At 34.6% G+C, this 144,179-nt stretch overlaps 3 protein-coding genes and 1 long non-coding RNA gene across 7 annotated transcripts; 3 read left to right on the top strand and 1 right to left on the bottom strand.

The window, feature by feature from the left end:
• Window positions 1-70,953: 70,953 nt before the first annotated feature.
• LOC120354348 lies at window positions 70,954-72,792 on the top strand. Its single transcript, XR_005572971.1, has 2 exons — window positions 70,954-71,429; window positions 72,664-72,792. It is a non-coding gene; the product is annotated as an uncharacterized LOC120354348 (long non-coding RNA).
• A 13,969-nt stretch (window positions 72,793-86,761) lies between these two features.
• Window positions 86,762-114,652, top strand: LOC111044764 (transmembrane protein 43 homolog). 4 transcript variants are annotated; one of them, XR_005572970.1, is made up of 9 exons: window positions 86,766-87,031; window positions 88,795-88,864; window positions 93,583-93,715; window positions 100,549-100,778; window positions 101,282-101,404; window positions 101,958-102,198; window positions 106,099-106,279; window positions 108,046-108,489; window positions 111,349-111,482. XR_005572970.1 is itself a non-coding variant. In XM_039441360.1 (8 exons), exons 2-8 carry the CDS (start codon window positions 88,809-88,811, stop codon window positions 109,111-109,113), a joined length of 1,029 nt encoding a protein of 342 aa, XP_039297294.1. In that variant the 5' UTR covers window positions 86,762-87,031; window positions 88,795-88,808; the 3' UTR covers window positions 109,114-110,350. The 4 variants fall into 4 exon arrangements, 3 of the variants coding, with proteins under 3 accessions (XP_039297294.1, XP_022185675.1, XP_039297293.1); XM_039441360.1 differs by lacking the exons at window positions 108,046-108,489; window positions 111,349-111,482 and adding an exon at window positions 109,049-110,350 and having other exon boundaries at window positions 86,762-87,031; XM_022329983.2 differs by lacking the exon at window positions 108,046-108,489 and having other exon boundaries at window positions 86,778-87,031; window positions 111,349-114,652.
• Window positions 114,653-121,051: 6,399 nt separating this feature from the next.
• LOC111044765 lies at window positions 121,052-143,878 on the bottom strand. Its single transcript, XM_039441362.1, has 4 exons — window positions 143,217-143,878; window positions 139,471-139,588; window positions 130,191-130,411; window positions 121,052-121,541 (listed from the first exon to the last, which is right to left on the bottom strand). Exons 1-4 carry the CDS (start codon window positions 143,345-143,347, stop codon window positions 121,493-121,495), a joined length of 519 nt encoding a protein of 172 aa, XP_039297296.1. The 5' UTR covers window positions 143,348-143,878; the 3' UTR covers window positions 121,052-121,492.
• On the top strand, window positions 122,168-124,119 carry LOC120354347. Its single transcript, XM_039441361.1, has 2 exons — window positions 122,168-122,520; window positions 122,998-124,119. The coding sequence occupies exons 1-2, from the start codon at window positions 122,315-122,317 to the stop codon at window positions 123,371-123,373; spliced, it is 582 nt and encodes a 193-aa protein (XP_039297295.1). The 5' UTR covers window positions 122,168-122,314; the 3' UTR covers window positions 123,374-124,119.
• Window positions 143,879-144,179: the final 301 nt, after the last annotated feature.

Genomic DNA, 144,179 nt, shown 5'->3' with positions numbered 1-144,179 from the left:
TTTGCATAGATTGAGGGAGGCTGGAATAAGAGGCATTGCTTCAAACTGGTTCAAAAGTTTCTTGGTGGGCAGAAGCCAGTGTGTTTGGGTTGAGAATGTTCTGAGCTCTTATTTGACCATCCCATGTGGGGTACCCCAGGGCTCGGTATTGGGACCAATTTTATTCCTGGTGTATATAAATAAATTATGCACAAGTAATCTGAGTGGAACAGTCACTTGTTTTGCGGATGATACGGCTCTGTTATATTGTGAAAAAGAAATTGATACAGCAACTTCTAAGATGCAAAGTGACTTAGATTGGATAAAAATTTGGTTCTCAGTGCATAGGTTGGCTCTGAGTACTAAAACCAAATTTGTTTGTTTCTCTTTGAGATCAAAGCCCATCCTGCAGGTTCCCGTACTATTCAAGTGTGGTGTCTGCCTATCTAATCATAATGAACTCTGAACATCTTGTGTGAAGATAGATCAAGTGCAAAATATCAAATATCTTGGTTTAGAGCTTGATGAGAACTGCAATTGGAAGGTTCACATCCAATCACTCAAGAAGCACATGAATATGATGCTTCGTAGATTTTATTTATTGAAATTCATTTGCCCTAGAAAAATTCTGAGATCTGTTTATTTCACTATTGCAAATAGCAAGCTGCAATATGGGCTAAGCTGTTGGGGAGGTGCAAATTTAAACTCTATACTTATTGCACAAAAAAGATTGATTAGAATGATGACATCATTACATAGGAGTGCTCATTCATTTCCCTACTTCCAGGCCTTGGATATATTGCCTTTAAGGCATTTATATATTTTCAGGGTCTTGAGAATATTCTTTTTAAGAAGTGGTCAGATTACAGGGAATGCCTTAGTTTTCTCAAACAGATTGAGAGACAGAAATTTGGTTGTTCCTGCAAACCCTACATGTGAAGCCTTCAAACGGTTTTACGATTACAGTGCTCCAAATTCCTTTAATAAGTTACCTCTACATATTACATCCACGGGCTCACTGATAATATTTTTGAAGAAATTGAAACACTTTTTATTCAATTTTGATTTTGATGAGATTGAGGAGTTCTTTTTCACGTGAATTCTTTTTTTACATTCTTTTGAGAATTTCTACTATTGCTTCCCAGGGTTCTAACAATTTTTCTGTCTCAGGATTTTTATTATTTTTTTTTAATTAATATATTATGACTTTAGTTCATATATTAATAGATAAATGTATATGTCCTCAAATTCTTCTTTATTTATTTTCCTAGGATTGTATTATACTTTTTGGTTTCTATAAATAACTTCTGATGTGTTCACTCCTTTCAATTCATTTTCTGTGAATAGACAAAGATTTTCTGTTAAATTTTTTTTTCGAGGCTTCTGTCTCTTGCAAAGGTCAAATAGTTTAATTTTCAGAGTAGGTAACTGCAACTCAGCTAATAGCTTATGAAGTACCTTAATCATAACTCTGACGCTACTTAATGTTTTTGTTAGTTTTCAATTATTTTCATTTATATAAATAGAATTAGAAGATGATATTTTATTATGTATTTTAGTTTTTTATTTTTTGAAAATTATTGTACTGATTTGTTAAGTTCATTTACTTTTGTTTGTAAATTGTCAGTGTTATGAATAAATTTCAATTTCAATTTCAATTTAATTTCTTTTGATGACTATAAGTCGAATGTAATAAGATCACAATCCAAAAACTGCAATTGAATAAAATTAACCATATTTAACTTTCTGAAACCCTCCGTAAACCTCTCTCCATTCTCTCTGCAACGGTTCATAATATACTGATCCACAATTGGAGTGGAGAAAACTGGTTTGCAAACGTATGCAGGTTCAAACATGAAAACTAAATTTCATTTTTACTTTTTGTAAGTGGCCTACTATAAAATAGACCAGCTTTTCCACTCAACCTTCAGTCTTCACCCAGTGCTCAATGTGAGATTCATACAGAATCACCTACCAAGAGTATCCAAGGAATAAGGTAAGTGTAGAATATTAGAAATAAATAAGTCTCAAAGATTAATACTCAACATGTGTAATCTCTATTAAAACATGTAGGATAGAGTGAATTCCCATCAACAAACTATTAAATATTATAACTGATTTATGTCATCTGTTTTGCATAACATCTGGTTTCTGGTATACTACATCTTCCCCCTCTCTTCTTAAGTTTAATCTGCATATCGCAGTTGATCTGCGTGGCATCTTCTCATCGTTTCCTCAACATTCACTAGGTATGAGTATGGTCCATTTACTTTAACGATTTTTCCTTTTTTGTAGCCTTTGCCTGATCTGTCTAGTACCCATACGCCATCACCCTCTCCGAACACCTTTGCGTTGACTCTTGGCTTGCTGTTCCCTTGTCTAACTAACTCTTCGTCTACTCTGTCGTTAACATCTGGTAGTAATAGATATATTTTGCAGCGTAACTCGCGACCGAACATCATAAAAGCAGGTGTTTTTCCCGTTGCTCTCTTTGGGGATGTTCTATGAGCGAATACAAATTTATTTAGTTTTTCTTGTAAGGTGCCAGTACTTCCTTTTGAAATTCCCATACGTTCTTTGAACATTCGTACACAACGCTCCGCCAATCCATTGCTTTTTGGGTGATATGGGGTGATACGTGCATGTTTTATGTTCAGTTCTTTGCAGAAATTTTGGAATTCATACAAAGTCAGTTGAGGACCGTTGTCACTTACAATTATTCTTGGGTAGCCAAATTTGGAAAATAGATCTTGTAATATATTGATCATGGATTTTGTTGTGGTTGTTGACATGGGTATTTCGATCTAGCATCTACAACGACTAACCACATTTTCCCTAAAAATGGTCCTGCGAAATCTATGTGGATTCTAGACCACACTTCTGTTGGAAGAGTCCATGAGAAAAGTGGCATCTCAACATCTCTGTTTCTGTTTTCTTGACATGCAGTGCAGTGTTTTACATGTTCCTCTAAATCTTTGTCCAGTCCAGGCCACCATACTTGGAATCGTGTTTTTCCTTTCATTGCTACAATTCCTGGATGACCTTCATGAAGAATTTGTAGTACTTTTGTTCTTAATCTTGTGGGTATGACTAAACGACCCGACCAGAGGAGTATGCCATTTTCAAATGATAGTTCTTCTCGTTTATTGTAATATGGTAGTAGTTCTTTGTTTACATTTGTATCTGTTTGTCCAACCACTTTGGAGATAGTTTGTAACTTTTGCAAGTGTTGTGTCATGTTTTGTTGTTTCTTGTAAGCTCTTTGTTGATAATGGTATATCTTGAAATCGAAGGTGGAAAAGATGTGCTCTATTGTTTTCCCCTAACTTTTCGTTTTTTGACTTCAATACATTTTCCAAAGGAAACCTTGATAGCATATCCGCCGTTGCATTATCTGCACCTCTGTGATAATTTATTGAGTAGTCGTATGAGCTCAAAATTAAAGCCCATCTAGCAATATGGTTGGAAACAACTTTTGGAATAGAGTCATTTTCACCGAAAACTTTCACTAGAGCTTTATGATCAGTACAAATCTCAAAGTGTCTGCCATAGAGGAACTGTTCAAAACGTGTTACTCCAAAAATTAAACCTAATGCTTCTTTTTCAATCACACTGTACCGTTTTTCAGCTTTGTCAAGTCGTCTTGATGCAAACAAAATTGGCCTTTCAGTACCATCAGTATATCTGTGAAAAAGAGCTGCACCTAATCCGACTTCACTTGCGTCTGTGGCAAGAATTAGAGGAAGTGATTCATCATGATGAGCTAAAGTATCTGATGTTGTTAATAAATGTCTCAATTTTGTAGCAATTTGTTCTTGTTTTTTATCCCAGTGCCAATTTGCTCCTTTTTGAAGTAATCTGTGTAACGGAACGCACAGTGATTGTAAATGTGGAACAAATTTACTGTAGTAGTTGATTGATCCCAAGAAGGATCTTAGTTCTTTGACATTTTCCGGTGATGGCATATCTTCTACAGCTTTGATGTGTTCAGTTGTGGGGTGTATACCTGTTTGATCTATTCTGTGTCCCAAATAGTTTACTGATTCCTCAAACCATTCACATTTTGTGGTTTGTACTCGAAGTCCATTGTTTTCAAAACGTTTTAACACTTCCCTGACTCTGTTAATGTGTTCTTCTCTTGTGGGAGCTGTTATTATTACATCGTCTAAAAGACATGCAACGCCTTCCAAGCCAGCCAAGATTTGATCCATTTTACACTGAAAAGCTGCTGTTGCTATTTTTATCCCAAAAGGAAGGCGTGAATATCTGAAAAATCCTTTATGAGTAGAAATAGTGAGATACTTTTGTACAGAAGTATCAACTTCCATTTGTAGATATGCATCCTTCAAATCAATAATTGTGAATTCTTTCCCTCCTGTAAGTTTTGAAGTGATTTCTTCAAACCTAGGTAGGAGATAGTTGTCTGGACTTATAAACTTGTTTATGGTGGTTTTAAAATCAGCACATATCCGGACTGCTCCTGTAGGTTTCACCACAATAACTATTGGTGAGGACCATGTGATAGGTTCTTCACTTGTGTTTACAGGTGATAGTACATTACTGTCTACTATATGTTGTAGTTCCATTTCTACTGCTTTTCTTAAGGAAAACGGTACTGGACATGGTTTTGCAACTATTGGTATGGCATTTTTTTGACATGTGGAAAAGTACCTTGCAGTTCTTTATTGTTCCCAGATTTGGATTGAAAACATCAGAAAAATCTGTGATTATTTTATTTACCAAAACTGAGTTCTTTTTTGGTGGAGGGCTTATCGTTTTTTTTACTGAGCATATTTCAGCACCGGGAGGTAAGGGTAGATTGAATTTGAGGACCCAATTAAGTCCAAACAAAGGTATGTCATCTTTCTTTATAACAATTACTGGTAATTTCCTGGAGTCACCAAAAGCATTGACATTTATATGTGTTTCTCCAAGTGTTTCAATGTCAATCCCTGTGTATGCCGTGAGATTTCTTGTTGGTTTTAAAATGGGACTTCCAATTTTTTTCCATAATTTCTCGTTAATAACGCTGTAAGCGGCACCTGGATCATACAGCATTTTCACTGTGTTGTTGTTGAGTTTAACGTTCACCATTACTTTACAGCCTTTTTCCAGAGTTCTTATATGTTCAATATCGGAAAGTGACAGGTTGTCATCTTCTATTGATAAATTTTCGCGGACCTGATTTATCTGTTTGTCTTTTACAATTGTAGCGTTCCCTACTTTTAGACATGCTCTAGCAAAATGGTTCTTACCTCCGCAAGCTTTACAAAATTTGTTATTTGCAGTGCACATGACACCATCAGAATGTCGCCGGTTTCCGCAACGGAGACAATGTGTATTTTTGTTCAATTTTAGAGTCGATTTCTTTTCATATTTTTCGTTGTACTTTTGAGGGTTAGATTCCATTGCCTGATGTTTATCAGAAATTTTTACTCTATTCAAATTTGTAGAACTGTTTTTAATTTCTTGCTGTTGAAGGTTAACGGTTTCTAGCAATTTTGCTGATTCTACTATTTTTGTAAAAGTTGTTTGTGTTGATGCATGCATTCTCAATAACTCAAGTTGCCAACTATCGTTGTTGATGCCTAATATGGACTGATCTCTTAAACGTTCATCCAGGTTATCACCAAAATTACAATTTCCTGCGAGAAACCTTAAATCTAGTTCAAATTGAGTTATGGTCTCACCTTCATTCCGGAATTGTCGAGAAAAACAAACTCTCTGGGATAGAGGTGCTTGTGGTTTCGTGTAGTATTTGTTTAAGACTTCTATCGCATCATTAAATCCAATGTTGTTTATGGGAGTCGGATGCATAGAATCGAAAACTATCTTGAATGGTTGCAGTCCCAGATTCTCAAGTAGTAAGTCTCGTTTTTTTCTTCGTTTTTGATGTTTCCATTTCGTAGGAAAATCTTGAACCTTTCGTGCCAATATATCCAATCTTCAGTTGTTCTGTCGAATGGTTGACATTTGATGTGATTTTTATTTACCGACTGCGCCATGTAGAATATTAGAAATGAATAAGTCTCAAAGATTAATACTCAACGTGTGTAATCTCTATTAAAACATGTAGGATAGAGTGAATTCCCATCAACAAACTCTTAAATATTATAACTGATTTATGTCATCTGTTTTGCATAACATCTGGTTTCTGGTATACTACAGTAAGTCTTTTCAAAAATATACAATAAATATAATATACATACATCAAATACTTATTTAAATTCAATTTCTGATCATCTTTTTCATATCAAATCATTCAAACTTGATTTCAGATGATTAAATGAGACTGATTCAACCTTCTCCATTTTAAATCTGATATTGTCAAAACTATTTTTAAGTTTTTCCTATTGTTTCTTCAAACTATCTTTGTATGTTACCAAATCCACCTTTTCATTATCAAAGTCAGATCTTGTTAGAACCGTTTTCTTATGCTCACATAACTGATTTTCTAAATATTCCTTAGCATCTACCTCATTAATTTTACCATGTGAAACATGTCCAAACCTGTCCACAGACATGATGTAACTGAAAGGCTAAATACGACACTAACTTCAACCTTTCCTAATACATTTCTACTCAACTAGATCAAAAATAGCCTCCCACAATTGATTACTATCTGTGATTGTAATTATATGATGATTGCTACATCCATATTCCTCAATTACAATATATAAGAATTCATACACTTCAGATAAGATTGAATACTTTAAAATTGAATTCAACCATTTACTATCATCTGACAATTCTTTATCATCATTATCTTTAACTTTACTATCATTCTCAATACATTATTATGTATAAGACAAATAGTTCACAGTATTATTTTTGTACTGTTCCAGGATATCACCTTATTTTACAAACAACAAATTCCCACTTTACCAATCAAAGCAAGCATCATCCCATCAGCAACAGTGATTATCAAAGAACATCACACATTTGCAGAGAACAGTGAACTTTTGATCACTACATCAGGGAGTCATCTTACAGCAAACTTTGACTATACTAGACAAGGTATTGTCAAGGGATTCCCATCAAGAGCAAACACTCAACAGTAGAAAACACTAGACTGGTGAGATCCGATTATTATTTATTATGAGAGTATTATGGAATATACATTAGAAAAAACTACAGCTATTAATGGAAATGTTGTGAAATATAGATTTTTGTTCATTGAAACCCAGTTGGATTTACAGTTGATTTTAACAACTTTGAAAGAAACAATATTCAACATTTTAATCAATGATTCAGTAATTTTTGATGGGAACATACATTGGTTTATTGCTGTAAAAGTTCATCTGATAAAAATAGCACATTTACCGCCAACATTGGATGGTCAAGAACAGACTATGAACGTGGAGACAACTGCAACATTTCATAGCGCAACTTATAATATTATTAATATGAATCAAAATACCAATGAATTAATACATCATTTTGACTTAGCATCTAGTAAGTTGAATACAGGTTTGGAGCGATTTGTTTCTCATGGTTCTGGTTGGGTGGTGAATTGTATTTTTTATTTAGATGTCAATTTTAAAAAATATAATCCCATTTATGGTGGTGATTCAACATATATAGAAACACCGCCAGAACTTGTCAACAAGAGAGTTCTGATAAACATTAAAAATAATGATTCATATTGTTTTCTTTGGAGCATCTTGGCTTATTTTCATTATAGACGAAGTAATTTGAATGTTCAATACTTGAAACAATTTAAAAGTGAACTTAGAACCGATTCTATAAGATTTCCAATTTCTTCAAGTGATATTTTAAAATTTGAAGGATTAAACCCAAACATAAGCATAACTGTCATCGCCTATGACAGCGCCCGTAAGAAATTTTTCCCAGACTGTGCGACTACACAGAGAGAGAGAGAGAGAGAGAGTATAATATACATTTGCTTCTGCTATTTAGAGAATGTTACCCAAACCGTTCACATTACGTTCTTATAAACATAAGTCAGAATAAGAATGGGCTTAGCTGTCTTTTATGTCATTTAACAAATGGTATAAAATCTTTTCATATTTATGCCCTTTCTGTTTTCACCGGTTTACATCAAATAAGAGAACTAATATTGATGGCAAGTTAAATTTACAAAAACATAATGAAATTTGTAGCAAATTCGGTGAACAGAAAGTCAGTCTTCCAAAGCCTGGGAAGAACATTCTTGAGTTTACAAACTATACATTTACAAAAAACTGTAAGTATATAATATATGCAGATTTTGAGTCTTATATAATACTAATAAATAATGAAGAAGAAGAGGAAGAAGTAGAAGAAGTCAGAGATAGCTCAGGTGAGGGTGAGTCACGAAGATCGAGGTCTTATACTGAGAAACGTGCCAGACATATCACTTGCAGCTATGCTTTTGTTGTTCTGAATGAGAATAGAGAGATTTGTATGGGTCCATATTTGTAAAGAGCAAACTTTGTAGGTGAAAATATTATTGGAAAATTATTGGAACATGTTACTAATATTGGTGATGAACTCTACAAGGATTTGATTGTAGAAACGCCCATGTTTGACTTAACTGAAGAAAAACAATCTATGTTTGATAATGCACAAACATGCAGATTTTGTCAAAAACCTTTTACACCTGCCAATATTAAGGTGAAGGATCACAATCATGCTACTGGTCGTTTTGAAAAAACTGCTCATGCAACATGTAAACTTAATGCTAAGAAACCTACTTTCATTCCTTGTGTATTCCATAATTTTAGAGGGTATGATAGTCATTTTGTAATACAAGCTTCAGCTTTCAATAACAATGAATTGAGATGCATTGCTAATAGCAGTGAAAAATTTTCAACAATCAGTTTAGGTCATATTAGATTCATAGACAGTTTACAATTTTTAAACACTTCATTAGATACTTTAGTGAAGAATCTAGCTGATTGTGATGACTATAGAACAAAATTTAAATGACTGTGTTCAATCAGTCACAACAGAAACTATTTTTAAGAAAAGGGGTATATCCATATTCTTATATTGATGGACCCCATAAATTCAATGAAAACTGGTTACCATCTATAGAACATTTTTATAAAAGTCTAACTGAGAAAGCTTTAGATGAAGTTGATTATAAACATGCGCAAGAGGTTTGGAGGGTTTGTTCTATGAAAACTTTTGGTGATTATCATGATAATTATCTTTTGAGAGACGTCCTCTGCTTATTGGATGTATTTGAAGATTTAAGATATATCTTCTATAAAAAATACGGTCTTGATGTAGCTCAATTTTTATCATTAGCTCATTACTCATTTCAGGCTATGCTATATAAAACTAAAGTTAAATTAGAATTATTGACTGATCCATGTATGCACCTTCTCTTTGAATTGTCAATACGAGGTTGTTTATCTGTGATTCCAAACAGATATTCAAATTCAAATTTCAAATTCAAATAATCTTTATTCCTCCATTACAACATAGGTACTTTACAAAAAATAGCAAGCGAGATACATATAGTACACAGAATTCCCCCACAAAGACCAATCGTCTGCGTTTGGAGGAGAGTTCCATGGACAACACATTTGCAATCACAAAATATTTTTTATAATAATCACAAAGTAAATGAATATTTTTTTTTAAATAAGTAAAATAAAGAAAGAATAGAATAGAATAGAATATTTTATTTGTGTTTGTTCCCATGAAACATACAAAGAGGTTGGTATACAATCAATACATTAATTACAGTGTCAATGTGAATTGTGAACTTGTAAAGCAGAAGTATATCACTGCCAATTTAAATTGAAAAATAACATGCTAAGCAATCCAGAAGTTTTTTTTTCAATTTAAATGTTTGTCTCTTGAGAATTTAAATCACTCTAAATCATTCACAAATTGTCTATATTTCAAATAACTAGAGAAGTACGAGAAAATTCTATCCAATTTGGTAGCTGAGTCAATACACAATAGATTTCTGTAGTTTTCCCCATTGCCCTGACCCTCCTGGAGATATTCAGTCAACAACGTCCTTCTGCGATGTTCAAACGTAGGGCATTCGAAAAGAGCGTGGAAGAGATTATTGTCAGCTAGTTGATTACACATTGTGCATATCTCCTCACTTGAGAATGTCGCTGTGCATCCCTTATAGTAGATTGTAGAGTGGTTTGGTTGGGCTAATCTCAGTTGACTGATGAAGCACATTTTCCAAATATTTCTTCTAAAGCTCAAGTGAAGCTCTCCTGTGCCTAGACTGCTTATATGCTGGAAAAGCCTATTGTAGCGTGAGTTCACTACCCAATTGATGTCTATAAGGACTTTGTTTTTCTTATATTCTTCCAATATTCGGATTACATCTGTCCTGATTTCCATTCTATGTAGCTCATTCTCAAGTCCAGCACTAAGCAGTTTTTGGTTTAGTTGAGATATCCAATTATATTTCACTTTGTTTGCGGGCATCAAATCCAACTCTTGGAGTCTCTCAAGGCATATTCTTGGCAGTCTCCCGGTCTCCATTCTCTTTACTTTCAGATACCACATCAGCATTTTTTTCAGGACTATACACTCACTGTGGTTCAATCCTAACTCAACACGTATATAGTGCATTGGGGTATTCTTTCTCCAAAAGTAGAGTGATTTGAAGAAATGCTTATCGGCTGATTCAATCCTGTCACAGTAAGATGGCGCCCAAACTTCAGCTGCGTACAAAAGGGTAGATGCCACAATAGACTGGTGAAGTCGTACAATAGTCTCCAATTGGCTTACTCTTGTAGCGATACATATATCTTTTTGTTTATTTGCTGCCATCCGCGCCTTCTTACTAGCCTCGTCTATATTTGCAGAGAAGAGTCCAGATGAAGAAAAAACCGTTCCCAGGTAGCAATATCTACTTGCCGTTTCAATTCGCTGATCCTGAAAAGTGATCTGTCGTCTGTTACCTCTACCACCTCTTCTTACTGGTATCACTTTTGTTTTTAGAACATTCACCTCCAGATTATTCAATGTACAGTATTCCCTCAAAATATCTGATGCTCTCCTGATACCCCTCCATGTTATATCTAGAACTACAAGATCATCTGCATATAGCAGCACCACAAGATCTCTGTCTCCCTTCAAATTAACTCCTTTACATCCACGATTTTCAAAAAAGGATACAATGTCGCTTATGAACAATGAAAAGAGTAGAGGACTCAATGAATCACCCTGCAAGACGCCTTTGGTGACATTGATTCTCGATTCCGATCCAGTGTTCAATTGTACAACTGCAATATCATATAGAGACTTGATAGTCTTGATCATTTTTGTGGATATGCCAAGACTACAGAGCTTAGGCCATAATATCGAATAATCCAAACTATCAAAAGCTCATTTGTAATCCACAAACATGGTGGAAACTGTCCTTTTTTAGAGTCGAGTAGCTATGTTTAAAGCTGAACTGAGCACAAATATGTTGTCTATGCATCCTCAGGCTTTCCTGAAACCACTCTGCCCCTCTGGGAGTTTGCCCTCTAATTCTGCCCATTGCATTATCCTCTCAGCTAAAATACTTGTGTACAGCTTTGTTATGGCATTGATTAACACGATTCCTCGGAAGTTTTCTGGTAAGCTAGGGTCTCCCTTTTTGAATAGATAGAACATAAGTATTTGTCCCTAGCTCTCAGGTGCTATTCCTGAGTTGAATACATTATTGAACAAGTTCAACAAGTAGTGTTCCCATGAGGCTGGCAAGATCTTGAACAATTCATAGCCCAATCCATCAATTCCAGGCGATTTTCTCATCTTGCTCTTCTGGATAACTGTTTGTAGCTCTATTAAGCTTATCTCTCTGTTCATGTATTCATCCGAGTATACAAAGGTTAAAACCAATTCTGTTCGAGGTCCTGCATAGAAATTTCTATAGTACTGGATCCAAGCCTCAAGGCTTACTGAACAATTTGAATTCTTCTTCGGCCATCTCTGAGTGTTTCTCTTAACAGCGTTCCAAAATGATTTACTATCCTTTGCCTGATATATTTCATTCAACAAGTTTTCATGGAATAATCTTTTTGCTCTTCTTGTTATCTCCCTGAACGCTTTCTTAGACTGCAGTAGATTTGAAAGATTGATTTGAGAAGGTTGCCTACCAAATTTCCTCCACTCCTTGCGTATTTTCCTCTTTGCATTTGCACACTCTAGATTATAACATGGCTTATATTGACAAACTCTCTTACTTTCCGTTGAACTGACTACTCTTTTGATAATCAGTACTTCTGATTGTACTGCATTTTCTCTGACAGCAATTGAAAAATTATCATAGAGTTCACTAGCATTTTCCGAATAAAAATAGATTTTTCGATTTTCTGTCATGTCTTTTGAAATGATTTGTATTTTCTCTTGTCAAGTTGTATTGTGATATTAATCTTTCTGTTTGGACTGCTGTTACCGCTGGCTCCGAATATTTGAAGGGTGTCTTGATAGTTACTGAGACAGGCATATGACTACAACTTTCAAAACAGGGCGCGATTTCAAAGTCACTAATATAATCAATCAGCTCAAACGTAATCCAGGCCATATCAACTGTGCTACTTCCATTATATGTGATGTTTGTGAATTTGCCATGCTTGTCATCAACTGATCTACCATTCACTACCAGCATTCCATTGTCTTCCATCAATTCAACCAACTTGCGACCTCGAGAATCACATACCAGATCCTGTGCTTGCCTCTCACTGGTCAACTCTGTCTCTTCCGACAATTCTTCCACATATTGATTGAGTAAACCAATTCTTGCATTCCAGTCTCCTCCCAATATTATTTCAGAGACCTCCTCATTAATTTTTACCTCTCTCAAGAAATTCGAAAGTAAGTCAAGACAGGAATCAGTGCTTGCACCAGGTCTCCAATAGACATTCCCCACAATCAGAAAGAAGTTGAAAATTTTTATTTTCAGTATCAGCCAATAGCTGTTATCATCCAGCAAAGTTGTATCACTCAAATTCTTTCTCACTAAAGTCATAAATCCGCCACTGGGTCTACCTCTGATATTAAATCTGGTCGCATTGGAAGTGAACACATTATAATACTCAAACCATGCCGGTCTAGGAAAATCATTGTTGACAAGAAAAGTTTCAGAGAAACAAATTATAGAGCTCTTAGACAAGTAATTAATTGTTTCCGCGCTGAAATTATACACATTACTAAATCCTTCAACATTCCAAAATATTACTCCAATATCTGAATACTTTTCACTTTGTACTTTTGAGTCATCTCTCACTGTGTCTGCCTCTCTAAAAAATTATCCATTGAACGCTGGGATAGGTTACCTCTTCTCTGCCTCTCTGCATTCACTTTCCTTTTCTTCCTTTTGGTTGCCGTTGTCTTATTTCCATTTTCCGAAGCTTCTGTGCTCAACCCTTCACTTTCAAAGTCGTCTCCCGAGTAGTGAAGGTCCTCAACCCCTTCCAAAGCACCTATATCTTCAGCATATCTGATTTTAAAGGTTTTATTTTGATCTGATTTCCTAACCAGCAGTTCGTTGTTCCTAAACCAAACGTATTTGAGCACACCTCTTGATTGGAAATCCTTTGCAGGTTTGAAAAGAGAATAGAAGTAGGGTGACATCAACTCTTGACAAAAAATAGGTTTGTCTGGCTCCATACCCAGCAGCCCAGTCTTCAAAACTTCAGATGACTTCCGTGCTGACGATAGAAATCCTCTCTTATCCGATTCATTGTTAAATTTTAGTATAATGGGAGAAATAGCCTTTGGATTCCGTGGTGGCATACGGTAGCATCGATTTATTGTGTCTTTATTGAGGGGGAAATCAATACTATCTGAAATGATTTTAATAATGTTGAACAAACTCTCACTTTCCACCCTAGGAATATTCATGATTTTTATTCCATTATACTGGAGTAATTGTTTATTATTGATAACTTGCATATTTATTCTTGATATATATCTTTTGACTGTGTCGTTCTCCTTGGCCAACTTATCTATTTTTACATTACAAGTGCTGATATCTGTTTTTAGTTTAGTTATTGCATTCATAAGCTCTTTCTTACAAGTCTCCACTGAAGTTTTGACCGCCGTATTATTAGTACTCATTTCTGTCTTAATAGAATTAAGTTCGTTTGATATGAATAATTTCAGCTGCTCCACCAGAGATTGGTCACTTTTATTTTCCATGTTTCTAGAGTTCAAATAATTATGAAAACAACTAAACAGGCCGTTGTAGAGATTGCGCAGACTGTTTTCGTGGGGCTTATCTGCTTATCCGCTGATTAGGAAATTCAAGGTTGAACAGCTGACTTCAAGTAGTATGCCTGCAATGTCCACAAATGACTCAGATCGTAGTCATAGCAACGGGAGATGCGCGCCTCTGCTAACAGCTGATTATCTGAAATGTTGAGCTGTTGACTGTATCGACGGGGATGATAACGATATCTGTCTGTACTAGCCGGCTCCTCACACCCCCTCTATTGAAGAGAAGTCAGTAGGCAGAATTGTTTGTTTGCTGTTAACATCAACAGGCAAAAACCGGCCGCAAAAATAGATTCCTAAGCTCGTCACAATAGGTTATGTTCTATGCGAGTGTCTTTTTCCACACACACGACTTACCAAATCGATGTGACTGGATATTCGAATCAGGTAGGATACATTATAACTCAAAGAACCAACAAGAACACACTTCACTCTAGACAATTCAATTAAACACTTTAGATTTACTAAAATTTCGGAGCAAACTAAACAAGCTTTTCACAGGGAAGCTCAGTGCTACCAACCCCCCATAAAATAAAGAAAGATAACTTACTCATAATGAGAGAGGATGGCTCTGAGACCGTGTCACGCTGGGATACAAATAAGAGAAAGGACTAATTTATCATTAAAAAAAAGAAGGAAAAATAACATTTATGTCGTGTCAAGAAAAATCACTTAATGATTTCAAGGAATTTTATCTCTACAAGGGTTGTTGGCGGGTGTACTGAGAGCAGAGAAGGGCTTCAGCTGCCTCCCAGCCAATGCTATATAGCCACCTGTCGACACCCCTACTATACACGGCCAAACAGCACACTTCAGCCTCTCTGATCTCATTTGGAATGTTTCTATATAAAATGTGTGCTAAGTAATATGAATTTGATAGTTCTGACCCATGTGTCAATTGAGGAATTTCATAATATAGTTGGACCTATGGCAAGTTTCATAATGGGAATTTAAATTTGTTTTGCCAATGATCTGAGTTTTGTATTTTTTTATGTGAATTAAAAGTGATTTGATAAAAAGTTGTCTGATATTTAAAACCGGAAATTCTGAGAAAAGCAAGGTAGTCGGGTATCTGTGATTTCTTTTCAGTATTTTTTTTATTATTGTTCTTTGTGTAATGGCTAGGGGTTCAATGACAGTAGAGGAAACACCACCCCAAGCCAGGATGCCATACTGGATCAGCGACTGAGCATATGCAAAGTACACCATTCTGCACTGGTCTATGCTCATTACTTGGCTGATCTCAGAAAAAGCAAATAATAATTTTCTGAGTCTGCTCTTTACACACTGAATATGCTGCACCCAACTCAACTTGTTATCTATTATAACACCTAAGTATTTGTAGTAATCAACTCATTCAAGGGAATGACAGTCACAGTCCTGACTCCTTGCATTTCCGCATGAGTGCATCTTCAATATGAGTTGGCCTGGATCAGTTTGGTTTCTTGTTACTATTGGCATGTATTCAGTTTTTGTAACATTAACGGTCAGGCAGTTGTGATCAAACCAGTTTTTAATTCTTGCAAAGTCCTCTCCCATGTGCCCTCAGCTGACACCAACACAGTGTCATCAGCAAACAAGAACAATTTTCCATTAGTTTGCAATTTTGAAATATTATTCACATAGATGAGAAAGAGAAGAGGTCCAAGAGTGCTACCTTGAACCACTCCAAACTCAACAGGTTCCGTATCACTAAATTTTCCATCAATTGAAACGTACTGCTGTCGATTTTCAAAGTAACTTTTGAACCACTGCAGTGAGTTGTTCTTGATGCCACACATCTCGAGTTTAGTGATAAGTTTAGATCTATCAACAGAATCAAAGGCCTTTGCCAAGTCTAAAAATGTTATTAAAACTTTATTTTTTATTCTTAATTTTATATGAAATATGCTGTGTCAAATCAAAAAGAGCATCAGAGGTGTTTTTTGATTGTGATCAAATCATTCTTGTTCAAGTACTTGGATAATTGTTTCTTGGCACATTTTTCAAGAATTTTGGACATTGTTACTAATAAAGAAATTGGCCTATAGTTTGACAAGACATTCTTTTGTCCTGATTTATATATTGGTATTACCTTGGAAGTTTTGAGAACACATGGGGAACGGCCCACCGCAATGCTAAGATTGACTATGTGATGTATAGGTGAAATTGGTGAATCTAAGTTATATCTGAAAACCCTAGTTGGGATACCGTCGTGGCCAGGGGCAGAACAGCCTTTTAGACTCTTGACTACATCAGCAATTTCTTGTCTTGAAACTGGCTGAAACTTGAATACAGTCTCCACTGCATGATCTTGATCTTTTATTTCTGGCGCACCCTGCACCCTGATAGAACCAGCCAGGTTTACCCCAACTGCCAAGAAGTATTGGTTGAAATCATTGCAGATTTCTCCAATTCCTTTGGAGCTGTTTGTTTCTCCACTTTGAGTAAAAGCGCTTATTGGAAAAGGTTGCTTATTGGCTGGACGACCCAAAATTTCATTAATAACAGCCCACAGTTTTCTTGGATTATGAGAAGATTCTTCAATTTTGTTTCTGTAGTATCTATGTTTGGCTTGTTTGATTGCAGAATGAAAAAAAATTCCTGTATTGTTTGAACTCGTTCTTTAAAATTTGATTAAAAGGCTGTCTGTTTAGTTTTTTTCCAAGTTTGTCACGATGCCATATTGAATTAACAAGTCCCGCACTGATCCAAGGCTTGATTTGGGTTTTTTAGCTGAAAGTTTAAACACTGATGTTTTGGATTCAATAACATTCTGAAGAATGTTAGTGAATTGGTCAGCAGCCATATCAACATCATTTTGATCAATGACGCCATCCCAATTTTGGCTTGAAAGAGATTTTGAAATTTTGTTCCAGTCTATTCTTGAAACGAATTTATCAACATTCTTGGGCTTGAGTGAGTTGGAAGATACTAAATTCAAACATATGGCATAGTGATCTGTTATAGAGAACTGTAAGATAACAGATGATGCTTTGAAGGTACGCGAAAGTTTGATAAAATAGTGGTCAATACATGTGCCACTAGCGGGATGAGTGACTTTATCTATGCATGCCACATAACCTGTGCCGTTCAATACATCCATGTAACGTTCTTCAAGAGAGTTGGGAGCAACATTCAGTAAGTCACAATTGATATCACCGGCTAACAGCCGAATAGAGCTATTTGAATGTTCATTACAATAAATTTCAAGTGCGTCTATGAAATCAGAGAGGCCAGAGTTCGGACTGCGATAGACAGATAGAGGCTCGCATGTTGCACCCGCCCATTCAAACTTCAGACTCAAACAGGTGGCTTGGCCGCCAATTAAATGCTTGCTACATGTTACTGATAACTCACTATCAATATAGACAACCAACCCATCACTCTGATTCAAGCTGTTATAATTTCTGAATAAATTGTATCCTGGAATTGTAATTAAGTTACTTTCATCTTTCAGTCATGCTTTGGTTAAAATAATACAATTAAATTTATGCTCAAGTCCATGTAAAACAGTTGAAAATTCATCAATATTTCTACCATAGCTTTGGATATTTTGGTGAATTACTGAAAACCCATGACACCGGCTATTTGCAGAGCCCTCCTCATCTCTAAATAAATATTTAAAATAATTAATGTCATTGCACTCTGTGCATTTAATGAATGGAAGATCCAATTCATCGAACACATCTCTTATCATTTTTATGACAACTTACCCGGCCGCCTGGCATTCAATTAAATGGTACTGTACATTTGAGAGCAAAAAAAAAAAAAGAATAAAAAGACTCAATTATTTTAATTTGAAATAAATTAGAACTAACACTTTGGTGTAATATCGTGATTACAAAAAAGTGTAATGTGGAAAAGGATGGGCTAACCGACATTGAAAAAAAAAATTATAATAAAAAATTAAATTGAAACATTTTTTATGCGTACTGTATCGTTTCATTGAATAGCCTTACATAAAGCAGCCAAACAGAAAAAGAAATTTAGTTGAGTTACTTAATTTCGAAGGGGAAGAGAATATATAAATTGTTAATAAGAGATAATATTTCAATTGATTCTAGGTTTGAAAAATTGGAAAAATATATTATTTAAGGTAAATTAAATAGATTATTCAATCATGTGTGTTGGATTTCACACTGGTTAGAGTTATATCTGGAACATGCTACACCATATCGGATGATAATATATAATACATGGTAATATATCGGAAAAATAAAGATAATGATTCCCATAAGAAGTGTAATTTATAAGTGGTTGGATTTTTCAGAACAGATTCAATTACCTTAATTATAAATATAGTTAGATATAGTGTTGCTCTACTGAAGCTAATAGTAATAGACTTAATCTCTACAATCAAAGATAGCTTGTTATTGCAACAGTGTAATCAGTGCTCTATGATAACGAAATTTTTCAACTGTGGCAACAGCATGCCTCTAACTTTGTTTCATGGCATATTATCTCAACAAGTTGAATAGTCAAATATAGGGTTTAATCATGCATTAGCAAATACCTATAAAGCCTATTCATACCTTCAAGTATATTCACATACTACTCTATTAGAATTGTTGAAACTAATATTATAGAGACTGTATAATCAGTCTCAATATATGTGATTAAACAGTCTCTAATAATAATAATGATGTGAGGAAATTCAGTATAATCTTTTATCGCATTCTTATCATATTCAGATAGCTCGGTTAATGAGTGGTGAACTCTAATCGGTACCTTTGATGCATAATTATAGACTATAGTACCTGAGTACCTATGTTGGTTGTATAATTTTAGATTTTATTTTATTATTTAGTTATCTCGTTAATCACTGGTATACTAATAGTTCATTAAATGAGGTTTTTGTTAATAATTAGTTTCATTATTAAATAATATTATATCAAACAAAGAAAACCCTGGACAGCCAGGGTGGTGTTGTTGTCAGCCCCACTAGCCAGAGCGGCATCGCTGTCGCCCCCCTTCTCTTGTAGAAGCCGGTTCAACTGGTCCTTGTCGTGGACTCAGAACGGACGTCGGCCAGTAGCAGCCCTCACCATCACTTTACAGTCCCTAGTCCATGCAGATAAAATCACGTTTGTTTTTGCTAAATCTTGTGGTGTTCATTTATATAAATTGGAGTTTCAGGAAACGATCTATTAATTTCTGAAGCCGTTAGTGATCCTTTCTGTCTCCTTGCGTTCAGCCAAACTGATTTTGTGTAGCGAGAAACAAAGTTAACAACAATTGAAGGTGGCTTAGAATCGCCTCTTTTGCCCTGAAGTCTGTGCGCAGCACAAACCTCAGAATAATGGAAATTTATGTTAAGGGCACTAGATATTGCTTCTAGCACAGTTATAATGTCCTCCCTATATGATAGCGGAACACCAGACACAATTATGTTATTCTTTCGTGTTTGTTGTTGCAGTTCAGATAATTGTTTTTCACGAATTTCATTTCCTTTTTGAGTTTATTATTTTCTTGTTTGATTTCCTCTACAGATTTACCCGCCAATTTGCATTTATTGGACACCTCCTCGATTTTATTATCAATTAGGGATATTTTCTGCGTTGTTGCCTTAATTTCCGATTGAGTTTGGCCTATTTTTGCGTTAGATAACTCCCATTTCTTGTCGTTTTTTAACCAAGACTCTCTGTTTTCACTTCTAAAGTCCTCAATAGCTTGTAAAATTGAAATATTTTCTGGAACTTCAGTTTTAGAAATGTTTTTTGAATTAGAAATTTCGGCTAGACACTTGGAGCAATTCCACTTTTTATTGTTTCTTGTAGTCACACCAACACACGTAGGATGAAATCTCGCACTACAGTTGGAACACATTATATTATCTTCTCTGGTATTAGTTTGTTTATTGCACTTTTGACAAATTTCGTCTCCCATTTTGCACTCTTCACGCTAATAGAACACTCACGAAAACACTAAAACTTTCTACTAATTGAATTAGAATTTCAGTAAAACTTTGTAAACTTCGTAATTTGAAGCCAGGCGGCCGGCTTTAACAGGTTAACAGGTAGCTGACTGACTGTTGTTTACTCGATGTGATTGCATTGGCTGTCCAATAAGAACTGGATGCGAAAGCCAGCAACCCCTACATGAATAATGAATATGATAGTGGAAAACCTACATCCTATTGTTGCTACCTTGATGCGAATGGCTTGTATGGTTTCTGTATGACGAATTATCTGCCATATGGTGGTTTCAGGTGGTTGACAGAGAAGGAAATATCTTCCTTCAATGTATTTAAAATTCCAGATGATGCTCAAACAGGCTATGTCCTAGATGTGGATTTAAATTACTCCTCTCATCTTCATGAGAAACACAATGATTACCCTCTTGCCCCAATAAGAGGTTCACCACCTGTAGAGCTATTTCCCAAATATCAAAGAACCAGCAATCAATGCACACAGAGAGTGTCAACCAAGCTTTTAGCCATACTGGATTGTAGAAAGAATTATCTATTACATTACTGAAATTTGAAACTATATTTGACACTGGGAATGGAATTAACAAAAATTCATTGTATTATCGCTTTTAGCCAATCTGATTGGTTGAAAGCAGAACACAAAACATCATTAGGAGAGTAAAAACATATTTGAATCAACACACTATAAGAATCTTAAGAACTCGATTTGTGGGAAATTAATTGAACATGTTAGAAATAGATTGAATATGAGATTGATTACAGATGAGAAGCGATTAGAAAGAGTATTATCATGCCCAAATGTAAAGCGGTGGAATATGTTTAATGCAAATGTGATTGGAGTGGAGTTGAAAAAGTATGATATTGTATTGAACTGACCAATTTATTGTGGGTTTACAGTTCTAGATTTCAGCAAACTAGTTATGTATGACTTTCATTATGATAAGATTCTCCAAATGTATGATCACCAAAGGGTGAAAATACTCATGTCTGACACAGATTATTTTCTTTATCATATAGAAACAGATGATTTTTACGAGGATATGAGAAATAATTCACATTTATTTGATAGGAGTGGATACCCTCCCACCCACAAATGTTATAGTTTAACCAATTACAGGAAACTCGGTGTCATGAAGGATGAAATGTGTTTGCTAATAATAACAAAATTCTCAGGTTTGAGACCAAAGCTTTATTCTTTCTTATATATGAATAAATCAAATGAAATAAGAATAAAGCTAAAGGCATGTCACGTTATATAATTGATAATTATTTGAATTTTGAAATATATAAGGATTGTCTATTAAATAGGAAGATTCATTATGAATCATCTAACATATTACATTCATATCTGCATAATGTTTTTGAGATTAGCATATGAAAAATAGCTATTTCCCCACTTGATGACAAATGCTTTATTCTACCCAATAATATCAATATGCTAGCCTGGGGACATAATCAGGTTGAACATCATATTAGACTTGAAAAAGAATTGAATGTAGCAGAAGGAGATAATGATGGAAATGATACAGAAGAAGTATTGGTACAGTAAATCCTAATGCAGCAAACTGGATAGCCTCAACCATATTGATTGTAATTAATATGTGTATATAAGAAGCATGAATATGCTTGAGACCTTAGTATCCATCTGCTAGTTGAAGAGAGAACAGGATAAAATGAGCAATGTACGAGAGCAGTTGGCAAATGAGTTGCATAAACCTGTCCGTAAAAACTTTATGAAAAGGAGTTATGTTCTAAAAGGGGTTAATGACATGTTACAGGCAGACATTTTAGAAATGGGGGATTTTGTTGAAATGAATTTGAACTATAATTATAAATTATAGCAATTATGGCAATTATAAATGGGAATCTTGGTTAGACAAGATTGTTGATCAATATAATAATTCATTTCATTCAACTATCAAAATGAAACCAGCTGAAGTAACATTGAAACATGAGAAACAAATCATTGCTGAATTGAATAAAAAACACTTGAGAAAGAGTAATAAACCTATTAGTCCTAAATTTGGGTTAGGTGAAATAGTGAGGATTTCTAGATACAAAAAATTCTTTGAAAAAGCCTATCAGATAAATTAGAGTTTAGAATTATTTGAAATAGTTGAAGTTCATGCTACAATACCACCAACATATTCATTAATAGATCTGTCTGGCAAAAATATTATTGGAAGGTTTTATGAACAAGAATTACAAAGAACTCAATTAAATGAATCTGATAGAAATGTTTAGTTAGTTGAAAAGGTATTGAGACGTAAGGGGCAAACGGTTTTAGTTAAATGGTTTGGGTTTATAGAACCAAGTTCAATTGATAAAAAAGATCTTATTTTGAATTAATAATAATAGATATGTATTTTTCAGATATGAAGTCACACATTCCCGCAACAATGTTCAAAGAGGGTATTATAGTAGAGCTTCTTAGTAATATTATAACTGAGATGAAAAAATATGTTGGACATGATTTCCTTCTCAATGATGAGCTTATCTGAAATTTGAATGATGTAAACAGGAAATTTGATCATTGGAGTTATTGCAAGAGAAATCAATGTGAATGCCCAAAACTATCTTCAGCAATGCAAAAGTTAATAGAATATCTGAGTGATGATATGTTTGAAGATCATCATGTAAGAAAAGAATTTGCAAGAAAACTTATTAAAGTTTGTGGTATAGATGTTGGATTATTTTATGATGAAGACTAGTTTCAAGATGATATGAAGAGATGAAATTTGAAGGTGAAATGTATATATATTATTTCAGATTATGATGTCTACTGCAAATTTCAAATTGGAAGCTCACCATTGTAGTCTAACAGTGTTATTGGACAATCTTATTGATAGCTTAAAGGATTATGCAAATTCAGGTCTTACATTAAAGGACTATCTTTTGTTTTTAGATGGAAGGGCTAAAAGAAAGTTTGGACATTTGAGATTCTGTTATATGTCAAAAATTGATTTTGATAAGTTAAAATGTGAAGGGAAACACTGTCCTGATGTAACAGATACATCTCCCTGTTCTTTTCTAGCTATGGAAGTATCTATCATACAAAAGCATATTAATGAAAATGAAACTTTAAAATCAGCTGGTGACGATTTTTCTCACAATTTATTAGAACAGTGTGGACTAGAAGCAGGATTTGAAAAAAAAGTAATTATCTGTAGCAATTATACTAATATTGTTATTATATTTGCTTTCAGAGACATGGATATCATAGCTAGCATAATTCCACGTTATCAATGTTGTATGTGTGACATTCTCATGAGCTTTGTTGATTTAATAGTGAATTACAGAAAAAACTATGTAGACCTTGATGAATTTCTATGGTTTGTGAGACGAGGAAAAAGTGATTTAGAAAGACAGCTACATTTGAGTGTATGTTATTCTGGTAGCAAATTACCAAGTGAAAGGATATGCAGGAAATCTGCCTATGAGCTTCCTGAACGATGTTTCTGTAATTCATTATCATATTCTGTTTATAAAATTAGGGAATTCATCAAAGAATGAGCAAAACCAGATATGGATACAGATAAACTTTTTATGGAAACAATGATTAAATGCGCAAATCTAGCTTACATTAATTTTAAGACAAAATGAAAAAGCTTTTTCTAAAATCAACTGTTAGTACATTATAAATTGGAAAAATTTAGTAATTATAAATTGAATATATGTAGTTAATTCATTTGCTTGTAACATTTATTAATATGTTTTAAACATGAACATAGAAAATTGTATCATTAGCAAGGATAGCATGTTTTGTAAAATACTTTTTTACAGTAGAAGATGAGTGTATATTCTGGAATATTATGTTGTTTTCTGAATGTAGTGTATGTAATTTTTTGAGAGGTAAATATAATAGCATTTCATCTTGATTTTGTATTATTTGTGAAAACCTGTGTTTGAACTGTTAGTCATAGGTGAAGTGTGTTCATGAACACATAAGACATGAATGATAAGCAGAATCTGAAGAAAGATGAAGATGTACATGGAGATGAAGTTGAAATTCCTATTTTAAATTTTGATGTACTAATTGTCACTACAAAAATGCCTGACATGAACAAAAGTAAGCATGGCATGCTTTTTCCAAATCATATCCGATCAATAATTGTTGGTGGTTCTTCTGGCAAGACAAACATTCTCCTAAACCTTATTTTCCATAGAAAAACAATACATTTTCAAAGCTTATATTTGTTTAGTAAATCCTTATATCAGCCCAAGTATGTATTTTTGGAAAAAGTCTTCTCCACACTAAAATTCATAAAGTTTTGTATGTCGAATGATATTTCAAGCATACCAAATCCAAATGATTTAGAAAAGGATAGTTTGGTGATTTTTGATGACTTGCAATTGCAGAAAGTTGCACGTATTCAAGATTATTTTAGCATGGGAAGACATATGAATATTGATGTGATATATTGTGCCGGGCACTCTCTTTAATTCAGGCCTTTTCCCAAGTTATAATAGTAAATTTAATACGCAATAGACTAGAGCCATTATTGTAAGTGAGTTAGCGAAATAAATTATTTTCTCTCTCTATTATGAACGGCCATGACTTCGAGTTTCCCATGATAGATATTTAAAAATTGTGGCTCCGAGTCGTCGAGGAATGTAGATTATGGAATTATCTCTAAAACTTAGCCTTCTTGTCGCGACATAAAATGCGATAAGTTGGAAAACAGCAAGCATTGAAATTATAACAAACTACCGATTTTGCAGTTACTATTTGGTCCAAAGGCTGTAGAAGCCACGCGACGATTGGTCAAATTGATTCCATTCGCCCAATAGGAGACCTGTTTCTAAATACAGTAGTGGGGATTCCCCAGCCGCGCAAGACCAGATTACGTTCGGAGGACACTTTGCTAGGAGCACTACGAGAGTAAAGATGTAGTCACTATGTTTCCCCCTTTTTGGGCAGGTTTATAAGTTTATTTCAGTAGTTAATGTAGGAGCTAGTTTTATTTTTTATTAATGTTTAAATTTACTAGTAGTGCCATGTCCTGAAAGGTTTAATTGTGTTTCTTCATCATGTACGAATAATTGTTTCTTCAAATAACCGCTAAGGTACGTAAACTAAGGTTAAAATATAATTTAGGGAAATTAATTAAGTGAAACTTCAATCAAAAGATTTTATCAACAAAGCCTGTTATTTTTCAAGTTAATAATATTGATTGAGAATAATCCTTTTGATTTTATTAGTGATGGAAGATACTTATAATTTTTTTCTACAGAAGTATAGAAAGTTTTCAGTTACGTTACATTTGAGTTATTGTTTCTGGAGATATATTATCGTAGAGTATTGCTGAAAGTCAGGAAGATAGCCTTTAAATTGGAATGAAATTTTTAAGATTATGTTCATATTGAGTTTATGACATTTTATAATTTATATTTTTCAGACTTTGTTTTCTTATGTCATTAAGGCTTTCGAATAATTTAGTAAATTTTTAAGATAGAAATCTTAATAGACAAAGAAGAAAGTTTTCTTTTCCATGAAATTAATATTAAAAAATGTTGGCTAGCGCACAAGTTTCCAACAATACTAGCCGAGCTACTATATGAAAAATTATATTTGATTTTGCAAACCAAACGAAAAATATCATAAAAGTTAACATCATAATTAATGAAGTATTCATTTTTCTAAAAGCATTATATTAATTTATTACGAGTGTTTTCATAAAGTTGCATTGTAGATTAATGACACTCTGGCAAGTAAATTTGTTTTAAATCTGTTAAATTTTGAGAAGGAAATCAGAACGTCAAGATAAAATCTAAATTAAATAACAGAATAAACTCCTGTTTTAGCTTTTGATGAATTGTAGGAAGAGTTAGAAATTAATGCTGTAATACATTTATTTACAGCGGTTCATGTGTGTCCCCAAACCAACTTCTTGTACTACCACCCCTTTGGTTCCGCAACTTTATGTAAAACCGCTTCAAGACACCCGTTCAGACGACAGGTCTAGGGACGTAAGAGGACGTCGCCGTCAAGCCAAATTCAACCGGTAAAAGCTCACCGCCAAAAACAAGGTACTGTAACCCCGACGATAAAGCAACGTACAAACCAACGAAAGTGCAGTGTAGTGAAACAAAGGTTCATTCGAGAATGTCAATAAAAAGTGGGGATTCAAAATTATTATGAAATGGGTTATATGGGTTACTATCGACGAAATTTGGGTTCAACGGGTTTTTTCTTTCTTGAGTAATTTCATGTTGAAATTGATTGGTTATTTTATGACTGATCTTGTTTGGTTTTGTGACGTATTGCTATCTAAACGGGGATAGTAATGCGCCCCCGAATCAGATGAAGAATGTCAACAAAGTAACATGATATTGTTGTTTCTGTTGTTCGATTTTAGCTGCCAATGTTTATTGAAACTGTTTGTATTTTTCAATTATTTCAAATTGTAGTGATTTTCTATAGTATAAACCTATTAAATCAGGCATGGCAAGATTAATTGAAGTTTTCTTGACTCTAGCCCGTTCACCTGCATGAATTAGGTATAGACTCAGGTATTTTCTAGATGTGTCGGCCTATTTCTAAATTCTAAATTTTATTCAAAATTATCTTCTTAGGCACACAACTGCGCCGACTCTGCTGTCTAGAGATATTTAAATCTCTGGAATTCAAATTTTCTAAAAAATTAAATTTTTCATAACTTACTCTAATAATACTAGATCAATTTTTCTGAGTCTATACTTAATAATTCATTCTGTGAACGTGTTCACTGTCAATATTTTGGGTTTGGAGTTGAATGAATAATTTATTGTTGCTACTCCAATTTTTCTGAAGTTTAAATAATTGTAGATGAAACAGGAAAGTTATTCAGTTATGTTAAACCTTTAAAATGATAATCTTTTGAAGTGCTTAAAGATAAAGTCAAGTATCATTGAGGCTTAAGTTGAAAGTATTCTGAAACTTCATATTGAAATTGATCATTGATATTGAAAGGTTTAACGTTAGAATAAAAATGAGTAGAAGAAACTAGGACATGTGAGAAAAAACTGATTCTAAGTGCTGAATAAATTTTTTGTATTCTGTAATTCCGTGAATGATGATAGAAATTATTGTAATGTCAACGTACGTATTCTGGTCTCACGCATCGGGTACTTGAGTATCATCATAGTATAGTAGAAGGGAAAGTGAATATTGAGAGATTTTAGTTTAAAACCTGAATAATAATTTATTAGTTGGAGAAATTAGAAAACGTGAAACTGATTCCAAATTAATGCTAAATTTGTGATAAGGTTAATCTTTTGTAAGTTTGTGCGAAGGGATTGAAATCGTAACACTATGGCTTCCAGCCCGCGTTCCCCGGCCATCAGCCCGGTTAAGGTTAATTTTTGGGATGTCAAAGAGGACATAGAGAAAAATTTCGATCTTGGTCTTTTGTATTCGCGTAGTATCAATCCAAACTATCTGCTAAAAGGGGAATTACTTTTCGAACTCAATTCATTCGGTTGGTCTAGTAATGTTGATTGTGATGTCGCTAATTTGAGACAACAATACCGTCAAATACGCGGTGAGGGTAGTGGTAGAATCCATCGCGCGGTGTATGATGAAGACAGGTCCCGACTCGAATTAAAGAGTATCAATGAAATTACTGCTAAAATTGATGAGTGGTTACCTCAACTGAAAACTGGTTCCGATGCTGAAAAGAAAGAATCGTTCAATCGAATAGTGAACCAATTCTTACACGTATTGAATAGAATTATTCACCTGTCTCATTATGCTCAGGAGAGGTCTGATTCCGAACTGATTAACGAAATCCAGAAACGCCTTGCAACCCTGGAGGCGGCTTACCCTGTTATGTTGCAAGTACAAAAGGAGGTCAAAAGTCGCACCCCGTCCCCAGCTCCGGTAGTATTCACCACCCCTGTCTTAAGTCCATCGCTTTTTGATTTCCCCGGGGACAAGTGGTGTAGATAAAGTAGATGTAGGAAAAGTAGAGGTCCCCGCCCCACCACCAGTTTCTAATGAACACGGCGACACAGAGCACATTCCACCTGCATTGGTTATCGCACCGAAAGAAACTCAAACTTTTGATTCATGCTTGGGACTGAACTTCTAACAGTATACGCATTGAATGCCCCCGTCAATTTGTTCCGATTAGGCAATCAGTCAGTAATATCACGTCTACTAGGGCGCTACCTCAAAGTGTACCTCAATCAGGCTATACACCGGTGTTCAATACGATTTATAATCGTCTCCCTAACCCGATCGAACATTTATTGCGTGATTTGCCACACACTGATGGTTTAGTCGTGGACAAATTGTTGAAATTCATCGCTCTGTCATTAAAAATTTCAACTCAGTTCGATTTGCCGGATGTACAATTGTTCCAGATCCTTCAACCTTTCTCTCTAGGACCTCTAGCCGATCGCATAAATTTTGCTATTAATTCTAATTATACATTTGATCAGTTTCATGCTGAGGTTCTAAAATATTTTGTGCCGCAAAGATTATTGGCCGTCATTGAAAGGGAGGAATTCTACCGACTCCAGAGAACAGGCGAACCGTTGTCCGCCTACATAGTATCAATTAAAGAGGCCGCGAAATTATTACGTTTAAATTTAATCGAATGTGAAATTGTGAATACCATTTGTTCGGGACTTAATCCTGCCGAAAGATCCAGACTTATCTTCCATAGTCGTCCTCAGACATATAAAGAATTGATTGATATGAGCGTACAAGCTCAAAACTTGAGTTTCGCCGATGAAGAAAGAAACCGAGTTGAACGGCCTAGGAACGATAATTATAGGTCAGGTCCTAACCCGCCTAGTAGGAGTAATGAACAACTTGAACAAAGGTGTTTCTATTGTAAGAAAGTTGGTCATATTGCTCGATTCTGTCATTCTAATCCCAACAACTCACGTTTTCGAAATAACAATAATGCCCAAGGTCAAACACAAGTTTCCTTTACTAAGCGTGACAATGAGGTGAAATGTTATACTTGTAATAAGATCGGTCATTATTCGCGCGATTGTAGAAACCGGAAAATATGACTAGGACAAACAAAAGAAAAACGTACCGCTTCCATGATAGTTAACCAGTCTGACAAAAATTCCACCTATTCGCCTCAGTGTTATATCCAACGGGCTAGACGACATGGTGTTAAGAAAAGCACTAAGAAAAGGGTTAGTAGGTCAAGAAAAAAAGACACCCTTCCCACGGAAAGATTAGAGGTTTGTGCAATAATGTAATTCCTTTTATTTCCTGTTATTTAGGGTCTCCTAAAATACGGTCTGTTGCTTTAATTGATTCTGGAGCCATACGCTCGATTATTTCAAGAAAGGTTTATGATAGCCTAGTGTCGAAAATTCCGAATCTCATTACTCAGAAAGAAAACATTAGTTGTACAACTGCCAACAACACGCAGCTATTGCTTCATGAGTCGGTAATACTAAAAATCAAGGTAGAAAATTTCAGCTGGTATTTCAAATTCTTCATTACCAATGATGTACCTTTTCCAATGATTTTAGGTTGTGATTTCATAAGTTATTCCAAATTAATACTTGACTTGTTTAATAGAAGATATTTCTTTGGTTTCAAACCCAATTACAAATTCAAATTCGAAGAAGATTGGAAAGCAAAGTGCTCTGAACCTGTAAACTCTATCGCCGTGACAGAAGTTGCTGATAACTTATCGCATCTTGAACAATCCCAGTTGGAAGGAGTTCTTAATGAATTTAAAGATGTGTTATCCAAAAAATTAGGCAAAACTAATCTTACAGAATACAAGATTCGGTTAACTTCCACCGAACCCGTAAGAAGACCCCCATATCAATTAAATCCAATGAAGATGGAAATTGTTGAAGAAAAAATTAAGAAGATGTTAGCTGAGGGTGTTATTGAGCCAGGGATCTCAAATTATTCATCCCCCTGTTTCCTAGTAAGTAAATCCAGTAAAGACAATTTGAATAGTGATTCATGGCGACTTGTCGTTGATTATCGTTTCTTAAACAAAAAGGTGTCGTTAGATTCAGTCCCATTACCAAACATCGAAAATTGCTTCCACTTTTTCAATGGTGCTAAATACTTCTCAGTACTGGATTTGAATCAAGCGTATTATCAAATCCCCCTTGCTAAAGAAAGTAGACACTTAACTACGTTTTGTACTATGCGAAATACTTATCAATTCAAGCGTATTCCGTTCGGGCTGGCTACCGGTGCACAAGCACTTTCTTCGGTATTAGACCGACTGTTTGGAGATGTGAAATATAAGTTTGTTTTTCATTATTTGGACGATATAGTTATCTACTCTAAAGATTTTGATTCACACCTGGCACATATTGAGGCCGTACTGCTCCGCTTACGTGAAGCTGGTTTCACCGTCAATCCGGAAAAGGCTCTATTTGCAAAAAAACAGATTTCGTTTTTGGGTCACCTGATCAACCAAGATGGTATTTCTATTGATCCTTCTCGCACCAAGAATATTCGTGAATTTCCTACTCCCAAAAATCAAAAAGCTATCGCTCGTTTCATCGGGATGGTGGGCTACTTTCATAAATTTATCCCTAGATACGCTGAGATCGCCGCACCGCTCAATGATCTTCGAAAAAAAATTGTAAATTTATTTGGGATGAAACTCATGAGCAAGCCTTTCAAGGGTTGAAAAAGGCCATATCTTGTCCTCCTATTTTGAAGACGGCCGATTTCTCTAAGCAATTTGTTCTCCAAACGGATGCCTCTTCAACGGCCATATCTGCTGTACTTTCTCAGGAATTTGACGGTATTTTTCACCCTATTGCTTATGCCTCAAAGAAACTGAGTCAACAGGAGTGCAAATATTCAACCTACGAGCTTGAATGTCTAGCGGCGATTTACGGGATGGAAAAATTTAGATTGTACCTTCAACATTCCAAATTTAAATTATTGACTGATAATTCTGCTCTAACTTGGATGCTCAATAACCCCAAAAATACGGGAAGAATTGGCAGATGGATTTTGAAATTGTTAACCTACCAATTCGAAGTCACCCACATACCCGGGCGATTAAATGTAGTGGCCGATTGCCTTTCAAGAATGTATCAGGATGAAATTAGTACCGAAGAAACTCCAGAAAGTTCAAAATTTGAAGTCGAACCTTTGTTTAGTATGGTGAATTCGTTGAAGTTGTCTGATTTCCCTCTAGTCTTCACCGATATTAGAGTTCATCAAGACAATGACCCCTTTTGTAAAGATATTCTCGAAAAAATTGATAAGAATGAAGAACAATTCCCGTACAGTTTACGGAAAGGTGTTCTAGTTACTGAAGTTAGGACTAGCGATCAGCTGAAGATAGTAGTTCCTAGAATTCTCATCCCCCTTGTATTCAAGTATTATCATGAGACCTCCATTGGTGGACACTTGGGCCTTGCAAAGACCACACATAAGATTCTAGAACATTTTTATTGGCCCGGACTTAGAAAGGATATTGCCCAACTTGTAAAGTCATGTGATATTTGTGGACGTAGCAAACCTTCCACTAAACAAAATTATGGTTTTCTTGCTTCTAGAGTTGACAATGAACCATTAGCTCGTTTCTATTGTGATTTAGTAGGCCCGTTAGTCAAAACTACTGAGGGATATACTCAGATTCTATCTTGCGTTGATTCGTTTACTAAGTTTTGTTGGTTAATACCACTTAGAAAAGGAAATACTGCAGCCGTAATTAGAGCACTGAAATCAATCTTTGTTAATTTTTCTGTGCCTAGAAGACTGGTGACAGATAATGCGACCATCTTCACTTCGACGTTGTTTAGAAATTTTTGTTTCCAATTAGGAATCCAACATATCACAACGCCCCCTTATTACCCCTGCCCCAATGTAGCTGAACGCGTGAACCGAAACTTGAAAAGCGCTCTGATTGCTTTTCACGCAGAATCGCAAACCAGATGGCATGACTGCCTAAGCTGGCTGCCATTGGCCTTCAACCTGGCTTCACATGATAGCACAGGGTGTACCCCTTTTTCACTTATGTTTAGGTATAGTCCCAATCACCCATTGCTTAATGCATGGAAGTTTGATGAGATTTTCCCCGAACGACTAAATTCGGGAACAGTTCAGATTTGGAGGAAGGCTCGAAATAATCTACTTCGAGCACATACGAGAGTGAAGGAGAGATATGATCGGCGTCGTGTCGATGTACCTTTCAAAACGGGTGATTTGGTATTATTACAAGCACATGTACAATCCAGCGCCGTTAATAAGATTTCTAGCAAACTCAGTTACAGGTGGAAGGGACCGTTCGTTATTAAGGACTGGTTTTCCCCGGTTACCGTATCGTTACACGACCCCGCCACCCAAAATTTTGTACAAAAAGCTCATGTCTCTCAAATAAAAATGTTCAACGGTTGAAACCACCATAAACAGCAATTTGAAAGATGACTACTTGAGTTATGTTGAAAAAAAGATCCGACCAGGATACAGATCAGTCTATTGAAGGCAAGATTTTTTGTCGTGAGTTATAATTGGATAGGTTTTTGTGAGTATGGCGCCACTCTATAGCCTTGTCTCTATACACTCAACGAGATGATTCCTAATGAATGAGAAGGAGAAAAGAGAAAAACGAGTTATGATAAAAGGATATTTACCGTATTTGTTAGAAGGATTCATTACGGGTTCATGAAGGGTTTAGTCAAAGATTTTGTTACGTGACAATATAATGTATATAGAAGAAATTCCGGAATGTAAATAACTTGCGCAACTAGATTAGTCATTAAATTATGTTATTAACTTCGTAATATTAAATATATTTAGGTAGGTGAATTAGGTTTAATTTTATTTCATGCACGGCTGCATACTCGCGGTAAATGAAATAATTGTACAGTTTTCTCACGGTAGTAGATAATTGATTGTTTGGTAAATCGGGTGATGATCAATTTTTGAAGTCATCAACAGTCATAATACAATGTATGTAAATGATGTCTCTAATAATAATAATAAAAATAAGTTATTTAGCATAAGACAATTTATCATAATATTCTATACTATACCCATTTTCAATAGCTTAATACTCATCCATTCATAGTTAAGAATTATACATTTACCTAGTTAGGAGTTAATACATATAGATAATATATATTCCAATTCATAAAATAATAAGAATAATGTCTAAGGCCTCATATTTTATATTCTATTCGCTTTATATTTCATCTTATTTTGTTGATATCCCTATTCTTTATTAGTTTACCTTCCGTGATTAATACAATTATAATCTTATCTTAGGTTTATTCAGTTCAACTGAATCCATTTTAGTTCACTAATATAATTCAGTGGTAGAGATTTCCGGCTGGAATACAATAATGGATAGAAAAGTTTCATAGCTACGGAATGTACATCAAGCGTGTGTCATTGCTCTCCGATGACTCGCTAGCGTTGCAGTTTCAACCATTATTATCTTTGAATCGTAGTCTATGTAGAATAGTATTGCCTACTGAATTGCTTTATATTGTTAAAAATATATTGCACTCTCAACTCTATAGTAATGATAGTTAGATTTCAATACATTCAGCTGAGTGAAAAAGTTTCATCCTTTACTATTATGATCAAACGTACTTCATATTTTACAACAGCAGAGTAACATAGAACCAATTAAAACTATGATGTCTTTTAAACGTTTTCCCTTGTTAGAGTTTGCCAAGAAAATAACCAGGGACTCAATAAAGTGATTGGAGTATTCAAGATTATTATACTCGGTCCGTCTTTAGTACCTACTTAAAAGGTGGACACGTCCATATTGTTTTGTCCTGACTCTTGCCACAGTTTTAAAGACTCTTGCCACAAATCTCAATTAGTTATACATTTTGCTGAATTTCGGAATGATTAAAGAGATTTCTTTTGAAGAGGGCCCGCTTCAAATTGGATCCTACTATCAATCCAGAAATTCGACTCTCCAAATCATACAGAATGCCTCTATGGTACCATATCCTGATTAGATTTCTTTTTGCGTGTTTCACACCGGAAGGAAGGGGAGTGTGCCGGGCACTCTCTTTAATTCAGGCCTTTTCCCAAGTTATAATAGTAAATTTAATACGCAATAGACTAGAGCCATTATTGTAAGTGAGTTAGCGAAATAAATTATTTTCTCTCTCTATTATGAACGGCCATGACTTCGAGTTTCCCATGATAGATATTTAAAAATTGTGGCTCCGAGTCGTCGAGGAATGTAGATTATGGAATTATCTCTAAAACTTAGCCTTCTTGTCGCGACATAAAATGCGATAAGTTGGAAAACAGCAAGCATTGAAATTATAACAAACTACCGATTTTGCAGTTACTATTTGGTCCAAAGGCTGTAGAAGCCACGCGACGATTGGTCAAATTGATTCCATTCGCCCAATAGGAGACCTGTTTCTAAATACAGTAGTGGGGATTCCCCAGCCGCGCAAGACCAGATTACGTTTCGGAGGACACTTTGCTAGGAGCACTACGAGAGTAAAGATGTAGTCACTATGTTTCCCCCTTTTTGGGCAGGTTTATAAGTTTATTTCAGTAGTTAATGTAGGAGCTAGTTTTATTTTTTATTAATGTTTAAATTTACTAGTAGTGCCATGTCCTGAAAGGTTTAATTGTGTTTCTTCATCATGTACGAATAATTGTTTCTTCAAATAACCGCTAAGGTACGTAAACTAAGGTTAAAATATAATTTAGGGAAATTAATTAAGTGAAACTTCAATCAAAAGATTTTATCAACAAAGCCTGTTATTTTTCAAGTTAATAATATTGATTGAGAATAATCCTTTTGATTTTATTAGTGATGGAAGATACTTATAATTTTTTTCTACAGAAGTATAGAAAGTTTTCAGTTACGTTACATTTGAGTTATTGTTTCTGGAGATATATTATCGTAGAGTATTGCTGAAAGTCAGGAAGATAGCCTTTAAATTGGAATGAAATTTTTAAGATTATGTTCATATTGAGTTTATGACATTTTATAATTTATATTTTTCAGACTTTGTTTTCTTATGTCATTAAGGCTTTCGAATAATTTAGTAAATTTTTAAGATAGAAATCTTAATAGACAAAGAAGAAAGTTTTCTTTTCCATGAAATTAATATTAAAAAATGTTGGCTAGCGCACAAGTTTCCAACAATACTAGCCGAGCTACTATATGAAAAATTATATTTGATTTTGCAAACCAAACGAAAAATATCATAAAAGTTAACATCATAATTAATGAAGTATTCATTTTTCTAAAAGCATTATATTAATTTATTACGAGTGTTTTCATAAAGTTGCATTGTAGATTAATGACACTCTGGCAAGTAAATTTGTTTTAAATCTGTTAAATTTTGAGAAGGAAATCAGAACGTCAAGATAAAATCTAAATTAAATAACAGAATAAACTCCTGTTTTAGCTTTTGATGAATTGTAGGAAGAGTTAGAAATTAATGCTGTAATACATTTATTTACAGCAGTTCATGTGTGTCCCCAAACCAACTTCTTGTACTACCACCCCTTTGGTTCCGCAACTTTATGTAAAACCGCTTCAAGACACCCGTTCAGACGACAGGTCTAGGGACGTAAGAGGACGTCGCCGTCAAGCCAAATTCAACCGGTAAAAGCTCACCGCCAAAAACAAGGTACTGTAACCCCGACGATAAAGCAACGTACAAACCAACGAAAGTGCAGTGTAGTGAAACAAAGGTTCATTCGAGAATGTCAATAAAAAGTGGGGATTCAAAATTATTATGAAATGGGTTATATGGGTTACTATCGACGAAATTTGGGTTCAACGGGCTTTTCTTTCTTGAGTAATTTCATGTTGAAATTGATTGGTTATTTTATGACTGATCTTGTTTGGTTTTGTGACGTATTGCTATCTAAACGGGGATAGTAATGCGCCCCCGAATCAGATGAAGAATGTCAACAAAGTAACATGATATTGTTGTTTCTGTTGTTCGATTTTAGCTGCCAATGTTTATTGAAACTGTTTGTATTTTTCAATTATTTCAAATTGTAGTGATTTTCTATAGTATAAACCTATTAAATCAGGCATGGCAAGATTAATTGAAGTTTTCTTGACTCTAGCCCGTTCACCTGCATGAATTAGGTATAGACTCAGGTATTTTCTAGATGTGTCGGCCTATTTCTAAATTCTAAATTTTATTCAAAATTATCTTCTTAGGCACAATATCTAAACCAGTCCTATATGACTATACCTAAGCATATAATCAGAGAAAATACGAATCTGATTTTGGTTTTTATATAGACTTACTTTCTTTGAAGCTAGTCCATAGAGATTTTGCAGAGTCCGATATGAACTTTAACACTTTCAAAAATATGTGTTCAGATGTTTGGATGAAGGGTGATGGACATAATTTCATCACCATTTGTACTGATTATAAGTAGCATGATGGTAGGTATAGATTGAATTTGGACACATTCTTAGATCCAACAAAGTTCAGTGATAAACATGGAGAGTTAGTTTAGCAGAATAAATTATAATATTGAGTTAGTTGTCAAACAGTACTCTTATTGAGTGTTTGCTGTAAATATGAAAGTGAGTAAGATTGTTAATAGGCAAGGTGAGGTGAAGGTGAAGAAGAGAGGAATAGGAAAGATTACAGATGTGAGAGATGGTAGAGATGTGTTAACAAATAAAATTCATGATTTGAGAAAATCAATTGTTGAGAAATATAATATTTTATGAGGTATGCAATCTGAATCAGAGTTGAATTTGAAGAGAAGATTAGCACCAATTATAAATCCTCTACAAGAATTAAAAGTATCATCAATGAAAATTGAGAAACAAATCAAAAATGAAATAAATGATTCTGAAGGTAAATTCAATATTAAGAAAGAGGAAGACCCAACTGATGATGAAGATTCTGTAGATGATGATGATGATGAAGATGAATGAGATGTAATGGTAAAAGTACATCTGACACTCTAATAAAATTCATCAATACTTTATCTGATAAAATAAACTCTAATAAGAAAACTATTGCGGTCTTCCTGGATATACGCAAAGCTTTTGATACAATACCTCATAATACTTTGTTCAATAAACTGGAGTCCTATGGTTTCAGAGGAGTCTTACTTAAATTTTTCAAAAGCTATCTGAGTAATAGAACCCAGTCCCCAACCATAAATGATCATCTAGTGTAACCAACTTAACTTCTTATGGTCTTCCTCAAGGTACTGTACTTTCTCCCATCCTTTTCATACTCTATGTAAATGACTTTTTGAATTTAAGACTTCTAAACTCAACTGTGATATCCTTTGCAGATGATACTGCAGCTATTTTTCATGGTAATTCATGGAATGAAGTTCATACTATAGCTGAAAATAATATGCTTTTAATTAAGAAGTGGTTAGATAAGAATACCTTAAGCATTGATTTGCATAAGGAGTGTGGGTGTGATATTCCAGACTCTTTATTTCATTGAAAGAATGTATTTGCCTCTCAACATCCAAAATCTCACTTATTGCGGCCATTGAAGATGACATTATCCCAATTTACTCGAAATCCTATTTTTTCTAATATCCTTGTGTTTTTAGATGTTATCACATTGGAATGTGAAGCTCTACTAAACATCCTATTACAACTCTCATCCACCTCCCTCTTTTTCCTCATCTTCAACCTCTCAAAAGTTTCATCTCCTCTGCATGGATTATGATTTGAGGTATGTGATTTAAATACAATGGATCCCATCTCACTTCTTCTCTTGTATATGTAGTTTAACTGTTAATCTATCTCCTCTGAAATTGACTAAAGATCTGTTCTGGTCAGTCACTTTGACATTAATGCACTGAAGCTCGTGTGTATTCAAACCCACATATACAATCAGATTTGGTGTCTCATTAATTAAATATCCTGGAGGAACCTTTGGAAGAAACTTGTAAATAGTATGTTTTTCCTCACCATTGCTATAACTCCCACAAGCCAAATTACATGAAACTTCTAAACATGTGATGTTTGATATTGAAACAGGTTTATTGGAATAATGTCAAATATTTGGACTTAGCACCTTATGTTCAAAACCCAGTATTGTGACGATTGAATCATTATGAGTTAAATCAATAGGTCTATCAGAATAGATTTCAGTTTTCATTGTATATGGGAATAATACCACATATAACTAGACTTTCACTAGTTACATTCAATTTTTCTGTTATTGCTTTTACGATATCATCAATTTCATAAGAACCTTTTTCAAGCATTATAAATTGATCACCATATTTGAAACTGGAATTCTTCCCTTTAATCACATTTGGAATAGAATTAAAAGTCCACAGGTTCACTAATCCAATCTCATATTCCATATTATTATCTAAATCCAAAACTTGTGGTAGATTTTCATATAAATCACTACTCTTTCCAGATAGTGTTATCACAACCATAGTAATTGCGGTAGTAGTACTCACCTCCACCTAAAAATAGTTACAACTGACCAGACAAGAATAATAAACATAGGTGACCGCAAATATTTGTATTAGGTTTTTGTATCTCATCAGTATTATAAAATACATTCACAACTTCCTGCTTCTTCCAGTACTTTACCAATTGTAATGATGGCTGTAGATTGCCTATGGGATCAAAATAGTATACATTATCACCTCATTTGTCATAGGCCACCCAATGTGTACCTGGTCTGGTATGAGAATCCAGATTAACAATAGACATCTCATCATGATGGATTTTGTTGGGCAGCATATCAAGCATATACACACCATGCAGCGGAATTTTCAACAATCCTGCCCATTGTTCTAGATCATGACCAGACATAGCTTTACTGAGTTTGGCAATCATTTTTCACTACCTTTCCTTGATCTTCCTCTTGCTCTATGTTTTGATTGCTTTGATATCCTTCTCCTCTTACTTTCCCTCATCAATAGACCACGCATATTATGAGGTGGCGCTGATCCAGATGGAGAATCCAATACTCTTCCACTGCCACTACCACCACCAAAGTAGTTGGGGTATGGTCTGAGATAATAACCTTTTCATTTAACATGATTCATCAAACGCTTAATCGCCTCCCTCTGTATATATTCACTATTCGTTTTTGTTACACCTTCACTTCTCTCTTTCCTGCTAGACTTCTTTTGTGCTACCCTTTTTCTACGAATATGTGGTAATTTCATTCCCGATCCAATTGCTGACTTTGTCTTCATTGCTAATGTGACTAAATATGCTAATACCTTCTGACTATAGTCTGTTTTGGGATCCTTGAATATTGCCCAAGCACTATCTGCTAGAATTTTATCTGCTCTTGAACATGATAAATTATCTGAAGATTGTGAATAACTTATATCATGAATATGACAAGCTTTATCCAAGGAATTTATTCCTTGATCACCTCACTTAAGTCGTTTGTCCAGCTTTGTGCCGGGACCGCAGTATTGGAGCCCCCTGGAAGGTGTAGCTCAACCAGTAGGAAGTCTTGTCCTATTCAGAATGCCTGAAGTAATGCTACCCACCTCATTCACAATACCTTTAGCAATATTACCCAATGTGGATAATAAAACAGTACCTATCACCCCTTTCTGTCTGTGTGTGTTAGTCTTCTTTTTACTGGTATGACAGCACAACTTTACCATCTTCCCATCTAGACTATCTCTTGAATACTAACAATAATTTAATTGTGCTACCCACCCACCTATCAATATATTCAATTTCAATTTCAATTTCAATTTATTAAAAACACACAAAACAACACAAAACAAAATTAAAAAGATTTACGAAACAAATAAAACACAATAAAATGTTACAAATATAAAAAACCATGGGCTTAGTGTTTGGGTGTGTTGGAGAAGAGAAAAAAAGAGATGAAGATACCTAGCCAACTATGGTTTCCCATGTAATAGGCAGGCAAGAAAGAGAAGTGATGAGGAAAAAAAGAAGGAAGAAAACAGAGGAATAGGTACTCAAGATAAAGGTAAGCGAGTCCACTGAAAAATGAAAATACCAATGAAAAAAAAATGCTGGAGCAGAAATCTTGAGTCATATATCTAAATGGAAGAAGAAATCACTGTATGTCCAGTTTTTTATATCCAGTTCAATTTTTCTGCTGATCTTATTGTCCATGAGAAAGTGATTTGGAATGAGGTTTATTATTTTAGTTCCTATGTGAATTAATTGCCTCCTTATACATTCAATAATAGTGTTATAGGTTACATATTTGTTAGCAAACCCAGATTAGCCCTTAGATTATAATAATTAAGAGTAGAGTTCATTGTGAGAGGAAAATCGGATCTATATTTTATTAAGTACTCAATTACGGTTTTTATATATAATTGACGTATAATCATGACCTCAAAATCACTAAAAACCATGTCCGTTGGATAGAGCCTGGGTTTGCTTAATATAGTTTTAATTATCAGTTTTTGTGCTACAAATAATTCAGCAATATGACAGTTGAAACAGCCTCCCTAAACAACTATGCCATACTGCAGAATTGACTTGACTAGAGCATGATACATCATTTTCAGGTGGTTCTTATTAAGAATTCTGTTAACTTGGTAAAATTTAAAAGATAAATATCTAATTTTTCTACATATGTATTTGAAATGAACATCCCATTTAAGGTTTTCATCAATTATAATTCCCAAATACTTAGTCTTATTGACTTTTTTAATGGTGGGACAATCACAATTATCCAAGTTTAAATTGCACTGAGAATGTAGTCTCAAATCTTGATTCTTGTTAGGCTGCCCTACTCTATTTGCAGAGAAAGTTATGTAATTAGTTTTTTTCAATATTTAAACTTAAGGCTACACGGAAAGCAAAAAAAAAATTTTTTTGTGATTTTTGAATTTTACTGCCATTGGATAGTTCATGTTTTTCTGCATTCATTGATGTGCAATATTGTATGTTTTGATGTTAAATTATATTTGGAATAATGTTTTGAAAAATAGTCTACACATCTCATTTCTCCAATTTTTGTGATGATGGTGGAGCCTGAATAAAATTTGTTGTAACTTTTGAACGAATTGACCGATTTTTATCAATTTTGCGTTGTTCTTTAGCTCTTTAGGTTGGCTACATTGTTAGCCAGAAGAGATAGCAAAAACATGCTTTGTAAACGTGGAGTATGGGTTATGTTATTGTTATGTTCGTTCGCGCATACAAGTTGGTATTTTTTCCATGAAAGTTGGAACAATTGTTAAAATATTTATTTAGTGCAACTAAACTGATCTTTCTCTCTAATAATCAATAAATGAACTTGTATTATGCCTTGTTATAGCAATCGAATCACCAAAAAACAAAATCGTAAAGGAATTGGTGGACGTGGTAGAGTGAAGAATGTGGATGTAAATATTAGTGAAACCAAAGACTCAAACCCATCATCAACAAGCTCTGAAAAAAAATTATCTGTTTCTAACTTTGATAAATATGAAGGTAATAACAGTGAAGTTCATGAAATTATCAATTTACGTATATTGTCACAAACATTATTCAAACATTTTGAGTGTAAATACTGTAAAAAAAGTGGATTAGAAATTAGAAGTACATTTAGTGGAGTAGGTCTTGCTTCACAGCTTGAAATTTATTGTGTGCATTGTACATTCAATGAAAAATTTTACAGCTCTTCAGAAGTATAAATAGACAATGATAGTTTTCGTGGAACTCTTTATGATGTGAACATTAGATTTGTGTATGGCCTAAGGTCTATTGGCAAAGGTCAGAGAGCTGGTCAGTTTTGTGTAGTGTCCTAAATCTACCTCAGCCTCCTACTAAATTTGCCAATTATTATAAATGCCTCAGCAAAGCCAGTGAGACAGTGGCTCAAAAGTGTATGAGTGGAGCTGTTGAGGAAGCAGTATTAGAAAATATTGGAAATGAGAACCCCAGAGACATTAGTGCTGCATTTGATGGAACTTGGCAGAAGAGAGGATATCAATCCAAGAATGGTGTTGTAACATGTACAAGTGTGGATACAGGTAAAGTGATTGATGTTTCTGTGCTCTCCAAATATTGTCTATATAAAAATAAGGACAATCATGACAAATCATGTACTAAAAACTATGATGGCTCAAGTGGGGGCATGGAAGTAGTTGGAGTGAAAGAAATTTTTTAGAGGTCAGTTGAGAAGTACAATGTTCAATACATAAACTATTTAGGTGATGGTGATAGCAAAAGTTATATTTCAGTGGTAGCAGATAAACCTTATGGTGATACAGTAGTGAATAAGCTGGAATGTGTTTGACATATACAGAAAATAATGGGGGCACGCCTAAGGAAATTGAAAAATCAAATGAAAGGAGTGAAGCTTCCAGATGGTTTACCATTGAGTGGTAGGAACAGACTGACAGACACTTGCATCGATCAATAACAATCTTATTACAGTTTAGCAATAAGATGTAATACTCACGATTACAAATCTATGCAGAAAGCTGTGTGGGCTACGTTTTTTCACCAAAAGTCAACTGATGAGAATCCTATGCATGAGATGTGTCCTGATGGTGAAGATTCTTGGTGTCGGTACAAAAAAGCAATTGCAACAAATCAGCATTTCAACCACAAGAACAGTCTTCCAGAAGCTGTGATGGATACAATCAAACCTATTTATAGGGAACTGAGTCAACCCGATCTATTGAAAAAATGTTTACATGGTGGCACCCAAAATGTGAATGAAAGTGTGAATAATGTAATTTGGAATCGCATTCCTAAAAATACATTTGTGTCCTACAAAACTTTGAAGCTTGGTGTATTGGATGCTGTAGCATGCTTCAACAAGGGGAACATTATGAAGTGTGAAGTGCTAAATGAAATTGGTGTTCAATGCAGCGAAAGGATGATTGAAACTATGAAGAAGATTGACAATGAATGGATACGAGATGCAAAAAATTCAATCAGCAAGTATGAATGGGCATCAAGAAGGCAGAAAAGGATGCAAACTGATGAAGAATTTGGAGAAGAACCTGCATATGACCCAGGAATGTACTGAATTATGAGTGAGTAGTGATCAGTATCAATGTATTTCAATAAAACTGCAAATAATACCAGTTTTTTTAGTTTTTGTTCATTTCTCAGAAATTGAATTTTTTTGTGCATAAGGTACATTTTCTCAAAAACCATTCAATTGATTCCTTTGAAACTTGGACACATCATGTACATTGCCAAGATACACAATCATGAGTTTTTTGAATAACCTAAATTGAATAATAAAAATAATAAAAGATATTTTTGGCTTAAAAACTTATTTTCAAAATGTTGATCATAACAAATTTTTTTTCTTAAAAACTGTTGGATATTTTCTGTTCTAAAAACTCATGATTGTGTACAACATACCTATTGAGATTGTGTGAGAATTTGAAGCAAAAATATCCAGTAGTTTTTGAGAAAATGTTCCTTATGTTAATATGGAGTAAGATAGGGATTCTGTGTCCCCTCTTCAATGGTGAGAATATAAAAATGCACCATTTACAATCTCAGACTCAATTTTTGGTTCATCTTTTTTTTAACAACTGGATTCCATGGAATCCACGTAATTATAGGTACAATTTTTATTTTAACAGCCTTAGAAAGAATTATAATAATAAAATCCAATTATATTAATCATCTTACAAAATCTGATGAAATTAGAATTCCAATAAATTCACAAGATAATTATAGCCTTCCATGTAAATCATTCATTCTCATACAGGGTGATGTTACATGCAAGAAGAGTGTGAGAGATGACAAGGGAGAAACTAGTATTCAAAATGTGACATATAACCTAGTAAGTAATGCAATAGGATTTATGTTTGATGAAATAAGATATGAGTTGGCTGGTCATCCAAATTGCAAAGTTGCGTCTTGTAGGAATCACAAGTACAATTAAAGGCTTACTCTTGAAAAATGTATTTGATGAAAATACATATCATCTAGCAGCTTTTGATCGGGAAGGATATACTTTGGACAATAACAAGTTCACTTTTTGTACTCCATTAAGGTTGCTTCTAGCCTTTTTTGAAGATTTTCAACAAATAATATTGAACTTGAAACAAGAACTTGTATTATTACAATCATCAACAGATATAAATAGTATTACTACAGCAGATGGTCAAAGTGTATCAATCAACATTACAAAATTGCAGTGGAAAGTACAATATTTACAACTTGAGGATCATGTATGACTCAAGTTTTTATGTTTACTAGATAGTGATCATCCACTAAAATTAGCATTCCACAAATGGGAAATACATGAATATCCCATATTACCCACAGCAAAGGTACATAGTAGGACAATTAAAACTGTGGCACATACAGATGCACCAAAATATGTAATTTTAGCTTTTCAAACAAATAGAAAATTGCTCTTGAAGACTACAATGGCAAATTTTGACTTGTGCAAGCTGTATAATGTGAAATTATATTTGAATAGCATTTATTACCCTTATGACAATCTATTAGGTAATAAACAGTTAATGTATGAAATGTTTTTAGACTTTGCAGGTAGCTATTCAAATTCACCAGTGAATTGTAAACATGGTAATGAAATTGATTATACCACATTTACAAAAGATACACCAATTTTGGTAATTGATTGTTCGCACCAGCCAAGTACATTGAAAGGATCAATAGATGTGCAACTCGAATTTGAATTTGAGAGTGATGTGCCAGCTTCAACCAGTGCTTATTGCATTTTAGTAAGTGATAATATTATAGAATATACCCCACTAACATCAATGGTTCGAGAGGTGCAGTAGTTTTATCAGTAGAGTGTGTGGTGAGAGCAGGTTGTATATATAGCCCAGTCAATAAAGGTTTTGTGTCGGAACTAATTAATGAAAAGCTGAAACTTTACCCAATGTTATATTGGTATAAGAGAAGTTTGTACACAAAAGTCCTCAAAGTTCCCCCTCTTGCTTCCCCCCCCCCACCCACCTTTGAAGTTGGAAAAAACAGGTAGTTACTACAAACGTGATATCTCAGGTACCAATCATCGGATAGAGTTGATTTTTTTCAAATGGTTGGTAATATAATAGTCTAAAATAATGATTCTATTCACTTTCACGATAAACCCAACAGTTATCCTGATAAAAATAAATATATCTAAAAAAATTGCATTTTTACAACTAAATTTTTTATTATTTCTCAATTAACTTTCTTGTATGCCATTTTATCGAGAAAAGCCTCCAACAAAGGTTATAGATCTATTCTGTCTCAATCCAACGATGTATAATTTAGCATACCAACGATAAGAAATATTGCGTTAGGAGGGGGAATAGCAACGTGCTACGCTTTGACACAACCCTTCATTATCATCATTATTATTGCATGTTATATGATTAACACATTCACTCGGATGGAAAATCTTTCTTCAGTTGTTTTATATGTATTTTTGGGCGCTTAGCTCAAATTTGATACTACCAAGCTCATTAAACCATGAAGAAGGGGGGTAGAGGGGGTCCCTCAACCCCCAAAATTAGATCTCAGTGTTTGGCAGTAGAAGCATTTCAAAAGCATATAAAGAGAGCCAGTTTTGGTTCGGGGGATTATTCCTAACCCTCATTTAGGGTTGTTCCATCATCCACCACCTATGGACCCGCCGTGTCCCAGACTGGCTCAAACTGGCAGGTGTCAAACACCATCACGGACCGCCCACCCACCACTTAAATTAATATTCACACTATATACAATAGTCATTCTCTCAAAATCACTCTCCCTCTTTTTCCTTCTCCTCCCCTCCTCCTCTTCTTTCTCTTCTCTTCTTCCTCCTCCTCCTCCTCATTTCCTTTTCTTCTTCTTCTTCTTCTCTTCTTCTTCTTCTTCTTCTTCTCTTCTTCTTCTTCTTCTCTTCTTCTTCTTCTTTCTTCTTCTTCTTCTTCTTCTTCTTCTTCTTCTTCTTCTTCTTCTTCTTCTTCTTCTTCTCTTTCTTCTTTTACTGTTCTTGACAATCCAATTCAATCTCGTGATCAATAATTTCATCAATATTAGGACTATTTTCGCAAGAAAGACCATCACAGTGCTCACACATGGCAGTGCAATCAAGTCCCACTTTCCGACACCCACAATATTTAAGACATGATGTCTTACAGCTACAAGACACAAGGTGCAGAAGGTCATCAGGTGCAAAGGGTTTGGTGCTTTGTACCGGTTTTAAACTTTTCTTGTGATCACCATTTTTCTTCACCATTTCCATCTTCCAGCCCCAATCTGTAGCATCCATTCTATTTCCAAGCCATGTCTGCACTTGCAAATACACTCTAAATATATGTTGATGTGCAGCTTCAGACGTTGGAGGAAGCTTAGCAAGATCAAAATTAGATCTGAGTTTTGATTTTCTTGCTAGTTTTGTAAACATGAAGTAACATGCTTCATTGAGGCTTGTGTGCTTTTTCTGGCCATACAAATTCAGAATAAAATCTTCACCATTTCTTTTCAGTTCTTCTTTAGATGAATTTTCACAAATGAACACTGATGCTTGTCTTTGAGCTTCTTCTGATTTTTGAACAATTTCTAAAGATTTTATTTTTCCAAGGCCGAAAAAAGAAGAAGTTGTATCACAGCCTGTTATTGCATAAGCAAACAGTAAAAGCTTCCTTGTATTTTTCACCTTATCTATTATCTTTGAAATGCTGTAGAACACTTTTCTATGCAATCTTCCTGTTTTCTGTTTGCAGAAGTAGATTTCTTGATTCTCAGGGGCAAGAGCTATCAACAGTATCAACAAATCAGTGTCTGTACCATACAACATAACAGTTTTGTGTCTCTTCAGCTCCTCTATTCCAGTCGTCACAATGGAAATATCAGCATCGTCTTTTGCAACAATTGTATTGATATTTGAACTTAAAAGCTCTTCAGAAACTGAAAATATAAGCTTCTTCTTGTTTCTTCTGTTGCCTAAGAATTCTTCCTTTGATGTTAAGCATTTTGTGTTCCTATCAAAATCTATGTCATTTGAGGATTTTTTTGCTGCTCTTCTATTCTGCTCTTCTTGTTTAGTTGTACAGTCTTCTGGATAGCCATCAAATACAACCGTTACATTTTCTCCAAAGTTTTCTACAACATATTTTCGATAAATGTGTATGATATTTCCATAAGTGGAGTCTTGTGGCCAGGGAACATAATGAAGGAGAAATCCTCCATCAATAATCACACATAAATTTGTTTGATCAATTTCTTCTTCCTCTATTACAGTATCTTGAAACACTTTCAGGATAGATGATTTAGTTCCTTTTCTTAGTGAAACATTGTCGAAGAGAGATGGTGGATGTGAAGACAGTTCATATTCAAGATACAATTTCAATTTTTGGGAGCTATCACACACACAGAGTATTCTATTGAAGAGCTGTTAAGAGTTGACTGGTATTTCTTTGGATCTGACTTTAACTAATTTGTGTGCTAGTTGGGTCTTAACCATGTCCTTTCTTTTTAATGTCAGTTTCCCAAATGATTTTCCTACCATTGTCTTCATAGCAGCACAACCTATGTCATAGGCTTGGTCACAGTTGACTGACTCATCACTGATGAAACCAGATGATAATGAAACTAGCTCTCCAGATTCCTTATTTAATGGATTGTGTTGTCTGAACCATGTGGTGAACTTATCAATATCAGCTTGGTCTCTGATTTTTCTTGACTTTCTCAGCTCAACATGTTGTTCACTGTAGGTAATAGAAATGTCTAAGAACTCCTCTAATGCTTCATTAATCTTTATGAAGTATGGTGTCCCAAGAATCCATTTATTCACAGTACTTTCATTCATTCCCCTTCCATGAGTGAGTCCTCCTACAGATTTCATTGGCCTCATCAGACATTGCTCTATGCACATGTCTGTCCATGTTCCTGACCAGTATCTTGTTGTTCTTTTCACAGTAAAATATCCCTTGTTGATGAAAAGATCTAATTCTTTTTCAGAGATTTTTTCAGTTATTTTGGTCATTTCTTGGGCATAAATATGTGCAGACTTTGCATAAGGCAAGTGGCCTGATGCATGGAAATATGGAAGCATATCTGTTGTGCATTTTAAATGCATAATCCAATCTCCTGTCCTCTCAGCATACACAAAATTAAGAGCTAAATCTATAGTGTGAAAAAGCTGCAGCCACAACTTAGCTGTCCTATGTGTCTTTTCAATGGTTTTCATACATTCATCCAATTGATTGAGTTTTTCTAATAGCAAGGGGTTCTCTAATGCATGTTTTGTTGACATTTCTCCTGAAATAATTTTTCTACATACTTCATCAACTTCATCAAAACAGTGTTGGATATCAGGAAACTGCTCTCTAGCAATGTTCATTAGAGCTGCTACTGTTAGTGTAAATGCTCGAAGACATCTGTCATAAGCATGCCCATTCATCATATGACTTACTGTAGCTTTTCCATACACTGTGCCCCAGAGATATTCTAGACCACTTCCTTCCATAATCTTCCCAATAGCTCCCATATAAGACATCAGTAAATGAAATCCTCCCAAACGGACAACAGTTTTCGATATTTTACTGTCTTTATCAGAGGCACCTACTATATCCATAGCTTTTAAGAAAAGAGGCTGATCAAATGTAACAATACAGGTTTGATTTTGTTTCTTACTTTGGTCAGCTGCAAAAAGCAATGCTGTGTAGATGGTTGACATATTGCTGAGATCCAAATTAATAAATGGTACTGCCATAATGTATGTTGTTTGACATTCTGCTGAGTTTGTCATTAGGTTGGTCATAAATCCACTCCACCCAGGCTGTGAGTGTACATGAGAAAGCCATACAAAGTTGAGGGGATGCAAATATTCTGAAGGTAAACATGACACACTTCCAACTTCTTTCAGTTTATCCAAGTCTTCAATAATCATGTTAGACAGACCAGCATTTCTTTTCTTCATTGGATACACATACTCACGAATACTTTCAATGTTTTGAAATGATCCACTTGAAATCCTCTTCACAGTAGTTTGAGTTTGGACACAAGAACCTGGTGTGATGCACTGAATGCCTCCCATGGAATGAAAAGTTCCTAGTCCATCTAAGGTTCGAATATTTACTTCGGCATTGTCAAAAACGTGTTGAAGAAATCCATCAGGTTCAATAATTGGGGAGCCAGCACTGATTAGTGACGTTATGTAAGTCGAAGCTTCGTTGTATGATGGACACACTCCCATTGAAGACAACATGTTTATTAAATGTTTAGAGCCATACAGTCAATGTAAAGTCAAAGCTAGGCTTGTCTGTATAGGTGAAAGGAATGATCTTGGTCTCACAGCAGATATTATAGCATGACTTATAACAATACATTTCTTATTGACTTTCTGTGATTCAATTGGATTCCTCTTCTTTGTAACCTGTGACATGAACATTTCAAGAGTCTCGGGGATGAGATTTTTTCCACCTGATTTAATTGTTTCCAAATCTGGATACGAATTGAAGTCATAGGTTTTCCTTTGTATGTCTTCTCTTATTATTGAGGCAGCAGCTGAAACAATCCTCTTCTTCTCTTCTTCTATATCAAGAACCCTGTTTCTATACCAATTGTCCACAATTTTATGCACATTGTCAGTAAGGCAGAAAACATTCTTTTTACCAGAAACATTTGTTAATGTTAGTCTCTCTTTGAAATGCTCTTGGAGAAGCTTTTCTAAGTGTTTGTCAGAATAAGCAGCATCATCAGCTAAAGATTTAAAAATATCCTGAACTTCTTTTATAGTATATTGGCACTCATCATTGTTTTCTATATAGTTACATACTTTGGTAAATGTAGAAGCTAATTTGGTTTGAGGTCTACCTTTTTGTGTTTCAATCGGTTTAGATTTAGTAAATTCTGTGTAGCAATGTTTGTGATAGTGCGCTTCTGCTGCTACTAAGTCTATTGCACTTAGAAGTCGGGCTTTTACATTTTCACCCCATATGTCACTCCTAACGTTGCACTTTTGTAAAAAACTTTCTTTGAACTCGATCGTCATTACTTCGTGAAATGGTTTTCTATATTGAGTTGGAATTTTAGAGCTGTAATTTGCTGATTTTCCACAAATAAAACAACACAACTTAAAATCAAAATTGTCCTGATGGGTTCTACAAGTAACTCCAGTGGTTGATGTACTGGGCTCATTTTGTTCATCTAGTGTCTTTATAGCTGCTTGAATACTCGAAGGTCTTGTGTATTGTTGCCTACATAACTTGTGTGATTTAATAGTACTCTTTCCTCGTAGATTTCATGTAAACTGTCTCTTCTTTTTTTGCTGGCTTCAGAAATAGCATTGATTCCATTCTTTACAACTACAATATTGTCATCTAGTTTGTTACCACAAATTAAACAATTTAAGTCCGATTCATCCATCACTGATTGTTTCAAACTTGTTTGGAGTAACAGGAGCACATCACGCCAAACTGATATTTCTACAAAACTATATTTTTGTGTGTAATCACTCAGAAGGGATCACAAATAAATAAATTCATAATCGAACTGTGTGAAAAAATTGTCACCATCAATGCACTAACTATGAAAAATCTACCACGTGTTTCACAATGAAAAATTACGAAAAATCTACCACGTGTTTCACTATGAAAAATTACGAAAAATCTACCATGTGCTTCACTACGAAAAATTACGAAAAATGTACCACATGTTTCACTACGAAAAATCTACCACGTGCTTCACTACGAAAAATTACAAAAAATCTACCACGTGCTTCACAACAAAAAATTACGAAAAATCTACCACGTGCTTCACTACGAAAAGTCTACCACGCACGTCCGAACTTGGCAAACTTCCCTCTGAAACTGACATGAGGGATGAGAATGCCACTCATACGAGAATGCAAAGAACGAGTTTCTTTTCTTTATTTAGCAACAAAAACAATATTGAGAGGAGCAACGTTAGCGCCGCACCCCTACTGCCCAGCCCAGCCATAATAATAGATGTCATCTATTTCTATGGGCCCAGCTCACCACTGTATTGTCAAAATGTAGCATACAAAATACTTAGTCTTGTGTATATAATATAGTTATATGTTATATAGTTATGCTATGAGCCTCACTCTGCATTTGTATCTTCAAAAATATCCATATTATGCATTCTATACAACATCTAGTCACAATGGTTCTCTTAAAATCTAACAATATAATTTTATGAACTTAAAGCCACAAAAACAAGCTAATTTTCTATTGAACATAAAAACTATTCTATTAATCTGAACTATGAGTATTGAAAAATAAAATATAACTGAGAATCTCTCGTTTTTCAAATAGACGCATGGCTTGTGTGAGCTTGATGTGAGGGGACCGCATAGCTCTTAGCGTAAAAGTGTAGCGCGTTGCTATTTCCCCCTCCCAGAGCAACATTTCCAATTTTTTGTGAGCAAGATTTATATCGTTGGATTGAGAAAGAATAGATCTTAAACTTTCATTGAAAGTTTTTTTCAATAAAATTGATTACAAATAAGTAAATTGGGAAACAAAAATGAGTCTAGTTGAAAAAAGTTCATTTTTTTAGATGTTTTTGTTTATATCAGGATAACTATCATTTTTATCGTGAAAAAGCATAGACCCATTATTGTAGACCATTATATTAGCAACCTTTCTAAAAAAAATTCAACTCTATTCGATGATTGGTTACTGAGATATCGAGCTTCTAGTAAACATCGACATTTTAACTTAAAAAGGGGGTGGGGGGGTAGCAAGAGGGGTAGGGTCGGGGACTTTTGTAGGGGAACTTCTCTTATACTAATGTAACATTGGGCAAAGTTTCAGCTTTTCACTAATTAGTTCCGACAAATGCCTATTTTTTGCCTTCATTGACTGGGCTAATAACCTAAGCCTGATTGAAAAAGCTTTAGTAGGTGAAGAACCATGCTATCGAGCGGAACTTCAACATCATCATCACATGACTCTCTTTCATCATCCTTACTTTAAACTGTGAAGGAAGAAGAGGAGGACCAGAAAGACTACAATAGTTTATTATCTCGCTATACTGGTGACTTATCATTGGGGTTGAAGATGGGAGGAAATTTTCATTCAAAACCATCAAGGAAAGTGGAATATGCAGATGTTAATGTGCAGTGCAACTTGGACAAAGAGAAGGAAGAGTAGTTGATGGAGGAGGGAGGGGATGCTGAGGGAGGAGATGATGGAGATTGCAGCACATTCAAACAGGTTAGAATTGATGACACATTTGCTGTTGTTGAGTTTCATGGATTCAAAGATGAGAATAATCAATTTATATTAAAGAAATTTGCAATGATTGATCCTGAAGATACTTATGTTATATTACATTTCAAACCACCATTTCCAAAATCACAGCTACCATGGAGAACCTATCGAGATGTATGTTGGTTGGAGTTTTATCATCACAAGATGAAATGGGAATTGGGTGAAATAGATTATTCTGCTGATGTAATAAAAGCTTGTCTCAAAAACTATGATAGAGTATATACAAAGAGTGGAGAAAAAGTGGAATTCCTGAAGAAATTTCACAATAATGTTGGAACAATACCTGATAATTTTGAAAGGCCTAATTATAGAAAGTTCTCTGATTGCTGGACTTATGATGTTTGCAAAATTCATAATAGTATTGTTGATGGTAGATGTGCTTTATTCAGTGCTAAACATTATTTTGTCATTGATGTTGTCCAAGGCAGAGAAAGTATTTGGTCAGAAAGTGGATTACTGATGTGAAGCAGAGCGGATGGAAAGTATGAAGATGTGTCCATTTTATACTAAGGAAAACAAACACAAATATGCGAGACAAGGATTTTACTACAATGTGTAAGAGGTAATTTGTGTATGGTGTGGATATCAATTATACATGCACAGGGCGGGAATATGCAATCTTACAAGTGATGTTGCTAATCCAGTAAATTTTTCAGTTCTTGTACCACTCATATAAAAGCTCTGCTACAAACAGAATCCATTCCAGTGTGCTGTTATGAACAGATCTGATCAGTGTTGTAGTGGATCCTAACTGTTGGTTGTATGCTGATATAGAATTGGAATCGAAATTTCGTGATTACATAGACTGGTTTGATTTATGTGAAGAAGCTATTGCAAAAGCGAAATGTGAAAATTATGATGTTATGATTGCTGAACAATTAAAATTAATTTTTCTAAACACAGTGAATGTTTTTGATATAAATGATTACCTATGTTATTACAGACCTATGAAATTGAATGTTCAAAAACTAATCCAAATTGAGGATGAAGTGTTGCACAATATAAGTTCATCTAACAAAGAGGATCCTTAGGGTTATTGACATTTACAAACATGTTCAATCATGTCTGACCTTGGGATGGAACAAAGAAGAATGGTAACAGCAATTGTGAACTGCAAACCAGTTTAAACATGAAAACCTTGATGAGTGGAGGGGGGGAAAATAGTGTGATACTGCATACAATGGTGAAGTGGCTTTCATTCCCAGTTTAAGAACAGTTGAGTGCAGAGACATGCTATTCTACTCCTACATAATGCAGCAGCAGCAGCAGCAGTTCAATTTGACTAAATTCAATGAGACATCAAGGGAGAGTATTCCTATTGTGCAGATATGTGACTTGAAGTCTGACTCCAGGTATCCAGTATATAAGGCAAGAATAGTTCATACACCATTCAGATTGAGAAGTGTGTTGCGATTATATGAGAAAAATAAGTGAGGACAACGTGTGTTTTTTGACGTATTTTTGCCAAAAAGGTTTTTATCAGACCTAAATGGACAAACTTTGGAAAGTTTTAATGATGGGAAGTATGTTATGAGATGTATTCACCGGGAGGATAAACCATCATTGGTACTTCTGGATGATGTAGCAAATTAGATGAGTAAGGAATAAAATGGAATAGGCCTATTTCTCAGCTGTATACAAATCAATTCTCTATATTAAACTATTATGAGTTTTTCATAGTGGTTTAGTATGGAATTGATATTAATGTTTCAGTTTTGAAATGAGGAAGCATTTTAAGCTAATGCCTGCGCTTCATACAGCACAAAGATGGGGGTATATGAAGTTGAAAGTTGATGCAACTTTCAAGTTTATATACCTACATCCTCCTGTCAGGTGGAAAGCAAAGCATATAAATAATAGTAGGTAAGTATAGGATTTGATTTAGTATAAGCTTGTTAGAGCTGCAGTTCAGTTGTACATAAGTACTTCTTGTTTAATAGAACATAACCTCAAATATGTCTTATTGTTTTAGTTATTCTAAATTCAAAAAGTTGTCCAGGTTATTAATGGGAATAGCTTTGGACAAGTTTACAGAATTGGCTCATAGCATTAGATTCTCACAATATTGTGTTGAGAATGATAGTAGAGTTAAGGATAATGATGATAAAGAATTGTCTGATGATAGTAAATGGTCAAATTCGAGCTCAAAGTATTCAATCTTATCTGAAGTGTATGAACTCTTAGATATTGTAATTGAGGAACATGGCCATTTCCACTATGGATGTAGCAATCATCATCATATAACAACAATCACAGATAGTAATCAATTGTGGGAGGCTATTTTTGATCTGGCTGAGTGGAAATGTATTAGGAAAGGTTGAAGTTAGTGTCTTATTCACTCTTTCAGTTACAACATGTCTGTGGACAGGTTTGGACATGTTTTATATGGTAAAAGTAATGAGATAGATGCTCAGGAATATTTAGAAAATCAGTTAAGTGAGCATAAGGAAACAGTTCTAACTAGATCTGACTTTGATAAAGAAAAGGCAGATTTGATAACATCCAAAGATAGTTTGAAGAAACAGTTGGAAGAACTTAAAAAAAACAGTTTTGACAATATCAGATTTTAATAAGGAGAAGGCTGAACTAGTGTCATTTGATCATCTCAAATCAAGTTTAAGATAATTACTGAAGAAGCAAAGACTAGTATTAATAATCTATTAACTAAAGATGAGTACGAAAAAGAAAAGGTTGGATTTGTTAGTTATGATAATCTTAAGACTGGAATTAGGCTATTAGAAGAGAGTAAGATAGATTATGTATACAATAATGCTGAATTCAAGCAATATATTCATGATGCAATGTACCGATACACATATTATCTGATAGGAGAATGTGTAATGGCTTCAAGAACATTTGACTGGGCAGAGCTTGAAGGTTGTGGCTTCACATTAGAACATAGTGTGGAGGATTTTTTTTGAAGAATTAGAATGTCTAAACCAGAGATTCCATTCAATAAGGATGATTTTTTAATGCCAGAAGAACATCAATTAAAACATCGATATGATGGTTATATATAAAAAAACCATCTCACTAGCATAAAAGGCTGGTTTTGAGCAAAATGGTAGATTTGGATGTGGAGGGGGGGATCAAACTGATGAAAATGGGTGGAGATAAAAGGTTGATGACTTGAAGTGGGCGGAGGTAACAGGTCAATGACCCCTGCTGGTCCCCCACCACTGGAGGGGTGGGGGAAGGGATTTGGCCTTGGCGCTGGTCCCCAGGTCCTGGGGGCAAGGCCACGCCCCTGTTTGGATATGCTGTTCCTGTAATAACCCACTACTCATCTGCATTTGTTTAAAATTTTGTTTGAATGAAACACAATCTTACAATTACAAGATAAACATTGTCGTTTTGGCTCTTGGCAACAACCAATTGGGATCGAATTTAGAAAATTCAATCTATCACAAGCTAACCAATGTGAGAGAAGCAATGTTGTTGATGTTATGATAGCCAGTGGGAGTCTAATATCATCTGACTAAACTGCAACATGTACTGACCATCTCAGATGGTCAGACGATTACTAGTCCAGTCAATATAGACATAAAGAAAAGGGTGTGCTCGCGATATATGTTGTATTTCTGATTTTTTAATATATTTGGAAACATGAGAAAAGTCCAGAACCAATTTTTTCATGAAAAATTTCCTTGTGCTAGATACAGAATGGCCCAAAAACCTCGTATTTCCGGTTCATTTTCCAGTATTCAGCTATTTTTGCTCTCGCCTTTTATTTAGACTATAAAATTCTGAATAAAATAAGATCATTTGGAACTGTCTATCTCTAATGAATATGGAGTTATGATTATTCAAAAACGAGTGAAATTTTCAGATAAAATAAACTTTGATGAATTTCAGTTTTTGATCAACAATATATTCCGATTGTTACCATTCAGATGTATAATTCAAAATCCCTCTTGGCGTAATTTTGTGCTCTACAATCTCAGACCAGGTAGAGCGCTCTATCACATATAGATTTCCAGGTACACCTGACAACAATGCACCTTATATTGTGAAAAACGCAACATTTTTAGCTTCAAATCATCATCACCTACTAAACTGTCTTCACAGTGATATTTCTCACGATGATATAAGTTCATGAGATTATGTTCTATGAGAATCACCTGATAGATGCACTTGATTTCATAAGGACATAAGGACATAAGGCGCATAAGGACACCTCAAGGATCAAAATTTCAAACATTTATAACTGATATATAGATGATATTTGGGAGACCAATGATAACAAAGGGGTACGCCTTTTAGACCGTTGAAGATGAAAGATGGATTCTTAGAACAGTAAATATCACATTAATAAGCTATATCAGAGTAAGAATAACATGTTCAAGTTATCGGTTTTAGTTTGTATCATTTTGAAATCAAAAGCATTCATTTTCTCAACAATGCAGCGCAAATTCATGATTAATTAACTGATGCTGTACTCAAGGTGAAATCCAGACTTTAAAATAATGTGAACAATGTTGTAAAACACCTACTGTTTTAAAACAACAATATTTTTCTCCAGAGACTTTATATTGATGAATAATATCGACCAGATCAGAAAATGTAGTTGAAGACTGGAAAATCAAAACCAATCATTATAAAATATTGGAATGGTGAAATATTTTAGCTTATTTAATGGGGAGACATGGAATGCATAGACTGGTTTTAGCGACCTTCCTGCTCTGAGTAAGATTTATAGGTGTTGAGGAAGTAAGCATAAGCGAATTACATGAACAAAAATATAGCATGATGTGTTTGCTTTGATCATCCACCTCCGTTTGAATAAAAGGTTAAAAGGTCTACTTCATATATTTCAATTTGAGGCTATGCTATTGCAGCCTTGCAGAAGACTGACCTCTAGGCTGTCTCTGAGAGCCTAGCATTTGTTTTTTATTTCATGGTCAGCAAATTTCACCCAATCTATCAGCATTTCACTCACGTATTATAACAAAACGTTTTTCAATTTCTGTATTACCAAGATCTCCATATGGAGGGGAGGATGGAAAGATGAGTGATAATGCTTTGTATGTTTCCGATAGTTCGTAGATGGTAATAAACTATTTTATTATTTCTCTATTATTGTTGATATTTTTTGATTATGCTATAATTTAGAACTCTCCCCCACACACATCTCGTCTATGTGGGGAAAGATTCACAGTTTTTTTTTATTTTCTCTTTGTAATGTATCTTTGATTAGTGAATAAAATTTATTTCATTTGACTTGATATTCCTGAAAAGGAATCTGATCAACTGGATCAACAATTATTACCTATTATTAAACGAAAATTCAAATGAAATGTTGTAATTCACCCCGAAGACTTCTGCTTCTGCAAATATTGGACATCAGGGTAAACAGATAAATGGAAATTCGATGAGCGCTACTATTAAAAAATTATTTGTCAGCCCGGGAATCGAACCCAGTACCTCCTAATTGCCAGTCAGGAATACTTAACCTTACACCAAACTGACAATCTCTGGATAGCAGCGCTCATTTTATACAAAGCCATAACGGCCAGCCACTCTACAGATGGAAATTACTGAGATATTGCAATTATTCAAATCAACTATGATGTCATATATTTCTCTACCGTGCTAAAATTGATTCTTCACCTAATTAGGAAGTCTGAAGGTTTTTAAAAAGCCTTCCCAGATTGACGTTGGACATATAGTCATATAGTAAAATTGACAATGGTGCTCAAAGTGCACTACCTGGAATTTCCGGACATATAAGAACTCCGCCCCGCGGTCAAATGGAAGCTGACCATGGCTCCTACACACACGTACATTTTGTACGTCGTGACGTCATCACTACTTGTCACATTTGTACTGCTCTCACGATGTTGAAGTAATAAAGTTATTACTCTCTCCGATAACCATCTGCTTTCTTATAAACATTCATATTCGATTAGCCCAAACTCCTTTGGATCTGAGTAAAGAAATGTGTTCTCTATCTATAGAGATCTTCGTTGTTTATGGCGTCATTACACAGTCATTTAATATATAGGTAGGAAATCTTATTATCCTAGAATAACATTTTCCATCACACTTCAATAAACTTCTGTTTATTTCTTAACAGCTTACACATTTCTCAACTTTCATTCTCTGCTATGCCTTGCTAAATATTCCGTTCATCTATCCAGCCGCTATTACATTCGTGAGATTGTCTGTGATAAAGTCAAATTTTGCATTACTTTGTCGATCAGTTTATTTTGGCACAAATAATGAGTACATGCAGTGTTAGAAATCTTATTATTAAATAGGAACGCGAAGGACAAGATTGTCTGTGAACAGTGCAAGTGCTTATTCCATCGTAAATGTGTGGGATTGGGGGAAGCAGAAATTGAAGAACTCGCTAACCATGCATGGTCTTGTACTAAAAATGTACAACTAAATTGCGTATACAACGAACAACGAAGTAATTCGGACTCAACACCAGTGAGAGGTGAATCCATCTTACAGTGCAACAAAATCATTTATTGATCTTGAAACTTTTAATAGATCGATGGAGGAGCTTAAAAAAATAATATCTGATAGTCAAACTAAGTTGAATGAGGACTTCATCCAATGCTATACGCGTTTGTACAGTAAAAATTGACAGAACCTGTGAGACGCAGTCGAAGCAAGCCGATATGATTAGTGAACAACAGTCCACAATAAAAAAACTTTCCAATGAAAATAGGGAACTGCGTCAAAGAGTAGAGGGCATTTCTTATCAGATGGACGATCTGGAGCAGTACCTACTCTAGACGTAACACTATTGAGATCTACGGAGTTCCATCGGTAACTGATGAGGATGTTGCTGTAGTTGTTCTTCAGGTGTGTAAAACACTGAATATGGACTTCACCATCCAAGGATTCTATTGATGAGTGTCATCGTCTACGAAAAAGATAATATCGACCAACTGCAGCAGGAAACGCGGTCCGTTTTGTGCGCAGGAGCGATATTGAAACCCTTCTTCACAGGAAAAATGAAAGGTGATCTAAACATTCAGCATATGGGCTTCATCGATGACGCTAAACCGTAGTATGTAAACAGATCTTTGACAGCCAAAAGAAGGTTACTATTGGCCAGGGTGAAAAAGGTACAGCGAGCAAAGGGGTTTAAATTCGTCTGGATCGATATGAAGTTTGTGAAGTTTGGTAATGTGAAGATGAAGTTTAGTGAGGGTGGTGATAAGGTGATTAGGATTTACTCTGAGAAAGACTTACAGGACATTATGGATGAATAATAATAAATAAATGGAATGCTCCCTAATAAATGAAATGAATGGAATGGAAGCAATTCCTCTCAATGATGGCAGTTTTTTAGGAGCGTCATTAAGTGTAGGAAACCCATAATAAACAAGAGGACGAATGTTTATGATTTGAAGGTGATTCATCAGAACATAGATGGTCTATTTCATAAGATTAATCTTTTTGAAATTTTGATTGAAGATGAAAGTCCTGATTTTCTGATCATTCTGAACATGGTTTAAAGGATTTAAAGGATGAAACGTGTTCACTCATTCACAATGGCTGCCGACTATACATGATCATTCGTTCACTGATTCACGAAATCAAAGTAACAGTTATTTTTCCAAGTAGCAGGTAACGAACTGTTTCAATGAATGTGTTACTCAAACAGATATGGCCTTGAAGTTCCTAGCGTTCCACAATTCTACTTTGAATACTTTGAAGTAATGCACATGCTCTGGATCGACCAATAGAATTTACACGCGCGACTAGCCATTACATTTCAAAATTGCTAATACTTTGAAGTAATGTGCGTGCGCTGGATCGACCAATAGAATTTACACGCGCGTCTAGCCACTACATTTTAAAGCCTAGGTTTCTCTGAACCACGCAGCGTTACTGCGGGATGCGCGATGACGTAATCATGCAAAAGTTTGCTGCAGCTATTGCTAGGGAAGTGTTTTCTCTGACTTCACGCGCGCAATTCTCTGTAATTCCCTCTGCGTCGCGCACTCAAGAATTTTACTAGTAATTCAATTGTTCCAAAAAATAATAATGCTTTAGTTACCTGAATATGCCTACTAATTATTAGATAGCAAACAATAATTTCGGCTCTAATTTTCATACAAAACTTCAACACCATAGTAAAGGTTTCAACTTGATTCAAATCAAATCCTGCCATACAACAAATACATATTCAAAACGAATAAAAGAAAATACATAATTTTATAAACAAAAGTATAAAATAATAAAATAAAAAGTAAGCATAAATAATACCAAAATCATAATTAGATACTTCTCATTAACTGTTTTGTTCAATTTTTCATAATTTTTACTTCAGTTCTTGAACTTGAATTTTTTCTAGGGGAGAGGAATAAAACCATTTTTCCAAATATTCAGGGATGTATCTCCCCTGTTAACGGTGGAAATTAGGCTACCCCCGTTTATCATAACCGGGAAATTTTAAGGGTAGAAGAAGCTGCTGGTGCATTGTTTAAGGATATGAACTACTATGGGTGGCCATACTTGTCTTCTCAACCACATGCTTGAAACTCAATAAACTATGATCAACTCTGAAAAAATATAAGCTACATTGAATTTCTTCAAAATAATAGATGGTGAAAAATAACAAAATTGACTCACCTTAAAGTGCTATCTTTTTATTTTCATGCTATCTCAGTCCATATACACTAGACCATTCACTGTCTAGCTTATAGTTTCATAATTATCATTGTGCTATTCTCTCATCTCCTAGATATTTGTGATATTTGTTCGACTCATACAATATAAAGAAAGCTAACTAAGTAGTTGCTGAATTGGCCACGAAATAAATGTAGGTCTCATTTCGCTGGGGGGGGATACATCCTCATATCCCCCCTGGATACGCCACTGACACAACAGCACAGGACAGAATTTACTCTGATGGACAGTATTAGAGGAGGCTGTGGTTTATAACTGCGCGAGGTCTACTATTTACAGAACAGTACCTCATAAAACAAATGTATTGAAAGCCTAAAATATTCCCTAAACTTGGTATCTTTATCCAACAGATGCCTTGTAATCACAATTCTAGAAAACCCTTCTTATCCCCAGTCAATAAAAAGTTCAATGGGTTTTCATTTACAAAATTCATTAATAGATCATTAGCTAGAGGAACGTGTTGGACATCTATGTTGCCTATGACTGAAAATATAATCGCGTGCTGCGAGGTTGCTGTCAGAGAAAACACCCGCATTTTTTATCACGCACGCGTGATTTTCGCGTATCACGGTTGACGGAACCCGCAATAACGCTGCGTGGTTCAGAGAAACCTAAGCTTAAAATTGCTAATACTTTGAAGTAATGCACATGCGCTGGATCGATCAATCGAATTTACAAAAATTGCTAATATTCTCAAGCATGAGCAACGATCAAGAAGAACTTATTATGTTATGTTATTATATGTGTAGACTTGGTTAGACCGAAGTATAATACTAGTAGTTCTGTGAACAGTAACCTCGCGCAGTTTTATAAACCGCAGCCTCCTCATATACTGTCCATCAGAGTAAATTCTAGCCTGTCGTGTCGTGTCGGCAAGATATCGGTGTGAAAACGGCTAATGGCTGTTCGGGTTGGTGTATCAAAAATGCTAACATCAAAAGCTAATCCCCTTCAAGACATACTGGCAACAGGACAGCCCGAGTTCAAAGCAGAGAAAATTTGAGAGCCAATACTATGGTATTTTAGTTATTAATTGCATGCGTTATTGCATGCAATCAATTGTTCATTTAATAGTGCATAAAAATTGCATTCAATGAGTCACGCAATCAATAGTCTATACAGCTGCTGATTTCTTTCCCAAGTTACATTGAGATATGCGTCATGGCATGCAATTTATTATAATCCACTCGACAGCTGATTTATGATGAATAATTCTATAGTCTGATTTTTACTTTAATATATTGGCGTACGAGGGAGGCGCCTTTTTCCTTTTATATTATCCTTGAAATTTCCAAAAACCTTGTATATAGACTACGTCGACGCGCAATTTGAAAAGGAACATCTGTCAAATTGCATGAAAATCTATTACCGCGTTCGCCATAAATGCGCAACATATAAACATTTAAACATAAAGAGAAATGCCAAACCGTCGACTTGAATCTTAGACCTCACTTCGCTCGGTCAATTAATAGACCTGCAGTTTTACTTATGCTAGGATCGAAATTTCAGGTGGGTTCCCAACCACGGAGATGTGATTATGCAGCTCATAATTTTCTGTTAGCTGAGCTGGCCTATGAGATCCTGCGTTTATTCATTTATTCAACGATGATTTAATCGATGATATTAATCGAACAACAGCTGTTTCTCTTCAAGTTACATTGATATATTAAATTGATTGCGTCATTGCATGCAATTTATAATCCTCTCGACAGCTGATCTATGATGAATAATATTCTAGTCTGATTTTCACTCTAATATTGGCGTATGAAGGAAGCGCCTTTTCCTTTTATATTATCCTTGAAATGCAAAATTTCCAAAAGCCTTGTATATACGTCGACCCGCAATTTAAAAAGGAACATACCTGTCAAATTTCATGAAAATCTATTACCGCGTTTCGCCGTAAATGCGAAGGAACATAATTATAAACATAAAGAGAAATGCAAAACCGTCGACTTAAATCTTAGACCTCACTTTGCTCGGTCAATTATGTTCCTATATATTTTTATTATATATTATTTACTACATCTATATAGGCCTATTGCTATACAGAATATACAAGCACACTATATTCAAATTGCTATACAGTCGAGCCTCTCTATAACAAGCCACCACTTAATAAATTCTTCTAAGCAACAAATATTTTTATGTCAAAAACAAATGCCATAATGGAGATACAAGTCACACGTCATGGTCTCGAATAAAGAGAAGCAGACATAGAGCGAATGGCGCCGAAATGAATACCCTACTCTTCAAACAAAAAAGTAGAAAGGGCACTCCGTGCTACGAGCATGGTCATGCTAATCAGTGTTGTCTTGTGGACAGTGTTGGGGAAGGCCAAGCAGGTTAATAAATTCGTCAGTGTCCACAACGATAAAGATGACTTTTGGCGCACTAATGCAACAATATGAGCACAGACGCTAATAAGGGGCATACGTCTGAAAGAATTCTGTCTCTGAATCCAACCAACCATATAGGTACTAATGTACCATAGCTAATATTTTTCTATTTGAAACAGTCTACATTATTTCAAAGATTTTCAATAGAAGGGTTCCCAAGAATTTTGTAGAAAGAAAGCCGACAGTTGGTGACAATTTTGAGGAATGGAGAAAGAAGATGCACTTGTAAAAATCTTTGTATGTCCGCCACCAGCAGTACCTGCATTCAGATGAATTCAACATAAAATATAGCATTTATTCAGCATTTATAATAGTTGCGATTCAAAGTTCTATCAAAATTATATAAAAAACCGCGGTTTTCTCAATAACCACTCCAACGATTTTGATCAAGCTCATATTATAAATTGACATTGGTAAGCTCATCACCTGCCACAAGTACCGTATCTGTGAAGGTGCGTACAGATATAAGCGCCGCGAACATGAACAATTCACTTTTAATCAGCTGACTATATCTGTATTTTCACAGAAACGGAAAGATGCAGATATAAAAAGCTTGGCATCAGCTGTTTCGGATGGACACGTTAAGTCGTCGGTCCCAGCTTCCTAAAAAGCAGTCGTTAGGTCATGTCAGAGGCCCTGAAATTGATCAGTTGCGACCTGAAAACTCTGACACCAGACCTGAGCCAGCCAGGTCACTCGACATTATTATTATTATTATTAGCTGATTAAAAGTGAATTGCTCATGTTCGCGGCGCGTACATCTGTACGCACCTTAAGAATTGCAGGTGCTCCGCCCCATCCATGTAAATTTTTATTTTCCATTTCTAATTGCTGAGCGAGCCGAAGGTGAGCGAAGCTCTTATAGATGAAATTGTTATTATTTGTTGGGATACTCCTCCTAGACCGTTCGACCAATGGTCATGAAATTTTGCAGAGATATTAAGTTGGACACGGTGACTGCTACTAGCAAATAATATTCTTTATCCGACTTCAGGACTTCTTATTGATTTTTAATAAATTCAGGAAGGTTATTGTGTTATCTTTATTTAAAAAAGTATGAAACATTTTGTCCAATATCCTTTTCCACTGAAACTTCGAGGTCAACATTTGAAGTCCAAGACTTAAAAACCAGAAAATCCTTTAAGCCACGTTTATACCACGTTTACATTACATTAGACATAAGGATGATATAACTAGATCTACAGTTAGATTGACTAGAACTCTGAAGAGTCATAAGTACCTACAAATTTGCATGTCTAATTTACTACCAGATAATGTTAAGCAGTTACCATTGAAAACGTTTTGTATTGCTGTTGATGAATGGCTCAAGTCTAAAGCTTTTTATTCTGTTAATGAGTACCTGGAATAACTCAATGTGTATGTGTAAATTTTATCGTTTGTATGGTCTATCTTGTGATATTTTACCTTTTACTGACAGAGCCATGATTTTTTTCATGATTTTTTTTCCTTAGTTTATTGTTATGTAAAATCTGACAAAGCATCTTTGGAACGGTTTCACTTGTTATTCGTTCCGCTACTACGTAGACATCATGTCGTCATCATGTCTGTCTGTCTGCGTGCTGTGTCCTTTGTGCGTCTGCGCTGTTCAGTGACGTCTCAATCGCGGTTTTTTGCCACTGCTCCATCAGCTGGTTTTCTATGCTTTTATTCGTATTTTCTCGTCGGATTTTTTGCCGTTGCAATTTTAATATTTGTGCTATTCGATTTTTTAGAATTTTATCTTGTCTTTTGGCATCTTACCTTTTAGTTATTTGCCACTTTTTCACCAAACGTTTGTGGACGTTTCACGTACGTGGCTACATTTCCGCTTTCCCCTTTTTCTTACTAGCGTCTTTGCTTTTGCTTTTTGTCGTTCAATGGAGATAGTCGAGTGTGTTCTTCCTGCGCTCGGTCTAAACCTTTCATCTGAATTCATCGGACTTACAAAACCTTTTTAAAGTGTGAATTATTCTTCAAATCAATTCGTTTGTTCTACTCTTCAGTGTGATTCAATTATTCATCGAGTTCCTCACTCAATTACTCTGGTAAAATTGGATAAACTTTGTCTAAAATTGCAACTGCGTGTGAGCGTTTCATCGCTATTCATTTGATCTACAGAACCTTTTTAAAGTGTGAATTACTCTTCAGATCAATTCGTTTGTTCTACTCTTCAGTGTGATTCAATTATTCATCGAGTTCTTCACTCAATTACTCTGGTAAAATTGGATAAACTTTGTCTAAAATTGCAACCTCGTGTGAGCTTCAGTTGCCATTCTTCTACAATTGGTTTCACCTCGTGAACCTCAAACTTTCAAGTGCATCATCTCTACTGTTTGGAAATCAATCCAAAAATTCCACAATTTGAAGATCGGATTATTCGTTTGGAATTCTACCCGCTCCAGCCTACCTTTCCATTGGGGGATTCGCCTGCTGTATTGGACGTTTCCATGCTTGTCATTGCATGGCCTAATCATTTCATCGCTTGCTGATGTCCTGTTCGTGTTGGTATTGCGGAGTCATTGCCTGTCTGCCTGGCCGCATCTCCTCTTCAAAATTTTATTCAGGTTATGTAATTCGTTCTTTTCAAGTTTCATTTACGTATGTATCATTATTGTTTTATTAATGTCTATCTTGACATTCAACTCATTGAGGCCACTGACGCCTACTAATGTCTATCTTGACATTCAACTCATTGAGGCCACTAACGCCTACTAATGTCTATCTTGACATTCAACTTATTGAGGCCATTGACGCCTACTTACTATTTGATTAATGTCTATCTTGACATGCAATTCACTAAGGCCACCGACGCCTATTAATTCATTGTATTTAACAGCTACCCTTGGCTTCACAAGTGATTTTCTGAGGCCACTGACGCCTATATAATTGTATTCAATAGTAGCAACTATTAATTCATTGGATTTGACAGCTATCCTTGGCTTTACAAGTGATTTATTGAAGGCCACTGTCGCCTATTATTAATGTCTATCTTGACATTCTTTCACTGAGGCTACCGACGCCTACCTATTGTTTAGTTAATGTCTAGCTTGACATTCATTTCACTGAGGCCATCGACGCCTATTTATTTATTGGATTTGACAGCTACTCTTGGCTTTACAAGTAATTCATTGAAGGCCACTGTCGCCTATTACTCGTTCCAATTGATGTCTGTCTTGACATTCAATTCATTGAAGGCCCATGTCGCCTATATTCAACCCGGACTGTCCTCATTGTATTTATTAGCTACCCTTAGCTCTTAAGTGATATTTTTAAGGCCAATAACGCCTATTAATTGTTAGGTCGAAATCTAATTTGACATTCAAATCACTGAAGGCCTATGCCGCATATATTTTTATGTATGTTATTTGCTGAGCATTTCTTACAGCTTATTGTCATTTTTTAATCATTATTATTATACCTTAGTAATAACTTTCATTATTGCACTCAAATTATTCATTTCAGGTATCATTATTAATACCTTTGCATTTATTGCAATATCATTAATACCAATATCATTAATAATTTAATATCATTAATACCTTTGCAGTTATTGTCAGAACTTAATGGTCATTAATGTCATTGACCTAATTTCATTTAAATGTTGTAGTTCTCTACATTATTTCACATGTTGTAATTTTCCCAAGATTTGACTCATTGTTTTTGTATGTGGCCATCGGCCTATTATTATTTAAGGATTCAAAGACTTAACCTACTTACAATTGCCTTTGTATGTGGCCATCTGCCTATTATTAATTTATTGATCTCAAAATATTTGATTCAATTGTTTGTATGTGGCCACCTGCCTATTATTAATTTATTGATCTCAAAATATTTGATACAATTGTTTTTGTATGTGGCCATCTTCCTACTATTATCATCTTATTATTATTAAATCTTATATTGTTGATTCATTTAGTCTTTTATTGGCGTACTTACCACATTTCAAGCTATCAGTATTTTTATGTACAGAATTCAAAGATTTATTTGTAGGTATTTATACCAACTATCATCCACAGTCCACTGCCCTGCCCTTGGATTCTGTCAGTTAAAGTTAGCATATCATTCTATTTATGTATTTTATTATTAAATTTGTAGGCACCTGCTGTAAAATCTTTTAGGTTTAGTGAAACCAATTTTGTAATGCATTTTTTAATGCAGTTTTCATAAAAATATTGTAAAAAAATATATGAGTAGCCCAGCTACAAAGACGGCTAACTCCAAAAATTTCAAAAATGATATTTTAATAGATTCTTATAGTATTTTGAGCGCTGAATCCTATTATGGCATTGGTTTGTTACAAAAACGGACAGATCAATGCTTAATACCTATTGAAAAATGCTACTTCGGTACAAAACCTGGCCAGCTCCACAACCATGCTGTTACAAAAACGGCCAAGTCCAGCCAAGCCAATCGCAGTAGAGGATTTGAGTCACATGACCCTGAACAGACCACGTGATCTGACCACCTGACCTGACCATGTGACTCTGAATCATTCTGGTCTGCAGTCATAATCATAAATTTCAGAGAAGAGATTAGGAGAAAGATTGTGTACTTTGTTTCAATTGAATTAATTGACAATGACGAAATTGTAGAATTTGTGGTTTAATTTTTTTCAATCTTTTCAATTTTTTCTATTTTTTGTGTTTTATTAGATTTTTATCAGTTGAGCTGACAATTTGAAAAAATAAAATAATGTTTTTTTAAAACTGTTTTATCAATAGAACCACACTCAAAGATTTTCCATCATACAGCAGTAATTGTTACAAAAACGTCCAGATCCAAACCTGCTTGGTTACAAAAATGGCCAGCTCCATACATTGGTTACAAATTCGGCCATGTCCATTTTTATTTTGTAAATAACTAATTAACCTATATTATTAAGGTTGAAATCTTAATGCTATTCAACTTTCAAGACATAAGACTATTCACATAAAAAAAAAACAGCAACTAAAACAGTTTTTTTTTATAAGAAACAGTTTTTGGTCTCTCCTGAAAAATTTTGCAAATGGCACTTGGCCGTGTTTGTAATTAAGCTACTCATATATCGTTTCTTATCTCTTTTAAAATAGAAATGAAGTATCTTTTTGATATTTGGTATTATTTTGATGAGATAGCAGTGCACCCGTTCTTGTTCGGGAGGACTGAAAAGTAGAGAACAATTATCAAAGTTTTTAATATTATTATATACCAGTACAAATGTTTATCAAAGTACTACATTATATCAGGAAAAACTACATGACAAATATTTTAATAGGATATTAAAAGATAAGTAAGGGAGGCTTTCCTTTTAAATGTTAAGGTTACTTATAAAAAGTTGGATAATAATAATTATCATTGATAATAATTCTTTATTCCAAAAGAATATTGAATAGCAATTTTGGTAAACATTCATACAAATTTGGAATAATTCTATTCATACAATATAATGTCAGCAAGTCTAGGTATTCTAAATTATCATAAATTATTGTACCAGGTTATCACTGATGTTGTGTTGTAGGTTGTATTTACTTAAACATTACAGGAGTAATAAATAACACAAGTTGGTTAACGAGTAAACAAGTTGAACAAAATGTATCTATAAATGGATTGGTTTTTGGAATAAAGATATCATCTCAACAAGTACATTTTGTAAATTCTATCTATTAATACCAATAACAACTCATAGTCCAGTCAAATGGTCGTTTTTCAGGAAACAGCCCCGAAATAAGTTTTTTCGACGGTTCTATAAATGGGGCATTGAATTCTAATCTGAAATTTGCTAACACACCAGAGGGCGACTTAACCACCAAAATTTTGGACTTTTTTCAAGTTCTCCATTTAATCTCGAGAACCTTGAATTTTACGATAAAAAGCATTCTCTATACGATATTAAAGATGATAAAATTTCCAATGAATTGAGTGATCGCACAGGACTAATTTTTGGATTTTTTATCTGAAGTGTTCCACAAGATACGCATCTTTGAATGTGCAAGAAATTTGTGATATTTCCTCCATTTTCACAGTCTCGCATAAGCAATGTTGCGTATATTGTGGAAAACTTCAGATAAAAAATAAAAAAATCTGGTGTGGCGCACTCACACAACTTTCCTTGCCGTTATGAAAATTGATCACCTGATGCTAGTGCAAACGCGCATCTCAAGTCAAAGATCTGAGCCAGCTGGTGACAGTTCAATAACCCTGGATACACACGAGATCTGCTATCTCATCATATTTAATAGAATCAACAGTTGCCAAAAGTTTGCAATTGAATAATTACATTTTCTCAAATTTCAAGCTTATTTTCAATTTAAGGTGAAAATGTTACTGGACATTAATTGAAGAGATTTCCATGCTCAATTTTTTCCACTCGAAATTTTTCGTTTAAATTATATCTGAGACCTGATAATTGGAAATCTAAAATCGAACTTTGCATAGATGGGGCGGAGCTCCTGAAATTTTTACAGATATGGGACTTGTGGCAGTTGACGATATAGCTTATCAATGACTATTTTAGGTATGAATTTGATCAAAATCGTTGGAGCCATTTTAAAGAAAATCGCTAAAAACCCTGTTTTTGGCAACATTTTTGCCATTTTAGCCGCCATCTTGAATCGCATTCGATCGAAATTGTTCGTGTCGGATCCTTATAGTGTAAGGACCTTAAGTTCCAAATTTCAAGTCATTCCGTTGATTGGGAGATGAGATATCGTATACACAGACGCACATACACTCATACATACACACACACACACACACACACACACAAACACACACACACACACATACAGACCAATACCAAAAAACCACTTTTTCAGACTCAGGGAACCTTAAAACGTATAGAAATTTAGAAATTGGGGTACCTTAATTTTTTTCGGAAAACAATACTTTCCTTACCTATGGTAATAGGGCAAGGAAAGTAAAAAGTAGTCAAGGTTGTAATGAATTTTCTCCTCTTTTCACTCCCATGAATTATACTTCTGTTACCGTTCAAAAGTTACAGCCAATTGAATGATGATTTTTATTTTCTAATTTTTCTTGCGATTTTACTGTTTAAAGAGTCTCTAAAACGAGTAAAATACATTATAGAAACTTGCGATTGGTCTCAAATGAGAGAAAATTTCATGCTCTATAAGCATAGTTGCCTTAAATTGATCTTGCATTACTGTTTATTATCGTGAAAATGAGAAAAATATCGCAAATTTCTTGATTTTTTGAAACAAACGTATCTTACTTCACGATTATATTTTTACAAAAATCATTCCCCTACATAAAAGAGTAGATTCTTTTCTTCAAATCAAGACCAAGTATCATTTTGAGTTACCGAGACACACAGTTTTGAATATAGAAATTGGTCATTTTTCTATGCATTGAAAAATATGGGCTAAAATACACTACCTAAAGGAGAAATTTTCTATTTTTTCAACAAATTTTAGTGACATGATAAATGATTTTTAACCGCCTTGACGAGCTGATATGAACAAGCTGTATGAGGAGATGTGATTATTCAGTCATTTGAAGTTTTAATCCTCAACGTAACCTTATGCATGCCCCCCACTAGGAAATACTGAAATCATGATCATGAAATACTGAAATAACATCATGAAACGCCCTCGAAATTGGAATAATTACATTAGATTAAAATGTGCATTACAATTTAACTTATCATTGGCTTTTAAGAAAATTAGGTTGCAACAGCGAGGAAACTCAGACACAGAACCATTAAAAATTAAAATTAAGCAAAGGAGATCAGAATAATAGTGGATGATGAAGTGATAATTTATTTTTGTCAAAGATTTACCTTCAAACTCATAGGCTTAAAATTACTAAAATTCCTGCATACAAAATATTATCAATTGTATTTTTTATGCTTGATCAAATACACAGCTGCAAGATCAATAAAAAGTGGTTCAACTGATGAGAGCACAGCAGTTATTTCAAGTCCTTTGACATTTGCAATTGTTAAAAATTTTCTTGTAATATGCTTTGAATTAATTGCTTTTTAGGAAGTCTCCAAACAATAGAGAAAACCTCTTATGATAATATCATTCGAGTTCATAGAGACATTGCAGTCAACCAACCAAGGGAAAACAAGATTACTCGCGATATCAAAAAGGCGATTCGTCGTTTAATCAACGGAGAAATAAGAATTACACACTTTCTGAGCGCAGTGGCTCATGGTGTCGAAAACATTGTCAATAGGCCACTGCCTAGAATGAGTGGTTCCTTCTTGATATTGCTGGAGAGGATGAAGTGATGTGAGAAGGTAAGTGTCAGATTGGCGAGATAACCATTACAATGGTCGACAGCCAAAAAGTTACATATTACTTGTACCTTGATTTTAGTATGTGGAAATTATCATTTATATTAAAGCGACAGAGTAATTTTTCATTTCAAATGGGATAACCAATGAATCCTAATGTAATATTATTCTTGTGAAATAAACATTTAGCTGTATCCATAATTTTTACCAACTCTGCACTAGTGACACCCTGGGTTGGAGAACTCACTCATGAACTGTTGTATTGTAATTTTTGAAACCCGCAAATTTTTATTATACAGAGTTGATTAAAATTATGAAAACAGCTAAATATTTCTTTTACAAGAATTATTTGAAAGGAGGTTTCATTGGGGATCCTATTTGAAATGAAAAATTACTCTTTCGCTTTAACATCTTTTTCCCTCATATGAATCGAAATTCATTTTTTTTAATGAGAAGATGGTCATGTGATACATGATTTCAATACAGAGTTCCAAGAGAAAATCGCACATTGATATCTCAACCCGTATCAGTTTGTTGATGTAAAAGTTGCAAATTAGCCAGCTGAAATCATGTGTCAGCCCATGAAGGACTGTCTGTGTGACAGCTCCCAAATAGCCTCAGCTGATGTTATGAATGAATGAATGAATGGAAAAACTGTAGTAATTGCATGCAATGAATTCTTCAACTGGCTTAATGATAAATCACAACAAATGTTTTACTTGAGCAATTTCAATGTTATTTGTTATATCCTGAAAAAGGACGAAGGAGTCGGTAAATTTTGTTGGCCAACGAGCTTGAGCTGTAAAAAGAGTCGAAGAATATGTGTTCAAAATTTGAAGTTGATTGATCAAATCTTTCAAAAGTTATTGTTGAACATACACACGACGGAAAACGACTTTGGCCTTGAGTTGAAAGTAAAAACTCGCTAATGCTCGATTAAATATTTTTTATGGATTCTATATGCATTTTCTAAATGCATTTTTATTGATTTGTATCACAGCCTACTATAGATTATCTAAAGTAAGCCATGTTGAATGCATTTTCTATATGCATTTTAGTTTGATGTTACTATGATTATATAAATGTCCTAAATATTTATTGATAATCTACAGATGTGGTTCAATCAGTTTAAACATGTGATGATAAGATGTTAGGAACTCCTGACTCATAAACTAGGTAATATTACTGTTTTCATTCAAATAACTGATTTAAAAAAAAATAATTTTCATCTTTTCAGGTTGTCCGTATCTCCAGAAGAGGTTGTAAATATTAGGTGGATAGGAAATATTATTAGGATAGATCTGTAAATATTATAATGTATTAATATATAAATAAATAAATTGCAACTTGAAAATTATGTAGAATATCAAGACTTTTTATTTCTATCATTAAAAAAAAAACACCTTGTGTGACTAATTTGTTTCAAATTTTCGATGTAGTGTTTTTCCTCACATGAAAAATCACTGTTGTTGGGTCTAGTCCAACAAGGAAAGTTCAGACTTGATCATTGTTGAAGCATTGTCCAGATGCTGCATTACAGATCTGACTCGACTAAATTTATAATGTACAGCAGACAGCATTGGAATATTCAAGAAATATATTGAGAGTCATAAGAAAATATAATTGGACTAATGTGAATAATAGTGCTTACTATTAAATTGATAAAATCTATCACTTTATTTTTTAATTACAACACAATATAATACAACTTGGATAAAATATAAAAATAGAAAGTATAAATGAATGTTAAATATAGATAGAAATACAAATCTCAGAACCCTTTTAAATTATTTTATCACAACTTAATTGGACATTAATGCCATTTTCAAGTTTGAAAATGAATCGGAATGCTTCAGACTTGAAAATGGCATTTAATGTCCAAATCATGTAGTGATAAAATAATTTAAAAGGGTACTGAGATTTGTATTTCTATTCATATTACAAAAAAGCCCTAAAGAAAAAGAGAAATAAGTGTTTATATGTGATTGAGAAACTACTAGACAAATAATTATTATGAAAGTTTGGGAATATGTTGTGTGAATAAGTCTCAAGTCTAGTAACACACACATCAATTTTTGAACTTACGATTTTATGCAATCCTAATAATTTGATTAAATTGAACAAAATTTGACAAACATATATTATGATGTGATCATGAGTTTGTCAAGCTCCTGGTAGAGTTTATAAGGACGGCAAAAAATTGTTCATTCAAAAATTGATGTGTGTGTAGTTAGACTTTGGACGTTCGATAAAAATTAGTTAGAATTTTTATTGTACAACCAAAACTTGAAGTAGCTTTAGACACATCGATTTTATATCGTGGACGTGCATTTTCAATGATTTCCTCCAGCTGCTTGCCAGTAGTAAAATATTTCCATTTAAAAGCCAAAACATAGCCTCCCACACATTTTCTCTTACCTTTGAACCAAATAAAATAGAATTTATTAGGTCATGTTTATTATGACTAGACTGCCTGTTTATCAGCCTGCAATGTAAACGCAATGCTGTGACAACGTCCCATGTTCATGAACATCACAATGTCCCACTTTTGTTTCAGTTTTTCTGGTAGGAATAGGCACTCGAAGATGAGAGATACTCCCTAAAGTAGGAACTTTGAATTTTACCCATTGAATAGTCAATATTGTAAATAAGGATATTTATTTAAAATAACTCTTATTCTTTTGAAATACAAAAGTTTTTTAAGTTGCCTGATTTAAAAAAAATGTTGTAATTAGTTTGTGTTTTATTTCTGGTTCAAAATTTTTCTTAATAACTCAATATTTTCAAGTTCTGAGAGTTTATTGAATGTCATCATTCTATTATATTTGGTTTTTAATCAAATAAAATTCAAAATTTTTAGTTTTATTTCTGGATTGAAAAATGACTCAAATCAATTCAAGAGGATAGCATAACCTATAATTTTTAATCATTCATAACTCTACCTTCATTGTATTATCATTCATCCCATCATCATCACCTAGGCTTAAAATACTTCTACAAAGTCGCCTTTGTAAAATAATAAATAAATTAACAGGATTGACTCGTCAAGTACTTCAAAGGTCTAGAAATATTTCTAGTTTGATCATCGTATGACTTGTTTATCAATAATCACCTCGGTCGGTTCTTCTAAAGTTGCGTTTATTCCAAAGTTATCAACAAAATGTTTATTTTTCCGTCCTTATAGATTCTATTACATTAAACGGATCTTGACAAACACCTAAGCACATCATTTGTATGATAAGTTGCAGTATGTTCAATCTAATAGAATCTATAAGGAAGGAAAAATAAAAATTTTGTTAATAACTTTGGTGTAGACGCATCTTTAGCTAGGCACTGAAAAGCCTTCCAACGAATACCACCAAATAGTAGCAAAGCTGTCTTAAATATTACTAAGAATATTTATGATATGAATTATGGAATTATCTGATACTTTCATTAAACATAGGATGTCTAATCTGGCAAGTCGAGCAGTTTATTCAGAACCAGTTATTGCAGATTCGGCTCATAGTTTCCAATACGTATGATTGACTCTTATTGGTAGAAATACTGTATATTTAACTTTGAATATAATATTTTTACCCTTTTGAAAATGAATATTTCTACAAATTTTGAATTTTATTCGGGAAGCTTTCAATTGTAATTAAGAATTGTGAATTGTAATTGAGAAATAGTAAGATGTAAGTTACATGGGAAGTTGTTAATTGAAGATTAGAAAATATTCCACTTGTCCAACGTCACATTCCATACTTGCATTCTTTGCATGAATTTTAATTCAGATTTAATTTTAATAAGATCAACTGGATTTTCAACAGAAATTTCTGACTAACATATCTCATTACCGTATCTCAAATTGAATTAATACTTTCTCAAATACAATTCACTATTCTTAATATTACATGATGTGATAACTTCTAAAATACGAATGTCTATTCTCAATTATTGGGCTACAATTGATACTTTCTTGAATCAAACTTGAAAAGGTACCTATAGATTATCTCAAGTCTCGTAGCCTATAGGTAATACCTACGGTACACATTTATAATCAATTCAACCAGATTTTAGCGAATACTTAGCCGTGATAAAAAATAGCCATTTAATAACAATAATAATGCTTTTATTAAATCAAGAGCTTTTACAAACAAAATTTTGTAATAATTTTGAGTCAATACAATATACCTTTAAATAATAACTTTTCCACTGAGTAAACTGAATTCCATTCAATCACAACAATGTATGAAAAAGGATTGTCTGTTTCATTGTTAAATCATGACTAAGTGCCAAGAGTCGGTTAAATTTTAATTGTGATTAATTCCAGGAGAGCCAATCAGACAAACCGTATTATAAAAAATGCCTTCTCTGATTGGTTCTTGTGAAATTAATCATGGTTAAAATTTAGCCGGCTTCTGTGCAACTGACATTAATTAGAAGTTATTATTAATATGAAATATATCAATCGAATATGAGAAAAATAACATTGATTTAGAAAAAATCATCAGTCTGTAATAATTATTTTAGTAAAAATAGAATTGCTATCACCCGATTTCATTCTTTACCTATTTTTCCATTTTTTTTTTAAATAATGCAATGTTTCCAAATACCGGTGACATAGCCTATTAAAATTACGCCAAAGATAAGGCTAAAATCAGCGATTTGAAGTGCATTATTGTATTTCGAAAATTACACAAGGTACATCTAATTGAAATTTTGTAAAGTTTATAACAAGATAAGCAATGCAATTATTACTGATAAAAATGTACTAGAATAATGTATTAAGAAAGTAAAACCGGTGATTAGGTTAGTGATTAGTTTCCATAATAGGCCTACATTTATTTCACAATAAATTATTTTAAGCTGCCGTACTACTAATAAAGAATTTACTTTATTATTGTAGCTACAATACATACGGCCTATCTAAATAAAAACTGTTGATTGAAATAGTCTTCTACATAATTTATTTTAGACCTTAATACAAATAAATGTAAAAATGATTCAAACTTTTCTATTAGCTAGCTCTACGTAACGTATTGTTTTAAATTATATTCATATAGGTATTTTAAGTTTTAAATCAGTTACCTTTGATTTGTAACTTGAAGTGAGTTCTAATAATAATAAATAATTATAAAATGTATAACGCACTGTAAGCATGTAAGCACTAAGCAGTAAGCAGTGTTAACATAAACATAACCTTTAAACCGTGAAGTGTAAAGTTTATACAGAGTGGAAACGTGGAACGATCCTATCGTTCAAGTCCACTCAAGTTTATTTTTGTCTACATTTTTGACTGTCGACCAGCTCTCCAGTTGAACAACTTTACCCACCCGCTGATGGCAGTTCGACTGTTCTTATGACGTCATAAGGACGGTCAGTTTACAGAACTGTCACTTTGCAGGACGGTCAGTTTGCAAGACGGTCAGTTTGTAGGACGGTCAATTTGCAGGTCGGTCAGTTTTTAGGTCGGTCAGATGGTATACACCCGATGATGATTACATTAACATGTCTCTCTGTAGAACTGCTCCTATCTACTGTGCATGCGTATTATTTGTTCGAGTATTGTTGGAGCAGTTTGTTAGCTGCTACTTGGAAAAATAGCTGTTACTTCCTTTCCATTTTGAATGAACGCGCACTCCACACCGTGAGTCCGTGATCGGGTCACATGAATTGGGAATATCTGGAACTCAAAATATCTTGCAGCTAGCCGGAATTGGAAATATATGGAGCTCCGAATATGTTGACAGGCGGAACTGCGAATATCGTGCAGGCCGGCGGAACTCAAAATATCTTGTCAGCTGGTGGAATTGGAAGTATGTGACTATGTGGAATTAGAAATATATCGAACTCACAATATCGATCGTTATTAGCAAGACTGTGTTTCTGTGGGATGAAACAAATTTATCGCATAACAAATGAAGGGTTCTATAGTTAACCTAAAATAAATTCATCAACAGTCATCAGTCTTGTTTGAAACAGAAACAGAGTTTTGAAAACTTGCATAATATGTACATGACTATTATTTTATAATTTTAATATATAATGAGCCATGAATTACTCTAAGTGGGTAACTATAGTGAGGTCCACGTTATAATGGCAGTGGAAAAGGATAGGAGAACAGTGTTTGTGATTCTATGCCTTGACAGATTATATTTCTACATTGTTAAATAACGATCTGGTAGCGTTGCAGAGCTAGAAAAGTATAGCACTATCTGCTTTGTCGAATGACAGACAAGGATAGCAAGTCCAATGTTGATCAAATACTGACATTATAACGTGGACCGCACTATAGTCCATATCATTCCAGAAAATAAGTCAGACTTGAACCATTTCTCAATCACAAACACATTACCAGTACTCCCACTTTGGCACCAATATTTTGGGTTCCAGATATTTCCAATTCCGCCATCTGACAAACAAATAATTTGAGTACCAGATACTCCCAATTCCGCCTAGCAACATATTTCGAGTTCCAGATATTTCCAATTCCGCTGTCTGACAAATATTTGGAGTTCCACCCAGCAACAGTTTTCAAGCATAGGACATTTAACATTGATATTTTGAGTTCCAGATATTTCCAATTCCGCGGCCCCCCGTGATCACAGTATACATACAGTATGGAAACTTTGCTAGTACCCTGACGCCAAAATCCGCCATCTTGTTAGGAAGCGCCGCATTGTAATAGTATTGATGGTGGGTTCGGATCACTTTAATGATCCGGATCAATTGATCTCTTTCGCTGCCACGAGCCAATCAGAAGGCCAGGATTGGAACTTCCCAAGGTCACGTGACGTGTCTAGTATTTGCGTCATGTAAAAAGCATTGGTTGGATTACAAGTTTCCATTCTGTACTTATTCTGTGCCGTGTTCCAGTGAACGACTCTACATGTGTAGCCAGCTATTTAATATGTGGGAGGAATAATTTTATTTCAATTGTAGTGTAATTACGCCAGTTAGGGATCATGTTTATTTGTAAATTCATAGGTAAAAGAACAGGTTGGGGTTAGGTCTTTGTTTTGGGAATGCAATATGTTGAAAGGGGTTGGGGTCCAGGTTGAGATTTGTTTATTAATGTTTCGAAGGTAAAAGAGTAGGTTAAGAGGTTAAATTCTTGATTTCAAATTCTAATAATTGACCAAACGCAGTGAGGTTTATGTTTCAACTCGGATTTTCTTTTGTCTGTATGTATGTATGTATGTATGTATGTATGTATGTATGTATGTATGTATGTATGTAGCGCATTTACGGCCAAGCACGTTGTTAGAATTATATGAGATTTGGAAGGAATAGGCCTATTTATTTCTTAACTGCACATCAATGTATACACAGGTTTTTTTGAAATTTTGCATTTTAAGGATAATAGGAAAGGAAAAGGAACTTCTTGCATACTCCAATAAGTATATTATCTACTTCACAATCCATATCAACAATTGATAGCCTACTTGATATTTCTGTGGTCTTCACCAGCTGCCAGGGCTGCAGGAAATGTCTTTTCATCTTCCCTTTAGTAGGGGTCGTTTAAACTCGTACAGGCTGTAGTGAGATCTATTGCTTAGGTAGTGCTTTAGTTTCCTGATGAAGGCTTTCCTGTCTTGTATATTTTTTAGGCTAGATGGCAGCTGGTTGTAGAGGTGAGGTCCGGTGTACATAGGGGACCTACTAGTTGAACTGGAATGGACCTACTAGTTGAAATCCTAGTTGAACTGGAATGGTTCAGGTCCTATCTCCTGGATAGGTCTCAGTGTGTGGAAATAACAAGGGAAGATAATTCATCACTTATTGGATAGAGTATCAGTGAAGGCTTGTGTACCACAGGGCTCTATACTTGGCCCTTTGTTGTTTTTGCTATATGTAAATGATGTGCCAAAAGTTATATTCCAGGGAAGAGTTTTAATGTATGCTGATGACACATCATACATTTGCAGCTCTCAGGATGCAAGTGTGTTAGAAATATAATCTTTCATGAACATTAATGCCATAGCCCAGTACCTCTCTCAACTCAAACTAGGAATAAATTAATCAAAATCCCATTTTTTACAGTTTACACATAGAAATAATTCCAGGATAAATCAACTTATTAATGTACAGATAAATGAAAATAATGTTAACCAGCCTCATTTTGTGAAATTCCTAGGGTTTGCTCTGGATCAGCATCTCTCTTGGGATTGCTATACTGATCAGCTCTGTGGGAGGATTGCATCTGGAGTCTTTGCACTCCGACAAAAAAGAAGATTGAATGATACCAAACTCACAATGGCAGTCTACCACTCACTCATAATGTCACACATCCGCTATGCCATTATTGTGTGGGGTGGGTCATGCCAGAATCTGGAGAGGGTGTTCAAGCTCCAAAAAAAGCTGTTAGAGCGATCAAAGGTATTATGCCTTTAGAGCCCTGTAGGAACCACTTAAGGAATTAGGCATACTAACTGTTCCCTCTATTTATATATATGAGGTGATTATGCATGTTAGAAGAAAGACAATGACTAGAAATGCTGATTCGCATGGATACAATACTAGAAATAGAGGAGACTATGCTTCACTGTATCACAGAACAGCTCTTTTTGAGAAAAAACCTACATATATGGGCCTTAAATTTATTAGAAAGCTTCCTACTCACTTGAAAAATTGTTAAGATGTCGATGTTTTTGAGAAAGAGTTAAAAAGTTTTTTGATGCTTGGAGTATTCTGTTTAAATATCTTAATAAATTCTTAGCCATTTGAAGCAACCTTCTTTATTTACATAGATAACAAACTAAACTCAGTAAACAACTTAAACTTATCAAACAGTTATCATGTGATTAAGAAACATCACATGATATACAAACATCTTCCCCTTTTACTTCCTCAAATATTTTCTTATTCAACCTTTCCTTTGATTTCATCTTCTTCTTAAAAACTTCTCATTTCTTCTTAATATTCTTCCACTATTGGACTTCACCACATAGGACCGTGAGGCATCAGCTTCATTAATAACTACTCCAGGCTCCCATAATTTTGTTCTCCAATCTTGGATGTAAATGGGCTGATTTTCTTTGAAATAAGAAACATGTTTCCGTGACTGCTTATTGTATGTTTCTTTCTGTTGAAATTTATGGTTCTTCATTTGCACTGCTATTTCTTCCCGAGGAAGTTGATGAAGTTTCAATCTATCTTGAGGATAAGGGAACTTTGTTTTTATCATTCGACCAAACATTAACTGAGCAGGAGAATAATTGAGACCCGCAACACAACTATTCCGATAGTTAAGCAAACTCAAGTTTAAATCGGTTTTGCTTTCAGCACACTTTCTTATCATAGTCTTTGCTATGTCCACCCCCTTTTCAGCTAAGCCGTTAGACTGAGAATAACGAGGACTTATTGTAATAGTTTTAAAATCCCACTCCTTTGCGAACTGTATCATTTCTTGGGAGCCGAACGGATTATTACCAGCTATTATAATCTGCGGAATTCCAAACCTGCCAAATAACTGGGATAAAATAGATTTAACAGCCGAACTTGTAATATAATAATTCTTGAATTATAATACAATAGACCCTTGCTAAATTGTATTTCATTTCTTATTTTGAAAAAATGCCTTAGTTCTCCTCCATCAGCAATATTATTAAGCCAGCCATTTTCACAATAATCTATAACTTTCCGAAGAACATCATCATTTTGTGTTTCTGTTACAAATTGATTCAAGTGTAAGCTCAGTAACACAATGAACCATATCTGCCATGTTCAAATCAACTTTTTCTCTAGTTCTTACACTGCACCTTGACAAATAATCAGCAATATACATGTTTTTCCCAGGTAAGTACTGGAGGCTAAATTGGTAAGGCATTAGTTTTAGTCCCAATCGACGAATTCTGTTATCCTGTATGTTGTTTAATGGTTTCTTCACTATTGAAACTAATGGCATATGATCAGTATATATAGTCATTTCATCATGACCATAGATATAGGTGTGAAATTTATCACAAGGAAATACAATAGCAAGGAGTTCCTTCTCAATTTGGGCATATTCACATTCAGAAGAGTTCATAGATTGTGATGAGAAATAAATTGGCTTGTTGTTCTGTAGTAAACAGCATCCTAAAGCGTCTTGTGATGCATCACATTGGATTAAAACTGGAATCTTATAATCAAAGGGAGCAATGACCTTGTCACTTGTAAGAACCTTTTTAATGTTATTTACTGCATTTACATGAATCTCTGTCCAACACCAAGGGACGTCTTTCTTCAATAATGCTCTCAATGGTGACACTATTTGTGACATATTTGGGATGAACATTCTCAAATAGTTGACCATCCCCAACAGACGTTGTAGTTCAGCTTTATTTGTTGGGTCGGGGAGATCATTAATAACCTTTATTTTCCGGTATCAGGAAGCATTCCTGATTTATTAAACAGCATTCCTAAATACTTCACTTCAGGTATGCAATATTGAAATTTCTTGAAATTAAATTTGATGTTCAATTTCCTCGCTCGTTCCAAGACCTGTTTCACTGTCTTGTCATGTTTTTCTTTGCTGTTTGAAGTAATGTAAATATCATCAAAATAAACCACTACTCCTGGAATATCTTCAAAATACTTTGAAACACATTTGTGAAACAATTCCGGTAAATTACATAAGCCAAAAGGAGAACGTAAAAATCTATAAGTTCCAAATATAGTGCTAAAATTGCAATATTTAGCAGATTCTTCATCAAGGAGTATGTGATAAAATCCATCTTTTATGTCAAGAACGCTGTAGTACTCTTTATTTGCTAGACGAGGATGAATATCCTGTATTGTTGGGATTGTAACTCTTTCTCTTACAATGTACTTGTTCAAATGTACAGGGTCTATGCAAATTCTTAAGGATCCATCAGGTTTCTCTACTATCACAGCATTTGAAACCCATTCAACGGGCTCCTCAACCTTTTCAATAATTTTCATGGTTATCAAATCATCAAGTTTTTCTTTAAATTTGTCTTGAATCTTCATTGGTATACGTCTCACTGAGCTGGCATGTGGCATTGCATCCTTTTTTAATCGAATTTTGCACTTGTCGGGGAAACAACCAAGGCCAGTAAACACATCAGTATACGTTTCAAAAAAATATGTTCTATCCTTCACATTGTTGTTACTACTTTGCTTCTGAACTTCATCAATTCATTTCACCAGATTCAACTGAATACAAGCTTCAAGGCCTAGAATTGGTACTGTACTCTCTTTGACCACAACAAAGTTTATCAAATCAAATCTTTTTCCTGATTCCACTTGAGCAGTGAACTGACCCAAAGGTGAAATTTTAAATCCTCTGTATGCTTCTAATCGAACACTACTCTTTTTCAACCTACTCAATAACACACTGTCTTTCACAATTTCATATGGCAATATATTCACTTCTGCTCCTGTATCTAATTTGAAGTTTACTGGTTTATGTTCAATTAATAATGTTTTGAACCAAGGCTTTTCATTGACAGTGTTAGCTAGATATACTGAATCAATAAACTCTTCAGCTTCTTCTTCTATTGCTGTTGGATTTTCCACAATATTATGTAATGGTTGAGGTAGCCTTTGCTCACTTACTCTGAAATTATTTTTTCTAGCTCTATTCAGGCACATTTTGCTAAAATGATTCATTTTACCACATTTATTACAGCTTTTACCAGATGCTGGGCAGCTCCTACCTTCTACATGCTGCATTCCGCAATAGCCGCATACAATCTTCTGATATGAGTTTGTTTTCCTTTTATCATACTTGGAAACTGGGTGCACTTCCTTTCGAGACTTTTCTTCATTTATTGACTTCTCATGTTTTTCACTTATTTCAACACTGTGACAATAATCAATTATTTTCTCCAACGAGGCATTGTCTCGCAACACACGTTGTTGCATTTCTTTCGACCTTAACCCCAATGCAATCATAGCTTTCAATAACTTATTCTCTTGCTCTCCAAATTCGCATCTTGTCACTAGCCCCTTCAAAGTTGCATAGAATTAATTAAATGATTGACCTTCCTCTTGTTTGCAAGCTATGAAATTGTATACATTCATGATCTCATTCTTTTTTGGTAAACAATAGCTCTCTAATATTTTTAATATTGATTCTACCGTTTCTGGCTCATCCACATCTTGTAACAATTCATATAAAATCAAAGCTTCATTGCCTAACAAGTTTTTAAATCTTACAACTTGAATTTGGTTGGATTTTCTATTTGTCTCAGTCGCTATAAAATAATTTACAATATTTTTCCTGAATAATTCGAAATTTTGTGAGACATTTCCCCCATTGCATAGTAACGGTTCTGGCTTGTTGAAATCCATGTTCGTCTTTTAAGAAAAAATATAATAATACAATAATTACCTAATCTTATTACTCACTCAATCCTGTCGTTATCATTCTCCTTTTCTGTTCAATTCCTTGACTGCGCCATGTTTAAATATCTTAATAAATTCTTAGCCATTTGAAGCAACCATCTTTATTTACGTAGATAACAAACTAAACTCAGTAAATAAGTTATTATATTATCAATTAGTTATCATGTGATTAAGTAACATCACATGATATACAAACCTTAAATTTATTAGAAAGCTTCCTACTCACTTGAAAAATTGTTAAGATGTCGATGTTTTTGAGAAAGAGTTAAAAAGTTTTTTGATGCTTGGAGTATTCTATATCACAGAAGAGTTTGCATGTAGAGAGGGTTCCTTAGCGTGATTTTTTATTTTTTGTAATACTACATACATAAACAACAAATCCAACAGAATAGGAAGTATGTTTCGAAAATCTGGGTATAAAGTGGCATTATGTCAGTGTTATGAACTTTTCAGTTTGTCCTTCTCTTGTTTTTGATTTTTGATTGAAAACACAACCAACAACACTCCTTCAACATATTCAGGAAGCCAACCATGACAGGTACCCTTATTCAAAACTCCTCAAATCATCCTATTCAACACAAACACTCAGCTTTCCTATCTATGCTACACAGACTTCAAACCATCCCCCTCTCACCTGAACACTACAAAGCAGAACTCAATACCATGAAATAACTAGCACAACAGAACTGATACAAACACAACCTAATTGACAAGCTACTCCAAAAAATCAAAAATCAAAAACAAGAGAAGGACAAAACTGAAAAGTTCATAACACTGACATACATAAACAACAAATCCAACAGAATAGGAAGTATGTTTCAAAAATCCGGGTATAAAGTAGCATTTAGAACAAAAAATAAAATCTACAAGCAAATCAATAAAAGAAAAAAAATTCAAGACAACAAAAAAACTCAAACTCCCAGGAGTATACAAGCTAAAATGCTCTGAATGTGATAAATTCTATATCGGACAGACAGGCTGTTCTTTCAATCAAAGATACAAGGAACATATTCAGGGACTAAAAACAAAAACAGAATCTGCATTTGCCGACCACCTAATTCAAGAAAATCACAAACACACAAACATAAATACTGATCTACAAATCATACACATAAAAAACAAAGGACGAGAATTAGACACAATAGAACAATTTTAAATATACACCCAATTTAAAAGCAATAGACAATGTATATTAAATGAACAAACCAACTTCAAATCCCACATCCTCTTTGATTACCTTCTTAGCCACAACAAACCCAATAGACACCAACAGACACTAATCCAATAGACACCAACAGCACACTAAAAATTGTCATCCTATCCTTTACTTGTCTATGAGAACAACCAAGAAGATGGCGGAACTGCCGAAAGATCTCATTGTCCAGTGAGTGATTTATTCATTTATTGTAAAAATATCTGACTGCTAGTCATTTTTTCTAAAAGCAAAAAGTAATTTCTTAGTCTTTTTCATTCAAAATAATACTACTGTGAGGATTTTGTATTTCACGACTAGGGCTCTGCAGTGCTCAATCCTGTCAACTCTCAGTATGGTTCTTATAGCCCTCTTTTGTAGCAGCTCCTCTTTGTCTCAGAAATAGAGTAACGGCCAGCAACAGTCACAGTTATAACATAGTTATTCAAAAGTATTCTTTGAGTATCTATAGTGAGGTCCACGTTATAATGGTAGTGTACGATTTGCAATGGTGTTGCTATCCTTGTCTATCGTTCAACAAATGTGAAAGAGTTTGGGGTTACATTTTATTATTTTATAATGTTTTTTTAGGATAGGTTAGGTTTTTGCTTTAAAATTGCAATATGCTAGAAGGGGCTAGGGTCTAGGTGGAGTTATGTTTTTTGATGCTTCAAAGGTAAAAGGATAGGTTAGGGGGTTAGGATTTTGCTTTGAACCACATGTTTGTGAACATGTTCATGAAATGAACCACATGTTTGTGAACATGTTCATGAAATGAACCACATGTTTGTGAACATGTTCATGAAATGAGCCACATGTTTGTGAACATGTTCATGAAATGAACCACATGTTTGTGAACGTGTTCATGAAATGAACCACATGTTTATGAACATGTTCATGAAATGAACCACATGTTAATGTTTTGCTCCAAAGATGATGAATAAATCTAAAGTGTTAAATGTGAAAGGGTTAGAGGTTAGGTTAAATTTAGGTTACATTTAATAAAGTGTTATTAAGATAGGTTAGGTTTTTGCTTTGAAATTGCAATATGCTAGAAGGGGCTAGGGTGCAGTTGGAGTTATGTTTTTTGATGTTTCAAATGTGAAAGGATAGGTTAGGGGGTTGGGATTTTGCTTTGAAATCTAAATTATTAAATGTGAAGGGATAAGGGGTTAGTGGTTAGGTTTTTTTTGTTAATTTTGTGTTATATTTTATTAATTATATTTTTCAAAGATACTCTTTCTTTTATAAAATAAAATGATAATATATTAATTATTATATTGAATTTAATGATAAATGATCATTGGATAATAATATCTTCATCAAATAGAATGACGATTGGCTCCAGTTACAGTGCTCGGTAACCATCATCACAAAGAACGTTACATTCAAAGAACTGACTGAATGGAACGGGAAAAACCCGTTGCTAACGCATGCGCGATACGGTGCTGTCTGATACAGAGAGTGGTTTGTCTCTTTTGTACCCAGAGTATCCTCACTAGGTTTACTTGAGCTGAGGATCCCCAGGCAGTTATACCATATCTCAAGTGTGAGGCAAAGAGTGAGTGATAGGCTGGCTACCAGAGCTGTGCCTTCGTCGGATGTATTATGTATTCTTCTGATTACATAGACTGCTGAAGACAGTTTTTTATATAGGGTATCTGTGTGAGCATGCCAGTCAAGATTCTTGTCTATTAATATGCATAAGAGTTTTTTGCGGTTCAATATGAAGATAGGATTAATCAGACTATAGAACTATTCATAATCGATCAGCTGACAAGTGGATTATTCATTGCATGTTTTACAGTAACAGTTATCACAGTGAACGGAACTGCTCCAGCAAATACGCTACCAGCGAATGCGCATACTTCTCTATGCTAGAGGATAAATCCTACAGCGAGACGCGCGTGAGTGCATTGGTTTCCAGAACGGTCGATATGAACAAGTATCGATGAATAACATCGATATATCGCTGCTCGCTGTCGTCTGCTGTTTCGCTTGTTATTTTTCACCACAGTATCATCAATAAGGTCATTTTTATTAAATTTGGCTGATTAAATTGTAAAAATTATAGGTGAGTAGATTCAATTATTAAAATAAGATATTGTAAAACTCACATTATTGATGTGTTGTATTCATTATTCATTGAAACAACTTAATCATGCATGTCTCAAGTTATATTTATGTAGATAACTAGTCACAAGTAGTTATGATTGTTTCTTGTGTTCTTTTCACTTTCTTTCATGCTCTCAAACCCATTTATCTGTTTACTAAGACTCATTTTTCGCTAGGACACCAATATGAGACACCTGGAATGAGACCGACGTTCCCTGACTCCCTCGCGGCCGAGCGAGTCGCGGGGCATTAGTTCTTATGGAGCTTCTCAGATCGGGGACACCCGTCGTGGCACTAAATGATGGCTTTGGTAACAGAGTGGTACAAGGACAATAGATAGGCGAGTGGTAACAAGGGAAGTGTCAAGTGGTATCTAGGGAACGTCGGCTTCACACCTGGTGTCTCACTGGTGTTTTAGATCCTTGTTACATTACCAGACACCAGACTGGGATACTAGTGATCACATTGTGTCCTTGTGAGTCGCAAGTCACTAGGGACACCAGATTTCAGATTTTGGTGTCGCATTTGGCCTGATCAATCTAATAAGATCCATAACAACTAGGGACCCGTGACTCACTCGGACACCAAGAGTGGGAGAGTGAGCAGGTAGCACTGACTTCATTCCTGGTGTCTGTCTTATTGATGTCCCAATGTAATACGAGCTGCGCGCTCCAAGTAGATGCGTTTATGCACTACTATTTTTGTAGATTGAACTTAGCCTATCATTCAAAAACCAATAATCGTATCTTACTCAATCAATTGATATTTTGAATAGTTTATATTCTCATTAATAGAAATGTAAATAAATAAATTAGTAGATTGACGTACGAAAGATTCACAGATTTGTCGTACGTAAACTCATCCACTGTAAGCGTAGCCCAATGTTCAGAGTACAGAATGTCCGAACGAGTCACGGGGCTTTAGTTCTCAAGGCGCTCATTACACTAGAGTCACAATATATCTGGGACACCACTGAATCATCGCAGGGCATTAAACCAAATTGCTTAAACATCAGCTTGGAGTTCTAATTTGATATGAGGAATAATTAATTATTTTGGTTGCATCCTAAATATGTGTTTCATTTCATCTACTTACACAGGCACAAATTTATATCGATGTTCAGCAGAGAATCAATTATTGTTCCTCTCCGACTTCCGATAGTTAATATAGGTCGTCTAAATACTCCTATCTTAGCTCATTTGATTGACTCATATTTATAGCAGAAACTCTTATTTACTTACTGGGAAATAAAAGTCTAAGATTACGACGACTAGATTATGTCTGGGCAAACTCCAAGATTAGTAGAAAAACTAAACTAGATATAAAAAACTGGACGTACAGTAATTTTTTCTTCCAAATCGACGTATGAGGCTCGAGATTTCTGCTCAAACAACTGATTGCTATGTCATTTCTTTTGATATATTTGTTTGAATAAATGGACTCACAAATTTTGTTCATATTTTGTCTCTCTTTTTCCTAACTTCTTCTCCCATTCTTCCCTTTTCCGCTCCTCTTCACCCTTCATTCCTTACTTTTATACTCTCTACCTACCTATTACATGGGAAACCATAGTTGGCTAGGTATTTTTCCTCCTTTCTTTCTTTTCAGCACACCCCACCATGAAAAGTGCTATTCAGAACATAAGACGATAGTTCGATCTTTCTTAATCCAGCTTATGATAGAATAGCTTGGCGAAATAATCGTGTGTGGTTTACTTTACAGGATTTGGATAATGAATGTTCGTTTCATCACAAGTATCTCATCAGAGTTGCTCTCGTTTTGGAATCAGGATGTAAGTAGGCTTCTCCGTTCATGAGTAGAGCTTCTCCGTCATTGAGCTAATCTATCTCACTTGATTTCTCTTGTTTTTGAAAACTTTATCGTGTATTCACTTATCTCAGTATTTATACCAGTACCGGTAACCTATACTAGTAACTGAAGCCTGTTTGTGAGGACGGACTAAGTCCAGGTTGGTCAAATTTAAGTATTAACTTATAAAATGTAATTTCAGGTAGCCTACTATATATCAGGTGTCTATGGCCTAATTTGTGTTTCTCATACGGAAATATTCAAACGAATTCAAAAAAAAAAATTTTTTTTAATCAATTATGCGACTTGATGTACTCAAGTATTTTGTATCAAAATAAAAGATGGCGGATGAACTGAAGATTTTTTACATCTGTACAGTCACTCCACTGCCAAAAGTAAGAATTATACATTTCTGGCAAATTGTCAGTTTGCCAGACATCTGTATAATCACTGCCAAAAGTAAAAATTATATATTTCTGACAAATTGTCAGTTTGCCAAAAATATACAGGGTGATTATAAAATGAACAGTTTTTTCACTCCCTACTCTAGCCATTACTCTTAATGCAAACAAGGCTCTATTCAATTTACCAGTGACATGAGAAATATGAAGCTTCCACTTTGAATCACTCTCCATCATCAGACCCAAGAATGTCGTGGAATCAGAAGTTTCAACTCTACTTTGCGTATTCAAGTTTATTCCAAAACTTTTATAGTCTCTACTGAAGGGAATTACTTTAGTTTTTTTGCAGTTCAAACTAAGACTATTCTGAACAAACCACGAATCTAATTCAGCAAGACACCTCTCAGCCTCTCTTATCAAACATTCACTGTTCCTACTGGTGATTAAAGCTGTAGTGTCGTCCGCAAAAAGAGAGAGTTTGAAATTGACGTGACTCTCGATGTCATTAACATAGACCAAGTATAAGAGGGGACCCAATATTGAACCCTGCGGTACTCCCTGAGACATAGGTAACCAAGAAGAGCTGCATGTTTCATTACCAACAGATATTGACACTCTATGGAACCTCCCCGATAAATATGACTGGAACCAAGAGTATTCTTTCCCATTTACACCATAATATTTCAATTTGTGCAATAGAAGATCATGTTGAACATTATCAAAAGCTCCCGACAAGTCACAGAAAATATCCAGAGCCTGTTCAGAGTCATCCCTAGCCTTAAGTGTACCCTGGTTAATTCCGAAAACAGCATCTTCAATGGATCTGCCCTTTCTAAATCCAAACTGTTACTTGCAAAAAAGAGAGGATTTTTCAAAAAAATTATTGAGCTGAGTATGAGAAGCCCATTCAAAAACTTTCGAGAAAGATGAGAGCAGAGCTACTGGTCTAAAATTAGCAACATCATTCTTATCCCCCTTCTTGTACAAAGGTTTCAAAACAGCGTATTTCAACAAGTCAGGAAAATGTCCAGTATCAAAAGAGAGATTAATCAAGTATGTTAGAGGCTTAAGTATGAGATTACATGACTTTTTAATGATAAATATAGGAATGCCATCCCACCCCGCTGAACTCTTATTTTTTAAGCCTGTCATTATGCTGAGAACCTGCCCTTCCGATAATGGTTGAAATCTGAACTGTCTAATACCCCTATTATTCTCTATTCTATGTTGTCTGAATGCTTGTAGGTACTCTTTAATGTCCTCTAAGTTGCACCTATGTGCTTTGGATTTCCTGTTGAAGTGCTCATTGAAGCATTCTGCAACCTGTACAGGCTCGTCAACCAAAACTCCATCCGCAAACAATTTTGGGCATTCGTTTTTGAAAGATGAATTTCCCATAGTATTCCTTATTACCTGCCAAGTAGCCTTTGTAACATTATCCGAATGCTTAATCACACTATCAAGATATTTTTTCTTGGCCAAAGTAATTGTTTTTTTCAGTACCTTACTATACTTTTTAACATATAAATGAAAGCTAGGATCCCGCCTTGCATCATTCTTCAAAGACATTAACAACTCTCTTTTTGTTTTAAGTGAGATCCTCAAACCTGGAGTCAACCATTTTTTCATTGAACTATTCTTTTTAATCTTCATGGTTTTGATTGGAAATGCCTCCATGAAGCATCGATTGAATCTAGAGAAAAACTTCTTGAAACACAAATCACAGCTAAAGGATGTAAAACAATCTTCCCAAGTTTCCACTTTCAATAAATCTAAAAAGCCTTCAACATTTTTGCTTGAGAAAATTCTCTTACTTATATACCTCTCACCCTCACATTGTTTTCGACCAATAAGCTTGACAAATATCGCATGATGATCAGACAAACCCAAGTCAATCACCCCACCCACAACGCTCTCAGATACAACATTGGTTATTATGTTGTCAATACAAGTTGATGTAGTATAAAACGGCCCTGATTGAATTCTTGTTGGACTATTGATCAAAAGAGTAAACCCATGAGAAGAGAACACATTAATGAATTGTTTGCACTGGATCGAGTAATGATCCAAGACATTGATATTAAAATCACCACATAGAAAAATATTTTTCCGCATGACATCCGAACTCAATCTGCAAAGAAGTGTATCCAGTCGCGAAAAGAAGTCATCCAAAGAACTATCCGGTGTTCTATAGAGAGATACTACAACAGAACATTCTCTTTTACCACCACACAATCCCTCGGACTCAACTGCAGCAACTTCGAACACTTTCTCTGAAGAAAAACCATTAATATCCTCTCTAACCGTGACAGAAATATCATCCCTAACTAAGATTGCAACTCCCCCTCTTGTCTTACTTTCTCTACAAAATGCTGATCTCACTGAATACCCCTCAAGAGAGCTCAAAACCCCACAATTATCCCTTATCAGCCAGTGCTCGCTCAAACAAATCATAGCTGGTTTTATTATCACTATGTATAATTTTTACTTTTGGCAGTGACTGTACAGATGCAAACAATCTTCAGTTCATCCGCCATGTTTTATTTTGATAAAAAAATTGCAAAGCTAGAAAGGGAAAGCGCTATCTGCTTTGTCGATTGGGAATGAAAATGATAGAAAAGGATAGCAACATCATTGACAATTAAATAATGCCATTATAACGTGGACCTTACTATAGATTGCTATAGTATGTTATTACTTTGATCACTGAACCAAACCCATCAATTAATACTTTTTTCTGTTGGAAAATATTCATTGTTCACATTAATTATTTCTAATTCCTCTATCATCTCTCTGGAATAATTATTAATGAATCTTGTGCACATGCGAGATAATTTACTTTAAATTAACCTGCCAAATCTGAGCGTTTTTGGTTCAGTAGATTTTTAGTTCTGATGATTATGAATGAATGAGTGACAGACCCTGGTGAGTGAATGAATGAATGAATCGCTTTCATATATAGAGTATAATATGAATAGTCAGGAACATGATAGTTCCCGATATGATATTATCATCATAATAGATGATAACTAGCAATTTTGTTAATAGTTCCAAGGATTTGAGGGAGTTAGATTAGGTTAGATTAATGCCCGGTCTACACGACAACGATATTAGCTCAAACCTGCCAGGTTTGCGCTAAGTTTGCGTCGTGTAGACGGGAGATCGTTGTAAATTTCTGACGTCAATTTTTCTAGGAAACGATTATGTCTCATTTATCCATCAAAACCTAAATAGCTTCAAAATGAAGATAGAGAATTCGCGATTTCAGATTCGGATTCAGCACCCTCAAATTATAAATGTGCGAGGTCAATTCTCAAAAATACTCAAAACAAGGAATATTTTTTAATGGTTAATAATTATCTTATTTACTCTATAGTAATATAATAGATATAGTTATTCACTCTTCACTTGATAAGCAGTATTATTGTTTGTTATTATTGAGGAGAAGTGGGAGGAGGAGGAGGAGGAGTAGGGTGAGGAGGAGAAGTAGGTTGTGGAGGAGGAGAGGATGAGGAGGTGAAGGAGGAGTAGGTGGAGGAGGAGGAGGAGAAGAAGAATGTGGAGGAGGAAGATGAGGAGGTGGAGGAGTTGAGGAGGAAGAGAAATAGTTGGAGGAGGAGGAAGAGTAGGGTGAGGAGGAGGAGGAGGAGGGTTGAGGAGGTGGTGGAGGAGGTTGAGGAGGAGGATGGTTGGAGGGTGGAGGAGGACGAAGAGGAGGAGGGTTGAGGAGGTGTTGGAGGATGTCGAGGAGGAGGAGGAGGAGGAGGAGGAGGAGGCTCAAGCTACTATTCATCTCAAGTTTATAATACTGGTTTAGTTTATAATACAGGTTTGTGTTAAAGTTGGTGTCGTGTGAACAGAGGTTTGAGCAAACTTGGCTCAAAGTCAGATTTGCGTAAACCTGACTTTGAGCCAAGTTTGCGCAAATATCGTTGTCGTGTAGACCCGGCATAAGAATTATTTATTCATATGCAACAATATTTACTAGTTTCTACACTAATTTACATTAAATGACGGTATTGCTAATTTTATTCAGCGAATTTTCAAAGTATAAAAATTAATCAATGAGAATAAAGATTGAATGCAATAAGAATAACGATAGTATAATATTGTGATGTAGCTTCATAAATCGGACGTGTTTCAACAAATAAATTGTCGATTCTCTGAAAAGGATATATAAGAATATCCTTCCCAGGATAGAGGTCTTGAAGTTAAATAATGAATTGAAGTAATAATAGCTGCTAGTTCTTGTCATTTTATTTTTATTTTAAACACTTGTAATCTTATATTATGATTTCAGATGGAAGCTGTTAAAAAGCCAGCGTTTGTTTGAATTTATTAGCATCGATTGGAAAATGCGCAGAAATGCTGGAAACATTATTTTTGGCACTCTCCTCTTGGGTATAGGAATTTTTCTACTTTATTCAAACGAGGTGATTATATATGAATCTATTTTCAATTTGTTTATAGTAGTATATGCCCACACTAGAGTTAATATTTAATACACAGAGTGCTGACAAATAAACATCGTGGTTTTAACTCTTCATAATATATGTTAAAACTAACCTTACAGTTAAAAATTATTTGTAAAGTTCTGTTCGTAGGAATGTGCGTGCAATATTTTCGCCGCAATCTACTAGAATCCGTTGAACTGGTTGAAATTCGCTGTGAAGTAGCTAATAGACAGGGAAAGTAGAGACTTCAAGTTTCGGTTGGCTAGATTTTTTCTTCAATTTCCATTCAGACCAATTTCTTATAAATAAAAATTTATGAGAAGTGGACGTAATGAAAACTCATGGACTAATGGACTCACTCGTCAACAGTCATTTGTTTTTTCTACGTCTTTAAGCTGCTCAAGGGATTCAAAGTGAGAGCTTGCTATGTATGGGTTTGCCGGTTAACTACGAGTTGACGGCCAACTATGGGTTTACGGTCAACTACTCGTATGTTGTGTTTGAAGTGTGATACGGATGCTCCTGAACAGGACTTTTTATTATGTAACTCGTGTAACACAAAATGCCATTCTTTGTGTCAGTTAATGAAAGAGTCTAATTTTCGAAAAACGTCCAATGAAAATAAGGCCAAGTGGAAGTGCATAACATGTAGAGGAGACAGAGAGAGTCGGGCACGTCGTCGGCTACTGCTGCGTCAACAGTGCAGTCATTGTCCACTGCAGGCGAGGATGGCTCAAGGGCTACGGATAACAGACAATCGCTTTCTCAATTGGATTTACAGACTATTTCTAATGTCGTGAGAGAAATTGTACCTATTTGCTGAACTGTCTCCTACTTTAAAAAAGGATTTTTATTCTATGAAAGACTAGAATTCATGTCTGATGAGTTCGATTTGTTTAAAAAAGAACTTGTCAGATGCAAGGAAGAAATTAAATCTTTGAAGAAAGAAGTTGAATCATTGAAAAATGAAAATTTGAAGTTGAAAAATGAATTGTCCTATATGCAAGGCTATACTCATAGAGATAATGTAATTGTTACCGGCGTTCAATCTTTGGCTGATGGTCGAGTGTGTGCTTATCAGCATCTGGCCCCCTCTACAATGGAATTGTTCAGGGAAATGCGAAAACTAGCGATTCAGAAAGGCTATCAGTTCGTTTGGATTAGAGACGGGAAAATTTTCGTGAGGAAGGAATAAAGTAGGAAGCCGATACCACTAAGAAGTGCAATGGACCTTGAAACCATCTAGATAGATAGCAAACATTGATTTTTCATTTGGTTAATGTTTCTGTTTCAATTTTTTATGGAAATTTGTGATTTAGTAGACGATTTTGATAATATTAATAGATGTGAAACAATTAATTTGAATAGTTCAGGAAAAGTAGCTACATTTTTTGATTCAATATCATTGAACATTTTCCATTCAAACATCAGAAGCATAAACAAGAATTTTGATGAATTATGTTTGATTTTAGCTAGTATCGATGTGCAATATGATATAATAATTCTTACTGGGACATGGCTCTCCCATGATTTTGGTTTCGGGTTGAATAATTATAGTAAGGTTGTTAAACCTACAAAATTCAATAAATCCGACGGGATCGTGGCTTATGTTAAAAATGGAATAGAATTCGATATTATGAATAAATATAGATAGATATTGGTAATACTAATTCGTTGAATATAAAGATAAGATATGATAACGTGGAGTTGTGCTGTACAGCATTGTATAGATCACCTTATGATACAGAAGTTATTGCTTTTTTAGAAGATTTAGAAATTTTTCTGAATCAAACAGCTTGTTATGAGAACAAAATATTGATTGGAGATACAAATATAAATATACTGGGTAATGAATGACCTCTCACATATAAGTTATAAATACTTGAATATGCTCTTAGAGTATGGTTATACTAAGTATCTAAGTATATGGTTGCTCTAGACATTCACAATCTAGTGAATCTGTATTGACCATTTATTTCTTAAATATAGGTAATCACTACATCCAGCTATTTGTAATTGTTAAATTACAGATCATGGAGCTGTTATGGGACGAATACAATTAGTGGAAAGTAATTTAGAGACAAATGAGAAGCCTGTACATTATGATACATCTTTATTAATTTGATGATTCCCTTTTCAAAATTAAAATGAATAATGAGTCATGGAATGATGTGTACCTTGAAAAAGATTCCAGGATAGCCTTCAGTAGATACATAATACTATGGTAAATTAGTTTCTGTTTTCTACTCATGTTTATCTATGAAGAGTTGAAGAAATAATAAAATGAAACAATTGAAACCTTGGATAACCAATGGTTTATTGAAGTTTATCAGGGAAATAAATAATATGTCACTTAAAATAAGGAAACAATCGTTTAACACAGTTTATCCTAACTTTTATAAAAAATATAATTCTATTCTGAAATATCTTTCACGTTCTGCAAAGGAAACCTTCTTTAGGAAGAAGTTTATAGATTGTGGAAAGGATCTAAAGAAATTGTGGAAGACCATTGACGAAGCTACTGATTCCAAGACTAGGAATAATAATATTATCCAAGAGATTACAACCCTCGATAATAGAGTAGTAAAAACTACTGAAATGGAGAGATGGCGGAGGCGTTAAATACATTTTTCATAAATGTTGGGAGAAAAATTTCGGATAGGGTCAAAGAGGCTAATGCAAGTCATTTCGAGAGTATAAAAGGAAGAAATCGTTCTGTAGGTATTTCTTCTTCTATCCAGTTACTTCCCAAGAGGTTCTAATTAACATTCTGGGACGTAAAAAAGGGACAGCTCCTGGTGTAGCTGGGATTTACTCTAAATGTTTGATTGAAAATTCGACAGCAATCTGTGACCCATTAGAACACATTATTAATCTATGCTTCTTGCAGTGATATTTTCCTGAAGAAATGAAGAGAGCTACAGTTATCCCTCTTCACAAGAGCGATGTTAGGAAAGGTAATAGAAAAGTCTGTCAAGTCGAGACCAATATCCTATTTTGAAAAATATGACATTCTATTCAGTAATCAATATGGCTTTCGAAATTAATTTGAATACATCAGATGCTATTTTTTAAAGTAACAAGATAAATTTTAAGCAAATTAAAAAATGGAGATAAATGTGTAGGAATATTTTTGAATTCACCGAAAGCATTTAACACAGTAGGAGTAGACCATAAAATTTTGTTGAATAAATTGGAAGCTATTGGGATAAGAGGTATTGCTTTGGCATTGTATTATTATTTTGTAATAATATTATGTTGTGCGAAATAAATTAATTTTTTAATTGAATTAAATTGAAATTCTTTGAATCGTATTTGAGCTGTAGGAAACAAGAAATTAGGGTTGACAAAAAGACTAGTGGATTATTAAATGTAAATATTGGAGTTCCACAAGGTATGGTGCTCGGGCCGGTTTTATTCTTGATATATATTAATGATTTATTAAATATCGATTTACCAAACTGCTCCTTGTACTCTTTTGCAGATGACACAGTTGCTGTAGTTTGGGGGGAAATCTGGCCAATCACTTTCCAAAGAGCCAATAAATGTTTTAGTGTTAAAAAGTCCTGGTTTAATAACAGCCTCCTACACTTAAATATAAATATGACAAAAATTCTCGCTTTCTCTCTGTTATCAAATGGTTTGCCCCCTGCAAATAATGACTGTCAAATAGTGTCTCATGATGCAACTTGTACTAGTACTGACTATTGTTGTGGATGTCCTACATTACAGCATGCGAGGGAGATAAAATATTTAGGTGTAATATTGGATGTGCATTCACGTTGGAACTCACATATCTCACTTATTTGTTCAAAATTTAGGAAATTAATTTATAATTTGTTCAATTACTTAATGTTCTAACCATCTATCAATTGAGAATGGTTTTCATGGCACTGGTGCAATCAATCATCTGCAACCACTCATTATTCTTCATAAAAAATAATCAACATATGTTTAAAGAAACCCATTAGTTATCAACTGAGTTATTTTACAATGATTTTGACGTTTTTTATGTTGTTTTGTTATATGAAATGAATCTTTTGAAGTTTGTGTATTTAAGGCGGTCAGAGTTTCCAGTTATAGAAGAGCATGGATATTTAACTCGCCGAAATGTTTCTATTAAACTAAAGAAACCCTTTACTAGAACTAGAGTAGCATCCGCACACGCTTTTTATAGGGGACTTCGTCTCTTCAATAATTTGCCACAAAATATAATATCTGAGACAATGAATTATAATTTGTTTAAAAGTAAACTTAATAACTATTATAAGCATATTTCTTCTTGACAGTCGATTTATGGCGATTCATTGTTTAGTTAATATTTTTCACGGAATATCATATTGATTTAAAATAGAAAGTATTCAATTCCTAACTAGTATTGATATGGAAGAATGAGCTTCATTAGTGTATATATGTGATGTGGAAAGCAAATAGGGACCAGTTGTCTCAAAAAATCAAATTTGATATATCATTTTTCCCCAATAGTGGAGACTATAAAGAACAATTAGAAAAAAAATCAGATTGATATCTTGAAAAATGACTGAGTTATGCCTATTCAAACATAAAAACAGGGCAATGTTATAACTCCATAACGACTACTGGTCCCTTTCTACAACATTACATGTGTTCATATAATCGACGAAAAAGTCGACTATTCAATCGATTCTGACCAACAAAGGAAATGTTACTGCATGATAATCAATTAAAAACTCGAAAACGATATTTTTGACCCTAATATCTATTATTGTCTGCCCTGAACATTTTACTCTTCCAACAACTGGTTCCTTTTCGCTTTCCACATCACATATACTATTTATATTACTCTATCATGGAATGATCAAGTAGCATGTATTTCGGAAAGAACGAATTCCACATTGTATCAGTTGAGTAGGCGAAAATTTCTTATTCCTCGCAAAGCTCAAATTATTTTAATAAAATCTTTGGTAATCCAAATAATTTATTATTGCGCTCCTGTGTATTGTAGCATCTCTCAAGGCCTTCTACATAGATTACATGTTGTTTTTAATAATTTTATCAGATTTATTTTCGAATTGAAATATGATGACCATGTTACCCTATTCATACAATCAATAAACTGCAAGAAAATCAATGAAAGAAGAGAATACCTGATCTGTTGCCTACTGTACAAAGTATTAAAATTCAACACACCTACTTATTTAGTCGAATCTTCCACTTTCATGAGAAATGTGCATGGAAGAGTTACAAGAGGAGGATATTATACTTTGCAAATCCCCTTACATGGAACCACTTTGCTTAATAATTCTTTCTCTGTATCTATCTATCTATCTGGACCTATCATCAATACATAAGATCTTATTCCGTTAGAAATAAGAGAGAAGAAATCTGTAGAATAATTTAAGACATACTTGATATCATGTTATATATAGTTCAACATGGAAGTGTTTCTGTAGTTAATTTCATTTTGCTGTTTCTATTACTTGGAATAAGACCTGTGAATTATTGTAACTTTCTTCCCTGAACTGCTGTTTATGGATTGTATTTTTTAGTAGCTTTTCATAATTTCTCTTTTTTAGTTTCTTTGTATTGTTATGGCTTGGCTTGAATACAGTTATTAAGGCTGTGCAAAGGCTAAAAATAAACTTTCTACTGATGATATTTTTCGAAGTTTTTCTATTTGTATGTCATCAAGCTATCAAATTGAAAAAGTTTTCTCATAAATTTTTTTCCAATCATTACTTTTTGAGATATGAGAAAAAGTTTCGCGCCTAGAAAAAGTAAAGCGCCTGAAGTTTTAATTTTTGGGACAGACATTTCAAATCGGTAAGAGATAAAAATCCATGAGATTTAGAGGATAATTTTTTTATAGTATTGTTGATTGACTAAAACAATTTTTTTTAAATATAAATTTTTGAGAAAGTTATTAAATTTATCAAAAATGACCAAAGTAACCCAACTAAAATTTATTTTTGGAAATTTTTAGTAAATTGAATAACTTACTCAAAAATTGATATTTTCAAAAAATGTTTTTTTATTCCATCAATAATACCATACAGAATTCATCTTCTATATCTCATGGATTTATCTCTTACCGAATTTGAAATGTTCTGTCCCAAAAATTTAAACTTTAGGCGCTCATATCTCAAAAAGTAATGATCGGAAAAAAATTTCCTGAGAAAACTTTTTCATCTTGATAGCTTGATGATATACAAATAGAAAAACTTTGAAAAATATCTCAAGTAGAAAGTTTATTTTTAGCCTTTGTACAGCCTTAAGATTTTTATAACGAAGACGATTATAGATATAAGTTATTCTCATAATTTTCTGCTCTAGCTATGTAAACTATTATTTTTGTTCTGTGAGAGCATGGGAGAGAAACCTCTTCAACTTCACTCATATCCGAAAAATAAATCGATTCATTCATTTATTGCAAACTTTGTTTAGGGCCCGGCCACACAGAGTGAGATCTGTGATCATACAGGATTTTTCATCTACAGGATTTGAAATGTTTATTCACAGGATATACATCCTATAGGATTCTATACAGGATGTTTTTCTTAGAGAGCGATTTAAGATGTTGACACGTGTAGCCCTGTACCCTGTAGGATCAAAGATTGTCTGGGTGTGGCCAGGCCCTCATTTTTCAATATATTATCTTGTACGATCTTTATTAATATTTCTTTCTTATTTAATTATTCGTGGGCTTATGTTTTTGTTTGGGATTTGTGCACCGTAATTCATTTATAATTGTCTTAATGAAACAAAATTCTTGAGGGGTTTCCTGTGTGCCCTCAGATTGTAGAGTTATAATTTTATTTATTTGTTTTTCAAAGATGAAAGCTGTGGAAATGACCAACTCTTTACACGATGCATTGAATAGTGTAATTCAAGTGCATCTGCTTGATCCGATCTATGAAATAAATGAGGGCATGTTAATTTATATATGCGGCCCTATTCAATTGGATGAACCTCTCACTGAACCTGAGTATGGTATCTCCGTTCCCGCCGTCAAGCTTAAGCGCCGAGTCCAAATGTACCAGTGGGTCGAGGAAATTACTAAAAAGTAAGTTGTTCACATTAGTTATATAAATAAAAATGGATGTAAGTTCATATGTTCTCTTTGGATTTAAAAAGTACTTGGCCGATCGTGATGAAATAAGATATGTTATGTGAACAACGGGGAAGGCTTTTGACCAGAGATTTTCCAGACTAACCAGACTTCGAAAAATATCGGTAACCTTTTACGTATTGAAGTTGCAGAATTTGTCATCAGTAATCCATTAATGTATTCAGTTAAGACAATACATTGAAATCGGACTTTTCTCTGATTCAGATAGCAAAATAGCTGATCGAAATTCTTGCTCATACTATTCATATAAGAAATAGAAAAATAAAGATGAAGACTCTTCTCATAGCTTTATTTTCATGTGTAGCAGGTTATTGTGAATTAGGTTGTTTTTCAATTATGAATGATGTTTACGAAGTGTTTCGAAAGCATTGAAACCAACTGATAAATGTAATAAATGTTCTTAATATTATGATTTTTTTCAATTTTGTAATTTGCAGAGCTGTTGATGATACTCTACCAACAGCTGATTCCTCATTCTCAGCTACATACACTACTGAATGGAAAGACAAACTAATTGATAGCAACAGATTCTTCAATACTGCGGACCATCATAATCCAACGTGAGTCATTAAACATTTTCACCTAAAATGAATACAGTACAGTTGAGCTTTATTATCTAGCACTATCAATTTTTTCAATCATATTATCAAAACTAGTCATACTAACCTTGGAATATTTGAAGACAGAAATAAAAATGTATTCATATTAAATGAAAAGACTAAGAAATTGTCGAAACCACAGATTTCATTAAAAGTAGAAATGCTGGTTTCGGTTGTTACACCATTGTAACAAGCACGTCAAATAAACGCCAGGGAAATTTGGAACAAAATTTCTCTTTATATGAGAGTTTATCAGGGATTGACAATGGTGTAACAACCCTAACCGGTTGTCTTTTAATAAAATCTGTGGTTTCGACAATTTCTTGGTATTTTTATTTAATATGAATAATTACAATATCAACTTCTCAACTACGGTACACAAATAGTGAAGAATGTATTCACATTACAAAAACAGTTGGCCCAGGTATGAATCTAGGATGTGTGAATCTGATTTTTTGTTCTCGATTTACTGCATACATACGCGATTTTGTGTGATAGGGACTTCTGATTGCAGGGAATTTCCGTTGAAAAGTGCGATGTATGTGAGTGACGTAGTACGTTTGGGAAGGTACACATTGAGTACAGAGCTCAAAGATAAGTTTTCTGATTTTATATCTGTGACCAGTGATGAGAGGCCCGAGCGCCGTGATATAAAGTTGCACGTTGGCCTGTACTACCATAGTATCGATGTTTGGAATCCAGAGGTTGGAGATATAAGAGTGCAATTCTCCTATGCGGGGCCACAAGGGGCTGTTGTAAGTACTATTTTTATCTATAGTCAGATTCAAGTTTTAAATCAGTGGAAATGACCACTTCACCTTTTTCATCGTCTTATATATTAGATAGCTGTGGTTCAAGTTAGGCCTATCCCGGTAAACCTGTTGCTGATTATTTTCATCTTATTTGTTGATGTTTTTATAAAAGATCTCAAATATATTTTATCAGTCAAGAAAAAAATATATTTCTATTATTTAATATATCTTCATAATTGAGATCGAATAGTTTGGTAGTTTATTATGAAGGGATGGACAATGAAGTATGTATGATTTGGAATGGCTGTTAAACATACTCATTTTTAACGAAACTAAACTTTTTTCTCCTAGTACGTACCTTGGATGTTGCCATCTTGATAATTAGAGAGGAAAAAAATTGAAACCATAACGTTCGGAAAACATCATTTAAAAAAAATCCGTTTTTGGACAAACACTCCTGTAGACAGACGTTGTTAGAAGTTGACAGAGTGCCATGCAAGAGATAACCTTGCGTTATCTGCCGTTGAATAAACGTTGGTGGATGAAGATTCAAGTTCTCTGTATGTGATTGCTGTTTTAATGGCGAATAAATGACTGTTAATTATGGCATTAATCGAAACTTCATTATTGGCCCTTAATTTTTTGAGAAAACGTCACTTTCAATTCAGATCGTTATCTAACAATGATGCATGATTTTTTAGTCACTATGAGAAGATCACATATCAACCCCAATACTATAATGGTTCTAACATGCCATACATCGAGAGAATTCTAAGGCAGAACTTCCCTGAAAGTTCGTTGCGTGGAGATGTGGAGTGGCCTTCTCATTCACCGGACCTGTGTTACCTTCAGACTTTTTTTTTATGGGGCTACCTCAAAGCTCTGGTTGAGACAATAACACAAGAAATTCGAGCAATAGCTTTTGCAACGCTTTTGAGAAATAACTTTTCACAACGTCTACATGAGTGTATGGACGAAATCGGCCGCCATCTAACACATGTTATTTTCCGTACTTAATAAATGTTAGAATTTTTCAATTCTTAATAGTATCAAAATGGCAACATCCAACTTAGATGCAGAAAAAACTGAGTTTTGTTCAAAAATGGGTATTTAACAACTATTCCAAATCCTACATACTTCATTTCCCAACCCTGTATTCCTACAATTCGGCAACGGTGTGGATTTGTAAAAGGATAGAGCTCTATACATTGCCTGATGACAGACAGGAATAGCTAACCAACGTTAATAGATGCTGACTTTATAACGTGAATCCTTTCATCTAAAATTATATTCCTAATTAATGACATCCTGCTTTGGAATAATTTTATTCATGTTTTACTGTTTGTTCTGCTTATCATCTATTAAGTTATTACAACATGCTACTTTATTTTTTAATTCTAGTTCTCTATTGTTCATTTTTCTTCTATCACAACATGGATTTGTGTAAAGTGCTCTAACTAGCAATAATAATAAAGTGTGTATTAATCTTGTAAGCAATTTTCTATAGACCCTACTCACTCACAGACTCTCTAGTTCTAGATGAGGAGTTTCACTCAAAAAAATTTCAATTGTATTTGTCTTTTATTTTTGAGTATAAAAATATTTTTATTCAATTTCAATTCAATGTCAATCTATCAATTCACCTGGACACAGAAGTCTTAATTTCAAAAATTAAGTATTTCAACATGAATATGCTACAGAATGATCAAGGAAACTTGAAATTACGAAAATTTGTCGAACAAATATTGATGTTGTGAATCTCTCCAAGAACGGATAAGTGTTAATGGAAATGATATTCTTCGATTTTTTTCAAGATTTAGAAAGTTTAAGAATATTTCAAATTTCAACTTTACCGTTTCTTGTAAAAAACGTTACAGTTGTATGACAATTTCGCATATTTTATCCCAATGATATTGCTCCATATCATTTGGAAATTCCCTAGCCTACTGATAGATATGCTTCAATCTTGCTTTATCAGATAATATTACTCTTACTTTAAATTATTATTAAAGCTAAAACATAATTTTCATACACATGAATAACGAAATCTATCATTATTTTCCCAGAATGAATTTCATCTTATGTAATTAAATGTACCGATCTTTTAATTTTAGAGCCTTGGCCTTATTATACAGAATTTCAGCTGTGTCACTTGTTAGCGACATGCAGTGAAGCCACCGCAGTGGCTCATGTAAGCCATAATAGTCACGAGGACACTAGTCTTAATTAAGCTCATTAGTTATGGGTTCAAAATCAATTATTGTTGAGGCTGAGAGGTAGAGGGGACTAAAAAGCTCTTACCTGTCTAATAAAATTTCGATTAAAACAAACCTTGCCGGTCAATTCGCCGGTAGGCATGGATGTTTGATCATCTCATTAAATCACCCACGCACAAGCAAAAAGTTCATGTAGGCATGATCCGCAAAAAACCATGGATGAACAAATAGATTTGACTGAAATCGTTCCCTAGGCAGCTTGCTCTGTAAAAATATAAATAAGTGTCAACTAAAAATCATAAATTGTACATTGTAATTTTTCATCGTAGTAATTTAATAATATCGAAGTTTAGCTATGATAAAGTTACAGGTAATGAAGAGCAATACTTTTCAAGTCGGGTGGCAAGTAAAGTAAAAAATATAAAGCATGCATTACTTTTGACAAAACTGTATAAAATAAAAGAATCCGGTACAAGAGAAAAACTGTATAAAATAATAATAGGCTATACCGGTACATGACAAAACTATAGAAGTACATTTATAGTACTTGTGAATGTGATGTTTATACTAGTGAGCATGTACTGTAATAGATAAATTGGCAATTAGTAATTTTCTAATCATATTATGCTGTTGGAGTCACTTTTAAATAATTTATCCTTAGTAATTGTATTGAAAACATGGCAACATCATAACGAAGTAAACAGGTTGCCTTTTAATAATAATTATTTTTAAAAAAATTCAATTGACCGAGCGAAGTGAAGTCTAAGATTCAAGTCGACGGTTTTGCATTTCTCTTTATATATTCAAATGTTTATATGTTGCGCATTTACAGCGAAACGCAGCAATAGATTTTCATGAAATTTGACAGGTATGTTCCTTTTTGAATTTCGCGTCGACGTATACATAAGGTTTTTTTTTTAATTTTGCATTTCAAGGATAATACAAAAGGAAAAGGAGTTTCCTTCGAACACCAATATTACCGTAAAAATCAGACTATAGAATTATTCATCATAAATCAGCTGTCTAGTGGACTATAATACTACCCATTCAAAAACATCGAATATATATCTTGAAAACGTATCTTTCCATCAACGTTAGTAGACAGTTGTCTACTAAGTTTGTCTTTCCATGAGCTGAGGCCATGATTCTAGTTTGGAGTTTGGAGTTCTTGATAGAAAACATTTTTTTTACACTTTTCTTTTTTAATCTGATGATTAAAATTGCAACAAATATTATTGAAAAGAAATTGATTTCTAAAATCATGAAAAGTGAGAAATGAATTTTGTAGGAAATCAGCATTATGGTAGTTTATTTTGTTAATTTCAACACACCGATTTTTCGCCAACATGACAACACAGGATGTTCTCTGATGGGTTGATTGGATTGGCGTATCGACGGCAGCCAGACCTGATAACAGCGCTCACACTCACATTCCGGGACGACACGTCATGGTACGATAGGACAGAAAGCTATGTTTATTTAGGATTTTTTCTAGACATTTTAAATTGATAAATTATTTATTAATTTTTGAGAAACATAACAACAGGTCAATGTTACTTACTGAGCGCGAGGTCTACTGTTCACAGAACTACTAGTTTATATAAATGCAATTTCTCAGTAATTCCCATCTGTAGGTTGCCTTTTGATTAATTTTGTTATTTACATTTATACTGTTTGTGTTTCTTAGGTTACAGTCGTTGGGAGACAAGTGAATTCTGAACTGCAAGGAAGTTTGCTAGCTCCAGGTAGAGTTCCCGTGTATATGATGCTGTCTCAGCAGCATGCAAATCATACCTGGTTCACAAGGCTGTTCCGCATATTAGCATGGATGTTGGTGTATCTGGGTGCAACTTTCCTTCATCATCTAAGTAAGTATTTATTTTATTTTCCTGTTAACAGCAATATTAATTAATATCGAACAAGTTTATTAATATTGCCATGCTACCAATTTATCCTAAATAGGTTGGATAGCATTTCTCACCTATTAACCTAAAGGGAGTTATCGGCTCCAAAATGGTAGATTCTTGATAAATTATGAATGGATCTATTGCTTATGAATAAGAAATCCAGTTATCAGAGCAAACCAACTTATAATTTTCATAAGAATTTTGGCAATATAAAATACAAATCCACAAAACAATACCTTACACACTTAAACATCTAGCATCATTACAAGCTAAAATACTTATCCATTTATATAGTTGAAAACAATGGCTATAGGCTTGTAGACACACAAATTAAATTATACAAACTTAGAACACGATAAAACTGTTCAAATCTCAAATTAAAACATTATAAATTTCAATTAAACAGAAAAATATTCAGAGAGCACAAAATTAGAACACCATAGCCAGCCATCATTTTTTAGAGAGAGCTAACAAGTACAGAGCAAAGCCACACCTCAAACCAGTGACGACGTTATGAACACATCATTGATATTAAATTCCAAAAAATTATAAATTACAAGTTTAGAATTTACATTTTACATTTGTTCTCAATAAAACTTTATTTCAAAACTGTTATTTTAAATTTATATATCATCTATATTTATAATGATCTGTTAATTCTGTTAACTCTGTTTCGGTGATACCATGGAATGTGCAACACAATTATTTACGATAAATTCTCAGTTAAAAGTTGTCCACATATCGATTACTCTGATATTTACTATCAAGTTTTATAGATCTCGAATTGAAGATTCGATTTTAATCGAGTAAAAATGTAATATTACAATATATCTATATTCTTGTTCCGACATATGAATATCATCTTCTCACACAAATCAACTTCTAGACCTACGCTTTTATTTGTTTTTCATGACTACTCCGTTTGTCTTTTAAGAACACGACATGTTTCGACACAAAGGCAATTCTCAGGTCAATATTATCATAGAAAATCTATATAAAATACATTCCTATGCATATTCTATGATATCATCGAATGGAAATACATCAGCTGGAATCTAGAAAAATAAGTTATCTTATGTATATATAACATTACCAAAATTTTAGTCTGGGGAACACCAACAGTGATTAGGTAAAAACAGTATAATTGTTTTTTGAAAAGTAAGGGTTTATCACGTAGTGAACGTGGAAGTCATCAAATCAAGTAAAATTTGTGGAGATTGAACATTTTGGAAATGTATCTACATGCATCTAACGGGAATATCGATGTATTGATGAAAACTGTCTATCAGAAACAGGTTATTGTAACTGTTAAGATGAATTTAGTCTACCATATTTTTTATTCACTGGATGGTGTCCTCATATATTTTTTATATATATTATGTCCTCATTTTTATAAAAAATAAAAAGGCCTTTAGCCTATATCACAATACAATATCAATATCAACAATCACATACAAATTAGTCAAAATTACCATTATTGAAATATTCATTCACATCATAAAAGCAATCTTCTATTGAAAATTCTTAATTCTTTTTTAATTTTTTTGTCCTCCATCAAATCGCAAATATATTGTGGTAAAATATTTTAGAACTTTATTTAAAAGGCCTTTAAACTCATATGACTGGCTTTGTAAGAGCATTATTCATTTCTAAGATTTGATTTATTTTGTGAGTTGTGTAAATTTATGTTTTCATGAATAGGAAATAAATGTAAATTTGATTTACAGAACAAAAATCAGGCAATAGAATATGAAAATACAAGGTAAGCTTATAATAAGCTGTGTGATGGTGGCTTAATATGTACAGTAAAACTGCTGCCATCAAGCGCCGCACATGTGAATCGGCACATTGTGCAGCTGAGTAATCGGCGCAGCACTTTGTTCAGATCGGCTCAAATCTCCTGTTCGAAAAATGTGAAAAATTCTATTCATCCATTGCATGACCTTGATACCTTGAACAGTAAGGGTTTCAAAACAATAATAAAAAATGAATTGGTTAGAACACAAGCAGTACAGTGCGTCTTATTGCTTTTAGTTCCCCCCTCTCTCTCTCTCTCTCTCTCTCTACCTAGCTCTGTCTATCTCCCTGGAGGAGGAGAAGGGTGCTTTCTCCCTGCAGAGCTGAATGAGACCCCTGTCATCATTAAAACCGCAACGTTACAACCGCATCAAGTAAGTCAATCTGCATTTTATGTATTTTCCTCGGTCCTCCGTATTTTGTAACCCCTCATAGTTACCCCGCTCTGTTCAGATAGTCCTCTGGGCCGGATGTAATCAGTGTTCCTATTAATGTACAGTTTACTGATAAACTTTAATATTGATCTTGTTTATTGTAATTGTGAATCGTATCCTTTGTATCAAGGTCTGAAAGATTGAAATAAATTTTCAAAAACTAAACTTCCTATGTTAAGAACTATGAAAATATTACAATCTATTTCTGTAAAACTTCCAATTTAGTTTTCTGATCAGCAAGAAAAACTATCTTAGCAGAAAATTGTACGAAAGTTATTTTGCAGTATTGTAAAAATTAGGTTATTAGCAAATCACAACCCTGTTCCCCTGTTTGTGGGCATGTGGGCATAACTCCCAGTGAAAAAAAGCTATTGCATTTCTATTATTTTGTCGTATTTCTCTCAAAGTCTGTAATTCCAAAACGTGTTTCATTTTTCAACCAAAACGTGCAATATAGTTGTTTGTAAAACGCTTATCGTTTTTCCTTATTGCTTCCGAGATTGTTCTTCCCAACTTCCAATCGGTTCGGTTCAACGCTCATGCGCCTTGAGAGAGCACGAATAGGAGCAGCAACTGTGAGCTGGCAAGCGGTGCTAGCGTCACGTTCACCTGGAGGGAGAACGAATAGGAGCAACGTCAACCTGTGCAGACATATGCAGCCTTCACCTGTACAGGTTAAAGAGAGAGAGTGAGAGTGAGAGAGAGAATGAGAGAGAGAGAGAGTGAGCGAGTAAGACAGGTGAGATGACACCGAATTCTACCCCATTCAATTCGCACTGTACTACTCAACCCACAGCCCGACAGCTGTTCGTAGCAATAACATTAGTCTACTGTTATAACCTCCAAGCGTTCGTTGTTTACCTTTTCGTAATGACAGATCCTCCGGAAACTAGCTTAACAGAGTCGAACATTAACGTATCTGTCCTAAATCAAACAACAATGGACAGTTCTATTCAATACAAATTGCTCTCCAATAAGCGCTTACGACTTATTCAAAAAATAGAATTCACGTTGAAAAATATCCAAGGTAAAATTTCTCAAGCCATGATCACTAAAATTGAAAATGATTTTAGTCTTTTCGAGAATATTAGCGAAAAATTTTTGAATTATCAGTTGTTTATGACATCCAAGATGCTTCCCTGGATGAAATTCAATCAAAGTACGACGAATGGTATCCTCGTTTCATTCAAATGTCAAAACCGCAAACTCCTGTAACCCCCACTGTTAGTAAATCAAATATTCAGCTACCGCGAATTCCACTCACAATATTCAACGGGAATGTCAGCAAATGGAACGAGTTCTACAATAATTTCAAATGCCTTATTCATGATAATGACAGTTTGTCTGCTGTTGAGAAATTCCAATACTTACGATCAAGTTTGAGAGATTCTGCTTATGAGAGCATTTCAAGCATTCCTTTATCCGAACAAGGCTACTCATTAGCATATAAACAGCTACAAAGACGTTATCAGAACCCACGTATCTTATCAAACTATTTTATTGATCAGATTCTCGATTGTAAAAGTGTTACAAAGGCTGACTATAATTCAATTCGGCAATTCATTGATGTAAATCAAGCGGCGATTGAGTCATTGAAGGGTCAGCAAATTGATGATCATTTCGATTTTGTATTACTATGATTTTGAATCGTCATTGTTGCCTAATGAAATACCGAAGTGTAAATCTTCACTAGATTTTTTGATCAAAAAGTCAAGAACTAGTGAACTTATCAATGCAACCGGAACATCCACGTCAGTTAAATCTAATTCTAATATCGATAAGCCAAAAAATATATTTAATTCTAGCCGGTACGTTGTAGCGCTACCGTTCAAAGTAGAAAATGTAAATTTAGGTCATAATCGAATCTCCTCTATGAAAAGGTACTTCTCTCATGAGAAAAGATTGGCACCGGACAACCCTGTGGCCATTGGCAATAGTCAAAGCGATCCATCCTGGCGCCGACAATATCACCAGAGTGGTGACACTTCACACCGCAAGTGAGGTCATGAAGCGCGTAGTTAATCGCGTGATCGTGCTTCCCATGATTAATTAAAATGTATACAGATCTACAACACTAGGAAAATGTTCCAGTGTTGTAACAGACTTTTTCTGAACTCTTAATTTTGTGTTTCTTCATTCAGTGTTATAATTTGTTGTCTCCACCTACTCATTTCATATTCTACGTTATTTAAATTCCGTTGAAACGTAATTTGGTGGGCGGAATGGTTAGAACGCAAGCAGTACAGTGCGTCTTATCGCTTTTAGTTTCCCCCCCTCTCTCTCTCTCTACCTAGCTCTGTCCATCTCCGAGGAGGAGGAGAAAGGTGCTTTCTCCCTGCAGAGCTGAGTGAGACCCCTGTCATCGTTAAAACCGCAACGTTACAACCGCATCAAGTAAGTCAATCCGCATTTTATGTACCCCGCATATATGCATTTTAGTTACCCCGCGCTGTTCATAAATTATTGAATGTCTCCGCATATTCAATTGCGGAATTTATGGCTCATTGCGAGCAAGTAAGACTGTCAATTTTTTAGTCTTAGATAAGTTCTAAGACTAAGACTGAAATCGTTTAGACCGATTGACGAATCTACATACCCCTTTTAAAGGTGGTCAATAGATGATTTAATAATAATAATAACTTCCCAGTCTATTTTACTGCTGCAGGATAGTTACTGCGCATCTAGCCTCCTTCCTCTCCCTACAGTAGGAACAATTTATAGCCATAAAACTCCAGCAGTGTCTGCGAAGCTGGGGCCTGAGTGGTGTATAGAATTAATTTGCTTATTTGTATTTTTCAGTAAAATGTTACAACAGAATCGGACTGGATGAGAATTGGTTGAGTGTGTCAATGTCATTCTGCGTTGGACTGGTGGTGACTGGCGCTGTCTGGTATTCTCACCGTCCCTGGCTGGGCTGGATTCTCTTCTCAGGAGCAGTGCTGCCACTCTTGTGGCCATTTGTAAAACGCCTGCATACTGATGAACATTATCATGCTCTCTAGACCTCCGAGTTTTATTCCAATATTTGAAAACCATTCTAGTAGTTCTTAGGTAACACTTAGCTTATCAGGGTCCGTCTAGTAATTATTTTTTATATGTAGATGTAGAGTGAATAAAGTATCTTGATTTTGCGAGTAAAGTGTCAGTAAACGTTATATATCATGATGCACAGATATATGTATATATATATATTTAAGTATAAAAGAGTTATTTCATTGAGAACTCCCCAACTTGATAATAGCGAGTTAAAGTCATTATCTGAACACTTGAAAATCTGTGCATTGCATCATGACATATAACGTTTACTGACACTTTACTCGCAAAATCAAGATATTTTATTCACTAAACATATATATATATATATATATTATATATATATATATATATATATATAAATTATTTATATATATATTAATGTTACCCCTAGATCTCAACAAAACTTGCAAATAGACATACACTTCCAGTATTATATTACCTTAAAATTTCTTGTACTCTATACACTTATTTTGGGATAATATACTAGTGTATAATATAAAAGTACAAAGTGTCTCATAATATTAAGTACTTTTAGAATTATAGCTCATTAAGTTTATGGAAGGAAGGCTGTAAATGATCTCAAATCTTTTGTTAAGTCGCCGTCTCTTGACTCGTACTGAATTTATCCAGCTCAAATTAGAAATTTTTATTTTTAATGAATTTGGCAATGCAATAACAATAGCTAAGCCATTTAAAATTTTTATTGGACATTCCAAGAATGTTCTGCATGTCTATTTAATAAAATTAGGATGATTATGATGATGATAATAATAATACAGTAAAAACGTTTATTAAATCAATCAGCTACCATAAAAAGGCTGCTTGACAAGGTACCATATAAAATATTATGCATATGCAGAGTAAATTTCTCTACAGTTAGTGGCGGTTTCAGTGTTACCAACAATCTATTTCTAGAAAAAAGTTTTTAAAACATGTGACACTCTGATGAAATCATGCCTTAAGTCGGCAATGTTAAATCCCAATGTGACTTTTTGAAATAATAATTATTTTATCTTTTTGCTTGTCTTGTTTTTGTTTATGCTTGCTTTTTGAGTAAATAAGTTCTGAATAGAAGAAGAATGGATTAGTTTGATGCTAGAAATGGAAGGTGATACACGTGAGAATGCAATTTTAGATTATTCCAATTTTGGGTACCACTTATCTTCAAGCATGTGTGGGTTATGATTTGTTTAGTGCAAAAACTTTAAAGCGAATCTCCCGTAAATTACGTATTTTCAAAAAATCATGAAAAATTCATTTTCAATGATAAAGACATGAACCTGGTGTTAAAATATTCAGAATATCAAGCTCTATCAAAAATGGCAAAAAACGAGAATCTCAAAATCTGACTGACGGCGTGGTTTCTTTCTAGAAGAAAGCCTCTCTAGAAACATTGTAAATTCATTTGAAAAAAAAACCAGGTTCACATAATAAGTCATCATATCATTCTACCTTACTTAAGATAAATTGTCTATATTAATATTTATGTCACCCCTACATACAACAGGATTACCGTTTCTTTGCACATTCTTAGCACTGCTAGCGCTAACTGGTTGTGGGTGCGAATCCACATGGACATGGATCTCATAAAATCAACCACGCATTTCCTAATACCCACGCACAAGCTCAAACGCAGAAGCTCATGTGGGCATTATTCGCGAAAAAATTATAATAAATATAAGTTAATTATATAACATCAAGGTGAAAATGAAATTAACTTTAAGGCATTTTAATTAGTTCAATCAATCAATATTTTATTGTGAAGAAACATAATAATGTTACAAACAACGTGATGTACAATAGCCTATACAAAGAGCAACTAATTACGCGACAGTAAAAACAATATAGGGTAAAACCTATCTCAATTACTAATTACATTGTATATATATCAAATAATTCATGTTTTTTGCGGCCCAGAGTAATAGGACTTGAGCATCACTGCATAGCGGCCCAGCACAAGTACGTTTACAATATTTATTGAATGTTTATTACTAGTTTTTTATGTTTATAAAACAATTATGATGGTAATATAAAACTGATTTTCCTAGTGCTAGGCCTACTTCATATTTTCAAACGATACATATAAATGTAAGTTGTGGACCAGAGCTTTTGATTTTGGAGTGGGTTTTGAAAATATTTATGTTAGTAAAACTATGTGGATGGGGGCATGAACAGATCTATTGTTAAATATTGGTTGAACATTGACATGGCTTGACAGTTATTGTTTCCCATTCCACCGGCGTTGAAGGAGGGGTACTGTCTCCCTTGACCGTTCCATGCCCCCATTCAGATAGGTTTTACCCATTATATATAACTTCTTGCTTGTTCTTATTGAGCAGATAGAAATAAGGTGTTGGTTTACAGTATATACAGTACTTTGTATAGCATAACCTGCGCTTTTATAAAGCTATAATAATTGCTGACTTATTGGATTTCAAATTTTACATCATTTTAGTTAAGGTGTGACTTTATTTAGTAATTAATAGAAGAGTGTACATGAAATAAATTTATTTGGATGGAGTGTAGGCCTACAGTTCGTTATCGTATTTCATGCACACTGTTCATGATATATTTCAAATTAATTTAAGTGAAAACATCAAGTAAATGTGTTTGTATTTGATGTATGTACAATTTAAAGATACTCCAACAGCAGCTAACAAAAGTAAAACCTTTTTTACAAAAAGTTCAATCTCTTATCAAGAGTAGGCCTAAGAGCATTGTACTTTATCCTTTATTGATTGATTCATACAATAAGTGCATCATCAAAATGATAGGGAGAGAAAAAATAAGGTACGGTAACCTTGTGCTATTCCTTAATTAGAACTTTCAGTGATAACTGAATATGAGAGAAATTTCATTTACAATTCCTTAAAAACCTCAATTATTCTCTACTGCATAGTTTTTGAAAGTGTGATTCGTGAACTCATAAAAAATAAGGTAACCTTTTGTTTTTACTTAATTGAAACTTTCAGTGATAACTGAATATAAGAGAAATTTCATTTACAATTCCTTAAAAACCTCAATTATTCTCTACTGCATAGTTTTTGAAAGTGTGATTCGTGAACTCGTTGCCTGCTAGCAAAAGCCTCTTGACTGATTTTTCAAACAAACTCTCTAAGACACACCACTCAGCTACAAACCCACATTAAAATATGCTGATCTCCATCAAGCGCATAATAATTATTGCTTATTTCTGTTGATACCATTGAACTACGTTGGCAATTCAAACATAGGAAAATGAAAAATTCTAAAGCACTTGCTATTTTCAACTGAATCTACATTATTTTAATTTATTGGTATAAGAGCTGCAGATTTCAAGGTAGACCAAGTGGCACTAGATGAGTCCCTATCTTAGCAATTTCTTGGGTCAAGGGGTCCCAGAGTCCACATTGTTCAAAAAAGTGGAAATATCTAAAAATTCGCAAATCAATGTTTATCATCCATGTTAGTTTTGGCGCTTTTAACAGAAGCATTTAGAACTATTTACCAGCTAGAACTGTCTTCATTTGGGAAATTATTTCCAAAAGGAGTTTTTGAAATACTCTAAAAATCCCTGTACCAATACGATCCATACACTAACGAACATTGAACTATAATGGAATCAACAAAAATAATTATTAAGCGCTGGATGAAGATCAGCCTATTTTTATGTGGGTTATAGCTGAGTGGTTTTTTGTAATATTTCCACAAGAGTTTGGAACTTTGAACTTTTAAGTTTAAGTTTCAAACTTCAGAAGTGAACTTTGAAGTCTGAAGTTTGAACTTTACATAAGTTGTTCATTTATTTCATCATCACCAAGTTAATCTTCAGCCTGTGTGGTACTTTTCTAGAAGTTGTGTGATTCTGTATATGATTGGGATATTTTAAGGATAGTTGTATTCTAGTCTATTTCTTTTTAATTTTATGTATAAATGATGAAGAGAACTCACAAAAAATACATATATCACACTCTTTCATGTTTCAATTTACTTGAGAAATCTAGAAAAACGCAATAAAAAACTGGATAAACTGCTGGGAAATGCAGATTTCAGGTTCATTTTAGCGTGATTTCAAATCGCTCCACACACAACATTTTTGTACACCTTAGCTAAACCTGTGATCAGATTTTAACATTTCCTGTCAATAAGTTTTTGAAGAAGCTGATAAAACGCAGGAAATTTATGAAATTTCGCCGATTTTGGGCATAACTTTGGTGTCATTCTAAAGCCCATCTGAATCATTTTTACACGTCATGAACATCTGTACTGAATTTTCAACACTTTCTGTTGATTTTACTCAAAAAATCTGAAAAAATGCAAAAAAATGTCGGGAACACACTGATAATTTTTGGCAATAATAATATGGTATTAATTTTTTCAATATTAATTATTATTTTTCTGTGTTTTCTCAGCTTTCTTGAGTAAAAATGAACAGAAAATGTTGAGAAGTTGTGAGTACTCATGGATGATAAGCTAAGCAGAAGGAAGGTACTGAATAATGGATTACCACAGGGTTCAGTATACCCTACAGCTGAATACTGTGCAGCTGCATGGATGAATATTGCCTTTGTGAATAGTCAACACACAGCTAAATAATTCTATCAGACTTATTTCTGGAACCATTGGAGCAACCCCCACATATTGGTTGCCAGTTCTCATTGCCCCAGCAGGGATGAGAAGATCTTTTGCTCTTGTGCGTGAATATAATAAGATAAAAAGAGACTCCCAATCCACAGAGATCTTCTGGAGCTCGGTAACAAGCTGAGGTCAAGGCACCACACTTGGCTGAGCAGATAGACCGTGAGAATTTCTCTGTCGCTGAAAGCTGGGAGAAAAATGGATGAATGGAGCACCTCTCAGTGTGAGTATGGGGTATTCTGTTGGGAGGAGTGTGGCTGGGTTTGATTTTCCAAAGCGAACATGGACAGCGCGCTCAACAGGATTAGAACTGGGCACGGTAGATGTGGGCCATCTCTCACTGACAGGGTTAAATTGTCCTCCGTCCTCCCCTGCTTGTGGAGAGGCTAGACAAATGATGAATCATATCATCCGAAATTGTGGTATTCGAGCATATCAGGGCAGTTTGGATTATTTCAAAGCAGCTTCTCCACAACCAATAGCTTACATAAGTTGCCTCGACATCCAAGTTTGACGTGATTTATTCCCATGTACATATATACAGTTTCCTTGCTCATATATATATTCGTATTTTATAACTTAGATAAATAAGTTAGTTATTATTTTTATATGAAGCTGACAAAGGTCAATGACCTGAATATTTTTGTGAATTTATGTGTGTGTGTATTTGCCATACGCCAATAATAATAATCCGTTTTGTGGTGTAACTCTAGTATTACACTAGGACTGTAGGACTGCATTGAGTCCACCAGTGGTGACATTGTATGATAGCAGCAAATAGGGCCATGAGCTGAATTCCAAGTGCACATTATCCCGAGCCACCAAGCGGGCGCCTGTATTTCCTACACATCCCGTGAGACTCAGGTGTTTGCTACTATCCAGCACCATTGTCAAGTCAATAGACGAGATAGGAGTTTAGCCTGATTGCAGTGAAACTACCCCTTGAATCATCCAAGGCGTGAGCACTGCCTCAGTTCTGGCAATACGTGGGCGCGGACGTATCCTTTAACTTCACCTCGAAAAATAATCGTGATCCCCAATCGTATAAGTCTTCAAGGTGGGCGCCTGCACGTCTTCACCGAGGAGGCGCCCAAGAGGAGATGCAAGTAGCCCTTCGATAATACTAGGACATCAGTTGTCTTCCAGGTCTGGCATCCCTAGTGTTATAAATAATGCCTCGCGACTCACTCCTACACTTGTCCAGGTCTGGATTCCTTGTGTAATACTAGACTAAACTTGATTGTAACTGAGCTATCTACTCATTATTTCTTGAATAGTCTGTGGTAGAAGGGTAGAAGCCATTTGATGGAAACTGAATAGAATTGTTGAAAAACATCAAGACATATCAACATTATTATTATTATATAAAAATATCACTGTCCATGAGAGACAGTTTCCTTGAAAGAGAAAAGGTAGTTCAGTTCCGTGATACACACAGACTTTACCTTCATCTACATTACATTTATAACAATATATTTTTCAACTTTTCGAATAAAACTGATTGAAATTGTCACAACCACTCATTTATTAGCGTTTCTGAACAACTATTTAAGTTTGTTACACCTTTGAAAGTTTGAAAATCGAGCAGCATAATAAAGAATGATATAAATACATACAGAGGGGTGCGAAAAAATACGTATACACTCTTTGACGGTAAATTTACACTATTTGACGGCAGTTGTTATTCCGCATCCACATGTTGATCTAACTTCGGCCAGCGCCAATGTGTGGATGGGTGGCTGGCCAGCGCTGGCCTTCATTTACCCAAATTGAAATGGGATAACAAGAAAAAACAGCTTTATCAGAAGAATATTTCTCAATAAACTGCACAGAAGTTGTGGGCTAATAAGGTGGAAGTAGATAGGAAGTCACTATTAGATATAATCTATGCATGCTCGCAGCGTCACTGTAGCTACCATGAAGAGAAATTCAAGCAGAAGTGGTTTGACTCAGAATGTCAAGGGGTATGTGCCAAGGTAATGAAGCTTTTGATCTTATTTCGAAGAAATAATTCAGTGGAGATTGGAAGGCAATACAGAGAACAAAGCAAACTTTATAAGTCGCTCTGCTTGGATAAAAAAGTCAGTATAATTTTTTTTATGACAGAGCAAAGACCTGGTTATTTACAATAAACGATCTATGGATGGTTAGAGATATTATTAGATGATGGTGCATGTTGAGCAAGTATTGTTCAACGGCACTATTCGGATGAGATTTATTTTCATTATTGGATCATGTTTTAGTAGATGGTACTGTTATCAATATTTGTTAATGGTATTATTCATATTATTTACAAAGTATACAAATATTTTGTTTTTAGTGTTGTTTTTGTTTTCTGTTTTTTTTCATCATGCGCTACAGGCAGTTGTTTTTTAACGTTTTGGTAATTTAAATTCAAATCTTAGACTAGACTCACCTCTTTTAATTCTTACTTTATACTAGTTTTTTCTTTCTATTATTTATTATATTTCATAATGTCTTTACCTTGTCAATTTTTTCGTCTATCTGATCACACTACTGGAAACGTGATCGGTAAAATTTCCAAAATACTATTTAATTTCTAATTATATGTTATGTAATTTGAGGAGGAAATAAATTCATTTATGACCCATATATCTTGGATGAGGAGCTTGATAGAAATTTTAGTATGACAGAGCGTTCTAGTGTTGAAAGGTGCAAAACAAAAAATAATGCTCCGGGAGGAAGATAGGGTAGCATTCTTCAAGAATGCACCTGAGCTCTAAGCTTCAAACTCTGGTATTTGTTATGCAGCATCTACATATTGGCCTAACGTCAGCCAGCGACAATGTGTGGATGAGTGGCTGGCCAGCGCTGGCCTCCATTTACCTACGTTGAATTACCAGGCTGGGCCAGCTTACTAACTTATGCCATACTATCTATTGAAGAGACATCGAGCTACAATACTAAAAGTAAGGCCCAATTCACAAGAACGAACCTCGGGCAGAGACATGGCTCAGATGTGGCGGAGGCATATAACATTATATGTAACTTATATGTTGAGAATATTGTATTGTATGACGAAGGCAAAATGGGTTTCTACCTGTTGTCTCCATTAATAAAAACTATTATTATTATTTTTTTTATCATACAGTACAAAAATTCATTGCCGGACTTCTTCCACGGAAGATAAAGTTATTCTTTTCAGAGAGTAAAATACACATTAAATAAAATAATTGGAGGAAAACGTATTTGTCATATCTTTCACGAATGAAAGCTTGCAATGGACTAGGAATTGTTTTGCAAAAAAGTTTCGATCTAGCCTCTTCTGCCATACAGATAAATATGTATCAACATTTGTTATAGTAATTTTAAAAAATAATCTTAGAAGTTGAAGTTCAAAAGATTATAGAGAAACTAGAAATTAATATAAACAATATAAAAATCTTGAAGTATCCTTTTTTTAAAAAAACTTCAAGTTGAAATTTCAACTTGAAAATGACCTAAGTTAGGGTCGAAACTAGTTGTTGAACTATTTTAAAGTTTAAAAAAAAATAAAGGGTACTTCAAGATTTTTATATTGTTTTTATTAATTTGTTAAAAATAGCCCATGTGAGTGAAGTGTTTTTAGAAACTAGAAAGTATACATGACACATCGATTAATTATAACAAATTTTACTAACTGAAATTATCAGTGACAAGATAAAGTTCTCAAACTTACAAATAATCAACATTTCTTATTTTTAATTCAAACAAAATGTATTTATGAGTGAATCGAAACATAGACTCTACTAAGAACAAGTAACGTGAAATAAATTTAAAAAATTTTGACTTATGCTTTTTTGAACATTCAACTATAAAACTTGAGGAACAAATGAACTATATTGACATTCTACATGTTATACATAAATATCAATAATGTTATAGGGGTCAATAACGTGGAATAATCAAAATTCTGGATATGCGTGAATTTTTCAAATGTAACCAAACATTTTTTGGATTGAACACATTAATGAATTTGTGAGTGGAACGAAACATGGACTTAGGAATAAATACCATGAAATAAATAACAAAACTTTGGATTATGCTTTGTACAATATTAAAGAACAGTTCACACGCTCAAACTAATCATCTGATTTCAGCCAAAATCTAAATCGCGAAAAATGGAGATTAAGAATGGCTATTTATGCATTAAGAGCGTAATTGAGCGTATTTCGCTCAAATTGCTTGAGCAAAACAGTTATCGCACGACACGTAGTTGAGCGCCATAATTTTACGACAGCAACAAAGAAGTTTATCTCTTTTCTGTATAGGGCTACTTGTAATATAAATAGAAAGACAAATAAAAAATCTCAGTAACCTTTTTGAATTATTTAATAGAAAGAAAAATAAAAATCTCAGTACCCTTTTTGAATTATTTAATCACAACATGTTTCAACATTGATGCCATTTTCAAGTGATATGAAGTAAATAAAGATAAGTATATAAATACTTCATATCACTTGAAAATGGCATCAATGTTGAAACATGTTGTGATTAAATAATTCAAAAAGGGTACTGAGATTTTTTATTTTTCTTTCTATTTAACAAAGAAGTTTTAAGCTCGAATTACGTACAAATTTTTTTCTAAAACTGCTGAATGAGACTACAATACAATACCGTAGTACATAATATTATATTGTCGCCATTGTTGAGGCTGTGAACCTTAGCCATCAACTTAAATGTCTTAAGTACAGAGTTTTCAGTAGAGCTTTAAGAAAAATTGTGATTATAATTCCAAATTTGGAAATCAGAATCCAAAACTGGTATTCATTTCCTATTTTCATTTCACGCGATTTTGGTCTTGGTTATTTGTTGAAATCTGATTATATGTTTCAGCATCGGGACCAGCCTTCAATGGATTGATATTTCAGGGAATAATAATTAAAATAGGTTTGGATTCGCTTAAATTTCAACAACTCAAAGCACTACACTTATAGCAGTTTTAGGGCCGTAATTATGAATGCTGTTATAACATCTTGGACCAAAACTTAGTTTAGCACAAATTAAAAAACTGGAATCGTACTTTTGTTGTCCTGAGAAAGAACAATTGTTGTCCTAGGTCAGTCTTCCTAGAATCTAGTCTTTGTTGCTAGTCGTGCTAACCAAAGCCTCAGCATCATTCATATATACATCCCTAAATCGTCATTATTCTAAATTGTTATTTACAGTCAGTTTTAATTAAAAGTTATTATCACCCATTTGTTTCAAGCTTTGACATAATAATTAACACTAACAATACAAAAAAAACACGAGAAATCACGAACTTTGCGATTTCAAACTTGATAGAGTATCATCGGAAAGTCGGAACGCAGGCGTGGGAACGAATACAGCACCTCTCCCTGCAAAAAATTACAAAAATCATTATAATAATACCGTAACGGTATCTCTTTTATTATTCAATTGTCATATTTAAAATACCTAGAGTTATTTCAGGAAAACGTTCCCAACATGGAAAGGTATAAAATGCTCACGAAGGACAAGTAAGGGTCGATTTTCATTCCTGTTTCCCTATTGTAAGTGTGTGGTAGTATATTTCTGACGAAACTTTGTTTTGTTGCACGAAGTTAGTAGCCCTACTCAATCGGTAGTGCGAGTTGATTATCCTTGAGCTGAGTAACATTCTGTGTGGATTCTGCTCGTCTTTTACCACAGAACAAGTTTCATTAGAAGCATGGTCCTCCAAGGTCACCAGATCTCTGATTACTTGCGGGGCTACATCAAGTCCGAGGTCTTCGAAAACAATTCTCATAGACTAATATTGATGAACGCTAAGCTAATATTACACACTTAATCATAAATTTTTCTAGAGTTGAGCAACTCTCAAAAAGGTTTCGAACTTCAGTTCTAGTTCGGAGTTCGATGAGTGAGCATCGTCTATCAGAGCGCCTGATAAGTAGCTAGTTTGTTCCTTATCTGTCACTCGTCTTATTCTGTCCGTGTTTAAACTTAATAGTATTTCATAGTGTTTAACCTATAAATTCAACTTATTCCGCATTGAAAATGGTTTATAAGTGCAAAAAGTGTTCAATAGCTCGACATAGCTCTAAAACAAGATAATTTCAAGTGTAAAGATTGTTAGATTGTGATTGGTTATTCGACGCCGGGTGCATAAATGTGGACGCTTCAAAATCCGTCGCAACACGTAACAACTGGAGGTGTGATAAGTGCAGCGCTGCTACATGTGCTGGTCGCGAGGGTGAGTTATCACGTGAGGACAATACTGTTCTCTTTAAAAATACTGCTCTTTGAAAAGAAAATCAAGAACGATGGGACATTACTAAAGCCACACTCAACGATTTTCAAATTGTTAAGGAAGATGTGAGTACTCTAAGGGCCGGTTTCCGAGCTCGGGATTTGGCTAAGTACTAGACTTTAAACAGCTGGAGTCAGAAAATTGGCTTTCCGAAACGGGGCGTAGTCGCAGTCATTGTCATAGTCACGTTTGAATTAAATTTCAAAAAAATAGAAAATTAAACACTTGATAAAATAAAGAGAAAATAGTGTAAAGTTTCAGCTATTTTGAGTTATTTAGAAATGTTTAATTTCGTCAAGTGAAAACGTTTCAAATTATAGAAATGAGAAAATAAAAACTGCGACTACTGCTATAGAAGCTGCGACTACGCCCCGTTTTGGAAAGCTAATTTTCAGACTCCAGCTGTTTTAAGTCTAGGACTTAGCCAAATCCCGAGCTCGGAAACCGGCTCTAAAAGAAACGTCGAATCGTAACTCAGCAGCAGTGCTCGAACTAACTCAAAGTGGCGAGCATTTAAGAGGCCAAATTGCTGTATTAAAAAGGGAAGTGGCGGATCTGCAGCAACAAACCCGCAAGAACAATGTTGTGATAACGGGCATACCGGTTACAACTCAGGAAAATGTGTATGCTATATTGGAAAAACTGGCAAGTGTTTTGGGTGTAGAGTATAAAGGATTCGACATATCGACTGCACACAGACTTCGTCAAGGTTCAGCTGTACCCGGTAAAAACCGAGTTCCACCGTCCATTGTGGTAAATTTCGTTTCGAGATTAATCAAGTCCATCTGGTTGACAGCTAGAAAGCACAAGAAAAGACTGTCAGCAAGTGAAATTAATCGCAATTTTCCGGATCATCCTGTTTATATGAACGATCACCTAGCACACAAGGGAGATTTTCAACGCAGCGGGTCTCGTTGAAACCAGTAAGCTGGTGTCTGTCTGGAACAATGATAACAAAATATTGGTGACGAGATCAACTACTGAGAAACCACTCAGGACATATTATTTGGACGATACACGTTAAATCGATTAGGCGGCGGTTGAACAACGGCACTTCTTCAAACAAGTTCAGGATAAGGCAAGAAGAACTTTTTGCAATTTCACACTATTTCAATTCTTTCTCTATTCAAATCAAATGTATTTATTGTCGTTCACAATTATACATGTATTGACAGTCATGAAAACTGAGCATAGTCCTTAGTCTAAAGCTGAGGTGAATAACAACGAAGATAAATAGAGTTTGAACAATCAAATAAAATAAAACAATATAAAATTAACAACAGGACAAACAATAAAATTTGGAATTGAATAACAGAATTGAAAGCTATATTCAAGCTGCTGAGCAGAAATACATTGCAGAGCAAAATTTTACAGAAAACTTATATTCTCGCGCTACAAATAGGAATATTTTTTTAATAATAATAATTTCTCTGATTGCCAATGATGAATTGCAACCAGAGGAGTTTATTGACAAAACATATACATAGTTGTTATATTATACATACAAAATTGCTAATACTAAACTTAGTTCTAATTATGATACCCCACTATAAAAATATGTGACGAGGTGATCATAATATTCTTTTCTAAAACATGTATAAAAAATGTAATTAGTAATTTTAGTTATAAAGGTTTGTTAGTTATTAAAGGTAGAATAAAAAGAAGACAGTAGTTCATTCTATATCATATTTATAATGAGCTCCTCGGTCTGGTAAATGCCAGTATCATATAAACAATTCCGTACTGCTCTTTTAAATATATTTATATTTATTTCGTCCTTTGCGATCTGCGGGATTTTATTGTAAATTCTAGGACCTAAATATTGTACAGATCTCTGACCAAAAGCTGCGTTCATTCTGGGTCTGGGAACGAGAAGAAAATTTCGATTTCTAATTCTGGTGTTGTGGCTATGAAAAATTAAATCGGTAAAATTTGTATTCTTCTTAATATAAATTACTAAAACTAATACATATAACTGTCTGACGCTGAGAACTCTACTTTCGGTGAACAATTCACTTGTTGGAAAACGGTTGTTTCTGTTTATCATAACCTTAGGAATACGTTTCTGAGCTTTCAAAATTGAATCTATTAATTTGTAATTTTCTGCACCACAAACCAACAGTCCATATCTCAAAAGTGACTCTACAAGTGAGGAATATACTATTTTAATCATATATTTACTAATTATATGACGAAGCTGGTAGAACTTATAAATGAGCTTTCTTATTTTCTTAGTTGTGTACGATATATGCTTATCCCATTTCAATCGACCATCTACAATATTATACCTAGATATTTAACATTATCAGAGCGCTTAATGAGAGGACAATCACAGTTTCGATTCTCCCCTTTACAATAATGGAGCTTCATTGATGACTGATGGTTTGGTGCTATCAGTTATAGAAAAGGTAAAGAAATTTGTTTTCCTTGCATTTAATGTTAATAGGTTGTTCCCCATCCATGTGGTGACCCTGGAGAGTTCTGTTTCTGCTGTTTTAAATACCTCATCCAGTTTCTACCCTGGAAAAGCAGGGCCGTGTCATCTACTAATGCTATTACCCTACCACCGATTCGAATGGAGCACAACTCATTTGCAAATATAAGATATAAAATTGGGCTCAAAACTGTTCCTTGAGGAATTCCAAATTCCATGGATCCCTCTGCACTCATGTGACTTCCAACTTTTGTTCTCTGCTGACGGTTGCTAAGGTAGGATTTGAACCACCCCAGAGTTGTATTTCTTATTCCTATTGCTTCAAGTTTTTTAAGTAATAAATCATGTGACACAGAGTCAAAGGCCTTAGCCAGATCCAAAAATACAGCTAAACACTTATTTTTTTCCTCTAGGTTATGGATAACCAATTTTGACAACTCCAGAACTGCTGATTCCGTACTTATTCCCTTACGAAAACCAAATTGGTTTGGAGAAATTATATTACACTTTTCCAGATAGCTCATCAACCGAACTTTCACTAACTTTTCCAGTATTTTGAAGTTAATTATTAGTGATATAGGTCCGACACAAATTAATTTCATTGCTTTGGGAAATGTTCCAGTTAATAGACTCAAATTGAAGACTTGAGCCAAAGATTTACAAATTAATTCTCTAATGCTTTTTCAAATTCTATTATCAAAACCATCAAGACCCGGCGCACTACTGTTTCTTAAAGAGTTTATAGCTTCAATAATCTCTTGCTCAATTATGGGTAGAAAAATCATAGAATTGGGTACTCTTACACTCGGCTTATAACTATTTACAATATCACTTATATTCTTACCTAAACTATCTGATATTTCCTTGGCCATGTTTTCTCCTATACTAACAAAGTATTCATTAATGAGATTTAGTAATAAATTAGGATTCTCTTTCAATGTTACAACATTATTTCCTATTTTTACAGCATTCAATTGATCTGTCCTCTCTCGGTTTGAATCAGTGGCATCCTTTATGATCTCCCAAGTTTTCTCGATGTTATTGAATTTATTCTTGAAGTGATCTTCTTTTGAACTCTGGATAAGCGACGTCAGCGTATTCCTGTAGAGACGATAATGGGCTGCTAGTTCTTGATTTTCTGGTTGTAATTTCCTCTTTTTATTCTGAAGATTCCTTTTTCTAATGGATAAGACAAGCCCTCTCTTAATCCAAGGTTTGATGATCTTAATTTTCTTTTTTGGTCTGTACTGATGAGAGTTATTATCCATGTGGTGTTGTAAAATTTCTATAAATTTTTCGTAGGCCATATCTGTATCATTACTTTCAAGAACCCCCTCCCAGTGCTCCTCTGCTAGACATGTTCTTAGACCAGCTAAATTAATTGTTTTTCGGTTTGAGGAATCGGTTTCATGTAGATTGTTACTTGCACCCGGACATCTTTGTAGACCCAAAACGGTGATAAAATGATCTGTGATGCTAGAGTGGTATATTATTGGATGTATCTGTTGTTTGGAGTTTGTTAATATGTGATCCAGGCATGTCGATGTCTCTAGTGTTACCCTGGTGGCTTGTTTGATGCAGATCTTCAAGCCATGTTCGCTCAATAAATCAAGATATTCGTCGAGTTGTTGATGTTGATTAGGTAGCATCGTATTAATGTTGAAGTCTCCTGCGCATATTATTAACTGTCCTCGCAAACTATTGAGAACACTTTCCAAATCCTCTAAAAACTCTGTTATATTGTAGTTCGATGGAGATCTATAAATTGCTAATATGTTGTATTTTTCCTTAGTAGTTTGTAATTATTGTAGGTGGAGAACATTTGCCTGTCTAATTTCAACTCGGCTGACAGTACATTTAGAACATTTTTCGTGTATACTACGACTCCATCATTCTGATTACGGTTGTTTGACGAGTAAACATTATTATATCCCTTCAACTCTTTTGGAATATGATCATTCTTAATCCAACACTCTGTTAATATAATCACATCAAAATCATAAGACATATCATGTAGTTAAATCATTAGATCATCGAAATTCTTATTCATACTTCTGATATTGAGGCTAAAAACAGTTAGGTCACAGTTTTCAAGTGCATCATGGAGTTTTTGTGCATCTTCTACCAAACTGTCCTGTATTTCATCCATTGCATCCAGATCATTTGCAACATATAAAATATCATTATTGTTCATGATGTTGTGTTGTTTAGATGCATTCCTCCCTGCAGGTTGATCAACATTCCTTCGTGCCATCTCTTGATATATGCATCCTCACACTCCATAACATTTTTTTTATTGACGACATAGATAGATAGATAGATAAATGACTTTTATTTACACTTTACAATAAAAGTGATGTGGGCGAAATTGAGGCAATAGAAGCCCCCTCTTCCATTTAACCCACGATGATGAGTACAAAAAAATAATAATATACATTACAATTTGAAATTAAATGATAATTAAAAATTATAAGGAAACTACTAAATCAATTTGCTACAAATTGAATAAATTAAGAGGAAAAAAAGAGAAAACTAAAAGCAAGAAATCTTAATAGTGAAAAAATCTCACTCACACAAAACATTCACACACACACACACACACACCCACACAATCACACTTACACTCACACCTCTAAAGAACATAGAGTAAAACCGCCTAGTTAAGCCCTCCCCCCCTGATCCACGCCACGACAGCCGCACTGAACCGGCGTTGACTGTCGAGCAGCCTAATATGAGCTGGCAGTGAATTCCACAATCTAATCGCACTAACATGGAATGACTTATTATATAGCTCAGTTCTGTGAATTGGAACGGACAATGAGCATGCTCAATGACGCGTTCCACCCCTGCCAACATCACCCATGAAGCGAAACCCTGCTGCCAAGTAATTGGGAGACCGAGATTTCAAGAGTTTGAAGAGGAACATGAGTGCATGGAGACTCCTGTATTTGTGCAGTCTTAGAAGTTTGAGCTGTCCAAAGTATTGAGTAATATGTTCGTCGCGTCGTAAACCAAAGATGAAGCGCACACAGTAATTCTGAGCGCGCTGCAATCTCTGAGTAAGTTGAACAGTCATGTCCATAGTCACTAAGTCACAGTAGAAAAAAAAAGGGGAATATCAATGTTTTAACTAACATGATTTTAGTAGGAAAAGGTAAAAGGTGTCCAATCCTTTTCAAAGAGTTAATCCCAGCTACAACTTTGTTACTGGTCGAGTTTACATGGTCTGTCCAGTCGAGAGTATTTGTAAAAGTCAAACCAAGATTCTTCACCCTGGTGCTGTAGTCAAGTTGAACATTGTTTATTCTTATGCGGGGTAAGTCATTAAGGCTTAGTCTAGTCAAGAGTCTTGAGTGACCTACAACCATGACCTGCGATTTGCTCTCATTAATTTTTAAACCAATATTCTCCGTCCAGGTTATCACACGGACAAGGTCATGGTTCATGTCACTCACAGCTGTCGCCGCATCACCAAGCTTGAAATGCTTATACAGCTGCAAGTCGTCAGCATACAAGTGATGCTCTGTAGTATTTAGTACATGAGTCAAGTTGTCAATGTATGCACTGAATAGCAGAGGACCCAAGATTGAACCCTGAGGGACACCTCGTCCCACTGGTCGCCAGCGCGAAGAGGAACCCCCAAGTCTCACACACTGACGTCTATTCTGCAAGTAGGACCGCACCCATGCCACCGTCGAACGAGAGAAACCCATACCCTCCAGTCTGTACAATAGGATGGGATGGAACACACAGTCAAAGGCCTTGCTGAAATCAACAAGGACAATGAGTGTGAGCTCCCTGCCATCCATTGCTCTGCGAACGTCATCAGCCACCTTGAGAAGAGCAGAATTGGTGCTGTGACCAGATCTGAATCCTGACTGGAAGTCGCTAATAAGCCCCCTACTGCAAATAAATTCACTCATCTGTTTGTGGACAATCAGCTCTAGTACTTTGGAGAGCACAGATAGTAAGCTGATGGGTCTGTAGTCTGAAAGGGAGGACGGGTTGGGAGTTTTGTTTAAGGGTATGACTATAGATGACTTCCAATTTTCAGGAAAAACGGAAGTCATGAGAGATGTATTTATGATGTGGGTGATGAAGGGAAGTATGAGGGGAAGCATAATTTTTATGAATTTCAATGGTAGATCATCAGCCCCAATAGCATTGCTCTTTATTTTCAGTACAGCGGCCAAAACGTCACTTGCTGAGACACCTGAAAAGTAGAATGGCTCTCCAGTTACTTGAGCTGGCAAAGAGTTGATGTAGTCATGGGCACGATCCAAGCCAACTGGTATGTCAGTAAAAAAGTTGTTGAGATCGTCCAGTGAGTGAGACACAACAGGCCCGCCCCCCTCTCCACCAACTCCAACAGACCTCAGTCTACGCCACTTACAAGCAGATGAACCAGCAGAGGAGATCAGATTTTGGAAATATCTGGATTTGGCGTTTCTGATGGTCTGCTTGCACAAATTTCTCATTCGCTTGTAGCTATTGAAATCCACAGAGCTCTTTGTGCGTCGTGCAACTCTACTACACCGATCGCGCTCGGCCATCATCCGACGTATTTCTCTTGAAATCCATGGAGCAGGATCCCTTGTCACTCTGCGCTGCACAAGTGGAATATACTTATTGAATAAATAGGATACACCATTATGCAACTCATTCACCATGTAATTAACATCATTAGTTGCGTAAATGGTTTGCCAGTTCAATGTCATCCCCTCATTAAATAACTCATGGTAGTTGATGTTTTTGTAATCTCTGTATTCAATGATTTTCGGCTTCTGTTTGGGACTTTTTAAGCCATATACAAGGTAAACCATATCATGAGCAGACAGTGCAGGGAAAGGGATCTGCCCATGGCCAACAGCCGACCGCTCATCACAAACAGCAATCAGGTCCAAGAGCGTATCAGACGTAGCGGTATGATGAGTCGCCTGGAGGGGGAGCAGGGTCATGCCACCAGTATAAAACATAGTCGTGAGTTGAGTCTTGTCATAGGTGTCACGTCCTAGTAAGTCAGTGTTAAAGTCTCACATTACAGCTATATGGCTGTACGGCAGCATGAGACGCAACAGGGTATCTCCAAAGTCACTCATGAATCCTATATGAGGTGGTCGATAACATACTCCAATCAGCATTTTAACATTATGAGATTTAATTTCAAGGAACATGTATTCGGGTCTATTTGGAATCGATGAATCGGATGAATACTTATGACTCGGCAGCAAGGCGCGCTTAACAAACGCAGCAACACCTCCACCGTTTTTATGTAAGCGATCGTTACGAAGGAGTACATACCCATCAAGTTCCACAAGCCTATTTGAAACGTCAGGTTTCAGCCAAGACTCCGATACCAAGACAACGTCACAATCCTGGCCTCCGAATACATGCCTGAATTCGTCGATGTGACAGAGGAGGGATTGTGCATTCACATGAGCAATCTTCAGTCGGCCGGGAAATGGAGTGACCGCCCGCCTAAGCAGCTCGCCGGTGCTCAGCGCGGCAGCATCGTTATACTGCTGTGTCATTCAAGTTGTAGAATAGATTGGGCATTAATGACGCAGAGAACAAGAAGAAAAAGGCAAAAACTAGGCAGCTTAAAATTAAAAGATTCAAGTTTAAAAAAGACAAACGTACCACATTCACACCAACACATATACAACAAAACAACATTATAATATTGAAAGAGTAATACAAAAATGGAATGCATGCAATGATTTGAGATTGAGAATACTCAATGATCTTACTCGTAACTGGCCAGTGAAATTCGGCTCCATAACTATTATGAATGGAAGAGAAGGGGGAAAAACAGTTGTCTGACTCAATATTAGAAGAAAGGAAGTTTCTCAGCTATATAAATGCTCAATTCACTACCATTTCTAATTGAATGAGATTTAACACAACAACAGAAAATTATTAGTGGATTGGTAGCAGCCATTAATATGAAGAACAAAAGTTTTGAGGGAAGATGCAGTAAAACAAAATAATCATAATGATAAAAATACAGGAAAAATAATGTTGGAATAGAGAGAAAAGTGTTAGGACAGATTAAGTGATGTTACTTTATGAATTATAAAACTATTCTGAAATAGTGCAATTGATTAGAAAAATATAGAACAAAACTGAGATGATGAATTGCATGCTGAGGAAAAATAATGATACAAAAAATGAGCGGTTAATCGTTTTGATTGTGACACAGAAAAGAACGAGAGCATGATTTTAAAAAAATAGAGGAAATAACGATATTGTTATCATGTACTCTTGCTGTAAAGATAAACCCTATATATCAGGAAAAAATAGAACAGAGAACAGAGGGAGCAGATAAGAAAGACGTAACCAAGATAACGGGATTACGATAGACAACTAGATGACAATCTATAGATGCTACTCTTCATTCACACACAGAGATAATTATGCAATGTAGACATCAAAATTATTTATGAATTTGACTAAATGGCAATGTTTTGTTGAAGGAGATGTAAGACTGACTCAGATTTTATCCATCCAGCCAATTAAAGAAGAATGGTAATTTAAAAGTTAAAAATTAATTTTCTTCAATCAGTCAAATTGAAATCCTAAAATGAACTGAATTTACTGTGGTAATCGACTGGAAAAGCAATAACTCTTGAATATAATTATTAACTGCAATAATAATGGAACTATTAATTAACTGAAATGATTAACAATATATGCAAATAAATAATATGTATAAGATAGAAAACTGTTCTTTTAAATTATTTGAACGACATCAGATCGTTCATCACCGCTGTCAGGTAGCAGAAGCCATGAGTGTGTCTGCTTAGCGCTACAATCGCATGACTTACACTGTTATATATGTCCATTTGCTGCGTATTCATCCGCACGAGAACAACGTACTTATAAGTAAGGCCTTGAGCTTCATGTACTGTTTGTATTTTTATTGTTTCATCCAACTTCCAGGTTAACATGTCCTGAATCCTTTTTTTCTCGTTTTGCGTGTAAGTTAGTCAGTAGCGGCTCGTGATCTTTTAACTTGGGGGTTTAACCTCATGATCTATTGGGGAGAAAGGTCAAGAGGATAATTATAGACTATTGAGCATAATCAAGTGTAAAGGTAATCGATAATAATTTTAAGGAATTACCCACCAAAGATTAAGCAAATTTTCTACAAATATAGATTTTTTGTCCTGTTCATATTTTTCTTGTTTAATTTTTACTTTGGGAGTTAATCTACCAATCCTATCCTCAATATAAATTATGTTTGTCTTCAACAAATACTGAACCTTATTCATATTTCTTCATCAAAATGCTGTTACGGTACCTAACACAATAAATTATATTCACACTCTCACTAAAACAAAATGGACATACTAGAAATACTAACGAATACACGTAACACACTAGAAATTACCAGTCCATATTCTTCAACACTCAAAACAAATTTATATAACAAAAAATGCAGTGAAATCTATCACAACTTTAAACAGTATATACCCGAAATCATACCGTATAACCTCAAAACTGTCATGCTAAACGCTTTCTACTTCTTGTTTACCGCTTTTTTACTGTTTACTGCCTCCAAATTTGAATTTATTGGTTATAATCAAGATGGCACTGCTACTGAATACGTATCACGAATACTCACGATTCCTTCCGTGGTTTACCGAATGCTTCACTTGCCTCGGCTAGGTTCGGCTACTCTCGGATGAACTCGTGGAAACGTGGTTCAAACAGGATTGTGAACCAAATCCGTGCTAGCAAACCGATTCCCCTCCTCTGTTCCACTACCTCACCCAGCCATGTTTTTGGGTTCACATCGGGGAATGAACACTGCTTTTAACCACCACCCGTTCCGTCATGCCATTCGGTGCTGTTTCAAGCAAGCCACTCCGGCACCGGCCGCAAAACATCGACGTTAAGTTTACGTAGATAAACATTTTGTGATGTAATTTCATGAGTATAGAATAAAAATATAATTATATGAGTAGAATTCATCATTCTATAGGAGTTGGTTCAATTCTGGGTGTTCAATGAACCATTGAACACATAGGACGAGCCGCCACTGAAGTTAGTACAAGCGTTTCTGGTTCAATTGTAGGAAATTCATAATTGAAATGACATCTCCTAATTGAACGAATGACATTGCTCGTTGTGACAATTTGTCCATAAAACTTGGAGGGTGCACAGCACACGTCGATTGGGCATCTTCGAGTCACTGAGACCTTGTTGGTTGGCTTGCAAAAGACGGAAGGATGAGACCATCGAACTCTTATTTTGCTCCTCTCGATGTAATGAATCTGCTTTGAATCACCCAGTAGCAAAATTTCGGATGATCCTGACAGTGCTGCTATAAATCCTATGTACCCCGCATGCATTAGTACTGCCTCATCTATGAAGACACGATCATATTTCTTCTTATTACGTCCATTTATGATGAATGATGGAACCGTCCAGTAATCCGATCTGATTATACCTCTACAGCTCCTCTCACCATATTTTTTAATAACGGCCTCTCTCACATCATTGATGCCTGCTCTTGTTTGACACAAAATTAAATCAATTCCTGGTTTGTGTTCATTTAAGATAGTGTATGTTTTTCCACATCCTGGTACACCATCTATCCATTTTATCTCAGGAGTTTTGAAATTGGCAACATCAACTTACTGTAGATATCTTTTCATATAATTCACCATTCAGCATGAGCTGGCTATCTCGACTCACAATTATATATCTCTCTTGTGAGCAGAATTTATTCGTTTCGTCGTTGAATGACACGTAGGTTCCTTCTTTCTCCAAACAATAACCCTTTCTATACTTTGTTTCAGATGACCATAGAAATCTCCTCAAAACATTATCATAAATATTCATTTCATTGAGCCTAATGTCTAGTAAATAGGAATAGGAACTAAGCAAGTTTTTCTTTGTAATATTCACCAAAATATCTTTGTATATTAAAGCATTTGTGCTATCATATTGTCTCAAGAGATTTCTCAGCCCTTTCATACTGTTAATGAATTCTTGAATTGAAGATTCTTCTGGTAGGTATCCTGATGGGCAAAATTTTCTATTTGATATTTCGGCTGGGATGTCCAAAAACTTTAAATGATTTATTTCTCTATAATAAAATACAAATTTGATATTGTTTGTAGACAATACCAAACTTATTAAATCAATGCATGATAAATCAGCCATTGTTCCAAAGAAATCAATTCCAATTGTTAAAGATCGTTTATTAACTGCACAGTTATCAATAATATTCAACAACTGTGCAAATTTATTGATAAAATCACTATTTTCTATCAGTAAATACAAATTGACAATTTTCAATGTCGCATCAAATTTCGTAGACAAGTCAATCTGCTTACTCTGCGAAAATACGGTCGTTAGACTATTATATTCATCTTTGGTCAACGCCTTCCTGTTTATAATAGTAGAGATGCCTTTTGAAATGTTTACTTTTCCTTTTTCAAGGCGAACAAACGAAATATTTAGGTCAGTGTATTCACCAAAATCATAAACTAGAGATGTCCTACTTTTTGATGTTTGCTGAACTCTATTCGTTCTAGCTAATGAATCTAGAACGTGATTAATATCTATTGGAATATCACAATTTTCACTTTTTAGAGTCTTATTATTAACTTTTCTTTCAAACAATCTCATAATTCGTTTTTTCAATAAGTTGTTGCAATGCTTTCTGGTTACAGGGACATTTTGGATCGCCGACTTTATGACCTGTTGGCTTCTTAAGTTTCAAGCAATTGTGACAAACTGGTTGCTTGGTCGTTGTGGGACAGTTTTTAATACTATGACCCTCCTCAGCACAATGTCCACACATATCTTTCTCTTTTTTGCAAAATTTTGTCACATGCCCAAAGCTCTGACATTTTAAACATCTCTGAACAGAAATAAAATCATTAAGTCTACAAGATGTTAAATCTACAAAAACACGTTTCCTGTTAATTAAGACTCTTCTTATTTCAGGCTCGCACTCAATTATCCAATGAACCACTTCCTTATTCTCAGGTCCTACTTTGAAAAGAGGTTTACACCCCTTGAGGAACAGGGATTTTTCCAAGTCGGAATCGCCAAAATTCTTATTGTATATCACTTCAGCAAGTTCTTCATTACTCAATTCCGATGGTACATCATAGATGATTACTCTAGGTTTCTTGTTGTTTGGTTCACTTATTTTTAGGCTTTTTTTAACGCTTTCCGATTCCACTATTTTCTTCTTATCTTCTGAGTTTAGCACTATCATTAGTCCCCCTCCTCTTACATTCACAGTCTTTTTCACTCTGATGCTATCTTTCTCTTTCATAATATCCCTAAGCACATTCCTAATGAACTTACTGTTCTCTACTTCATTTTCAACTGGTTTTAATGGCTGTAGCATCACAATGTGCTCCTGGGGTTGCAGTTTCCTTGTTCTAGGCCTATTTTCTTCTACATTGGTGGTTTTGAGGCTCTTGGCAATTGAACTACATCCGCAAAACTTGGTTTTCTTTCACTGGTTTTAATTGTTTCCACTGTTTTATTCAATTTCTTTAATGATTCCTGAATTCCGTTGTTAGAATTTCCTAAACTTGTCGCGAGCTGGGAGATAGTAATTGATCGTGTTTCCAATTTTATAGTAGTTTCCGCAAGTTTATTTGTAATTGTGATAAACCTATCAAAACTTTTCCCTCAAAACTTTCCTTCTTTCGTATTCAACTTCTACCCATTCATCTGGCTTCTTTTTAAAATCCTTTGAAAATTCATCATGAAATAACTTATACGTGGACTCCATAATGGCTTTGTTTGTTGCTGAAGCTTCCTCCTTCCTTGTCCGGGTTGAAGCGTGATCCACTTGCTGGGTTGTAGATTCGTCCACGACCACGGTTGTAGACTGGTCCACGTAAATAATTGGTCCGCTTCCTCGAACTCCGGAATCAATCCATATGGTGCCTTCACTGGTGATTTCATGCGTTGTATGAATCACTAAAGCCAATCAGATCAGCATTGACTCACTTTCCAACTAATAAACACAATGTCGTATGTGTGGTCTATGAAACTGATGATGAGAGATGAGTACTCCTAGATGAGAGCACCTACAGCTCTAGGTGGGTTCCGAACCACAGGGATAGCAATTTTTAAACTCATAAATGGTGTTTGTGTTATTTACATAATACATTTCGGACAAGGCTCTTAAATTCGACATTTGAACGTTCTGAGTGGAGTCTGTAGGTGAGTTACTATATTAAAATTTGAATTTATTCCATTCATCAAAAAGCATATTTATAAAATAATAATAGTATAACAATAATGTAATGAATATACTCCCTGCGTGGATGATTTCTACGACAGTTAAAATACACTGGAAATTATGATACTAAAAGATATCCTAGAAATACAAGAAAAAGAAAAACATATATATATATATATAATATATATATATATATATATATATATATATAATATATATATATATATATATATATATATATTATATATATTAAGTATATATATAAACTTAATGAATACATTTAATGTTTCAATGTATTTAATGTTTTAATGTCACAATGAATATATATATATATATATATATTAAAACAGGAGACACAAGACATAAAAAGATTGAAAACACTTAGAAACTTATCTATTTATGTCTTGTGTCTCCTGTTTTAATTTATATTACAAACTTCAAAGTGTCTTCTATATATATATAGCACATAACGGAAAACACTTAAAAGTTTTATAATATAAATTGAAACAGGATACACACAACACGGATAGATTAAAAACACTTAAAAACGTACATTTAAACGAAAAATTTTCGGGGGCTGGGCCCCCTTTGTCAATCAAACAGGAAGTGAAGTCACTTAGACTTTACTTGGTCTACAGAATAAACATACAATAATAATTTCAGCTCAACGGCGCTTAAGGGTTTCACTTGGCAGTCATAACTACTATAATATTCTTCAGGGAATATGTAATAAACAAAAAGAAAATCGTAATAATAGGATGAATATGTGAAATGATATGTTGGCATTTTCAAATGAAATATTAATCTATAAGGCGAATTTGGCAGCGCCTCCAAAGCCTCTGCCCCAATGTATAACAGCCACCTGCTCACTCTACGATTGTAGATGGCAACGCTACACACCTCAATGTCACAAATCTCAACTGCAATATTGCGGTAAAGCCAATGAGCTAGATGAAAACAGTTTCCTAGTTGAATAGAGTTATTAAACCGAGGATACTGGATGTTGGTATGTAATATGTTTCTGGTTGGATAATTATGTTGGATTTCAGTAAAAGTAAAGTTACTTCTTTCAATAGAAACAAGAAGATTTTTATACACAGTTGTTTTATATTCAGAACTAGCAATTTCTGGAAGAGAAGATGTGCTGAATATCTGTGATTTTTGACGAGCAGCGTTTAGATAAGGGCTCTCTGAGAGACCGTGAAAGGACGCAGGACTCCCAAAAAGGCACCACCCTACGCCAAGGTGAGAGCGACGCCTGCACATATGCACAATATACAGAACGGCAATGGCTAGCACTCAGGACCCGCCCCAGTTGTCCAAAAGCATAGATCATTCTTCAATGCCCCTGCTTTAAATACTGCACATGGGATGCCCAGCCCAGCTTATGATCAAATACCAAGGTATTTGTAATGTAAGATCTGTTCTATAACCGGACAGTTACAAGCATTAAAAGATGAATTAGATACCGCATGAGTGAGCACTATTTCAGAAGGAAAATTGGCATGCACTTGGATTTTGAGATCGACCTAGAATTGTTATCAAACCAGTTTTTCAACTTGACCAGGTCAGATGAAGCTTTATTAAATGTTCTCTCTATTAAAAGCGGGTCTCGTTGAAACCAGAGCTGTATCAAATATAAAAATCTGGTGTGGTACACTCACAAAACTTTCCTTGCTCATTGAACTATGAGCCTCATTCATATACGAGAATAATTTAGAGGAATAACATAATGACGATTGGCGGCAACATATTTGAAACTACGATCATATATACAGTATAACTACTGTATATGTGTATATATAATTGTTTTCAGAGTACATTTTCCTTTGTGTAAATTGTGAAATTCGATGATTTTTTAAAAGTCGTCAAAACAGCTGTTCTACAGATGAAAATCTCGACTATGTGTTCTTTTTATAAACTGCTCTACCTACCTACCTCATGCACGAGAAGGAGTTTACAAAATCCATTTCTCAAGGATGGGGTGGACCCCATTAGTTTCCAAAGAAAAAGACTCATGCCAGTTGATATAGCTGATAAATAACTATACAGGGTATGAATTTGAAATAAATCAGTCGAATTATTTTTGAGAAAATCGTGAAAACATGTTTTTTAGTAATTATCCGCCATTTTTCTCAAGAATATTATGGAGCTCGTGCAATTTTCCCAGAAATGAGACTCATGTCAGTTGATAGGGCTTATAAATAGCTATCCATAGATAAATTTGAAGAAAATCGTTAGAGCCGTTTTCGAGAAAACCGTGAAAAAAATGTTTTTTAAGTAATTATCCGCAATTTTTCTCGCAATCTTGAATTGAATTTTATTGAATTTCTTATTGTCGGGTCCTCCTGGTATAAGGACCTTAAGTTTAAAATTTCAAATCAATCGGTTAATTAGGAATGAAGTTATTGTGTTCACAGACATACACACATACACACACACAGACCAACACCCAAAAATCATGCTTTTGGACTCAGGGGACCTTGAAACGTATAGAAAACTTGAAATTGGGGTACCTTAATTTTTTTGGAAAGCAATACTTTCCTTACCTATGGTAGTAGGGCAAGGAAAGTAAAAAGTTATCAATGGGAGTTCAACCTTGTAATATTGTTGATGTGAATGAGGAAAAGGAATTAACCCAAGGTGCTTCCCTGAACCACACCATAATTGATAGTAATAGTGTTACTGTCCACACCATTAAATGATATTACTTGTTTTTTTTTCATCTTCGAAATAGCTCTTGAACCAGCTCACGGAATACTGTTGAAGACTATTGCTTCAAGTTTGAAAAACAGGCTATATTTCTAACTATGGAATCGAATGTCTTGGCTAGGTCTAAAAATGTGATTAGGATTCGTTTACTACTAGATTAGGTGGTTACGAACTCATTTATATCGAAAAGAGCGTCAGACGTATTTTTAGAACACCTAAAGCTATAATGGTTGTCAGAGATTATATTATTAAAGTTCAGGAAATTGTTAACTTGGATTTTCACGCATTTCTCCAATATTTTGGATTAAGCAATCTGAAGGGAAATGGGTCGAAAGTTAATTATGGTGGATTTTAAACCGGATTTATGGATGGGTATGACTTTTGCTAATTTACATGTCTTTGGAAATCTAGCAGATGAAATACTCAGGTTTATGTGCAAAAACTGGATGAGCTGCCCATTCATATTCTCTTTGAGCAGTTGAGTTGGAATAGAATCCCAACCTGGCGCAGAACGGCCCTTCATGCTGCCCACCACCCCCAGCAGTTCATGCTCGGCGACAGGACGAAGCCCAAACACAGCACCAGTGGAATAGACGGAATGAATAAATATGAAAATGAATAGTAGATTAAATATTTATGTATTACTTGAGGTCTCAAGTTGGTTGTAATCCTTCTCATCCTCGCCTTGCTACCCTTTTCTGAGGGTAGTTCTTCTATGTAAAATTCATGGGCCAGATCCCCGTCCTCGTCGAAATACATAGACCTGTAAGAATAAGGATTTCCATTGAAGATTATTTCTATATTGTGAGAGTCATTCTAAATATTGGCTGGTAAATTAAATATCCTTATGTTATATTTGAAAACAGTTGCAGAACGAATGACAGACAGTGTGCCCTTTATTATATTAATTTGGGTGAAGAAGACATTTTTAAATGAGAGAGCGATTGTAAAAAATCTTGGGTACACATTTATTAAAAATATTTGAATAAAATGTAATTCCAATGGTCTAGGCCTAATCAATAATGGACTTGAAGCTCAAATAATTAATTATTATAATGTTTACGGCACCAAGTAGTTAATTCACAATCATGATAAATAATAATGAGCTCTGTTGGCACTCGAAGATTATCAAGCCAAAGTAAACAGGTGCAGATCAGTGAATTGAACGATTTGGTAACCATATGTAGTGAGAATTGAAACACCTCCTCTAGGTGTTTATATGTCACAGTATAGATGTAAATGTTTGTTTGCAGTTGGAAGTGGAACTTGAACTAGTCATGAAATATCATCACACCCTGCAAATAGTATATTTCTACATGGTAGGGAACGCGAATATCGCCATTTTGTACCTCCTGCTCATAGTGGGGAGATAAGAGGTCAAAGTCGAGATAGAGGCATGTATTTGTTTTGCATTGAGATGCCTTTATCTCGACCTCGACCGCGGCTTACCAAGAGGCCTTGCTCTTTTGAATACAGCCGAGTTTGTGTTTCGAGCGGTCAATTGCGCGGTGCCCGGAAAATTTTCCATCACTAGTTCTAAAGCTCTAAAGGAGAAATAAAAGGCGCGTGTGAAAGCAGCGCGTTAAACCTCCTCAATATTCCTTATGGGGAACTCCATAATATGGGACCTCTACCTCTGCTTCTTCCCTCCTCACTATGCGCGCACACTTTTCGTATTGGGGACCACAGAGAATACACACAAGTCTTTTCACAGTTTCAAAGTCACATTTTGGTGTGCAGCCTTCTCAAGGGAAGAGTAATTGAATCTCTGGAATTGTGACAGGTAGCAACAACTTGTTTGACAAACGTATTTTGGTAATCAGGATTACTATCTAACTGAGGTTGAGGAAAGCTTGTAACATATTAACATAGAGCAGAGTATTCACTGCAACTGACAATTCATTTTTGTTCTGAAAAGACGTAGCCCTGAAATAGCCCTTGATGAAACTGTGACTTTGAAATTGTGATGAGACTCGTCCATTCTGTGTGGATTTTCTGGTGCCCAATACGTAAGTAGTAAAGGTGCAATTCCTCGAGTCGCGCGGCTGTAGGAGTCGGCCATATTGGATTGATCTCCCATAAAATCACTGTAATATTTTGGAATGGAGCGTCTCGACAATCCTCTAAGGAATTGCACCTTAAGACAGGAGCTACAAGATGGCGATAGTCGCGATTCCCTACCACGACAAGAATAGACTATTGTCAAATCCCAATTCACTGACGCATCCTATACATCGTCTTCCAGTCTGAACAAATAAATTATACAGAGTTAATGAAAATGATGGAAACAGCTTAATATTTCTTTTACAAGGAAAATTTGACGATAGGTCTGATTGGGGATTCTATTGGAATTTAAAAAACTACTTTTCTGTCGCTTTAAAATTTTGGCCACCATTTTGAATCCAACTTCATTTTTTTAATGGGAAGGTATAATGGGAATGGGAAGTTTAATGGGAATATGATACATGATGCCGATACAGAATTTCAAGAGAAAATGAATGGCAAAACCACACATCGATATCTCAAACCGTTTTAAAATTATTCACATTTAAAAATATTAATAAATCATACAAAAATGAAATAAATGAGTAGGCTACACAGAAAATCTAAAAATATCGAAACTATCATATTTCACTTTTTTAAGTGTTAGTAAACACTAATAGTAACATCCACTCACATATTTGGAAGTGGACTCATACAAGTATTTAGGAATTGTTTTTAACAGACGAATGAGGTGGTCAGAACACATCAACCGCCTGAAGTGTAGGATCCACTAATTTATCGATGCTTTTCGCATGTTGACTGACATTCTCCATGAAAACGAGATGAAAATTGGGTACTATGCCTATATGTAGTCTCTCCTCCCCTTTGGCATGATTGCTTAGGAGAGAGCCTTTAAAACGGTGCTCCCTTTTGACGTACAACTGAATTCCAACTCGTCATGAGGGGGTGACTTAGGGGTTGTAACTCGAATATTTCAAAAATAAACACCCATTGTGTGTTTTCACCCATTTTCAATGTACACATTTTTTCAGTTTTGTATGATTTATCAGCATCTTTTAATGTGAAAAACTTCAAAACTGATTGAGATATCGATGTGCGGTATTCGCCATCCATTTTCTCTTGAAATTCTGTATCAAAATCATGTATCATTTATGACCACCTTCCCATTACAAAAAGTCCGATCCAAAATGCAAACCAAAATTTTGAAACAACAGAAGAGTAGTTTTTCAATTCGAATAGGATTCTCAATCATACCTATCGTCAAATTTACTATTGAAAATAAATATTAAGCTGTTTCCATAATTTTCAACAACTCTGTATACCGGTACTTGCGTGTTTTCCGTTGCAAACAGTACTTTTTACTCTTTTTCCGATGACGCTCCAGCCGTAAAATATGGACTTACAGCCTCCAACCAGATGTCATTTTAAAGCTTTGGAAATATTCTACTACACTGTGCCAATAATACTAGTGTTTATCTACTGCGAATACATATACAGAGTGGAGAGTGGAATATTGTCCCCGAAAAATGTATGTTTCAAGTTTTTGAAGTTGAATAAATAATGGGAAGAGTGGTCGAAATGAGATGATTCTCTCGAACATCATTGTTTGATTAATTCTAAACACTTTGGTGGTAAAACCAATCCGATATCTCTCACAATAACTCATTTTCTGTGGTATAGCGCACGAAGATATATCGTTCCAAAGTTGAAAAACGCTCTAAATTTCACAGATTAAAAATTTCTCTGTATCTCTTGCACAAAAAAAGTTATAATGGAATGAATTTTGAACAAATTTAGAAAAAAGGTTTTTGGGGTTTTTTGAAGGTTATAACTAAAAAATATGCGTTTTAGAGAAAAATTTTATAGGATAAAAATTGTAGAGAAAGATTTTTAAAATATTTTCGTCAAAAAACGGTTGAATATCTTGAACGGTTATTAAAATACAAGCGATATAGAAAAACCCTGAAAATTTTGGCGGCCATCTTGTTTCCGAGGTGTTTGCCTGTGATTTCGACTAATCATCATCACGATCCTTATTATGTTAGACCAAACGAAGAAATTGAGACATCTTCCACGGCTGTTACTCAAAAATGACCACGGAGAGCCTTATTCATGGCATTTGCGCCCGGACTATTGTTTTTCTTTTATTAGACTTGTCACTTTCAACTTGATATTATCAAGCAACAAAGTTCCTAGTCTATGATTACCAAAAATCTCTAAATCCTTCGATTATCATTTTAACAATATGATAATTACACTTAAATGATAATAATTGTACAGTTGTATTATTAATCTCTCACAGAGAAAGTACCTAAAAATGTGACTTTCCAACTATCTCAATTTTGAACTTGATACAGTATAGATTAAATAAATCAATGGTTTCTTACCCCTGCCGTGACAAGACAATTGGTCCTGAGACGGATGAACTGGAGTTTGATTTAGAGGAAGTGTTTCCTCCATCTCCGTGATTAAACGGAGATACAATTTTCTTCACAAATTTCGAACCGTTAGAACCCATTGATCCTGAAGATTTTTTACTTCTGACGCTAAAATCTAAATTTTAAGAGCAAAACTTGAAATTTTTGAATGAAAGTCCAAAAACTTTAGTTTTTACAGGTATCAAACAACAAAAATAGAGGTTTCATGGTGGAAACCCCAACCCACATTTCTAACCTACTTGTCATAATCATCAGATAAGGCCAAAACAAGGCCATATTTTCTCTTTTGAATCATTCTATTTACTATCAATCACTTTTTAAGCAGCTTATTCAGATACTAGGTAGATTTCTATCGGGTATTCTCTACTCTTACAACCTAGCTGAAAGTGTAAAAGTTCAAAACACTAGCTCAGAAATATAGATGTTGAGTTCTTTATAGGAGTTATATTTTCATTGAAGAGTAATTAATAGCGACATTTTTTTAAGTGTAAAGTTTAAATCCTTCCATTATCACAACCACGAAGTTTTCTCATAACCAAACTATAATATCAAAACTAGCCAAAGTAGCCAAACAGCAGACAGCAGATGAACATGAACATACCATAGACCTTAGACCAGTTATAGAATAGACACGGCCCATTGTATATTCATACTGGAAGTCGATGAAGCCAACATCTACTGCCAAATCCACCCATTTTGACGTCACAACACTGACGTCACGCATCGTATAGAAATTATAGAAAACTTTTTTGAGTTTGTTGTGTAAGTGTTTGTGTTGTTTAACTTACATTGTTGTTAAACATAGCTTTTTTCCATAGCAGATTGTTATTTATTTATGTAATTATCATTTATGAAAATGGTAATCTTCTGTGCAGCAAATAATTGCACTGAAATTTTTAGGAAAAAAGTGGA

This window comes from Nilaparvata lugens, chromosome X, assembly GCF_014356525.2.
Source record: "Nilaparvata lugens isolate BPH chromosome X, ASM1435652v1, whole genome shotgun sequence".
Taxonomy (NCBI): Eukaryota; Metazoa; Arthropoda; class Insecta; order Hemiptera; family Delphacidae; genus Nilaparvata; species Nilaparvata lugens.
This window is presented reverse-complemented; position numbering and strand designations above follow the sequence as displayed.

Bases quoted from the DNA above. Each gene is read 5' to 3' on its own strand.
- LOC111044764 (XM_022329983.2), top strand. From the start codon at position 88,809: ATGTTCGTTTCATCACAAGTATCTCATCAGAGTTGCTCTCGTTTTGGA. The intron at 101,405-101,957 runs GTGAGTCATTAA...TTCTGATTGCAG, and splicing joins GCGGACCATCATAATCCAAC to GGAATTTCCGTTGAAAAGTG. The intron at 106,280-111,348 runs GTAAGTATTTAT...TGTATTTTTCAG, and splicing joins AACTTTCCTTCATCATCTAA to TAAAATGTTACAACAGAATC.
- LOC120354347 (XM_039441361.1), top strand. From the start codon at position 122,315: ATGTGGACGCTTCAAAATCCGTCGCAACACGTAACAACTGGAGGTGTG. The intron at 122,521-122,997 runs GTGAGTACTCTA...TGTATTAAAAAG, and splicing joins TTCAAATTGTTAAGGAAGAT to GGAAGTGGCGGATCTGCAGC.
- LOC111044765 (XM_039441362.1), bottom strand. From the start codon at position 143,347: ATGGGTTCTAACGGTTCGAAATTTGTGAAGAAAATTGTATCTCCGTTT. The intron at 139,589-143,216 runs GTAAGAAACCAT...TTATTCTTACAG, and splicing joins ATTGTCTTGTCACGGCAGGG to GTCTATGTATTTCGACGAGG. The intron at 121,542-130,190 runs GTATGTACTCCT...AATTTTTTGCAG, and splicing joins AGGCTTGTGGAACTTGATGG to GGAGAGGTGCTGTATTCGTT.